This window comes from Elephas maximus, chromosome 4 (genome assembly GCF_024166365.1).
Source record: "Elephas maximus indicus isolate mEleMax1 chromosome 4, mEleMax1 primary haplotype, whole genome shotgun sequence".
Classification (NCBI taxonomy): Eukaryota; Metazoa; Chordata; class Mammalia; order Proboscidea; family Elephantidae; genus Elephas; species Elephas maximus.
Window position 1 is genome coordinate 53,558,140 of NC_064822.1, and position 144,179 is coordinate 53,702,318.

The 144,179-nt window shown below is 38.6% G+C and overlaps 4 protein-coding genes across 4 annotated transcripts; 1 reads left to right on the forward strand and 3 right to left on the reverse strand.

The window, feature by feature from the left end:
* Positions 1-772: 772 nt before the first annotated feature.
* NET1 (neuroepithelial cell transforming 1) lies at positions 773-13,434 on the reverse strand. Its single transcript, XM_049882068.1, has 10 exons — positions 13,168-13,434; positions 7,595-7,702; positions 7,016-7,183; positions 6,560-6,622; positions 5,999-6,095; positions 5,785-5,861; positions 4,803-5,060; positions 4,184-4,354; positions 3,018-3,204; positions 773-2,634 (listed from the first exon to the last, which is right to left on the reverse strand). The coding sequence occupies exons 1-10, from the start codon at positions 13,258-13,260 to the stop codon at positions 2,228-2,230; spliced, it is 1,629 nt and encodes a 542-aa protein (XP_049738025.1). The 5' UTR covers positions 13,261-13,434; the 3' UTR covers positions 773-2,227.
* Positions 13,435-15,157: 1,723 nt separating this feature from the next.
* LOC126076223 (neuroepithelial cell-transforming gene 1 protein-like) lies at positions 15,158-71,708 on the reverse strand. Its single transcript, XM_049884804.1, has 5 exons — positions 71,433-71,708; positions 47,269-47,335; positions 32,961-33,020; positions 15,848-15,868; positions 15,158-15,232 (listed from the first exon to the last, which is right to left on the reverse strand). The coding sequence occupies exons 1-5, from the start codon at positions 71,564-71,566 to the stop codon at positions 15,158-15,160; spliced, it is 357 nt and encodes a 118-aa protein (XP_049740761.1). The 5' UTR covers positions 71,567-71,708.
* Positions 71,709-71,717: 9 nt separating this feature from the next.
* On the forward strand, positions 71,718-109,883 carry TUBAL3 (tubulin alpha like 3). The gene is made up of 4 exons (XM_049884805.1): positions 71,718-71,804; positions 93,713-93,956; positions 106,298-106,446; positions 108,939-109,883. The coding sequence occupies exons 1-4, from the start codon at positions 71,718-71,720 to the stop codon at positions 109,881-109,883; spliced, it is 1,425 nt and encodes a 474-aa protein (XP_049740762.1).
* A 13,489-nt stretch (positions 109,884-123,372) lies between these two features.
* Positions 123,373-123,867, reverse strand: UCN3 (urocortin 3). The gene has a single exon (XM_049881544.1). It carries the CDS (start codon positions 123,865-123,867, stop codon positions 123,373-123,375), a length of 495 nt encoding a protein of 164 aa, XP_049737501.1.
* Between the last annotated feature and the right edge of the window lie 20,312 nt (positions 123,868-144,179).

The window sequence follows — 144,179 nt, forward strand, 5'->3', positions numbered from 1 at the left end:
CAAATGGCCAGTCCTCCTCTGTACTCCAAGATACTGCATTCGGTGAGATGGGTGTGTGTGTGGGTGGGCGGAGGGAGGAGTTATTACTGTTATTTTCTTAAAGCACCCGATGATTCTCATGCCAAACAGGTTTGAAAACTATTGGGCTAGATCATTAAATGCTCTCAAATATAGATGCTATTTCTGAAGAATGCGCCATTTCATACATTTACTGTTTCTGGGTCTTATTTTCTCCCTTGAGGGAGCCAAAGGAAGACACAGCATTTTAATAAACACCATTCCATCAACAACATTTGAACTATCACTTGCTCTTATAACTTCAGAAGCTGATCAAGGTAATTCTAGAAAGAATGATAGTCTATGTAACACCTTTACAAATGATTGGAAATCTTGCTTTCTGACTTTGTGGATCACAACCATTGGTATAATCTATAATTTGGAATTTGGAAGTTCCAAAATTAGAAACCTGAGATTCCAAAATTGAAATGTGAGATTAAATGAATCAATCACAATGCATTGCTGTTATCATTACTATCATATCCAGAAAGTGGCCAGATGTATAGTTGTCTTCAACACAATTGCTATGTGATTACCGCATTCCTAAAATGTTTAATAAGATTCACAAGACTTGTTGATTCTTACTCACTGATTTTCAAAGGTTTAAATATTTATGATTTTCGTAAACTTTAGTGAAGCTTGCCATTACCTCCTTTGCAATACCAACACCCTCCTGCAAATGGTCCCAAAATAACAGGGCAAGAAATCTTTAGGATGATTGTGTGTTTTTTTTTTTAATTGTACAATTCATTTATACAAAGAAATCATTTGATCTATTTACAATCTTTTCCAATTTTCATTTCCACTGGCCAAATATATTTTACATAATAGTCAACATTTTACTTGAACTGATCACCGTTATGAACCTGTTATGGCATAGGGTATTTCACTGCTATTTTAATAGAAAGTATATCACCCATGAAACATTTTGGAGCAAAAAATTCACCAGCCTTTTTCCATCTTATGAATACATCCACCAAAATTGATCTAATTTTGTAAAGTTTTCAAAAAACATTTGTTTCTTTTCAAACTCATTATCTGCAGGTATTACAAACCAAGGCAAATAAAGTTCACTTCCCCTCAAGCCTTCTACAACTTACTACACACCCTCAAGTTTAGCTTTTACTATCTTTCACATTCTGGCACAACCAGACATTCTACTTTAAGACACAACTACTCTCTTTTTCCCTCTTAAAAAAACTTATTACCAGTCATTTTGCCTTCCCTCTTGCTTTTCCGGCCATGCTAAAACTTTCAACTTGGTTCTTACGGTGGTTTTTGTTCAGTAGTCTAGAACATACTAAGACATTTCATGTGTGTTCACCACCCCAAAATGCTACTTTTTAACAACTGCAATTTTCTTAATTGGCTCAAAAACAGTATGGCTTGGTTTCACTTGGTAAAGTTAATATGATTTAAAAATATATATATGTATATACACACACACATACACACACATTTTAAATCAAGGAAGAATACTTTTAAAGACGTGCCAATTTGAAAAGGCATCAAAGTAAAAAAATAAAAGCAAATACTAAAAGCTACTTTACAAAAAAAAAATTAAATAATTGGCAGGTTAAATAAATGAAAAATGAGGAATGTGCAGTGAAAAACTAATATAAAGCATTCCAGTTGATAAAATGGAAAACCTATAAAGTTTTATGGTTTGTTTTCCAAGGAAGATATGTTTCAGTGTAAATTTTGAAATAATACAAATATATATTCCATTTAGATTTTATGTACCAGTGTTCCAACTTAAATTCTGCATGCAAAGAAACACTGGTAAAATTCCAGTATTTCCAAAATTCTAATTTTGGGCAGATGTTGTAAATATCACAATTGGTTGGTATCGGAAAGTCATGATGAATCCAGAATTAGGAGAAAATCCATTTCATATATATTTCATTTGATTAAAGATACCAGGCTTGCATGAACTAAATAAACCAAGAAAATTATACCTTAAAAAAAAAAAAAAAAGCTGCAATTTAACAGTAATTTGTATACCTTTAGCTGCCATTAAAAAACAAACAAAAAACAATCAAAAACATAGAAAATATTAAAACTGGTATAAACCCTACAACGTTCCCATGCTTGCCTTACAAGGAAAAAAAAAACAACTGTACACATTTATAAATAAACAGTCTCTCCATCAGTTAATACACAGTTTTCTTTATACCAAAGTCTCTTTCCGTTTGCCACTTAACTGGGCTTTGTCCCTTGCTTTTCGGAACCCAGACTGTGTTCGGTGTACTTTTACACTCTTGGTGTCTTCTGCTGTTTGCACACTAGAACCATATTCTGAAGCATTTTCATCTACTTCTACTTGAACAACACTAGAAACTGTTGAAACCCTTCTCTGGGCTTTGACATTTGACGCAGACAGGTTGTTCTCTTCACACTCTTCACTGAGCTCTGGCAAATCCTTAAGCTCTGTTGGACTGGTGGCCTGCTGGAAAGGGGCGATAGCGGTTCGAATACAATTGAACCACTGCTGCTTATGGAACACATCATTGGCTTGAAGCGTGTGAGACTGGCCTGGAGAGGGGTCTTGGAAGCGAACTCTAAAGATATTTTTAGCTGGAAACATAAAAAAAATTGAGAAAAAAAGTTTATTCTAGATGAAGTGTTATACAATCTCAGTATGGTTCTTGGTATTTATATAACATGAATGTCTACTAGGTAGACACATTAAATTGAGCCTACACATGACTTATCAGATGCAGCTGCTGGTGTGAGAGGAGTGAAGTACCTGACAGCTCAATGAGTATAACAAGCACAAGGGCAATGAAGCCCATTCTGTGATTAATTACTTGTGTAGCAATAGAGTTCTTTTTTTTCCATGTCAAATACTATTTTTCTCTACTTTTTTTTTAAGGCACAGAATTCTTAAAGGTTAAAATTAAATTCATTTTGGGTCTAAGCTTAAGTTTATTTAAACTACTTCAAGCTTTTATCTTTACCTTTATCTGAATTGCTAAAAGCTCCTCGAAAGGATCCTCCCATTCTCACATCTCCATCCTGCAGGTCTTCTAGAACCAGCTCCTGGACCGGGATTGGTTGCCGGTAAACCTGGTAAGAGTGACGCTCATTTCGTGTAACAGGTCGAGTCAAAACCAAGATGTCTTGAAACAGGAAAATATAAAGTTTCTGGAAAAATGAGAAACAAAATTTTTTAATATAGAGCTTTGTGATTTCAAGTGATTGAGATATACTGTTAAAATAACTTGACATTATTAATTTCAAAAAATTTATTTACTAATATCTCTTATAAATAACCTCATAAAGATGGTGATTTCAAGGCTATGCATGTTCTCCTTGGAGAGTTTTTCTAATCTCAGACTCTATAAACTTTTTTTCTTTAAACTGATGTGTAACACTAAACACCAGTTAAATAAACAAACACTACACACCACAAAGACTTGACTATCAGTAGTAACATGACTTGAAACACCAGTATTGTATGCTAGTTTTCTAACAAAGTAGGGATTAAAAAATGCAAACTGGTAAAAACGTTAATGGGTCTATTTTGTCCCACACAAATTTAAGCCTTTATAGAACAATTAGACCTCATGATGGAAATCAGAGATGTCACATTTCAACTTTTCCCAAATAAGCTCAAGCCATATAAATCAGGCTTTTGAAAAGCTCATAATGAACAAAAATACCATTCCATAATTCTAGCAGGTACTCTTGTAATTATTTCAAAATCTGTTTGCTTTCACTCAATCTGCTTTAGAAGTTTGTTTAGCAGTGCTAAAAACTACTTCCATTGCTAGGAAGGTAAATTCTTCAAAAATAAAATGTTGAAGGGTGTTCTTTTTTATTTGGCATTATGCAACCAATAGTTTATTTAGAAAGGGATCCCTAGTCAAACAAGTTGACTTATACTTCAAAGCTAAAAAATAAAGTATTACTGACTCTTCACTGAGACATATAAGTCATTTATTCTATAACTATAGAAACTGAATGTTTGCTTTATCAAATCTGGTAACAAAGAAATTGTAAACTTTTTTACTATGTGATTAATTTATTTTACAAACCTGCTTCAGAATTTATGTGGAAGAACTTAAACAGCATGGGAGAAAAAAATAATAGCTTACTTCACAATAGTATTCGATATACTTACATGTCCATTTTTATTCTTTAGTTCCCCATGGCAAAGCAACACTTTACTGGCTTCAATTCTAGGATCCCTCTGCTTTTCATCCAGATACTCCAGTTTGTCAATGTAATACTGGCATTCTGACTCACCTTTCTTCAAGTTGATATCAGAGAGAACTCCTTGTATTATCAATACCTAAAAAATGTTAAAAAATCGATGGAGCAACTTCAGTATGTTAACATTTACTTCTTGCCAACAGGGGCAAAAACTTCACATTAAAATTACAAAATTTTAAAGCTTGAAGGAACTCTAGAAATCAGTTGTCTGTCCCTTTTCAGATGAAAAAACAACCCCAACAAAATTGCATGATTTGCCCAAGGTAACACAGGTAGCCAGTGGAAAGAGACCAGATTAAGACCCAATCTCTTGATTAAAATAAAAATAAAAAATGTGTTAATTATAACACAAGTACATTGATTAGTGCACACTGCACTAATGTAGTGGGTACTTAGAACAACCACCAAAAACCTTTACCATGCTGATTCAATGTACATAAGGTTTCAGAACAACATTTTATACCTTTCTAAGATAATCTAATACATAAATTTGAAAAAACATGAGAATCATTCATTGGACTCCTTACCGCTTCCTCTAGAAGCTGAACGTCAGGGTGGTCTTTTGGAGTGTGTCTAAGAACTTCTTTTATCAGTAAAGGGTATTTGACTAGGCGGCTTCGAGGAATATCTAAGAAGCTCCAAAGATCTAGTTTTCTACTGAAAGGAGATTCAAGACACCGCTGGAGGAAGTCTTGGACTCTTGGATCTTGTTTCTTTTGATCAAGAAGAGCTTTGGCTGCAAGCTGGTTACTACAGTAGACTTTGTAAGCATTCAGGCCTGGCAACTGAAGAGTAATAAAAAGAAACACATTAGGATAAGTTCCTGTTATGATTTGGTCCATTAATAAGCCTGTGAACCTGAAGCACAAAACTCACAGCTAGTCTTGCAAGTTTTAAAGGAAGCTCTGAAAAATCTTCATGCATGTGATAATGTTAAGTAGGAGAATATTCTGGGCCAGCAAAAGAACATCCTTTTCCAATTTACTGATTTGGCTAAACCCAGCTAAAGACTTATGACTTCTACTTCCCCCACGCAGTTCAGTTAGATGCTAATCTTCTGAATTCCCAGGACACCCGAGTGTTCCTTTATCCCATTCATCATTAACCTTGAGACTGTTTGTTTATTTACCTGACCTTCTCTCACTAAATTATAAATACTAAGAGCAGAGTCTGTCTTTCAACACTGAATCCCTAGCTCTTAGAACAGAGCGTAGCAAATGTCAACTGAAAGAATGAAATAGATAGTTAATGCCATATAATGTGGGAATTTTGCTGGGGGAGAAATATATTTATAAAACGAAACTGTACCACTCACAAACTAAGTTTTTTTTTTTTAAAGAGACTATAACTCTTTTTTTTTTTTATAACTCTTAGAGCTGTGTTTAGTTTTAATGTCTTGTGTGTTTATAGAATCCAGTTAACGGATCAAATTGCTCTGATACTCATCACAAATTCCAAGTATGACGTATTTTGCAAAAAACTACCTGGAGTAAACAATTCTCTACGTACCCAGTTCACAAGAATGTGACCAATCTGTTCCACTGTTCCATCAGGCTTGGTTGCCTCTCCTATTCTTGCCAATAAGTCTGAAGTGTAAAAAAGCAGAAATACCAAATAATGGGTTTATTTAAAAAGTAGTTCAGCATTAAATTAGAAGTTTAGATTTAAAATTACTTATGTTACCACTACTAGATACTAATGAAAATTAAATAGCATATCTAACCTTCATGCAGAGGTATATAAGCATCCAAATCACCAAATATATGCGTGAGTTCCTCTTCTGACATAATAGATAACTTTAACATGGGGTCATGGTAGGCCTATTAGGGAGGGAAAAATGTGTCATACAAAAAGATCAAGCAAATAAAACATGATGACAGATCCATACTTTGATGCAAACATGACTAACTATGTAAGAGCTAGCATGGAATCTGTTCGTCACCATAAAAGAATTAAAGTATATGTTAATCCCCAAACAGACTCTTACTAACACTCATACAGAAGAAATCTAAACTTCATCTGAAAAAAAAAAAAGATTCACCAGTATTTTCTAAACACACACACACACACCCTTCAGCATTTGTGAAATGTAATAATAAAAAAAAAAAAAACCCACAGCATATGATAAGCCACCCAGAGGTGCCGCAGAGACGGCCCTGGCGGTCTGCTTCTTGAAAGCCCTATGGAACAGTGCTACTCTGCACACACGGTGTCGCCATGAGTCCCAGTCGACTCAGCGGCAACTAACAACACAGCATATGATAAGCCAAAGTTATTCACTGACCTTTCTTGCAAGCTTGAGATCCTCAATTAAATCCTGTTCACCTCGGGACATTTCATATATTGCCTAAAAAAAAAAAAAAAAAACCTAGCAAACATTGTAAGTCATTCCTTCCTTTGAGAAAGGAAAATTATATACAACTGGTATTTACATTATTTAACTGATGTTTTGAACACTGCATTTTTTAAGTGACTCAGTCTGAAAACTATAATTCCGTATGGATCTCAAATAAGAGGTTGCCAGATGGTTTAGGATTTTACCACAATTAGATTGTTTATTCTGTGACCACCAATCACAACGTGTTGCTCAGCATGTGTTATGCTCAAATATAAAAATGCAAGCTAATTTTACCACAGGTTTTCGTTTGCTGCTCTTCTAGCAAAACATGTGTTTATAAAGCAGAAACTTTTTTTTAGTGTAAACCAATAAACACGGTCTTGACATTGAATGCCAGCATACCTCCTGACGTTTGATTTCTTTGGTAGTTAAAGACTCCTTCATACTGACGTCTAACATTTCTGACCACAGAACACTATTTCTTCTTTTGGCAGGTGTTGGGACTGTTGATCTGCTATATGACTTATGAGCAGAAGCCGGGGATCTGTTGTCACCACGAAGAGCAAATGACTTTAAAAAAAAAAGAGGAAAACAAATGAGAAAATAAGATTCGGAGGATACAGTAATTTTTCATTTTTTTAGAGCAAAGAGAGTCAAATTAAAAACAAAGTTCTGAGACTTTATCTATGCATTAAAAAAAAATTATCCAAGTTCCAATCTATCGTTCTTAAATACTTACCAGCCAAAATTACCTTTGGGGAATAAAAATTATCCAAGCCTATCCTCTGATATAAAGTGCAAGTTATACAAACATTGTTCTGGTAATAATATACCTTACCAGCATATTCCATAAAGAAAACTTATGTTTAAAAATAATAGTGCAAATCTGTTTACATAGCTCAATGAAAAATACAATGTGTAGGCCTCTATAAAAAAACCCCTTCATCACATTACTCCCCAACCTTTTTTTTTTTTTTTTACCTGTATTGTTTGACCAAAGCGCCTGACTGCTCCATTTCTTACAGGAGAGATTAAATTTGCCAAGGATGTGACCCGAGCTAGAGGTCGGACTCTTTTATTGCTTGGCTCCTGTAAAAACAAAAATAGGTTATACTAAATGTGTGTTTAGGCTCAATGACTTCAAACAAGTTTGGACAAAGTTAAGCCCTGTGACAAACAATATCTGCACATTATAAAATACAGAAACACAGAACTCTGAAAATGAATGTTGTTCTTCATTGTTAAAATAGTAAGAACACTACTGAGTAGCAATGATTTATTATAAAATAAATGGTAGAACATCAGTCAAATGTTTGACTATCACTGTGAGAGTATAACAAATATTATCATTAGCCGGGAGAAAGGCTAAAATTAAAACAAAGAAATTTGATTCTGAAATCCTATAAAACGTTTTAGTTTAATATAGAAAATTAACTTAAAACACTTTTATTATTAAAAATTTCAAACACACAAAAGTAAAGAGTAGCATAATGAATCCCACATACTTATCATTCAGCGTCAACAGTTTTTGGCATAACAATTTGTTTCATCTCTGCCTCTACTGGAATATTTTAGAGCAAACCCCAGACACTGTATCATTTCATTCTCAAATACTTCAGTTTGAGAATGGGTTAAAATAAAGATGTCTCACATTCGAATGGGCCGATTTGCAGGCAGTGAGACCCCTGTCATGGGAGGTGTTCAAGCAAAGGCAGAATACAGTGGTTAAGAGAACACTCAGTTTCTGGAATCAGACTGCCTGGACTCAAATCTTGGTTGTAGCACTTGCTAGGCAGTACCCTGGGCCTCAGTTTTCTCATCTGTAAAATGGAGGGTTAATAATCAAACTTCCCTTGTGAAGTTGTTGTGAAGATTAAATGAGATATGTTTAAAGGGCTCAGAACAGTGCTTGGCACACAGTTAGCTATTACTACATTCTTTCTTAGGGATATTTCTAGTACTTAAACACTGGAATTCATAATTTGATCCTCTCTCATGTATTTATTAACTTTAAAGGAAAAAGATACACAAATTCTGAAGAAAGTTATTATTCTACATGTATTGCTTTAAAAATAATAGTATAGCAAATATCACTTATTCAAGGACCTCAAAACTTACAAATGCCAGATCATAAAACAGATTTGTCCTTTATAATGTCTACAGAGTATTATCTGTTTGTATTTGGTGCCTTTGATAATCATGGCATAAAAAAACCCATTGCAGTCTAGTCGATTTTGACTCGTAGCAACCCTTTAGGACAGAGCAGAACTGCCCCATTCGGTTTCCAAGGTGTGCCTGGTAAATTCCAACTACTGACCTTTTGGTTAACAGCTATAGCTCTTAATCACTATGCCACCAGGGTTTCCAATGGTGGCATACATGATGAAATAATTCTGATGAGAATTCAGAAGGGTATATATTTTAAAATTATATAAAAATCACCATTTAAAAATAATAGAAGAAAATTTTTTTCTAAAAATTCTTTGATATGGTCAAAGTCATAAAAAGTTGACTTTTTAAAGGAAATAAAAGATAATCAAATGTTTAATACTAGACATTAAATGATTGATGAGAAAACTGAGTGCAAATGATTTCCCTGGAATAATTTAAGAATAAACTGGCAGAAAGAGTTAAAAGTCTTTGGAAAGAAAGAAATTTAAAAAATGATTCAAATAGCCAAAGTAGCAAAGCTTAGATTTATTAAAGCTCTTAAATATATACGTATATATTAGAAAGGATTATGAACCACTAAAGTAAGGAGACTTGCTAGATAATCAAAATGAACTCAGAACTCCGAATACCTTAACAGGCAGCATTTTAGACATCCCTCCCCGACAAAAAAGACAATTAACACCGAAGTAAAACCCTGAATATAAAGCCACTAATGGCGGCGCTCCTTGGAAACTCTATCGGGCAGTTCTATTCTGTCCTATAGGGTTGCTATGAGTCGGAATCAACTCGACGGCAATGGGTTTTCAATGTGCAAAAGGAAACCCTGGTGGCCTAGTGGTTAAGTGCTATGGCTGCTAACCAAAAGGTCAGCCACCAGGTGCTCCTTGGAAACCCTATGGGGCAGTTCTACTCTGTCCTATAGGGTCCCCATGAGTCGGAATGGAGTTGACGGCAACAGGTTTGGTTTTCGAGTTTTTAATGTGCAAATATTAAATGAATTGAAAAAGAAACCTTCAAAATATGTAGTAATCTGACACACATGGTGACCAAGGACATGTGTGAATGCCTTTACAATATACATCTGTACAAGACTGAAGTGACACATGCATGTGCAGGAGGGCTAACATAAGGCATTCCTTTCTATTTAGTAAAGACAGTACAAACAGTCTTGTTTGAGTGGAGATATAATTACCTCACAAGGTAAGATATGCCAACATTAACTACAAACAAAGCAGTTGTCAGAAAGTTCTGTTCCTCTTTTTGGAAACAAAGGTTTAAAGCATAACATATTTGACTTCTCAGTAAGTCACAAAATATTTAATTTCAGTTTAAAAGTCTTTGGAGTGATGCCTCTCCCAGTGAATTTGATAGGAAAAATTAGTTCAGCTGGGAGGAAAGGGTTTTTTTTTTTTTTTTAAATCTATTATATAAAATCAAATTAATGATAAAAAATTCTTATCTTTATTGGATCAGTTACTGTATAATTACTGATTTCTTGGTAACTCAAAATTATGTGATACTTAAAATGAAATCTACAGAATTTGGGTTGAGATAATAAATATAAATATATCCAAAGCAAGTTTCTGAAACTAATATGGATTTTGTTTATGTTGTTTCTTTAGGGTGGCAGGATATTATGCTAAGCAGTATTTGGTGGTTAAATATTTCCACAGTCCTTTAAAAACCCACCCATATCTCATTTCTCCAGAAAGGATATGTTACTCTTAAAAGTTCATCTAATTCAAAATGTCTTGCTTGGTAAGAAAGTGTGGTATTAAATCAGGAAATACCAGTGGGGGAAGGGGAAGACTTTCCACTTTTCCAACTTGCTTTTGGTGATCCAATAGCAACTTTCCTGCTTTACTAAAATGGCACATGTGGAGATTTTTTGGCAGAAACAATACAAACTGTTAGTGTTAATATTTCAAAAGCATAAACACTTTTAATGAATAACTTGAAAAGTGTGATGGAAATGTAAAGGCATAGTACTGGATATGGATTACAGCACAGTATACTACTAAATTTCAGGATATGTATACTACCTGAAAAAAAAATTATACAGAAAATTTTTGTGGAAAAGTGATACAGATTAGGCAATCACGGGTTGCCTATAAGGTTGGGATAAAAATTCCCAATCTTTTGAAATACAGGGTAGGATTTGGTTCATGTGAACTAAAACCAAAAATAGTTTTTCTTCAGAAATCCAGCTGAACTATTTTAACTATCTTGTTTTAGTTACTAAGAACTTAAATATTTGCATTGTCACAAAACACATTTCTAAGAGACTGTTTTTAGAGAACTGCACACACACACACACACACACACACACACAATGCAGGTACAATAGTTAGAGGTTATAAAAGAGCAGGGGTATATCCGTCCTACCACCACCAAAAGTAAAGATTATATAATGTTTCTATTGTTTTTATTTTGGAGCACTGGAAACAGTGCTATGGATATTCAAACTATACCCTCTCCTTAAAGGACAATCTGAACGTTTTTGAAAATAAAGAATACCAGCATACTCAAGAAACTTTCTACTGTAGGTAACCTTTCACCAGGGCTAAAGTTTACTTGGAAGGGAAGCATAAACCCAACACCCTTAACAAATTCATGTTGATTATTTAGGTTAACTTTTAATCAGACTATCTAGTTTAGCTAGGCAATCACACACATTATTATAAGAAATCCTGCCTTCAGACCGGGTAACTAATTAATTACACAATCCAATTGTTGTTCAGATTTTATACCTTAAAATATTTTTTGAACATCTATATACGGTAAATTGTTAGGATCAATGTAAAATCTTTTATTGGAATGTACCCTTCATGTCAATGCAACAACACAAAAAAATTCTGCCATGACTTCAGCATCTTGTAAAAAGGTTTTTCTTCTAATAATGATGTCACTTAAGAGGGCTTATTTTAGGAGGTTTTTCTATAGTCAATTAAATCAAGACATTTAAAAAAGACAGTACGTGTCTAAGTTTATTTGTTTTGGATTACAAAATGAATAATTTTCCTTAGTACCTGGCAAGAAGTTTAAAATAAGAAGAATGAAAATAAAGGCTATTTTTAAAAAAATAAAAATGAGTTATGATAGGATTTCTTCCCTTTCTACTTAGTAAGAAGGGTAATAGGAATATTCAAGTAAGTCATTTCTTTAAGGCTATGTTACCAGTTCTAAAAACCTGACAACATTTCTGGTGTTTTTAATCTTTTGAATACAGCTGTGCCAGAAACATGGCCCATGTCTAATACCAAACAAAAAAGACTGCCTCTTGATGGGCCAAAAGATGATTATCAGGTTCAGTATTTACACTGATGACCACGTACTTGATTTGCTTAATATAGACACATCAAGAAAACCAAAACCTAAGTAAGCAAAAAACAAAACAATAACCAAAGCCAAACCACGCCAAGTAAAAGCGTACCTCCTAAACATGGCAGCTACTTTAGCTACCAAAAAGTATATGTTGTACATATATGATAAACAGTTTTATTCAGGTATGACTAACATACAACAAACTGCACATATTTAAAGTATGATTAGGTAAGTTTTGAGTAGGTATATACCAAACCACCACTACAATCAAGATAGATACATAGATGACTGAATACAGAAACACTGTTTCTAACATAAGTGATGATATATACCACATAATATACATTGCAGTATATAAATTAATACAATACCGTATAGTATTAAATTAACTGTAAAGATTACCTAAAATTGTATAAAAAGCATTTGATTTACTTTGATAAATGTTCATCAAGATTTTTAAGAACTATAATGACTTCAAAGTATTTAAATAATGATCATGTGCTTAAATGTTTTAACGTATCTTTCTTTCTGAAGAAAACAAAAGCAGCACACAATGAACTTAATAGATGTGGAAAGAAAAAGCAAAAACCCACACCAGGTCAGATAGCACTTTAGTTGCAATTTATCCACTAGCATGAACTTACAAGGAAGGGATTCTTATTTTTCTTCTTACCCCATAAAGCAGTTCCTAAGGCTAAGCAAATACGATAAAAAAATATATATATATATATACTTTAAAAAATATATATATATAGAACATCAGAAAAGTGACCAATTTAACCAAACTGAGCAGCTTATATACTTAAAATCTTTTTCCTTTCGCATAGAAGTTTCTGTACACTCAAGCTATACCATGTAATAAACCTATACCACAATTCCTAAGCACACTTCTCAAACTTGGATATAATCAAAGTCATACATATTAACACTCAGTAACCATACTTAAATTGTTAGATCAAAAGTTTAAAATTATACTGTTAATAAATTGTTAAAAATCTTAAAAGTTTCATGGAGTTAGAAAACATTCCTTTTGCCTAATTTTTATTTTAAAGTCTTACCTCTTGTTCTCTGAAGGACTGATTATTAACATCTAGGACTCGAATAGTTCTTTTAATAGGTAGGAGACCTCCAATCTCATCATGCGCCACCATGCTTTACCGAGTATTCCTTAAAATCTTTACAAGTGATCCACATCCGCGTCAGCTCTGCTGACTCGGATCACTACTGAGTCACACAGGCTTTTCTTTTGAGTCCTCACCCACCCTTGGCAGCCATTTGCCCATGTCTCTTCCTTGTGGTGGAACTAACAGCTTCTGAGAGCTGGGGTAAAAGCACACAGACCTCAAGGCTCTGTAGGCGGGGCCAAAACAGCGAACTAGCCTTAGTGGGCGTGCACCTAGGGGGTCACGTGACGCGAGTTAACTGACAGCTGTGGCACACCTAGGCTTCTCCGTTTTCGCTGTGGAAGAGAAAGCTCTTTATCGATAGGTTTGGAATTTCTATAGTAAGAAAATAAGAGGAGAAGGGAAAAGGAAGTTGGGTTAATGTAAGGCAGAAGCTTTTCTTCCTGATTTAGAAAGCATTCCCAATGGAGAACTAATTGCTTGTTTAGGTTATCTCATCTAGTTTTAGTCACAGGCAGGGATACTTTTCCCATAAAAACCCTTTCACCTAGGAAGAAATTTATTATGCACAATTGACAACTTCAAGCAAGAAAGTAGGAATTCAGAGTTAAATAACTGTATAGGCTAAAGAAAAACCTAATTACCCAGGCAACTTGCTTTTATTTTACATAAGTTGCAAACATATTCACAACTGTAAAATTGCCTGCCCTTAGAAAATGGTTCCCACTATTTTTTCGTAAGACCAGCAGGGTAAATAAAGTTTACTCTATTCTTGAAGTAAATCTCCCATAGGGTTATGGGCAAAGCATAACTGGGTTACTTTGGAGGATAAAGTTCAGTATTTCTTAGACTTAATAGTAGGTATTTTTTCTGTATGTTTTTAAAATTTGATATCTGTATACTAGATGTTATAAAAATACATAAAAGGTGATTTGTTCTAAAAATATATAACAGAGGTCTTTATTCTGAACTAACCAATCTTGATAAATTCCTAATAGAAATCAAAAGACTTACTTAAACTATCTTGCATTTTACACAGGAAGAAATGAGCCTCACAGAGAAGTTACCTGCCCAAAGTCATATACTAGTGACAGTTTCCACATTTCTAGTCTGAATCCGTTTCTCTATGGAACAACATGATTTCTGTTGCTCTGGTAGGTCTGCTATGAAGCAGATTTTCTTCTTTAACACAAAGTACTGTATTCTATTTTGAAAGGTAAGATTTTAACTTAACTGTATATTACTATGAATGACCTGATGCCAGTGTTTCACAAAAAATGATTTTACTTCTATTCTTAGGATTGGAGAAATCTACGAAAAAGACACTGTTCTAGATACTGTGGTTGACATATATATATATATAAAAGGTTTTATATCTGATCCTAAGTGCTAATACCATTGTGGATAGGCCACATGAAGATATAACTAATACAAGACAGCTTTTCAGCAAGGGAAAAGCGCAAGGCTCCAAAGTAGATTGAGTGAGTAAACTCAAACTGTGAGGTAATGGGCTGTGCTTAAAAAGGAGTAGGTCTTAGTGAGCAGGTGAGAGAGGTAACGAAAGTCATGCTGAAAGAAGAGACATATGACTAGTGTTTGAGGTGGTCTGAAAGATGATTGGCAGCAATGCAAAAATCATAATCAGGTATCAAGAACTTTACCTAAGGTAGGACATCAGGAAGGAAAAGGATACATGCAAGAGACAATATATGCAAGAAGTCAAAGAAGCTGAAGATTTTAAGATGGGAGGGGCAACTGTTTATGAAAATAATAAGAACAAGTTTTGAAAGAAAATTGTTTCATTTTAGATATACTTGAGTCTGAGGTGATGGAAGAACAGACAAATGAAAATACTCACCTAGATGTTAGAAATGTTGGACAGGGACTTGGAAGACAGGCAGATTTAGGCAGAAGAGAGGTAGAGTTAGGCTGAAGAGTCAGCCACATAGTAGTGAGAGTTGAAGCCTTGGGGATGAAGGAGATGCCTGGGAGAGAAAATCTGGACAAAAAGAGCAAGAGACCTAATTTTGGATGAATGGTCTCATGGACTGAATTGCATCCCCCTAAAATATATCAGCTTGGCTAGGCTATGATCCCCAGTATTGTGTGCTTGTCCTATTTTGTGATCTCATTATCATTCATTTTGTGATGTGTTGAAAATCCTAGTCTCTATGCCTATGGTTATGGTCCATTTGGGAATAAGCTGTCCATCATGTTAATGAGGCAGGATTGTTGTTGTTAGGTGCCGTTGAGTTGCTTCCGATTCATAGCAACCCTATGTACAACAGAACGAAACACTGTGCCATCCTCAAAATCATTGTTATACTTGAGCTCATTGTTGCAGCCACTGTGTCAATTGATCTCGATGAGGATCTTACTCTTTTTTGATGACCCTCTACTTCACCAAGCATGATGTCCTTCTCTAGGGACTGGTCCCTCCTGACAACATGTCCAAAGTATGTGAGATGAAGTCTCGCCATCTTGCTTCTAAGGAACATTCTGGCTGTACTTTCTCCAAGACAGATTTGTTCATTCTTCTGGCAGTCCATTCAGTATTCTTTGCAGTATTCAAAGGCATCAATTCTTCTTCGGTCATCCTTATTCACTGTCCAGCTTTCACATGCATATGAAGTAGCTGAAAAGACCATGGATTTGGGTTAGGCGCATGATAGACCTCAAAATAACACCTTTGCTTTTTGACACTTTAGAGAGGTCTTTTGGAGCAGATTTGCCTAATGGAACATGTCATTTGGTTTCCTGACTGCTGCTCCATGGGCGTTGATTGTGGAACCAAGAAAAATGAAATCCTTGACAAATTCAGTATTTTCCCTGTTTATCAGGATGTTGCTTATTGGTCTAGTTGTGAGGATTTTTGTTTTATGTTTAGGTGCAATTCATACTGAAGGCTGTAGTCTTTGATCTTCATCAGTAAGTGCTTCAAGTCCTCTTTGCTTTTAGCAAGAAGTTTGTGTCATCTGCATGTTGCAGGTTGTTAATGAGTTTTCCTCCAATTCTGATGTTGTGTTCTTCATATAGTCCAGCTTCACAGATTATATGTTCAGCACACAGATTGAATAAATTTGGTGAAAGGGTACAACCGTGACACACACCTTTCCTGATTTTAAACCACGGAGTATCCCCTTGTTCTGTTCAAACAACTGCCTCTTGGTCTATGTACAGGTTTCTGATGAGCACAATTAAATGTCTTGGAATTCCATTCTTTGCAGTGTTATCCATAACCTGTCATGATTCACACAGTCAAATGCCTTTGCGTAGTCAATAAAACACAGGTAAACATCTTTCTGGTATTCTCTGCTTTCAGCCAAGACCTATCTGACATCAGCAATGATATTCCTCGTTCCATGATTCCTCAATTATGTCACGTTAATGAGGATTAGGGTTGGATGCAACACCCTTACTCAGGTCATAGCCCTGATCCATGTAAGGGCAGTTTCCCTGGGGTGTGGCCTGCATCACCTTTTATGTTATAAGAGACAAAAGGAGAGAGAAGTGAGCAGAGAGAGAGGGACCTATTATCACCAAGAAAGAAGGGCTGGGAGTGGAGCATGTCCTTTGGACCTGGGGACCCTGTGCTGAACTTCCTAGACCCAGGGGAATATTGATGCCAAGACACATAGGTTCTCCAAGGAATGCTGGGCCCACAAATGATGAAAGGACGCAAGGACTTTCCACCAGAGCTGACAGAGAGAGAGCCTTTCCCTAGAGGTGGCGCCCTGAATTCGGACTTCTAGCCTCCTAAACTGTGAGTGAATAAAATTCTGTTTGTTAAAGCTATCCACTTGTGGTATTTCTAGCAGTACTAGATAACTAAGATAAATGTCAAGAGAAAAGAATTAACAATTACAAGGAGAGAAAGCAAGAATCCAAGGGAAGAAAAGGTGTTAATTATTGAAAATAGGTTAAGGAGGGTAAGGAAAAATTCATGAATTTAGTGATCACAAGTTTAACAGTGACCTCAAGTGTGGAAGTTCAGTGGAATAAACAAAGTAAATTGCAGGGGTTGAAGAATGAATAGGGCAGAGTAAGAAATAATAGGTACTGACTATTTATAAAGACAAATAATCTATATAGAGATTTATTAAGGTCTGTAGGACAGTGTTACTTCTTTTAAGAAGGACCAGTGCTGCTCTTCTGTAGCCACCAATGTGCTTTGTATACAAGGTCATGGTAATTCATCAGTCTGGTTTGAGGTGTTCATTGTTTTTGTTTCTCCTTTTTTTTAAGTAATGGGTATTGGTTATATTTTATCATCTATCCTCTATTACCTGGCCACATCTGGGCAGCATGTATGATTGTGGCTGATTGTAGAAGGTATTTTTATGTAGCACTGAAGTAGAAGCACCTTGTAGATCATGGGATCCCCAAACAAAACAAACCCACCGCCGTCGAGTCAATTCCGACTCATAGCGACCCTATAGGACAGAGTAGAACTGCCCTGTACAGTTTCCAAGGAGCGCCTGGCGGATTCGAACTGTCCACTTTTTGGTTAATAGCCGTAGCACTTAACCACTACACCACCAGGGTTTCCTGTGGGATCCAGTTCCCTAATTTTATAGGCAAGAAAACTAATCCACCTAAATTCTCAGAGCTAATAGGAAGAGCCTGGGATAGAACCCAGTAGTTTGGTTCAGTTACTTTAATCACTTAAAAAATGATGCAAGTAAGGCCAGTACTTATGGTCATTTAGTTTCACGAATAAAGGACTATGTGCAATGAGAATTAGAGAAAAAGCTGTTATGGGCGTCATACGGGTCTCTTACCCCATGTCTTTCTCAAAACTATTATTTTTCCATTTAGTTATCATAGAAGTAAGTCAAGATAATGAGGGGAAGGGATAGTTTTCATTTCTCTCCTTTAGCTGAGGACCCAGGAGGTAAAGGTAGAAATCATTTTATATAAAAATAGACACTACATGAGCCCAATAGGGTCTAGAGATGATAGTCACAAAAATCCCAAATCATTAACACTAAAATCTTAGTTTCATTTTGTATGTTCAGGTTTGTGGTCTAACTATAATTTAGACAACTGTAGATAGTGTCTAAAAAAGGAGCAACGAACATGTGAATGTTCAATTACTATTCTAAGGGATGAGCCTGAGAGAATCTTGAGTCAATGTTCAGTATCAGAAGACTGAAAAGGTTGTTTCAGATCATTAATCCATCCTCCTCAGTTTTCTTAGAAGGAAGCTGAAGAATGGTGGTAAAAAATGAAGGGCTGTTTGAGTTCCTACTCTGTGATAGTAGCTTTATGCTCTTATTTATGAGGTATACATTAATATCACCATTTTACAGATGGAGGAAACAGAGGCCCGGATAGTTTAAGAAACTTGTCCAAAGTTGTGGGGTTAATCCATGGCTGAATAAAGATTCTAATCTGGTCTGCTCAACTCCTATTACAACATGTTTTCCAGATAAGCTAATAAATGTAAAACTTTTAGCACATGTTCTCGTAGCTACTAAATGCTTAGTGTTACCTGTCATTCAGTGAGTTAGTAGCAGTTAGGTTTAAAACCTAAGTACCCTGAGTCCCAGGCTGGCATTCACTAAATAACTGCCAATTTTTTACAGGAAATCATAAAGAAGGTTAAGAGATTAGTTGCCTTAAAGGCTTTTTTTTTTTTAACAAGCAAAGGTAAGTAAAAAGATAATAATGAAACAGTTAAAGTTGTTTAAGTAGGCTTTAGAAGAAATCTCATTTCAATTGATGGTAGTGCTTTAATTATCACATTTTAATACCAATTGCTGTTGAGTCAATTCCAACTCACGGCGACTCTATGTGTTTTAGAGTAGAACTGTGCTCCGTAGGGTTCTCAATGGCTGTGACCTTTCAGAAGTAGATTACCACACCTTTCTTCTGAGGTGCCTCTGGATGGATTTGCGTCAACAATCTTTTGGATAGTAGCCGAGTGCTTAACAGTCTGTACCACCCAGGGATGCCTATGTTTTTAATACAAAAAAAAGAGAAAAAACAACAACCAAACCCATTGCCATTGAGTCGATTCCAACTCATAGCAACCCTACAGGACAGAGTAGAATGGCCCCGTAGAGTTTCCAAGGAGCGCCTGGTGGATTTGAACTGCTGACCTTTGGGTTAGCAGCCGTTAGCACTTAACCACTATGCCACCAGGGTTTCCATGTTTTTAATAGCAACTATTTATTTATATGACTTTCTCAAATGGCATAATTGAGGCACAGATTGGTTGAGTGTCTTTTCTTTGTGTAGAAGATCTAGAGTTTATAAGCTTAAAAACTTAATTGGGTTATCTAAAAACAATAATGCAGTTTTGTAAAAGGCATCAAGCTTATAATTAAAAAAACAAAAACAAGCTAAAAAACTAAATTCCAAAGACCAGGTTTAGTTATAGCTTCTATTCTTCTTGAATGGAGATTTTAAGGTACTGTTTCCTAAAATATAAATAGGGTAAAGAGAAAGTTAACACTGTTTCCCTTCCCAATAGAAAAAGGACTGTTATGCTACTTCCCTTTTTTTATTTTAATGTGAAAAAGATTTGTCTGGAATTTAGGAATGAATTAGAGCTTAAGAATAATCATTATTTTTTGTCTAGATATTATTTGTTTTTATTTTGTCTGGAACAACAGCAAGCAATTGGAAATTAGGCTTAGGAAAGCCATATTATGGACAAAGGTAAAACAAAATCGAAGTTCTCTGCTGCCCTCTACATGGAATACTGTGAAATGTAATAGTCAACCCGTCCTTTGAACTTTCCAATTACATTTGTAAGGACCTTATATAAATGACTACATAAACAATCTTTTAATCTATAGAAAACTATGGATGACAGTAAAATGTGTATCTTTAGCCCCTGTGTAAAAGCTATCCTATATTACTAAAGTAAACATATATTTAAAAATCATACAAGTATATGAAAAAGATTTCACAGATCATAAGAAATATTTTAAAGACTTATGGTACAATAAGAAAATAATGTTCCATTTTAAAACCAGCATTAAAGATTACAAATATCTCCTATATTTCTCACTAAAAATAGGTTAGTTAAAAATATAATTTCAAATCTTCATAAAATAAGAAACATTAATTGAAATATTAGCAAAATGGAACTTTTAAGAAACCAGAGTTCCAAAATATTGAGTAGTGAGTTAAAAACAGAAACAATAGCAAAAGGCTGTTACATTTGAACAAGATGAATATGAAAGAAACTAGTAATGTAGTTATATGTGGATTTGAGTTTTTAAAAATAATTTGGATTAAAAATAATTTGGATTAAAAATTTGAGTGTCTATAATCTTTACTAGGAATTTGGTTTGGGAAAAGACAATTTAGATGAATTAAATACTAATTACGAAGACTATTAAGTACTATTAGAAAGACTATAAACAGAATGGTCTGACAGGCTAAGAAGCTTGGTATTATAAATAATCCCCCCCAGTTATTCCTGATCAAAAACATCGGTTCAGCAAAAAGTGTTAACATAGATAGCCTCTTTATAGTATAGATAGCAAAAGTAGAGCCATATAGAGTTAAGCAACTAATAAGAGCATAAATTTTAATCTGGAGATGATAAAAAGAGGGAACTGTTAAAAAAAATTCCAACCTTGTAAAGAGGCAAAAATGATGCCTGAATGCTCTTTCGATGGATTATCTCATTTTCTCAGGCTATGTACTTTTCGTTTTACTATTTTTTTTTCTAAATTTTATTTATTTTGTTGTTGTTGCCGAGAATATACACAGGAAAACATACACCAATTCAACAGTTTCTACATGTATGATTCAGTGACATTGATTACATTGAGTTGTGCGAACACTCTCACCCTCCCTTTCTGTGTTGTTCCTCCTTCATTAACATAAACTCACTGCCCTCTAAGGTTCCTGTCTTCCAAGTTGTTGTTGTCAATCTGATACCAAGTAGGTAGTTCTTAAAAGAGCACAATGCTCAAGGCAGTCCTTTTTTCACTAATTAAGCTGAACTGTTGTTTCTTTTGTTGTTTGGCTTTAAGATAACTTTAGGGGATATTTCTAGTTTAAGGTTTACAGATTATCTGGGGGCAATAGCTTCAGGGGTCATAATATCCTCCATGGCTCCAGAAAGTCTAGGATCCATGAGAATTTGAAATTCTGTTTTAGTATTTTCCCCCTTTTGATCAGGATTCGTCAGTGGAACCTTTGATCAAATTTGTTCAGTAATGGTAGCTGATCACCATCCATTTCTTCTAGACTCATGGAAGGGAGGCAGTTGTTCACAGAGGCACTTAGTTACACATTCCATATTTGCTTTCTATTCCTGACTCTCCTTCCTCTGTTGCTCCAGGTGAATAGAGACCAACTGTTGTGCCTCGGATGGCCACTTGCAAGCTTTTAAGACCCCAGGCACTAAGCAAAAAACTAGGAGGTAGAACAGAAGCACTAAACATGTTATTAGGCCAATTAACTGGGATGTCCCATGAAACCATGAACTCCAAACTAAGGAATCAAAACCATGAGGTGTTTGGTTGTACGCAAGCAGCCTCTGCAGCTACCTTTTTTTTTTTTTTGGTCATTGTAAATATACCTATCACACAACTCTTGCCAATTTGACTTTTACAGGTGTACAACTTCTTGACAGCAATTACAATAATTGGATGTGCAACTTTTAATCAGTGCGATTTTTCTATCACCATTAATCCTTTCCCCCTTACCACTAATAAACATTGGTCTTTATACATTTGCATTTTCTGTCTATATAAGTGAGATCATATAATATTTGTCCTTTTGTGATTGACTTATTTGTTCAGCATAATGTCTTCAAGCTCCATCCATACTGTAGCATGTATCAAGTCTTCTTTTGTCCTACTAGCTGAATAGTATTTCATTACGTATAATGTAGCACATTTTGTTTATCTACTGATGGGCATTTAGGTTGTTTCCACCCTTTGGCTATTATGAATAGTGCTGCAATGAACACTGGTGTACAAGTTTCTTTTTGAGTCACTGCTTTCAAGTCTTTTGGGTATATACATAGAAGTGCAATTGCTGGGTCATATGGTAGTTCTGTTTTTAGTTTTTCGAGGAACTGCCACACTGTTTTCCACAAAGGCTGTACCATTTTGTATTCCCACAAGCAATGGATAAGGGTTCCAATTTTCCCACATCCTCGCCTACATATGTTATTTTCTGTTTTTTTTTTTTTTTAAATCTTAGCCATCCTAGTGGGAGTGAAATTGGTATCTTATTGTGGTTTTGACTTGCATTCTCTGATGGCTAATGATGCTGAGCATCTTTTCAAGTATCTGGTGGCCATTTGAATGTCCTCTTTGGTGAAATGTCTACTCAAGTCCTTTACTCATTTTATGACTGGGCTGTCTTTTTGCTGTTAAGTTGTTGAAGTTTTATATACATGGTTTTCGAAGATATTTTCCCAGCTGATAGCTCATCTTTTTGCTTTTTTGTTAAAGTCTTTTGATGAACAAAAGTTTTTAATTTTTATGAGGTCCCATTTATTCATTTTGTCTCTTGCTGTTTGTTCTTTTGTTATTGTATTAGATAATTCATTGTTGAAAGCTAGGCCTCACAGCATTGCCCCTGCTTGTTCTTCTAAGAATTTTATGGTTTTAGTTTGCACTTTTAAGTCCTTAATCCATTTTGAATTTGTTTTGTGTATGGTGTGAAGCATGGATCCTGTTTCATTTTTCTAAATGTGGAAATGCAGTTTTCTCAGCACCACTTATTGAAGAGGCTCTTCTTTCTCCATTGAATGGACTTAGCACCTTTTTCAAAAATCTGTTGAACGTAGATGTGTGGGCTTATTTCTGGACTCTCAATTCCATTCTATTGCTCTATGTATCTATCATTATACCAGTACCAGGCTGTTTTGATTACTGTAGCCGTATAGTATGTTTTAAAATCAGGAAGTGTGAGTCCTACTTTCTTCTCTTTCAACATCATTTTAGCTATTTGGGGTCTCTCGCCATTCCATATAAAGTTGAGGATTGGTTTTTTTATTTCTGTAAAGAAAGCTTTTAAAATGTTGATCAGGATTGTGTTGAATCTATAGATCTTAACAACATTAAGTCTTCCAATCCATGAACATGGAACATATTTCAATTTATTTAAGTCTTCTTTAATCTCTCGCAGCAGTGTTTTATAGATTTCATTGTATAAGTCCTTCATGTCCCTGATCAGATTCATTCCTAGGTATTTTATTCTCTTAGATTCTATTTAAAATGGAATTGTTTCCCTAATTTCACTTTCAGATTTCTCATTGCCAGTATATAGGAACTCAACTGATTTTTGTTTGTTGACCTTACACCCGGCAACTTTGCTAAATTCCTCCATTAGCTCTAGAAGTTTTCTTGTGGACTGTAGGATTTTCTATATATAGGATTATATCATCCACGAACAGAGATAATTTTAATTCTTCTTTTCCAATCTGGATACTTTTTATTTCCTTTTCTTGTCTTATTGCTCTAGTTAGGACTTCTAATACAATATTGAATAGAAGTGGTGAGAGCAGGCACTCCTGTCTTGTTCCTGATTTCAAATGGAAAGCTCTCCATCTTCCTCCATTAAGTATTATGTTGGTTGTTGGCTTTTCATATATTCATATTGAGGAATTTCCATTCTATTCCAGTCTTTAAGATTTCATCAAGAAAAGATACTGGATTTTATTAAATGCTTTTTCTGCATCCATAGAGGTGATCATTGGTTCATTTCCTTTGTTCTATTGATGTGGTATATTAACATTGACTGATTGTCTGATGTTGAACCATCCCTGCAACCGTAGAAGAAACTCCACTTGGTCATGGTGTATTACTCTTAACATGCTTTTGGATTCTGTTTGCTAGTATTTTGTTGAGGATTTGTGCATCTATATTCATAACAGATATTGGTCTGTAGTTTTCTTTTCTTGTGGTGTCTTTCTCTGGTTTGGGTATCAGGGTAATGTTTGCTTCAAAGAATGAATTAGGGAGGATTCCTTCCTTGTCTATCTTTTGAAAGTGTTTAAACAGTATTGGTATCAATTCTTCTCTAAATCTTTGGTAGAATTCCCCAGTGAAGCCATCTGGTCCAGGACAATTTTTTTTGTTGGGAGGTTTTTGATCACTGATTTGATCTCTTCACTTGTTATAGGTCTGTTGAGACTTTCTATTTCTTCTTAAGTTAGTTTGGGCAGGTTATGTGCTTCTAAGAATTTGTCCATTTCATCTAGGTTATCTAGTTTGTTGCCATACAATTGTTTATAATATTCTGTCATAATTCTCTTTATTTCTACCAGGTCAGTTGTAATGTCCCCTCTTTTTTTTTTTTTTTTTTTATTTTGGTTGCTTGCATCTTTTCTTTGTCAGTCTAGCTAAAAGTTTGTTAATTTTATTGATCTTTTCAAAGAATCAACTTCTAGTTTTGTTGATTCTATTGTTTTTTATTTCTGCTCTGATCTTTGTTATTTCCTTTCTTCTGGTAGGTTTAGGCTTAGTTTGCTCTTTTCTTTCTAGTTCCTGGAGTTGCTGAGTTAGACTGTTAATTTGAGATCTTTCTTGATTTTTTATGTAGGCCTTTATTCCTGTAAGTTTCCCTCTGAGTACTGCCTTCACTGTATCCCGTAAGTTTTACTATGTTGTGCTTTCATTTTTATTTGACTCTAAGAAATTTGTGATTTCTCCCTTGACCCACTGGTAGTTTAATAGTGTGCTGTTTAATTTCCATATGTTTGTGTATTTTCCAGGTTTTTTCTGTTATTGATTTCTGGCTTTACTCTGTTGTGGTCAGAGAAAATACTTTGTATGATTTCAATCTTTTAAAATTTATTGAGACTTGCTTTGTGACCTAAAGTGTAGTCTATCCTGGAGAATTATGCTTGTGCACTGGGGTAGAATATATATTGTGCTGTTTTTGGGTAGAGTGTTCTATATATGTCTGTTAAGTCTAGTATACTGTCATTCAGTGGTGTATTGAAGTCTCCAACTATTATTGTAGTATTATCTATTTCTCCCTTCAATTTTATCAGTGTTTTCATTATATATTTAGGCTCCTTGATGTTGGGTGCATATGTATTTATGATTATTAAATCTTCTTGATTAATTGACCCTTCATCACTATATAATATCCATCTTTACCTCTTCTGACAGATTTTGTCTTACAGTCTACTTTGCCTGATATTAAGATTGCCACTCCAGCTCTCTTTTTGTGGTTATTTGCATGCAATATTTTTCCATCCTTTCACTTTCAACTTATTTGTGTCCTTGGGTTTAAGGTGTATCTCTTGTAAATAGCATATAGTTGGACCATGTTTTTCTTAATCCATTCTGCCACTCCCTGCCTTTTGATTGGAGCATTTAGTCCATTTACATTGATCAGTACTGATAAGAAAAAGTGACTTACTTTTGCCATTTTGTTATTTTTTGTGCGTGTGTCTTAAGCCCTCTTTGTCTCTGTCCTTTAGTACTGCTTGCTTTTGTGTTTTGTTGGTTTATTGTCATGAGCCTTTTTGGTTCCTTTCTCCTTTCCTTTTGTGTATGTTTTTAATATATTTTCTTAGTGGTTACCATGGATTTTATACTTAAGAGCTTATATTTATAACATTCTAGGGTAAGAGCTACAACTGCTAACCACAAGGTTGGCAGCTCGAACCCACCAGCCATCCTTAGAAACCCGACAGGGCAACTCTACTCTGTCCTATAGGGTCACTATGTGTTGGAATCGACTCGATGGCAATGGCTTTTTTTTTTTTTTTTTTTTTAAAGTACGTTTGTACCAACTTAAATTCACTAACATACAAGAAATTCTATATCTATACCATTCTTCTCCCTCATTTTGTGGTGGTTATCACTATTATGTCTTTATATTTCATGTGCCCTGTAACATAATTTTATCCTTGTCTTTTATATATTTGTTATTAAAAACATGAAGGACAAATTATTTAGAATTATCAAGCATGAATACCTTACTCCTAGCCCTAATACTTGTTCATACATTTCCCTTTATTAGCGAACTTTTTATATATAGTTTTGAATACTTTCTAGTGTCTTTTCCCTTCCATCTATAGAACTCCCATTAGTATTTCTTATAGGGCCAGTGTGGTGGATAAGCACTCTCTCAGCTTCTGTTTGTCTGGTATCTTAGTTATCTAGTGTTACAATAACAGAAATACCACAAACTGTGGCTTTAAGAAACAAAAATTTATTTTCTCACAGTTTAGGAGGCTAGAAGTCCAAATTCAGAATGCTGGCTCTCTGCAGGAGTCTGTGTCGATCAGGACAGCCTCTTCTCAGCCATGTCTACAGGCAGGCCTGTCCCTGGCCCCCGGCCCCTCAGCCCAGCCTATGCCCTGCTCTGGCAAATGTTACAAAGCTGTTTAGCTCTGCATATAAGTGCTCAGAGGCACCCCACTCCACCAGGAAGCCTCTCGTCAGAAGGTACTCAGCTCTCTCTTGCTCTGTGGGTTGGCTCCTGTGCAGTCTCACACCAGTCTCCTGGTTCTGTTGCTGCCATTTCTCTGCTGCTGATTCTTGCCATCTTGTGCTGTCTTCAGCGTTACAGCTCTCTGTCTCTCTGTCTCCTGGTTCTCAGCGCAGGGACCCCAGGTCCAAAGGATGTGCTCCACTCCTGTTTCTTCTTCTTGGTGGTATTGAGATCCTTATTTCTGCTTGCTCCTCTCTCCTATTATCTCTTGTAAGATAAAAGGTGTGACTCAAGTAAGGGTGTGACCTGAATAAAGGTGGTAAGGGCAGTGACTGGGGTAAGAATGGTGACTTGAGTCGCACCCTCTAGTAAGGCAGTAACGCAAGATATATCTGACCCTAATTCTGCCTCATTAACACAAACGTCAACTCACTCCCAAATGGAACCATAATCACAGGCATAGAGGCTAGGATTTACAGCATATCACAAAATGGAGGATAATTACATCAGATCACAAAATGGAGGACAACCACACAATACTGGAAATCATGGCCTAGCCAAATTGGCACATATTTTGGGGGGACATAATTCAATCCCTAACATCTGAGGATGTTTTAATTTCACCTTCATTCTTCAAGAATAGTTCCACTGGGTATAGAATTCTTGGTTGATAGTTTTTTTTTTTTCTTTCAGCACTTTAAATATATAACTCCATTGCCTTCTGGCCTCCAGTGTTTCTGAAGAAAAATCGGCACTTAATTTTATTGGGGATCCTTTGTATGTAACTGTTTGCTTCTCTCTCACTGCTTTCAAGATTCTCTATTTTTAATTTTTAAGAGCCTAACTCTGATGTGTCTTGGTATAGATCTTTTTGAATTTATCCTGCTTGAGGTTCTTGGAGCTTCTCGGATTTGTAGATTCATGTCCACCCTTAGATTGGGAAAATTTTCTATCATTTCTTCAAATATTCTTTCTGACCCTTTCTGTCTCTCTTTTTCTTCTGGAATTCCCATGATGGGGAATATTAGGTGTCTTCTTGTTGTCCCATAATTCCATCAAACTGTGCTTAGCCTTTTTTTTTTCCTTTAATTAAAAAAAATTTTTATTGTGCTTTAAGTGAAAGTTTACAAATCAAGTCAGTCTCTCATATAAAAATTTATATACATCTTGCTATATAATTATTCCCCATGTCCATTCAGCCAGCTTCTGTTCCCCTCTGCCTTCTCATCTCCCCTCCAGACAGGAGCTGCCCACATAGTCTCATGTGTCTACTTGATCCAAGAAGCTCATTCCTCACCAGTATCATTTTCTATCTTATAGTCCAGTCTAATCCCTGTCTGAAGAGTTGGCTTTGGGAATGGTTCCAGTCTTGGGCTAACAGAAGGTCTGGGGACCATGACCTCCAGGGTCCCTCTAGTCTCAGTCAGACCATTAAGTCTGGTCTTTTTACAAGAATTTGACGTCTGCATCCCACTGCTCTCCTACTCCATCAGGGATTCTCTGTTGTGTTCCCTGTCAGGGCAGTCATCGGTTGTAGCTGGGGACCATCTAGTTCTTCTGTTCTCAGGCTAATGTAGTCTCTGGTTTATGTGGCCCTTTCTGTCTCTTGGGCTCATGATTACCTTGTGTCTTTGGTGTTCTTCATTCTCCTTTGATCCAGGTAGGTTGAGACCAATTGATGCATCTTAGATGGCCGCTTACTAGCATTTAAGACCCCAGATACCACTCTTCAAAGTGGGGTGCAGAATGTTTTCTTAATAGATTTTATTATGCCAATTGACTTAGATGTCCCCTGAAACCATGGTCCTCAAGCCCCCGTCCCTGCTACTCTGGCCTTTAAAGTGTTCGATTTATTCAGGAAACTTCTTTGCTTTTGGTTGTGCTTAGCCTTCTTCAGCCTTGTTCTTGTTGCTCTTCTGTAATTTTAACTGCCGTGGTGGTGCAGTGGTTAAGAGCTATGGCTGCTAACCAAAAGGGTGGCAAATTCGAATCCACCAGCCACTTCTTGGGAAACCCTACGGGGCAGTTCTATTCTGTCCTGTAGGGTTGCTATGAGTTAGAATTGACTCAGTGGCAATGGGTTTTTGGTTTTGGTTTACCCTCTAATTTGCTGATTCCTTCTTCTGCCTGATTAAATCTGTTGGTAAGTCCTTCTGTTGTGTTTCTCATTTCAGTTATTGCCCCTTTCAGTTACAGTATCTCTTTTTTTAGATCCTTCTATTGTCCTTGTACTGTTTTCCTTTTTTTTTTTTTTAAACTCTTTGTCTGTTTTCCCTTAGTGCTTTAATTATTTGGTCATCCCTTTGTCATGTTCATTTGGATGTGCCATTGTCTCTGTTCTTTGTGTATCTTGTGATTATTTGTTGGGGCATTCGAATTTTTGAGGATGTTAACTTTCTCAGTTTTCCCCAGTATTTGGTGTTTTTTGCCTGCACTACTTTTTGCAAAGAACACTTAGGTGGGCAGAGCCTTCAGCCTTTGATTACTGTTTCCTCTCCCTCTCTGTGATAGCTCCTTCTCCCTCCCTGGTTTAATTGGGATTCAAAAGTTCCAGATCTCGTTTTTCAACTTCCAGTCTCCCCCAAACACATCAGAGAACATGCTGTGGTCAGCATGTCTACCAGTGGGCACCGCCACTCAGGTGAGATACTGTGTACTAATCAATCTGTCCACCAGGGGGCACAGTCCCCTCTTTCTGGTTATTACTCCCTTCCCTTCTTTGTTTCTGCAATCATGTTTAGTTAGAAAACCCAAACCTAGTGAGACTCCTTTGGGGCTGGGTGTTGTCCTCTAGTTTTGCCTGAGCTTTCCTTCCCTGCTCTGTGGGGTCTGCCTATATCTGACCTGGCATTTGGGAAAGCACAGGCAGACTTTCCTCAGTTTCAGGAGAGGAGGAACTGGCACTCCCTAGAAGGACCTCCGAGAGATCTGTCTTTTTGGTTTCAGACCCCCAGTGGCCCTGTGGTGGTTGGGGAAGCAGTCTCCACTTAGGTGACCCACTTCCTGTCTCCAATGCAGGGAACCTTCTGTAGGAGTTCCTATTAGTCTAGAAGCAGTTTTCAACAGCCTGGCAACTAACAGTTACCAGGTGGGAAGGGGGTCTCATGCTCTGGTCAGATCCCCATGGAGGTCTGCCTTGTTGCTATCAGAGTCTTCCCCACCACCCCCCCGCCCCCGCCAGTAGTCTGTTGGCTGTGAGTGCAGCGTCTACTCAAGACACCTGCTTCCTAACACCCAGCAGCCTCAGTCTGCAGTCTTTAGTGCCAACTGGAGTGGAGGCAGTTTACCCTAAGGGAAGTTTACCCTGTTGGTTTCAGAAGCCAGAGCTATGTGGTATGCAGGGAAACCGGAAGAGTGTTTACAATGGGAGCAGACTCCACTACAGGGCTCTTCTGGAGCAATTCATAATAGGCTTGTGGCCAACAGTGTCCAGGTGGGAGAGGTGCTGCCACATTCCAAATTGGCCCCCTGGGAGGTCTGCCTTGTGGCTATCAGAGCCCCCTCTGGAGTATGCTGGTTCTTAGTACACAGCAGCCTCAGTCAGCAGTTCTCAGCACTAACTGAAAGGGCAAGCAGACAGACTAGAACTGATTCTCCAAAGGTCTATACTGTTGGTTTCAGAGGCCTGAGCTATGGGGTACACAGGGAGGCAGATAGAGTGTTGACTATGAGAGCAGACACCACTGCACAGGCCTTCTGTAACAATTCACAGTAGACTTGCAACTGACAGTGTCTGGGCGGCAGAGGTCTGGCACACTCCAAATGGACTCCTGGTGAGGTCAGCCTTGTTGATTTTAGGGCAGAAACTTGGGGTCCTGTCTTTTTGTACAGGCAAGGGCTGTGGTAGTTAGGGAAGCAGGCTCTCTTTCTGGGGCCACTACCCAGTTCATAGCAGCTGGCAGCCTGTGTGGCTGGGGGAGGAGCAGGGATGGTGGGAGAAGCAATTTTCCTACCGTGTGCTATTCATTGTTGACTTGTTGATTCTTGCTTGTGCGTAGTTCCCTGCTGCTTTCCTCTGCTCCCCAATTCAGAGTTTCTCAAAGCTGAGCAGCATTTCCCTGTTTTTTTCTTGTTGTATTTGTGTAGGAGGGCTGGAACAATGGTTTCTTTATGCCCCCATTTTCCCAGGATCTGTTTGATGCACTATTTGTTATTGATTAGGTTATTTTACAACTGTATAAGAGTAGATGTTAACTGGTATCAATGCAAATGGTTGCCTGATAGCAATGCAAATAAATTTTGTAAGTAGACATCCAGGTGAGGATATAAATCTGCTTTGTATGTTATTTACAATCTTATTCCATTATTCTTTTTTTCAGGGATTAGAATACTTCAATATTTCCCACAGTCCTTTGAACCAGTTTGAATCCTGCTGGCTCATTCATCAATAAGTTAATTAAATCTCTGACAGTTCTTCATTCTTTAAAGAAAGAAAAAAAGCAGACAGAGCAACTAGCTTTGCAAAACAGAAAGCCCACAGATAAAATCTGCAACAAAATGAAGAGACAAGGCTTCCCCCTAAACCTCAAAATATGAGCAGATAGTGACAAGCCAGATGGCTATAAGACCTGCGTGGGATCAGATTTATGCAAGAAACAGAGGGAAGGCAACAGGGCTTCTCTGAAAGTCCTGAAAATAGGAAAAACCCCTCAAACCGTCAACAGAAACGCAATGGTATACTAGTCAGAGAACTTTAGCCTAACCTGGGAAGAACTCTGCAGGATTGGATTCTCAGGCTGAGGGCAAGAACACTGCCAAGTATATTAGTGCTAAAGCAATCTGGGCCACATAAACTTTCAAAAGTAACACTGTTCTGAAAAAAGACTGCTAAAAGGAGAACCCAAATTGAGTAGAACAGGGCAATAGCAGCACAGACAAGAACAATTCCAGATAAAAGAGGGAACAGAAAAGAAAGATCTTAGAAAATATGAGACCTTGTTTTTTGTTTTTTTTTTTAAATCACTTTGTGAAAGCAACAGAAGGGGGAGCTCTAGAGTTACGAGGCTGAAAGGCTAACCTGGTCTTTTCTCACCTAAAGTACAGGAAAGCTTTCTGCACTTAAAAAATGAGCAACAGAAAAGGATAATGAATCCCATTTAAAAACATTGTAAGAAGACAGAGCAGGAAAATGTCTCTAGAGACTAAAAGAAATTAAGAAAATGATAGATGCTATGAAAGAATAACATAAAACTCAGAAATTAGGGGATTAGAGAAAAGATTTGAAATGAGAAGTGATAAAATTCAGGAAAGAATTAAAAATGAAAGAAAAAATTATTTCAGAATAAAAAACACAATGAATAATGCATTAAAAATAAAAGGTGGAGAGAAGGAGGGTTTCAAAAAAGTTTTGAGACAAAATGATACATATAAAAGATTAAAAAAAGAAAATCCAATGTAAGTATAAAGGATGGGGAAGGGGAGACAAAACAATAGGAAAAATACTGAAAAGTATAATTCAAGAAAATGTTCCTAAAATAAAAGATGACTTGAAACTACATATTTATTATATTTTTTCAATAGTGGCACTTCCCACCAGGAAAGAAAACATGAACTATGGATTTTAAGTTTGTTTGAAGAATTAGGTTACATTCTCTTAAGGATGTACAATCGAATGACTATGTTTTTAAATTATCAGAATAATTTGTCTCCATGCCAATAACTCATTTGTTTATTAATTTTTTCAATTTAAGAATTAAATAAAAACAACAAACCCAAACCTCCTGTCATCAAGTCAAAACCAACTCATCGGGCCCTGTGTACGTCAGAGTAGTACTGCGCTCCACAGGGTTTTCTTGGCTGTAATCTTACAGAAGCAGATCACCATGTCTTTTTTTTGTGGTGCCACTGGGTCGATTTGAACCGCCAACCTTTTAGTAGCAGAGAGCAAACCGTTCGTGCTACCCAAGGACCTTGTGACTGTCTGAAGTCTTGGGCAGACATGGCAGTCTGGGGGACTATGCGCTGTCTAACACATGAAACTTGGAACTAACTATAAGTGCTTAGGGTCAGAAGAAGAAGAAAAGCATTTGCAGTTCGTGAAGACATTTAGAGTTGATGTCTGCAGGCCACATTGTATTACTGTACACCTCCTTTTTTGGTATACATTATACGCCTGGTTTCTTCAGGCATTTTGAGTTTGTGATCGCTAATTATAGCCTAACATTGTTTTGAGGGCAGTTTTCCTCTCATTCTTAAAGAACAGTAAAAAGAATGTATTTATAAGAGAAATATTATTCAGTTTTGAACTTTATAAAAATGCAAAAACCAAATCAGCATTTATTCTTATAGTACAGAAATAAAATGCCATTTGCATATTTTAAAATGCTTTTCTTTGATAGAGCGGTAAGGCTTACCTTAAGATCAAGGCTGCAGAGGCTTACAACATCATCATCTTTCTCTCTTCGTTTTCTTTTCTATAGGAAAAAAGAAGTTGCATTTTATATAGAAAGAAAACATTTTACTCCTACTAAGCAAAAACCCCATACAACTAGAAAAATCACTTTAAAAAAGTATAGCCTATGGTTGTATTCACAAGAAAATTATTTTGATGAGGGAAGCTCATAAATTGTCTCTGGCATATATGTTGCCTAAATAGTGCCCCTAACTAAATCTCCTGCTATGAAGTGATTCTGCCTTAATAAAAAATGTCCTTATGTTGGGGACAAGACAGTCTTTTCACCTAATGGTGCTGGCATAACTGGATATCCATCTGCAAAAAAATGGAAGAGGACCCATACCTCACACCATGCACAAAAACTAACTCCAAATGGATCAAAGACCTAAATGTAAAGTCTAAAATGATAAAGATCATGGAAGAAAAAACAGGGACAACGTTAGGAGCCCTAATACAAGGCATAAACAGAATACAAAACGTTACTAAAAATGCGGAAGAGAAACCAGACAACTGGGAGCTCCTAAAAATCAAACACCTATGCTCATCTAAAGGCTTCACCAAAAGAGTAAAAAGACCACCTACAGACTGGGAAAAAATTTTTTAGCTACAACATCTCTAACCAGTGCCTGATTCTGCTAAAACTCAACCACAAAAAGACAAACAACCCAATTAAAAAATGGGCAAAGGATATGAACAGGCACTTCACTAAAGACGATGTTCAGGTGGCTAACAGATACATAAGGAAATGCTCTCGACCGTAAGCCATTAGAGAAATGCAAATTAAAACTACAATGAGATTCCATCTCACTCCAACAAGTATGGCATTAATCCAAAAAACACAAAATAATATATGTTGGAGAGGCTGTGGAGAGACTGGAACACTTATACACTGCTGGTGGGAATATAAAATGGTACAACCACTTTGGAATTCGATCTGGCGTTTCCTTAAAAAGCTAGAAATAGAACTTCCATACGACCCAGCAATCCCACTCCTTGGAATATATCCTAGAGAAATAAGAGCCTTTACATGAACACATATGTGCACACCCATGTTTATTGCAGCACTGTTTACAATAGCAAAAAGATGGAAGAAACCAAGGTGCCCATCAACGGATGAATGGATAAATTATGGTACATTCACATAATGGAATACTACACATTGATAAAGAACAGTGATGAATCTGTGAAACATTTCATAACATGGAGGAATCTGGAAGGCATTATGCCAAGTGAAATTAGTCAGTTGCAAAAGGACAAATATTGTATAAGACCGCTATTATAACATTTTGAGAAATAGTTTAAACTGAGAAGAACACATTCTTTTGTGGTTACGAGAGGGGGTAGGAAGGGAGGGTGGGAGAGGGGTATTTACTAATTAGACAGTAGATAAGAACTACTTTAGGTGAAGGGAAGGACAACACTCAATACAGGGGAGGTCAGCACAACTGGACTAAACCAAAAGCAGTTTCCCGAATAAAATGAATGCTTCGAAGGTCAGTGAAGCAGGGGCAGGGGTTTGGGGACCATGGTTTCAGGGGACATCTAAGTCAATTGGCATAATAAAATCTATTAAGAAAACATTCTCCATCCCACTTTGAAGAGTGGCATCTGGGGTCTTAAATGCTAGCAAGTGGCCATCTAAGATGCATCAATGAGTCTCAACCCACCTGGATCAAAGGAGAATGAAGAACATCAAGGACACAAGGTAATTACGAGAGCAAGAGACAGAAAGGGCTACATGAACTAGAGACTACATCATCCTGAGACCAGAAGAACTAGATGGTGCCTGGCCACAACCGATGACTGCCCTGACAGGGAACACAACAGAGAACCCCTGAGGGAGCAGGAGAACAGTGGGATGTAGACCCCAAATTCTCATAAAAAGACCAGACTTTATGGTCTGACTGAGACTAGAAGGACCCTGGTGGTCATGGTCCCCAAACCTTCTGTTGGCCCAGGACGGGAACCATTCTTGAAGCCAACTCGTCAGACATAGATTGGACTGGACAATGAGTTGGAGAGAGATGCTCATGAGGAGTGAGCTACTTGCATCAGGTGGACACTTGAGACTATGTTGGCATCTCCTGTCTGGAGGGGAGATGAGAGGGTAGAGGGGGTTAGAAGCTGGCAAAATGGTCATGAAAAGAGACTGGAAGGAGGGAGCAGGCTGTCTCATTGGGAGGAGAGTAATTGGGAGTATGTAGTAAGGTGTATATAAGTTTTTATTTGAGAGACTGACTTGATTTGTAAACTTTCACTTAAAGCACAATAAAAATTATTTAAAAACAAACAAACAAAAAAACTTCCTTATGTAAAATTTCCCAAAACAGAACCCTTATGTAAGTCAAGGGCTATCTGTACTTATTAGAGAAAAAGTAAAATAAGTTTTATACATAAATATGTTTTTATTTAAAAAAGGGAACACATATTATTTATTCTATGATGGGGAGGGGGTCTTCACTAGAAATGTCCTTTCCTCCCCACCCAAGGTAATTAGGACATGTTACCTGAAGCAGAATTCATCAACTGAAAGATGAACATGCATGTCCCTGGAGTACTTCCTAGTAACCACTCATTGCCTTCATTCAGCATTACTGGTGACAGAAGTGACAAACGATATGCATATCTATGATTTCTGGCCCTCAACTAATATTGGATAAGCACTCTTAAGTAACATTTCATTCTCCCACATCTCAAAATAACTTTTCAGATTACTTGTGATACAGATAACGTTAATGACATGTAAGCCAAGGTACATAATAATATTAAAAGTTTGAAAATGTACAATCCTTACAAAATAATTAAAATGAGAAAAACAAATTGCAGGAATATAAATGCAGCCATGAAAATTAGAAAAAATGCAAAGCAAACTTAAAAGTTATATTTTAAATAAGTCAGGTGTACCAAAGAACCAAAAAAAAAAAAAAAAAAATTTTTTTTTTTTTACCAAAGAACGCTCACACAAAAAGAGCCAGGCTCAGAGATTTCCTTCGTAGCTAGGTTCTTTCAAATCTTTAAGAAACAGATTTCTAGTTCTTTTTACAAAGTAAGCATAATACTGATATGAAAGTCAGGAAAAGTTGGCACACAAAAAAAGAAAACAAAACTTATATCAGTTATTTAAAATGATGTAAAAATTCTAAATAAAATACGAGCAGGTAGAATCCAATGGTATGTTAAAAGAATAATACATCATGACTTAAGAGGCTCTTCTTTTTTTTTTTTTTTTCTTAAAAATGCAGTATCAGAAAATCTATTCCTGCAATTCACCATGTTGACAAGTCAGAGGAAAAAAGTATTATCTTGAGATCTCGATTATGAATTGAAGGCAAAGATTGACTAGTAAGACACTTTCTTAACATAATAAAATATGTAACGAATAACAATTCTCATTTACAATCAGAAAGAAGACAAAGTACCACAAAAAGCAACCCCGAGAATAATAGTTTACTTTTACACCAAAAATAACCAATTAAAAAATTTACTTTTTTTTTAAAAAAAGATCCTACTCATAGGAACAATAAAAATAATGTAAAATACCTAGGAATACACAAGAAATACAAAGTCAGCTCCTACACAAAGTAACTCTAAGAAAAAATGAGAATAAGGGGCAGAATAACAGTTCTATCCAGAATGAAGATACACCAGTTTGCTCAAAAGCAGAGCACAACTATAACATATTACTTCACATTGAGCTAAAGAACATTAAGAAAATGATACGAGATGGAAGAACATAAATCAAAATGGGAAAAAACTAAAAAATGAGGTGACAGAACTCAAGACACCTTTATCCCAGGATCATATCCAGAAGATGCAGAAAAGTATGAATAATATGATCCAAACTAGCCAAAAATCCTGCATGTGTGTCTATCTGTGAGTGTGTGATTGTATATGTATTTACAAATAATTATAAGAGCAAAATATAGAAGGATACATACGATGTTGTTGACATGGGTTAGAATACAGGTGAGAGGGTGAGAGAAGTATGTGGGGAGAAGAGGGAAGGCAAAAGAGATTGCCAAGCAAAAAGAGGATTAAACTGGGGAAAAAAGTATGTATATGATCATACGTGTGCATTTAGACAAAATCGTATACTTGTGTGGGTATACGTATAAAGAAATTTTAACATTTTAAAATATTCTACCATATATTCTTCTAAACATTTTAGTTTTACTTTTCGTATTTATATCTTTAATCCACCCAGAATTTATTTTTGTAAGTATGTGGTATAAGGTAGGATAGCCATTTGCGCCCCCCACTCCCCCGTCAACACCATCTGTGGATAGCACCATTCTTTTGTAATGTGTGTTATACAGGAAGTTCATATACATATAAATAGACAAATGGAACAAAATTGAAAGCCCAGAAACTGGATCAATTTGTCTTTTTTTCTATCCCTGCATCAATGCTATGCTGTGTAATTACTGTACCTTTGGAGCAAGTCTTAATAGCTAACACATAAGTCATATTCCCCCTGACTTCTACGCTGCTTTCACTGTTCTGGGTCCTCCATTCTTCCACATGAATTGTAGAATGAGCTCAGTTAAATTCTATTGAGATTTTTATTAGAATTTCAGAATCAATTTGGGGAATACAAAAATTGGCCAGTGAAAACTTATGAGTAGTAGCTAAACACTGTCTGATACATAGTGCCAGAAGATGAACCCCTCAGGTTGGAAGGCAATCAAAATATGACTGGAGAAGAGCTGCCTCCCTAAAGTACAGTCAAGCTTAATGATGTGGATGGAGTAAAACTTTAGGGACCTTCATATGCTAATGTGGCATGACTCAAAATGAGAAGAAATTGCTGCAAACATCTATTAATAACCAGAACATGGAATGTTTGAAGTATGAATCTAGGAAAATTGTAAGTCAACAAATCTGAAATGGAATGCAAACAGATCAGTATTCTAGGCATTAGTGAGCTGAAATGAACTGGTATTGGCCATTCTGAATCAGACAATCATGTGGTTTACCATGCTGGGAATGACAAATTGAAGAGAAAGGCTTTGCACTCATTGTCAAAAACAACATTTCAAGATTTATCCTGAAATACATCGCTGTCAGTGATAGGATAATATCCATATGCCTACAAGGAAGACCAGTTAATATGACTGTTGTAGTTATCTAGTGCTGCTATAACAGAAATACTGCAAGTGGATGGCTTTAACAAACAGAAATTTATTCTCTCAGTTTAGGAGGCTAGGTCTGAATTCAGGGCACAGGCTCCAGGGAAAGGCTTTCTCTTTCTGTTGGTTCTGTAGGAAGGTCCTTGTCTTTCAAAATCTGTGGGCCTGGCGTTCCTTAGAGATCTCCATGTGTTTTAGCAGCAATCTTCCCCTTCATCTAGAAGGTGTTCAGCACAGGGACCCCAGGTCCAAAAAACCCACTCTGTTCCCAGCTCTTCTTTCTTCGTGGTAGTAGGTCCCTCTCCCTCTGCTTGCTTCTCTCTTTTTTTATTTCTTGTAAAACAAAAGGTGTGACTCAAACAATGGTGTGACTTGGGTAAGGGTGTGATAATTATACCAGACCACAAAATGGAGGATAATTACATACCACTGGGAATAATGGCTTAGTCAAGAAGATGAATATTTCTGGAGGACAAAATTCAATCCATGACAATGACTATTATACAAATTTATGCACCAACTCCTAGTGCTAAAGATGAAGAAATTGAAGATTTTTACCAACTTTTGCGGTCTGAAATTGATCAAACATGCAATCAAGATGAATTGATAATTACTGATGATCGGAATAAGAAAGCTGGAAACAAAGGACATAGGATCAGTAGTTGGAAAATATGGCCTTGGTGATAGAAATGATGCTGCAGATTCCATGACTGAATTTTGCAAGACCAATGACTTCTTCATTGGAAATACCTTTTTTCAACAACATAAACGGCGACTGTGCACATGGACCTTGCCAGATGGAATATACAGGAATCAAATTGACTACCTCTGTGGAAAGAGATGATGGAAAAGCTCAATACCATCAGTCAGAACAAGGCCAGGGGCTGACTGTGGAACAGACCGTCAACTGCTTATATGCAAGTCCAAGTTGAAGCTGAAGAAAATTTACAAAAGTCCATAAGAACCAAAGTATGACCTTGGGGATATCCCACCTGAATTTAAAGACCATCTCAAGTACAAATTTGATGCACTGAACACTAATGACTAAAGGCCAGACGAGTTGTGGGATGATATCATACATAAAGCAAAAGTTCCTTAAAAAGACGGAAAAAAAAAAAAGGACCAAAATGGATGTCAGTGAGACTCTGAAACTTACTCTTGAACGTAGAGTAGCTAAAGTGAGTAATAAAAATGATGAAGTAAAAGAGCTGAATGGAAGATTTCAGAGGGCAGCTTGAGAAGCAAGGTATTATGATGAACTGTGCAAAGACCTGGAGTTAGAAAGCCAAACTGGAAGAACACACTCGGCATTTCTCAATGAAAGTACTGAAGAAAAAAATTCAAGCTTAGAGTTGCAATACTGAAGGATTCTATGGGTAAAAAAATAGAACAATAAAGGAAAGCATCAAAAGAAGATAGAAGAAATACACAGAGTCACTACATCAAAAAGAATTGGTCGACGTTCAGCCATTTCAGGAGGCAGCATATGATCAAGAACCAATGGTACTGAAGGAAAAAGTCCCAGGTGCATTGAAGGCATTAGCAAAAAACAAGGCTCCAGGAATTGAAGAAATACCAATTGAGATGTTTCAACAAATGGATGCAACACTGGAAGTGCTCACTCGTCTATGCCAAGAAATTTGGAAGACAGCTGTTTGGCCAACTTACTGAAAGGGATCCATTAACGTGCCCATTCCAAAGAAAGGTGATGCAACAGAATGTGGAAATTATCAAACAATATCATTAATATCACATGCAAGTAAAATTACGCTAAAGATAATTAAAAAATGGTTGCAACAGTACATCAACAGGGAACTGCCAGAAATTCAAACCACATTCAGAAGGAGATATCATTGCTGATGTCAGATGGATCTTGGCTGAAAGTAAATACAAGAAAGATGTTTACCTGTGTTTTACTGACTATGCAAAGGCATTTAACTGGGTGAATCATAACAGATTATGGATAACATTGTGAAGAACAGGAATTCCAGAACACTTCTCATCGTGTTCATGTGGAACCTGTACATAGACCAAGAGGCAGCTGTTAGAACAGAACAAGTGATACTACATGGTTTAAAATCAGAAAAGGTGTGCATCAGGGTTGTGTCCTTTCATCACACTTATTCGATCTGTATGTCAAGCAAAGGAACTGAGAAGCTGGACTATATGAAGAACACTGCATCAGGACTGGAGGAAGATTCATGAACAGACTGCGATATGCAGATGACACAATCTTGTTTGCTGAAAGTGAAGAGGACTTGAAGCATTTACTGAAGAAAGACTACAGCCTTCAATATGGATTACACCTTAACATAAAGTAAACAAAAATCCTCACAACTGGACCGATAAGCAACATCATCATAAACAGAACATTTTGAAGTTGTCAAGGATTTCATTTTCTGTGGATCCCACAATCAATGCCCGTGGAGGCAGCAGTCAAGAAATCAAAGGTCGTACTGGATCAGGCAAATCCGCTGCACAGGACCTCTTTAAAGTATTAAAAAGCAAAGATGTCACCTTGAGGACTATGGTGTGCCTGACCCAAGCCCGTGGTATTTTCAATTGCCTCATATGTATGTGGAAGCTGGACAAGAGAATTGACACCTTTGAATTATGGTGTTGGCAAAGAATGAACAAATCTGTCTTAGAGTAAGTACAGCCAGAATGCTCCTTAGAAGCGAGGATAGTGAGACTTTGTCTCATGTACTTTGGACATGTTATCAGGAGGGACCAATCCCTGGAGAAGGACATCATACTTGGTAGAGGGTCAGTGAAAAAAGAACACCCTCAACTAGAAGGAGTGACACAGTGGCTGCAACAATGGGCTCAAACATAGCAATGATTGTAAAGACAGCACAAAACCAGGCAGTGTTTTGTTCTGTTGTACATAGGGTCACAATAATTCAGAACCAACTTGACAGCACCTATCAACAAGAAATAACACCAGGTTACTACTCAGGGTCAGGATCAACAGGTTGCAACTTAGGATCAGGATCAGGAAGCATGTAGGCAAAGTATCCCTTCTTCAGTGCAGGACAGCTCTCTGCTTCTTTCGGCCCCCTCAGGGCAGGATCCTCTTGGCCACCTCAGGACAGGTCCCCTCTCTTGACCCTCGGCCTGGCCTCTCCTCTGCTCAGGCAAGTGTTACAAAGGTCTTTTAACTCTCTCAATACGTGCCCGGAGGAACTCCATTCTGCCAGCAAGCCTCCTGCCTGAAGGTGCTCAGCTCTCTTGCTCAGTGGGTCTGCATGCCTACTGTAGCTGCCTCGCTCAGTGGGCCAGGAAGCCCACTACAGCTGTCTCACTTTGGTCTCCTGTTGCCACTTCTCTGCTGCTGGATTCTGCAATGCTTACCACTGCTTCTTGCCATCTCTTATGTTATAGCTCTTTCTGTCTCCCGGGTCTAGTAGGTTTTCAGTGCAGGGACCCTGGGTCCAAAGGATGTACTCCACTCTTGGCTCTTTTTGATGGTTGTGAAGTCCTCCCTTTCCATCTCTGGGGTGGCTCATTTTAAGCCCAGTAGGATGGCAAAACTGACCAGTTTCCTCGTTAGGGTTCCATTCACCTTATTTGCACGGTCCCACCCCCATAGGGGTTCCATGCACCTTATTTGCATTATTTGCAGGCTGTCCAATCCCCTTGGTGGGCCACAAATACCTTATTTGCATAGTACCACGATTATGGATTGAATTGTGTCCCCCAAAATGTGCATCAATTTGGTTGTCCATGATTTCCAGTATTGTATGACTGTCCACCATTTTGTCATCTTATGTGCTTTTCCTATGTGTTGTAAATCCTATCTGTATGATGTGACTACTGTGGGATTAGCAGCAGTTATGTTAATGAGGCAGAATTCAATCTACAAGATTAGGTTGTATCTTAAGTCAATCTCTTTTGAGATATAAAAGAGAAAAGTGAGCAGAGAGAGAGGGGGACTGCATACCACCAAGAAACAGGAGCCAGGGGAACAGCACATCCTTTGAACCCAAAGTCCCTGCACTGAGAAGCTCCTTAACCATGGAAGATTGATGACAAGGACTTTCCCTAGAGCCAAGAGAGAGAGAAAGCCTTTTCCTGGAGCTGGCGCCCTGAATTTGGACTTATAGCCTACTAGCTGTGAGAAAATAAAGTTCTGTTTGTTAAAGCCATCCACTTGTGTATTTCTGTTATAGCAACACTAGGTAACTAAGACACCCACCCAGGCATTGTGTGGGAGTCACAAAGACTATGTCTAGGAGAGCCACATTAAGTAATTCACTGCACTAAAGGCCGCCTCCCTCCTCGCCAGCTCTTCCAGCCATTGTCCCTTTCATATTTGAATGAGTAACTTCCCCCTCCCAATTATTTTACCAGTCCAAAACAAAACATTAACAATGAGTCCTTCAAAGAGTCCTCAGGGTGAGGTAACTCGGGCACCAGCCATTCAGGTCTGCTACAGGTATCCATCTGATCTTGTCAGTTTTTCCAAAAGTCGTCTCATCTTTACCCTTGCTGACCTGTGATAAAATTGAACTGAGAGATGATTATTCCCTTGCTCTGAACCTCTCTCTAGGTATCACCACAGCAAAACTTTTAAGGGACTTTAGGTTTGGCCACTGTACTGGAGTCCAGTGGTGCCTCCGCCTTAGTCTACTTTTTTCACAGTTACGGCTTCTACAGTTACAGTTTTTTAATGATCACAATTGACCCAGTCAACAATCAACACTCACAACTGCATCATATAATCCTATCAGCATCTTCCCTATCCTCTCTTCCCCAGACCTATCAGGAAAAGAGGAATCCGTTCAGTGGGGATCCTCCCTTATCTCCCTCATTTTGAGTGTAAGCACACCCAAGAAAGTGTGTAAGCTAGCCACTTCATATCTTTATGTCCTCTCATTTTAGATAGCCAATTTCTAAACTGTCCCTCCCTATCAAACCAGTGGAGCCCTGGTGGAACAGTGGTTAAGAGTTTGGCTGCTAACCAAAGAAGGCTAGCACTTTGAATCTACCAGCTGCTCCTTGGAAACCCTGGGGTGCAGTTCTATTCTGTCCTATAAAAAAAAAAAAACCAAACCTGTTGCTGTTGAGTCGGTTCTAACTCATAGCGACCCTATAGGGCAGGGTAGAACTGCCCCATAGAGTTTCCAAGGAGCACCTGGTGGATTTGAACTGCTGACCTTTGGTTAGCAGCCATAGCACTTAATCACTATGCCACCAGGGTTTCCACTCTGTTCTATAGGGTCACCGTAAGTCAGAATCGACTGGACAGCAACCGGTTTTTTGATATCAAACTGGTAATCTGAGGAGAAAAACATGTTCCTTGACCTAAAGAATCTTCTGTTATGTTTAGAACTTTGAGCATCTGCATCCATAAGCAAAGTCCAGTCCAGAGTAAGCCATCGTGGTGCAGCAATCTATACCAACTCACGGTGTCAAACATCTCTTTCTCTTTACTTGGTTGGGTTCTGGTCAGCTCATCCCTAGCCCCTGTGGGCTAAGTCAATGGCGACCAGCTGTAGGCTCGGGAATCCACAGTCTCCCTGCCCTTTAGACCAGCCAGCCCCTTCTCGCTCTCTCATCCCTAACCCTTGAGGGCTAGGTCGATGGGTACCAATGGAACATGTCCAAACTCAGCCCATCTCTTCATTGCTGCACCATTCCCCCCTCCACTTCTACTCATCGAGTGGACCCAGGTGGTCACCTCAAGCAAGAATACCAGGCTGTCTATTTGCTGACTCTTTTTAACTTCCAGTCCTAGGAGGGGGTTCTTCTGATGGACACTGAATTTTCCTGCTTCCATGTACACAATGGCAAACGGCTTGTTCACAGTTCAAAAAGCAAGTCATTTTTTTTCCCCGGCTGGTGCTTCCTTCAAATGCAAATCTCCTGCTCTCCCAGAAGTTGTGGTGAGTCTGCATGTTCTTTCAAATACAAATTTCAGGACTCTGAAGATTCTAGTTGGGGCTCAGGTTTTCAAACTAAGCCCCCAATACTCTATACACTGTGTCATCAGGGCTCATTTTCTCTATGCCCCTTTCATGATAACTGGTACATTTAGGTACCACTTACATTTTCTGCCTCTCGAGTTTCTTGGCAGGCTTTTTTTTTTTTTAACCACTGATAGTATGTGCTTGCATCAGGGCAGGGACTTGCGTAACTATGTAAAACTGAAGGAAGTTCACTGGCACATTATTACTGGTTTGAGAGGTTACTGTACCAGGTGCTGCATCTTATGAGGAGTGACTGTGTGAAACTTTTGTCTCTTTGGGCTTCTGTATGGCAAGATAAGGCTTGTAAGTATGTTTACTGTTTCCTGTGTGTTGTTGGGAAGGTGCAGTTTTTGGGCTTAGGTAATGTTCAAGTGAATAGTTATTTTCAGGCATGATAAAGTGTACGCACATGTCCCTGACATACTGTATGACTACAGGTACATATAAGTACCACTTATAGGAGTCAGCAGGGTGCCAAATGACATCAGGCAAAGATAAAATTGCTAAGATAAAACAATCTTTTACCTGTGTCATTCTACCTATCCTACCTCGGAGTCAACTGGTATATATGTTAATAAAAACATTATAATACTATAAAAAAAATACTTAATAGAATAGAATATTAATAAAAATCCACCTTATATAACAAAAAATTACCAACACTCAATGATTCTGCATGCATTTCATTAGTGAAAAAAATTACATCTCCAAAAAATTACAAACAAAATAATTCAGTCATAAAAGGGATACACAGGGAAACTGGATTAAAACAAACAGACTGTGTTTCCTTCAGGCAACACATATTCAATCAAATATTGGCTGAAGGTAGAGTTACACACTCTTAGTTTTCTAATCTATAATGCCCAATATTCATTTCTATCAAACATTTAGGTCTGTTTTACAGCACTAGGTAGGAGAAACATTCAATATCCATACTACATTCAGATAAACACATAAACCTTTTAAAAATATTCCTGTTTCACCTCATCTCCATTCCTCGACTATCATCCCATTCATAAGCATATGGCTTTGGCCTCTGGCTGGGTGGAACCAGAAGACTCTGGCTCCCTATCAATCATCTTGCTTAACTGGCCAGGCTTTTGCCCCAAACCACTCCAGAAGTGGCTTTTCTATCCTCCATTTCCCTATCTGCTACTGCAGCCTAACATCTCTTACTTTCCCTTTAGCCATTACAGATAACAACAACCAAAGTAACCATGCAAGTGTCAGAAGTTTCACTTCCCATGCCCCTTTGTTCTTTTCCTAAGTCCCATGCTTCCATGGGTCTGGAGCCATTGCAATGATCCCACTACTGGTGTCAACTGAATGAATAATTTCTTTTATGAGGATCAGTACAAAGCTGGTTCCTATGAAATGGAGGTTAAAGATGTCCCAAATGTCCAAGTTTTCCAAACTGCTGTACCACTCCATCATCTCTAACACCAACTACTCCCCCTTCCCTCAGTATTCTTCTTCCGGTCTTTGGGTTCAGTAATTCACTGCATAGTCTCACAGAATCACAAATTGTACTCACAGTTAAGTGGTTTATTAGGGAAGTAACAGGGTACAACTCAGGATCAAGAATGACTCAGAAATAACAGGAACAACTCAGGATACAGTTCTTGATCAGGATAACTTCCTCTCTCCCTCTGCTAGCCAGCCCTGCTCGAGGCCTTCTCAAGCCAGTGTTACAAAGCTTTTTTAGCTCTGCTAATAAGTGCCCAGAGGCACCCCACTCCACCAGCAAGCCTTCTGCCTGAAGGTGCTCAGCTCTCTTGCTCTGTGAGTTTGCATGCCCGCTGTAGCTGCTTTGCTCACTGGCCGGGAAGCCTACCGCAGCTGTCTCACTTCAGTCTCCTGGTGCCATTTCTCTGCTGCTGGATTTTGCAGTGCTTGTGTCTCCAGTGTTACCACTCTCCGTGCCTCCTGGGTCTAGGAGGTTCTCAGTGTGTGGACTCTGTGTCCAAAGGATGGGCTCAACTCTTGGCTCTTCTTGGTGCTAGTGAGGACCCCCCTTTCTGCCTCTGGGGTGGCTCATTTTAAGCCTAGTGGGACGGCAAAACTGACCAATCTCCTTCTTAGGGTTCCATTTACCTTGTTTGCATGGTCTCACCCCCAAAGGAGTTCCATGAACCTTATTTGCATTATTAACAGGCTGTCCAGCCCCATTGGTGGGCCACAAATACCTTATTTGCATAGTCCCATCCAATCACTGTGCGGGAGTCACAAAGACTATGGCTAGAAGGGCCATATTAAGTAATTCACGGCACCACAGGCATGCACAATTAAAGTTTGGAGACACTTCTCTACCAAAGTTTTTCTGTTTATGTTTAAGCTGGTCAACTGGTAAGTGAAAGGGACCAAAGATGGAAAAATCTTCAGAGGAAAACACAGAATTGCATTGAGAGCAGGAGACTCTTGCTATGTTTCATTGGCCTAGTCATGGATGCAAAGGGTATAAAAATACAGAAAACTCAAAAAGAAATTCCCAACAGAAAAAAAGAATACAAAGCAAATATGTATTCCTGAATCCATCGTAACACCATCAAAACATACACTTTTAGAAACCTTGTTGCTATCTCTTCCAAATAAGAGAAACATATAAGTCATGTTCTATTTGTACATAGTTTATACATATTATGAGGCAGTAATAGTTACTAAGTACAAAAAGAATCAGTTTTCAGTTGTCACTTCACACAAAGTTAGATGCCTCAGTAAAGTCTCATTCCAATAATAATGGATGATTAATAGCAGAAAATAATTCATTTATTATACATATTACCTGCAATCAAGCACTTTCATGCTTTTCAACTAAGAAAATAGAGTTATTAGAAAATGAACATAAATAAGGAACCATGTTTCATAATATATTTTCTTAAACATAACATTGGTAAGAATTAGTGTAAGTGAAAGGATTTCATAAAGTTTTAACGATTAATAGATCTGAATACTTTTCAAAAGATGTTTTCTATTTACTTGAAGTAAAAATCTCTTTCAGCTTGTTAAAACAAAAGGATGAAATTAGGGTGTCACAGATGGCATGTAAAAACTATCTCAAGATATTTAGAGAAGTATAGACAATTGAGTTGTATACCAGACTGAAAGACAACTCAAGAATTAATTCTATCCAGTGCCTTGAAGCAAAGAACTCTTGGTATCTACTCACCAAAGAGAAGTCCCAGTGGGGGCCAGGTGTTAAAAATGTGAAGGAGCTACCTCTTCGAAGGGAGTATCTGTTAATAGAAAATTCAAACAACAAATAAATTGAGAGAAACTTAAGTAGAATTGGAGCCCTGGTGGTGCAGTGGTTAAGAGCTTGGCTGCTAACCAAAAGGGTGGCAGTTCAAATCCACCAGCCACTCCTTGGAAACCCTATGGGGCAGTTCTACTCTGTCCTATAGGGTTGCTATGAGTCAGAATCGACATGATGGCAACTTTTTTTTTGGCTTTAAGTAGAATAAAGCACTAGACAGATGAAAACGATATTTTTTCATAGTTTCAAAACTGTTCAAAGTGGAGTAGGCTTATTAGTCATTCAGTTTTAGAAATAAGAGGGACACTATGCAGAAAAAGAAAGAAAGAAAAGGAAAACTTCAGGGTACTGGTCATTTTCAGAATCTTTAAAGTAAATGAGCCTATATAAAATTAGTGAACAAATTAAGAGTATTTTAAAAGAATTCACCAAACCAGAATTTATCTTAGGAACATACACATGGCTCAATAACATGAAATCTATTAATACGTTGCATCGATAGGTTAAATTAGAAACGGTAAACTTCTCTGTAGATGCAAAAAACATTTTTTATAAAATTCAACATTCCTAATATTTTGAACCCCATGCATCTGTCAGTTTGTTGTACTATGGGGGCTTGTCTGTTGCTGTGAGGCTGGGAGCTATGCCGCTGGTATTTAAACACCAACAGGGTCACCCATGACGGATGGGTTTCAGCTGAGCTTCCAGACTAAGACAGACAAGGAAGAAGGACCCGGCGGTCTACTTCTGAAAAGAATTAGCCAGTGAAAACCTTATAAACAGCAGCGGACCATTATCTGATACAGTGCCAGAAGATGAGCCCCTCAGATTGGAAGGCAGTCAAAAGATGACTGGGGAAGAGCTGCTTCCTCGAAGTAGAGTTGATCTTAAGGACATGGATGGAGTCAAGCTTTTGGAACCTACACTTGCTGATGTGGCACGACTCAAAATGAGAAGGAACAGCTGCAAATATCCATTAATAACTGGAACATGGAATGCAAGAAGTATGAATCTAGGAACATTGGAAATCATCAAAAATGAAGCGGAACGCATAAACATTCATATCCTAGGCATTAGTGAGCTGAAATGGACTAGTATTGGTCATTTTGAATTGGACAATCACATGGTCTACTGTGCTGGGAATTACAACTTGCAGAGGAATGGCGTTGCATTTATCATCAAAAGGAACACTTCAGGATCTATCCTGAGGTACAACACTGTCAGTGGGAGGATAATATCCATACGCCTACAAAGAAGGCCAGTTGATAGGACTATTATTCAAATTTACGCACCAACCGCTAAGGCCAAAGATGAAGAAATTGAAGATTTTTATCAGCTGCTGCAGTCTGAAATTGATCGAATATGCAATCAGGATGCATTGATAATTACTGGTGATTGGAATACAAAAGTTGGAAACAAGAAGGATTGGTAGTTGGAAAATATGGCCTTGACAGAAATGATGCCGGAGAACAAATGATAGAATTTTGCAAGACCAATGACTTCTTCATTGCAAATACCTTCTTTCACCAACATAAATGGCAACTATACACATGGACCTCACCAGACAGAATACACAGGGATCAAATTGACTACATCTGTGGAAAGAGACGATGGAAAAGCTCAATATCATCAGTCAGAACGAGGCCAGGGGCTGACAGTGGAACAGACCATCAAGTGCTCATATGCAAGTTCAAGTTGAAACTGCAGAAAATTAGAACAAGTCCACGAGAGCCAAAGTATGATGACCTTTAGTATATCCCACCTGAATTTGGAGACCATCTCAAGAATAGATTTGATGCATTGAACACTAATGAGCTGTGCAAGGACATCATACATGAAGAAAGCAAGAAGTCATTAAAAAGGCAGGAAAAAAAAGAAAAGACCAAAATGGATGTCAGAAGAGACTCTGAAACTTGCTCTTGAATGTTGAGTAGCTAAAGCAAGAGGAAAAAAATTATGAAGTGAAAGAGGTGAAAAGAAGTTTTCAAAGGGCAGCTGGAGAATACAAAGTAAAGTATTATGATGACATGTGCAAAGACCTGGAGACAGAAAATCAAAAGGGAAGAACACACTCAGCATTTCTCAAGCTGGAAGAACTGAAGAAAAAATTCAAGCCTCGAGTTACAATCCTGAAGGATTCTACAGGGAAAATATTAAACGACACAGGGAGCATCAAAAGAAGATGGAAGGAATATACAGAGTCATTATACCAAAAAGAATTGGTCAATGTTCAACCATTTCAGGAGGTAACATATGATCAGGAACTGAGGGTACTGAAGGAAGAAGTCCAAGTCGCACTGAAGGCATTGGTGAAAAATAAGGCTCTAGGAATTGACGGAATACAATTGAGATGTCTCAACAAAGAGATGCAGCGCTGGAAGTACTCACTCGTCTATGCCAAGAAATTTGGAAGACAATTACCTGGCCAACTGACTGGAAGAGATCCGTATTTATGCCTATTGTCAAGAAAGGTGATCCAACTGGATGTGGAAATTATCGAACAATATCATTAATATCACAGGCAATATTTTGCTGAAGATCATTCAAAAGTGGCTGCAGCAGTATATCGACAGGGAACTGCCAGAAATTCAATATGGATTTAGAAGAGGACGTGGAACCAGGGATATCATTGCTGATGTCATATGGATCCTGGCTGAAAGCAGAGAATACCAGAAGGATGTTTACCTGTGTTTTATTGACTATGCTAAGGCATTCGACTGTGTGGATCATAACAAATTATGGATAACATTGAAGAGAATAGGAATTCTGGAACACTTAATTGTGCCTAAGGAACCTGAACATGGACCAAGAGGCAGTCGTTCGAACAGAACGAGGGGATATTGCATGGATTAAAGTCAGGAAAGGTGTGTGTCAGGCTTGTATCCTTTCACCATACCTATTCAGTCTGTACGCTGAGCAAATAATCCCAGAAGCTGAACTACATGAAGAAGAAGGCAACAGGATTGCAGGAAGATTCATTAACAACTTCATTATGCAGATGACACAACCTTGCTTGCTGAAAGTGAAGAGAACTTGAAGCACTTACTGATGAAGATCAAAGGCCACAGCTTTCAGTATGGATAACACCTCAACATAAAGTAAACAAAAATCCTCAGAACTGGACCAGTAAACAACATCGTAATAAACGGAGAAAAGATTGACGTTGCTAAGGATTTCATTTTACTTGGATCCACAACCAACACCCCAGTAGTACTCAAGAAATCAAAAGACACATTGCATTGGGTATATCTGCTGCAAAAGACCTCTTTAAAGTGTTAAAAAGCAAAGATGTCACCTTGAGGACCAAGGTGCGCCTGACTCAAGCTATGGTGTTTTCCATTGCCTTATATGCATGTGAAAGCTGGACAATGAATAAAGAAGACTGAAGAAGAACTGACGCCTTTGAACGGTGGTGTTGGCAAAGAATATTGGATATATCATGGGCTGTCAAAAGAACAAACAAATCTGTCTTGGAAGAAGTACAACCAGAATGTTCCTTAGATGCAATCATGGCGAGACAACGTCTCACATACTTTGGACATGTTATCAGGAGGGATCAGTCTCTGGAGAAGGACATCATGCTTAATAATGCAAATGGTCCATGAAAAAGAGGAAGACCCTCAATGAGATGGATTGACACAGTGGCTGCAAAAATGGGCTTAAGCATAACAATTGCGAGTATGGTGCAGGGCCAAGCAGTGTTTTATTCCGTTGTGCACGGGGTCGCTATAAGTTGGAGCCAACTCGACGGCACCTAACAAAAACAATAATATTTTGAAAAACAATAAATGGATATCCTTAAGAAACAGAATCTAAATGTACTTTATTTATTTGTATTTTATGTTGTAAATCCTTTCCATGTACTGATTTTTTAAAATTATGATTTAGTAAACAAAGAAACAAACAAAAAAAAGTGGTTCGCTGGTGGTGCAAATGGTTAAAAACTTGACTACTAGCCTAAAAGTTCAATCCCACCCAGAGGTGCCTCAGAAGACGGCCTGGTGATCTATTTCCAAGAGGTCACACAGCCTTGAAAACTCTGTGGAGCAGTTCTACTCTAATACACATGGGGTCACCATGAGTTGGAATCAGCTTGAAGGCAACCAACAACATTTGTAAAATATGCAGAAAATCACAAAACATGCTAGGGCAGGAGATAAAGACAGTTTACAAACTATACTTAGTGTTAATCACTTCAGATGTAAACAAATTCGAATAAGCTGAGAGCTTTTTTCTCTTATAATCTTTGCTCACTATAAGTTATCAAAACACCAGAGATGACTTATTCCTGTAAAAATTGACAAGCTTAAATCAAATACACAGGCTTCTGTAGTTTTCTAAGCTAAATATGGAGCAGAAGTTTGTTTATATTTTGAGAAGGAACACAAAGGATAATGGCTAGAAGGAGAAAGGGAGACAAGGAAGGCTTCCCAGAAGAATACTTTAGTAATACTAAAGCTGAATCTAAAGGAGAAATAGTGTGTAAAGCACACAAGAACAAGTAAGGCTCTTTGGGCAAAGGGAATAGCACATGTTACGGTGGCGTGAAATGAGTCATATTCAGGAAACTGCAAGTAGTTCCTTATGCTTGAATGTCAAGAGTAATAGAGAAGGGCTAGGTCATGATAAAAAGCTTTATATACAACACTTAAAAGAATTTGAACTTGATCTTGAATATGCATGGCAGCTGTTGAATTTTAAGGAATGTGAGGATGAACTGGAAGAAGGTAGGACTAGAGAGAAAGGCCAGTTATGAGACAGCTCCAAAATTGCTGACAATAAGGGGATATGGCAATAGGAGCAAGGTTTGAGAGGAGGAGCAGATTAGGTTCAATGACAGATTTCTCCTTTTCCTCCCTATGCCTGTACAGTAACTACCAGGATTTCTAGTGTAGGGAAATATGATGCCACTAACAGAAATTAGAAATAGAGGTGGAAAAAATCTTAAGGTTTTTAAAACAAACATTTCCTAAATAATTATTTTGGGAAACGTTAAAACACTGTAAGACTCTTATTATTTATGGAACTCAATCCTTTTTTTTTTTTTTTTGAGGGCCTCTCTAGGGGAGCAAAACAACTTAAACCCAAAATCAAACCAAACTCACTGCAGTGGAATGGATTCTGACTCATTGCGACCCTACAGGACAGAGCAGAACTGCCCCATAGGGTTTCCAAGGCTATAAATCTTTACGGAAGCAGACTGCCACATCTTTCTCCTGAAAACAACTTAAAGAACAGATTATTCTTTCTTGCCACTGCAGGAAGTGGCAAGTTTTGATGAAACATTGGAATACGATGTTTAAACAAAAAAGTCATCAGAAATAAGTTATAATTCATGTGGCGCCTGGGGTCCTAAATGCCAACAAGCGGCCATCTAAGATACATCAATTGGTCTCAACCCATTTGGAGCAAAGGCAAAGGAAGAACACCAAGGCCACACGACAACTAAGAACCCAAGAGACAGAAAGGGCCACATGAACCAGAGACCTACATCATCCTGAGACCAGAAGAACTAGTTGGTGCCCGGCCACAATCCATGTCTGCCCTGCTAGGGAGCACAACAGACAACTCCTGAGGGAGCAGGAGGCCAATGGGATACAGACCCCAAATTCTCATAAAAAGACCATACCTAATGATATGAATGCGACTAGAGGAATCCCAGAGACAATGCTCCCCAGACCCTCTGATGGCACAGGACAGGAACCATCCCCGAAGACAACTCATCAGGCATGAAAAGGACTGGTCAGTGCGGGGGAGAGAGATGCTGATGAAGAGTGAGCCAATTAAATTAGGTGGACACTGGAGAGTGTGTTGGCAACTCTTGACTGGAGCGGGGATGGGAAGATAGAGAGAGAGGGAAGATGGCAAAATTGGCATGAAACGAGAGACTGAAAGGACTGACTCAATAGGGGGAGAGCAAGTGGGAGAAGGGAGTATGATGTATGTAAACCTACATGTGACAGACTGATTGGAATGGTAAATGTTCACTTGAAGCTTAATAAAAATTAATTAAAAAAAAAAAGAAAAGTTATAATTCATATCACTAAACAACGCACAGATATATTATGAACAAATGCTAAAAGATTATGGAGAAGGCCTTCACGCCATATGAGTCCTTAGATCACAACCACTGCTCTATTCAGGTGCTACCTTATACTAACTACAGGGTTAAAAGGAACCATCAGTGGAGACTGGGTTGAGAAGCAGCAATTATAATTTCTCAGAAGATTATTTTTAATGTCATAAAAACACTCATTATAAAATAGTAATTATACCCACCCAAACCCATTGCCTTTGAGTTGATTCTGACTCATAGCAACCCTATAAGACAGGGTAGAACTGCCCCCATAGAGTTTCCAAGGAGTGCCTGATGAATGTGAACTGCTGACCTTTTGGTTAGCAGCTGTAGCTCTTAACCACTACGCCACCAGGGTTTCCGGTACAGTGATTATAGTGGTACTTAAAATACTCAATAAACAATTCCTTTTAAGTATAAAATAAGTATTAAGGAGAATCACAAAATCAAAGTTATTCATTTCATTATTTCCTAGAAATGAGCATACTGATCTCAGAATGAATTTGATGTCTGAAAGCTAGAAAGAAAAATTGCCCTTAGGGATCTTAAACAGGCTAACAAACTGGAAAACTATTTCCAGTTGGATGGCAAGATTCTTTCCTGCACTAGCTATAATCAGCTTTACAGTAATGCTATTTTTTCCTATTTCAACAAGTACTTGTTTATTTTAAATATTCATGGAAAAAAGGAATCAATCAAAATAAATTATGCTTAGAAGGCACATGAGATAGTGCCAACTTTAAAAAATCTTAGAAAGGCATACACGTTTTTTCATAGTGGCTAGACTAAAAATTTAAGAGCTATTTTTAAATCTTTGTGGGAAAAAATTTTCGATCTCACAAAATGATAGGATTACAAATGGCCTCTACAGAAGATACACAGTACAATCCATTCAAAGTGGGGTTTAAAGGCTGAAATGTGGAGCAACAAGTGGCCTTTTGAGAATTTTTCAGGTCTTCAAGAATTTTTGTCCAACCTCCCTTTTTCCTATATCCAAATAATTGTAACATTTAAAGCATAAAATAAATGAATACATTAAGGAACTAGCTTGGTATATTAAGTTGTGTTTCTTATTTAATCTCACTGTGATTTTTTTTCTAAGCCTCTCTCTTAGGCTGGGTTCTCTAGAGAAGCAAAACCAGTGAAGCACATATACACAGACAGACAGATAGATTGACAGATATAGATTTATCTGGAGGAAATGGCTCACACAGTTGTAGAGGCTGGCGAGTCCCAAGTCTGTGGGTCAGGTGTCACGCTGGAGGCTTCTGACTCGTGTAGCTTCAGGGGTTGACAAACCCAAGATAGGTACGGAAGATGACAGGCTGCTGGCTCACAGGCTACAGAGGCCTACAGATCCCAAGATTGGCAGGCAATAAGGCAAGCCGTTGGTTCAACAGGTCAGATGGTGACAAGCCATATGCAGGATCCAGAGCAAGAAAAAGCCATCGAGGTTTGCCAGAATGTCCATATATATTGGATGCAGGCCACACCCCTGAGGAAACTCCCCTTACAACTGATTGGCTAATCATATCAGATCACATCATAGAGGTGATTATATTATATTACAAAAAGGACGATAACTAACATCATTACATAACTGCCAAACCACTGAGAATCATGGCCCAGCCAAGTTTACACACAACCTTACACACAGCCTCTAACATACTTCCTTTGCTATCATTTTGCGTGTTTTCAGTGTAAATTATTTTTACATTAAACTAGTTTCAGTCTAAACAACACATGATTAGTATGGTAAAGTGGCTATTCAAAATGAGAAACATTTTATTGATTCAGCCTTCTATTTTCAGAGTTTCTGATTTATGTCAGTGCCCTCCTGCAATGTGGTAGATAAGAGCTGAATTGAAATTATAAATGGTAGAAAGATAGCTTAATGAACATTTTCATAAAATGTACCAAACAACATTACAAATAACAGGAAAAATTATACATTCTTAAAAAAGAGAATTAAAATGATCACAGGTAGAATGGGGTGAAGATTAACAGCAATAAAAAAATAAAGGATAATAATCAGCTACCATTTACTGAGTGCCTACTATAGCACTGTATGTATACTGGCATCCTGAAAACAACATAAATTAGACTGTCGTTGTTAGATGCTGTCAAGCCCTTTCCGGCTCATAGTGCCTCACGTTCAACAGGACAAAACAATGTCTGGTCCAGCGCCATTCTCACTACTGTTGCTATGTTTGAGCCCATTGTTGTAGCCGCTGTTGTCAATCCACCTTGTTGAGGGTCTTCCTCTTTTTCGCTGGCCCTCTACTTTACCAAGCACGATGTCCTTCTCCAGGGACCAGTCCCTCCTGATAACATGTTCAAAGTACGCGAGATAAAGTCTCACATCCTCGATTCTAAGGAGCATTCTGGCTGTACTTCTGAGACAAATTTGTTCGTTCTTCTGGCAGTCCATGGTATATTAAATAATCTTCTCTCACACCATAATTCAAAGGCATCAATTCTTGTTCAGTCTTTCTAATTCATTGTGCAGCTTTCCCATGCATATGAGGGGGTTGAAAATACCATGGCTTGGGTCAGACACACCTTAATTCTCAAGATGACATCTTTCTTTTTAACACTCTAGAGGTCTTTTGCACGGATTTGCACAATGCAATACATTGTTTGATTTCTTGACTGCTGCTTACATGGGTAATTATGGATCCAAGTAAAATGAAATCCTTGATAACTTCAAACTTTTCTCCATTTATCATGATGTTGCTTTACTGATCCAGTTGTGAGGATCTTTGTGTTCTTTAGGCTAAGGCGTAGTCCATAGCGAAGGCTATAGTCTTTGATCTTCATCAGTAAGAGGTTCATATCCTCTTCACTTTCATCAAGCAAGATTATGTCATCTGCATATCGCAAGTTGTTTATCTTCCTTGAATCCCAATGTTGTATTCTTCTTCATATAGTCCAGCTTCTCAGATTATCTGTTCAGCATACAGACTGAATAAGCATGGTGAAAAGATAAAACCCTAACGTACACCTTTCCTGATTTTAAGTCACGCTGAAATTCCTCATTCTGTTCTAACAACTGCCTCTCAGTGTATGTACAGGTTCTGCATGTGCACAATGAAGTGTTCTGGAATTCACATTCTTCACAATGTGATTCATAATTTATTATGATCCACACAATAGAATGCCTTTGAATAGTCAATAAAACACAGGTAAACATCTTTCTGGTATTCTCTGCTTTTAGCCAAGATCCATCGGGCATCAGCAATGATATCCCTCGTTCCATGTCCCCTTCTAAATCCGGCTTGAATTTCTGGCAATTCCCTGTCGATGTAGTGCTGCAACCTTTTTTGAGTTATCTTCAGAATAATTTTACTTGCATGTGATATTAATGATATTGTTTGATAATTTCCACATACTGCTGGATCACCTTTCTTTGGAATGGGTACAAATATGGATTGCTTCCAGTCACTTGGCCTGATAGCTGCCTTCCAAATTTTTTGGCATAGATGTGTTAGCGCTTCTAGTCTTGCATCCATTTGTTAAAACATTTCAATTGATAGTCCATCAATTCCTGGAGCCTTGTTTTTTGCCAATGCCTTCAGTGCAGCTTGGACTTCTTCCTTCAATATCATCTACTCTTAATCATATGCTACCTCCTAAAATGGTTGAACACTGACCAATTCTTTTTGGTACAGTGACTTCGTGTATTCCTTCCATCTTCTTTTGATGCTTCCAGTGTTCGATTTTTTGCCCATAAAAAAAAAAAAAAAAACTGTTGCCGTCCAGGCTTGAATTTTTCCTTCAGTTCTTTTGGCTTGGGAAATGCTGAGTGTGTTCTTCTCTTTTGGTTTTCTAACTCGAGGTCTTTACACATTTCATTATAATACTTTTTTTTTTTCTTGAGCTGCCCTTTGAAATCTTCTGTTCAGCTCTTATATAACCATATCATTTTCTTTAGCTACTCTACATTCAAAAGCAAGTTTCAGAGTCTCTTTTGACATCCATTTTGGTCTTTTCTTTCTTTCCTGTCTTTTTAATGATCTTTGGCTTTTTTCTTGTACAATATCTTTGATGGCATCTCACAACTCATCTGTTCTTCGGTCATTAGTGTTCAATGCATCAAATCTATTCTTGAGATGGTTTCTACAATCAGGTGAGATATACTCAAGGTTGTACTTTGACTCTTATGGACTTGTTTTAATTTTCTTCATCTTCAACTTGAACTTGCATATGAGCAATTGATGGTCTGTTCTGCAGTCAGCGTCTGGCCTTATTCTGACTGGGCTCCTCCATCATCTCTTTCCACAGATGTAGTCGATTTGATTTGATTTTTGCATATTTTTATCTGGAGAGGTCCACAGTTATAGTCACTGTTTATATTATTGAAAAAAGATATTTCCAACAAATAGGTCATTGGTCTTAGAAAATTCTATCATGTGATCTCCAGCGTCATTTCTATTACCAAGGCCATATTTTTCAACTACTGACCTTTCTTGTTTCCAACTTTCACATTCCAATCACCAGTAATCATCAATGCATCTTAATTGCATGCTTGATCCATTTCAGACTGCAGAAGTTGGTAAACATCTTCAATTTCTTCATCTTTGGCATTAGTGGTTGGTGCATAAATTTGAATAATTAACTGGCCTTACTTGTAGTCATATGGACAGTACCCTATTACTGACAGTGTTTTACTTCAGAATAGATCTTGAAATGTCCTTTTTGACAATGAATGCGATGCCATTCCTCTTCAATTTGACATTCCCGGCATAGTAGACCATAGGATAGTCTGATTTAAAATGGCCAATACCATTCCATTTTAAGTAGCTCACGTCTAGGATATCAATCAAGCATTCCATTTTATTTTTGACATCTTCCAACTTGCCTAGATTCATACTTCGTACATTCCTTGTTCCAATTATTAATGGATGTTTGCAGCTGTTTCTTCTATATTGAGTCATGCCACATCAGCAAATGAAGGTCTTGAAAGCTTTACCCCATCCATGTCATTAAAGCCTACTTTACTTTGAGGAGGCAGCTTTTCCCCAGTCATATGTTGAGTGCCTTCCAACCTGAGGGTTTCATCTCCCAGCACTATATCAGACAATTTCAGCTGTTATTCGTAAGGTTTTCACCGGCCAATTTTTTCAGAACTAGGTCACCAGGTCCTTCTTCCCAGTCTGTCTTAGTCTGGAAACTCTGATGAAACCTGTCCAGTATGGGTGACTCTGCTGGCATTTGACATACAATAGCTCCCAGCATCACAGTAACATGTAAGCCAGTGCAGTACGACAGACTGACAGATCAGTGGTGGTGTATCTTCAATTAAAATGAAAAACCATAGAAATAAAATGATGTCAACTGCCTTATCACAAAGTAGAAAATTAAGCATTTATAATGAAAAATAAATGGAATGAGTTACCAAACTAATTTTTTAAAAAGCAAGTGGAATAGAAAGATTACTGATAGGATTATAGCAGAGTAGGTCAATGATACTAGCAGTAAGCCTTGAAGCATAAGGACACCTGAAATATGACAAAGTATAATACAGAATAGTAAGGGATGACTCCATATCTGTTAAGAACTACTTTCTATATAAAAGCAACAATGCAGGAGCACTGCAATGTGGCTCCTGGGCTAAGGAAGCTGCTTCCACACACCAAGAGCGCAGCTCAAATAAATGCCTCAGCCAAATTACAAACTACTACATACAACTACAGACATCTGAAAAAAAAAAAAAAGTTAACCTGTAAATACCAAGGATACCAAGAATGTAGACAGAACATATAACCTATACTCTAAAAAAAAAACAAAAAACCTCTATAGTTAACATGTTTTGATATTTAGGATGCTGAACTATTCAATTTCTTTGGAAATAAGGCAAGACAGTAATAAAAATTATTACAGAAACAATTCATTGACTTGGGTCAAATGTGTGTTGTAGTAGACATCTGCTACTATTCTGACGGCTCAGCATCTTTGCTTTTTAAGGAATTATCTCTTCTGCCACTTCATAAAGATTCTAGAAGTCCTGATGATCATGTGGACCTATATTCTCTACCACAGTAGGGTTTTCCTACCTGTATCTGACATCAACTAACACCTCTTGTCTAGAACACAATAGAGCATCTAGAAAACCACACACACACACACACACACACACACACACACACACACACCAGGTATCAAAATGTCATGCACTAATACTCAAGCCATCATTTGATACCTCTGTATTATACAATTCTCATATGCTTGGATAATCAGGTTGCCTTGCCCACAGAAGCAAATTCAGCAAAGTAAGACAAGGAATGATGACAGCAGCAAATAATAGGGAAGAGAAAAAAAAAAAAAAAATCTAAGAGCATACATAATTAAAAATCTGGTAGTCTTTAGAAAACATTTTATCGTTGCTGTGTGCCGTCTAGCTGATTCCAACTCATGGTATTCCTACAGGACAGAGTAGAACCGCCCCATAGGGTTTCCACAGCTATAATCTTTACAAGAGCAGATCACCAAGTCTTTTCTTGCGTGGAGTGGCTTGTGTGTTTGGACCACTGACCTTTCAGTTTGTCTCTGCTGCTGGCAGATTGGGCACTCAGCAGTGGCTGTAGCCAAGGTAGCCTTGATGAGGGAAATCCATGTTGCTGAGCCCATGCATAACCTCTATCTCTGCAACCATGGCCACTTTGTTCATAAGTCCAATGGGCAATGATGGCAGTGGCTGGGGAAAGAGTGGTTTCCTCAGAACATGTCATCCTATCCACTTGATTGTTAAAATTCTCCTCTGCTGAGGTCACTCTTTGATGAACATTCACATGAGACACAAATTATCTTCACTTCCTTGGACCATTCAGAGAGGTCTATCCACATACCTCTTCCCCATACCTCCTTGTTTCCAATTTTCCAATCGTGTTCCTTCCAAGTCCCTTACCATCCAGCCAAATCACTGGCCACAGCCCATGAATCAGTACACAATCGCACATCTGGCTATTTCTCTTTCCAAGCAACGTTAATAACCAGGTGCACTGCTCCAAGTTCTGCCCATTGGGAGGATTTCCCTTCACCACTGTCCTTCGGTGAGGTCTCAGAAAAGGGCTGTAGTGCTGCCACTGTCTACCTTTGAGTGGTACCTGCATATTGCACAGACCCATCTGTAAATCAGGCACAAGTTTTCTCTTCCTCAGTCAACTGATCATAAGGAACTCCCCATGAGGACAAAGGTGCAGACTGGGAGATGGAAGGTAATGTGACAGGATTGAGATTATGGGCATTTGGGCCACTTCCTCACGCAACTTACTGGTGCCTTCAGGTCCTGCTCAGGCCTGATCTCATATATACCACTTCTACTTAACGATGGGGTGCTGCTGTGCATGTCCAACTTTATAACTTTATAGGTCAGACAACACCCAATTCATGATGGGCAGCTCAGTCAGCATGGTGACTTGGTGTTCTATGGTTAAGCATTCAGTCTTTACTAGGCCCAGTAACAAACCCAAAGCTGTTTCTGAAAAGGAGAGTAGTTATCTACAGAGGATGGCAGGGCTTTGCCTCAAAATTCTAAAGGTCTGTGCTGTGATTCACCAACAGGGGCCTGCCAAAGACTCCAGACAGCATCTCTATCTGCCACTGACACTTCAAGCACCACTGGATCATATGGCCCAAGTAGCCTGAATCTGTTGCAGAGCCTTCTCTTGGTCTGTGCCCTGTGCGCCGCTAAAAACTAGGAGCTTTTCAAGTCGCTTGATAAATAGGCCATAGCACACACTCAAATGAGGAATGTGCTGCCTCTAAAATCCAAACAGGCCCACCAGACGTTATGTCTCCTTTTTTAGTTGTGGGAGGGGCTGGATGCAATAACTTATCCTTCACTTTAGAAGGACTATCTTGACATGCCCTACACCACTGGACCTCTAGAAATTTCACTGAGGTGGAAGGCACCTAAATTTTTGTTGGATTAACTTCCTACCCTCTAGAATACAAATGGAAACCCTGGTGGCATAGTGGTTAAATGCTCTGGCTGCTAACCAAAAGGCTGGCAGTTCGAATCCACCAGGTACTCCTTGGAAACCCTACAGGGCAGTTCTACTCTGTCCTAAAGTGTTGCTATGAGTCAGAATCGACTCGATGGCAACGGGTTTGGTTTGGTTTTTAGCATGCAAATGTTTTACCAAAAAGCCCAGCATCATTGACACTTCTTCCTTACTAGGTCCAATCAGCATAATGTCATCAAGGTAATGGACCAGTGTGATGTCTTGTGGAAGGGAAAGGTGATCAAGGTCCCTGCAGACTAAATTATGACATAGGACTGGAGAGTTGATAAAGCCCTGTGGTGGGACGCTGAAGGTGCATTGCTGGCCTTGTCAGCTGAAGGCAAACTGCTTCTGGTGGTCCTTTGAAACAGGTATGAGAAAAAGGCATTAGCCAGATCAATATTTGCACACCAGGTACCAGGAGATGTATTAATTTGCTCAAGTAATGGAGCCATATCTGGAATAGCAGTTACAATTGGAGTCACCACCTAGTTAAGTTTTTGATAATCCACTGTCATTCTCCAAGATCTATCTGTTTTTTTTCATGGGCCAAACAGGTAAGTTGAATGAGGATGTGATGGGAATCATCACCCCTGCATCCCTCAAGTCCTTGATGGTGGCAGTAATCTCTCCAATCCCTCCAGGAATGCAGAATTGCCTTTGGTTTACTATTTTCCTGGATAGGGACAGTTGTAATGGCTTCCACTTGGCTTTTCCAACCCTAATAGCCCTTAACCCATTCCCAGTACCAAATGTCTTAGGCTGGGTTCTCTAGAGAAGGAAAACCAGTAAAGTGTATACATATATAGAGAGAGAAGTTTATATCAAGGAAACAGCTCGTGAGGTTGTAGAGTCTGGAACATTCCAAGTCCATGGGTCAAAGCTGGAGGCTTCTCCTGATTCTCATAGCCACAGGGTCTGGTGAACCCAAGATCAGCAGGTCAGACAGCAGGGCTGTTGCTCACAGACTGGAAAGACTGATGAATCCCAAGATCAGCAGGCAAGACAGCAGGTAAGCTGCTAGCTTACTTCCCAAGAATCAGAGGTCAGATGAATGGGAGCCAGCTATAGGATCCTGAGCAAGCAAAAGCCCACAAGCCTTGCTAGAAAGTCCACCTATGTCAGACGCAGGCCACACCCCCAAGGAAATTCCCTTTCAACAGGTTGGCTGCTTGCAGCAAATCCCATCATGGAGATGATCACATTGTATCAGATCTCATCATGGAGGTGATCACATCATTATACAAATTTTAAACTACATCCTAACTGCCAGACCACTGAGAATCATGGCCCAGCCAAGTTGACACGCAACCTTAACGATCACATATCATTATGTATATGTAACAATACTTGGGTATATGTAAACTACACTTCCATAAAATTGTTTAAAATTTTGTTAAAAAAAATCTAGTAGTGTGCAGTCATGTGATGTGACAGCAAATAGACTTACAAGCTTAGTATGTGGCATACTTCTTTTATTTATTTGATGTCACATGCTCTTTAAAAAAATTTTTTTTTATTGTGTTTTAGTTGAAAGTTTACGTAGCAATTTAGTTTCCCATTCAACAAATTGTACACAAAGTGTTCTATGACATTGGTTGCAATTTCCACACTGTCAACATTTTCCCCATTTTCACCCTGGGATCCCTGTGTCCTTTTGTCTGGCTTTCCTATCCCTTACTACCTTCTCATCTTTACTTTTGGGCAAATGTTGCCCTTTTGGTCTTGTATAATTGTTTGTTCTATGAAACATGTTCTTTTCAAGTATTATTGTTTATTTTATTGACCTATCTATTGCTTAGCTGGAAGGTGGTTTCCGGGAATGGCTGCAGTTCCAAGTCAGAGAGGTGTCTTAGGACCATAGTCTCGGGGGTTCCTTCAGTCTCTAGCCGGCCAGTAAGTCTGATCGTTTTTCTATATTTGATTTTTTGTTCTGCATTTTAATCCTGCTCTGTCTGGTTCCCTCTATTGTGATTCTAGTCAGAGCAGTTGGTAATGGTATCTGGGCACGATCTAATTCTTCTGGTCTCGAGGTTGTGTAGCCTGTGGTGCATGTAGTCTGTTAGCCCTTTGTACTAACTGCTCCCTTGAGTCTTTGGTTTTCTTCACTCTCCTTTACTCTGCACAGGAAGAGACCACTAGCTGTATATCAGATGGCTGCTTGCAAGCTTTTAAGACCCCTGACACTACTCTGCAAAGTAGGATGTAGAACATTTTTTTTCTACACTATGTTATGCCAGTTGACATAGATGTCCCCTGAGTCTATGGTCCCTAGCCTTCAAGCCTAGTATCTTTGTCCTGGGAGGTGTTTGGTTGTGCATAAGAAGTATCCATGATTGTGCCCCTTATCTATATTAGTATACATGCAACATCTACAAATATGTAGAGATATTCACAACCTACCCTATATCTGCAGGTGGGAGTTATTCCTTTATTCTTTTATTTTTACCACACTACTAATATAAAGGAAACCCTGGTGGTGTAGTGGTTAAGTGCTACAGCTGCTAACCAAGAGGTTGGCAGTCTGAATGCCCCAGACGCTCCTTGGAAACTCGATGGGGCAGTTCTACTCTGTCCTGTAGGGTCACTATGAGTTGGAATTGATTCAATGGCAGTGGGTTTAGTTTTTTTTTGTTTACTAATATAAATGGAGTCCTGGTGGAACAGTGGTTAAGAGCTTGGCTGCTAACCAAAAGGCTGGCAGTTCGAATCCACCAGCCACTGCCTTGAAACCCAATGGAGCAGTTCTACTCTGTCCTATAGAGTCACTATGAGTCAGAATCAACTCGATGGCAACAGGTTTGGTTTTACTAACGTAAATAAGGATGATGATGACTCTGAGTTATCAAGAATTTGCTCAATTATGTGTGTTATATGCTGTAATTTAGTTTAAAAATGCGCTTTTAAAAAATATCCCACCCAAAAAGTTAAATTTCCTTGAAGGCAACAAGAACCCTCACTTTTAAACCTGAATATCCACTTTACAAATTCATCGATTTTACTGGGAAAACAAAATTCAAAGAGTAAGCCCTATCACTACTGGTAGATAGTATTATTTTCTACCAAAAGATAGAATTACTTCAAATCTGCTAGAAGGAAAATCTTATAAAATCTTTAAAAGGATCAACGTGTGTTTATATTCCTGTTATACAGTGATGTGCAATGTTCAATGGATACCCCTAAGACCTAAAGAACAGAGATAAAATTATTTAAATGTTATTTATATTCAATATTATTAGTATTTGCAAAGAAGAGCTCCTTAAATGTGTGATGTTAAGTGATAGTGATTATTTCACTGATGAATACTAATTACTAAATACATCTCTTTAGACATATTCAGTGGAGGAACCACGGCAAAACAGAACACTAAATTACGAGTTAGGACATATATTCTAGGCCAAAGCTCTACAAGTATCTGGTTGTGAGGTTTCACTGGGCTTCCCTCATATGAGGTAAGATTTATACATACTAAATAACTTGTCTAAGGTCCTCAGCTAGCAAGAGGCAGAGCCAGTATTTGAACCTAGGAAGTCTGATTGTAATGCCTAAACTTTTTAAACACTAATGTTTTATTTGGCTCTGGGCCCCAGTCTGGAAGAATGTACATTGCTAAAGGAGAGGACAGAAAATAATCAAATTAAAGCTGGGGCCAGAAAAGACTTGGTTTCAGGAAAAGTACGGCAGAAGAACACACCTTGTCCTGAGCTCTGAACCATGTGGTAGGGCCCAGGGCTGCCTCCTACTCAGAACAGAATGAAGGGTAGGTAAGTGGAGAAACCACCACCACCCATCAGTATGTTGTACTGTGGTGGCTTGCATGTTGCTATGATGCTCGAAGCTTATGTCATCCACGTTTCAAATGAACTAGGGTCACCCATGGTAGTCAGGCTTCAGCAGAGCTTCCAGACTAAGGCAGACTAGAAGGAAGGCCTGGTGATCTACTTCCAAAAATTAGCCAACAAAAACCCTATGGATCACAAGAGAATACTGTTCAATATAGTGCTGGAAGATGAGCCTCCTAGGTTAGAAGGCACTCAAAATATACAGTGGCCATAACAGTGGACTCAAGCGTATCAAAAAGCTGGAGCCAACTCAACGACAACTAACAATAACAACAATAGAACAAGACACGCTTAGGTGATCAGGTCCTAGGAATGATGTCCCAGTTGCTGGGCACCTGTCTGTTACTGCAAATGCTAGACAGTAACTTCTTTCAGGCTGGTTTCTGACTCCCCTACTCAGTGGCAACAAATGAAGGGAGAAAGGAGTTGAGTGGCCTATCATATGATAGGCAGGATATACATAAAAAGTTTATACCCTACTAGATTCAATATGTCCCTACTCTTTCTCCCCCCAATTATCTCTCCCCTACCATATCCTATAGCAGTCAGCACACATACATTATTTCAAGTAACTTTTTACCTCACTGTGAAAAAATCTCAAGAATCAATATACATTTGGCAGAGACTAATTAGGCTCATCATAATCCTTTATATAATACGGCAGGCTTAAAACATTAAGCAATCTCTTCTAGGCTGTACACATTCTAGCCATTTCTAGTCCTGAGCTCATTGTCTAGTCCAGCCCTTGTTTTTTGCTTGGATGTTCAGGATTAACAGTTAGCAGTGGGTGTGGCTGGAAATTAGCTCCAATCATATGGATCAGGTTGATTAAAGGGCTAGAGTTCTGTAAACTGAGTCGTGTTTTTAGGAGTTAATGGGGAACTTTATTTCAAATTCCAAACATATGACCTACAAACAAATGAAGTACAAACAAACTTTGGCAAATGGAGGCTGCCACTATTTTCTCTCTTCTTGATTCTCTTGTTATTACTTTCCTTATTTCCCACTGTGGCAGGCAACCTCAAAGTGCAAATCACATGTGGTGCAGGCCAAGTTAACAGGTACAGTGCTTACAAAACTCCCACATATACACACTTGGCTTTTGCACACTGTACTCCCTCATCTTCACAAAGAGCACTGGGAAACTGTGTGACTCTTATCTCTTTATTACCTGGTTCTCTAGTAATACACAGAAATCAATGCACATTCTGAGAAACAGTCTTTTTCCATTCTCTTAGTTCAAGTGATTTCAGTTTCAATAACATTTCTCATTATATAACTCTCACGCCATTTTTCTTTTTCAACAACTCTTTTACCCATCAACTCCTGCCGTTCAGAATTTCATTTGATGGGGGTGGGGAGAAACACTAATCATGGTTTGCTAGTAAGTACAGTACTTGTAATACAGTTTCAGCAAGAAAAAAGCATACCTTCTTTTTTCAAAATAAAAATACCTTTATGTGTTCTGATCATCAAAATGATACATTGTTGTTGTTGTTAGGTGCCGTCAAGTGGGTTCCAACTCATAGCGACCCTAAGCACAAAAGAACGAAACACTGCCCAGTCCTGCGCCATCCTTACAATTGTCGTTATACTTGAGCTCCTTGTTGCAGCTACTGTGTCAATCCACCTCATTGAGGGTCTTCCTCTTTTCCACTGACCCTGTACTCTGCCAAGCATGATGTCCTTCTCCAGGGACTCATCCCTCCTGACAACATGTCCAAAGTATGTAAGATGCAGTCTTGCCATCCTTGCTTCTAAGGAGCATTCTGGTTGTACTTCTTCTAAGACAGATTTGTTGGTTCTTTTGCCAGTCCATGGTATATTCAATATTCTTCGCCAACACCATAATTCAAAGGCATGAATTCTTCTTCAGTCTTTCTTATTCATTGTCCAGCTTTCATATGCATATGATGCGACTGAAAATACCATGGCTTAGGTCAGGTGCACCTTAGTCTTCAAGGTGACATCTTTGCTTTTCAACACTTCAAAGAGGTCCTTTGAGCAGATTTACCCAATGCAATGCATTGTTTGATTTCTTGACTGCTGCTTCCATGGCTGTTGATTGTGGATCCAAGGAAAATGAAATCCTTAACAACTTCAATCTTTTCTCCATTTATCATGATGTTGCTTATTGGTCCAGTTGTGAGGATTTTTGTTTTCTTTATGTTGAGGTATAATCCGTACTGAAGGCTGTGGTCTCTGGTCTTCATTAGTAAGTGCTTCCAGTCCTCTTCATTTTCAGCAAGCAAGGTTGTGTCATCTGCATAACGCAGGTTGTTAATGAGTCTTCCTCCAATCCTGATGCCCCGTTCTTCTTCATATAGTCCAGCTTCTCGGATTATTTGCTCAGCACTCAAATTGAATAGGTAAGGTGAAAATGATACATGCACATTGAAAAATAAATAAAAACATTAAAAAAGTACTGAATTGTGTACTTTAAATGGGTGAATTCTATGGCATGTAAATTATATCTTAATAAAGCTTTTTTTTTTTTTTTTTAAGACAACGCTTTCATTTTCTTGTATGGCAAGTATTTTCCCCAGTTGTTTCTGTCTTTCAAATCAGTTTATACTGAGTTTTGCCATACCAAAAGTTTTAATACTCACATAGTCACCATCAACCTTTTTCTTTATGACTTCTGGATCTGATACCATGCTTAAATAGTTGTTTCTTGGCTCACTTTTTAAAAATTTTTGCAAAGATATACATAACACAACATTTGCCATTTCAATGTTTTTCACTTGCATGATTTAGTGATATCAATTACATTAATCATGTTATGTAACCATCACCAATAATCATTGCCAAATCTTCCATTACCATAAATAGAACTCACTGCTTCATAAACAATGGCTCCCTTTTTCCCCTTCATTCCCATCCCTGCTAATGACTAATAAAACTTTGGTGTCTATACCTTTCCTTATTCTGGATATTTCATGTAAGTGAAATTGTACAGTATTTGTCCTTTTATGACTGGCTTATTTCACTCAGCATAATGTTCTCAAAGTTCATCTACATTGTAGCATGAATCAGGACTTTCTCTTTATGGCTGAGTAACATTCCATTGTATGTATGTACCACATATTGTTTATCCATTCATCTGTTGATGGACATTTAGGTTACTTCCACCTTTTGTCTATTGTGAATACTACTGTAATGAACACTGGTATACATTCTTGTCCCACATTTAATTAATACTATCCTGCCATATTTTATATATTCTTATAGATGATCATGGAAACCCCGGTGGTGTAGTGGTTAAGGGCTATGGCTGCTAACCAAAGGATCGGCAGTTCAAATCTGCCAGGTGCTCCTTGGAAACTCTATAGGGCAGTTCTCCTCTGTCCTATAGGGTCACTATGAGTAGGAATTGACTTGACAGCACTGGCTTTGGTTTTTTGGTTATAGACGATCATATGTCCTCTTTCTGGAAAATGGTATATAGATTTGTTGCTTCATTCTCTGTTTTACCTCCATGGTTCTTCTAAACTGTCATTTTCCTCATGCTGCCTATGTCACAACTTTTTTCTCAGCAGACATCATTTCTAATTTCACATAAAATTTAGAAGCCTGGCACGAAAGCCCTCAAATTTGTGCTCACAATCTCACACCCCAAGCTTATCTATAATTATACCATCCACAGCTCTTTGCCAGTCTAAATCTTCTACCTTTAATTTGGATGCCATTCTTTTCTGCCATCTTAGATTCTTGTTTAATCATTTTTCTTCTCTCCTGTTTCTTCAACCTCTCCTTCTCCTTGCTTATTCCTCCTACCATATCAAATCTATCCCTTCTTAAGAGTCTATCCTACAAACTTGTGTCCCCTTCATCTATTTTTCTTTCTTGCCTTCGTGTTGCAGTGAAACTTCTTCAAAGTATAATCCATACTCAATGTTTCCTGTTCTCCTGCCTCATTGCCAGCTATCAGATTAAAATAGTAATTTTCATCTAGGCTTCTGCAAATCGCTTCACAGTAATCTATCATTTACATATGAGGTTTTTTTTTTTTTTTGTATTTTTGGTGAGAGTTTACACAGCAACGTAGGTTCCCATTTAACAATTTCTGTACACATTGTTCAGTATCATTGGTTACACTTGAGGTTTTTAATTTGGTATCCATAGTTGATCTCCTAATCTTCTGAAACTTTATGTATATGAACACTTGTTTCCTGGAATTGCTTTTATAAGATTTACAAAGAACATCAGGACTCCAAAATGTTATTTACTTTTCCCATGGCAAACAGAATGATCTTTTAAAAATGTAAACCGGATCATGTTTTGACTTGCTTAAAGTTCTTCAGTATCTCCCCATCACCTTGAAAATAAAACCTAATTCTCTGTCATGGCATACATAGCCCCTTCATGATGAAGCTTTTACCTCTACAGAATAATCTCTCATCATTACTTCCTCCTTTTCCCTATCTCAGTCACATCCCCTACACAGCTACCTTTTAGTCACAGTGCACTAGTTATAATACCCATAACTCATCATGCTTTTTTGCTTTCAGGCCTTTTTACACGCTTCTCTCTCTACCTCAGATCACCCATTTATCCTTTACCCCTGCTCTCTGAGCTGGTCCTCCAAGACTCAAGGATTACAACAAGGAATCATTTCTTGGTCTCTCTAGTCAGGATTAAGTGTTCCTCTTATTTGCACCTAAGGCATGTTGTATATGTTGTGTATACACAGACTATTATAATTATTGGAACCCTGGTGGTGCAGTGGTTAAGAGCTCAGTTGCTAACCAAAAGGCCGGCAGTTGGAATCCACTAGTCACTCCTTAGAAACCCTATGGGGCAGTTCTACTGTCCTATAGGGTCTCTATAAGCCGGAATCGACTCGACAGCAACAGGTTTGGGGTTTATTATAATTATCAACTTACTTATTTTTCTTCCTTACTAGATGATAAATTCTTAAAGAGTAGGAACAATATTTTCTATCTCCATATGCCTAGTGTCTGGTACTCACATATTTCCAGAATAAATCATACTATATTCTCTTCTTGACTCACCGCAAACTAGTATCTATGCTAAGTAATCTACAGAAATCATCTACGATCAATACACAGTGCTCTTCTCATTACCAAATTTAAGGTCGCTATGAGTCGGAATCGACTCAGTGGCAGCAGGTTTGGTTTGGTTTTTTCATTCCTCATCTAACTTGAACTTTTCAGCCCTTATATTACCTGACCTATTAGTAATATTTAACAAAGCTTACCACCTCCTTCTTGAAATCTTTTCTTTTTTTTAATAATATTTTATTCTGTTTAAGGTGAAAGTTTACACAGCAAATTAGGTTCCCATTTAACAATTCCTACACAAATTATTCAGTGATATTAGTTTCATTTTTCACGATATGTCATGATTCTCATTCATTCTGTTCTAGTCGTACCATTTCCAGTATTCCAGTTTCCCGGCCCCCTTACCTTCTCACCTTTGCTTTAGAGTAGCTTTAGACTTGCTGGTCTCATACAGACGATTTTTAAAAAAGTGCCCATGACTCACAGGTAATACTCTTTCTTTTATGAGCCAATCTGTTATTTTGCTAAAAGGTGATCTCGAGGGATAATTGTGATTTAAGGTTTAAAGAGTATCTCAGGGTGATAGACTCATCTAGTGTCCACCTTTTCAAAACGGAGAATGTGAAATAAGTTATTTAAAAGTCAGCGACAATTTATGTATTTTTTTCTCTTTACACAGGAGGCTGGAGCCGTAAGCTGTATCAGCAAAGGATTTTGTTCTCTGCAACTTTTTTATTATTATTATTTTTTATTTTAACTCACGCTTTTAGGCTAAAAACTTGGTGCCTCGGCTCTTGTGACAATTCCTCTTAACCCACCTCCCCTCACAGGATTTTTGATAAGCTTGGATTCTTTTTTTTTTGGATTCACAGTCTGAATTTAAGAACCAGCCACAACTCCTGTCTGTAACCCGTTCTGTGGGAGGACAAAACTATTGCCATCTTTTCTAAGCTCTCTCACTCACAGGGAAGGGGGTCAGAAAGAGATTGTTGACAACTCTCTCGCATTCTCCGCGCCCCTTCCCCCACCGTGTTTGGATGGTTGAGAAGTTAGCTACTTGGGGCCTAAGGACGGACGCTTGCTAAAATCCGAGCTCCAAAATCGCTCTAGCCTGCCCTCAGACACTTACCTCTTGTCGGGATCTGCCCCCGGCTTAGGGGTGTTGGCCGAAGGCTCAGTGGCGCCTGACGTACTGAGCCCAGAGGCCCGGCGGCTTCGCCTCCGCGGCTGGGGCTGCTTCTGAGTCGCTAGCTCTGGCTCCATGGCCTAGAAGTGGAGGGCGGGGCGGTGAGGCGGTGGGCTGGATGCCCGGGAGATCGAGAGGAGCGGGCACCGTGCCCGACAACTTTTGGAAGGGAGAAAATTTCCTGTCAGGAGAATGCCACCAGCGCCGCAGTCACCTAGCGGTTTGAAAATGGCGGCTGCGCAGAGATCAGCCAATCAGAGGGGCAGTAGGGGGTTGCTAGGAGACTTGGAGTCCCGCCTCCACATTCCCATTGCGGCGAGTGGATTCTGGCTCATCGCGACCCTACAGGAGAGAGCAGAGCTGCACCATAGGGTTTCATAGGAATGGCTGGTGGATTCGAAATGCCTGTTGACCTTTTGGGTTGCAGCCTCTTAACCACTGCGCCACCAGGGCTCCGCCTCTTTAGTACGTATGCTCAAATAGAAGCAGCAAGGGAAATACTGTAGCGCTGGAGTAGGAAAAGCCCTATAGATTAGTGGATGAATTTGGGTTTAGTTCTGACTCCTTCGCTAAATCCTCAATGCAGGTTACCTATTTCACTGTTTATTAGGACCTTCATCACTGGTCAGGGCAAATTGATTGACAGCAAGCTAGGTCACTAGGCATTTCTTCTTATGGTGTTGGTGAAGAATATTGAATATACCATGGACTGCCAGAAGAACGGACAAATCTGTCCTGGAAGAAGTACAGCCAGAATGCTCATTAGAAGCAAGGATGGTGAGACTTCCTCTCACATACTTTGGACGTGTTATCAGGAGGGACCAGACCCTGGAGAAGGATATCATGTTGGTAAAGTAGAGGGTCAGCAAAAGAGAGGAAAACCCTCAACAAGATGGACTGACACAGCGGCTGCACCCATGGGCTCAAGCATATCAAGAATTGTGAGGGTGGCTGCAGGACTGAGTGGTGTTTCTTTGTGTTGTACATAGGGTTGCTACGAGTCAGAAGGACTAGCCAGTACCTAACAACAGCAGGTATTTTTTAAGGAGCCCTGGTGCCTGAATTGACTCCGATGCAATGAGTTTGTTTTTGGTTGGTAGGCATTTCTTGCAGGAGCCCTGTTGGTGCTAGCTAAGGGTCAGTGGTTCAAACCTATCAGCAGTTCCACAGGAGAGAAAAATCTGGTGATCTGCTCCGGTAAAATTACAGCCTTGGAAACTCTATGGTGTAGTTCTACTCTGTCCTACAGGGTCGCTATCATTCGGAATCAACTCTACAACAATGGGTGGTGGTGGTAGGTATTTCTTAGCACTGGAGAGAAGAGAGGTTGAAAGTAGTGATCTAAAATGAGATTTGGTTATTGGCCATATACATGCTAAATTATATATGTTAGATATGCTGTATCCCCAATTATCAAAGATAATGGAGATGTGTTCTCAGATCTGCCTCTAGGGAACAAGTGGAATCTAATTAAGTGCCTGCCTCTCTCCCAATACAGAAGAGACAGTCAGTCCTTAGCAAAATAGAATGAAAGGGCCTTTATTCTCTAATTTTAAGAAGTTAGCAAAAGACAGCACAAAATAAAGCTCCTTCTTAAATAAAAAAGACAGTTGATAAACAAATGAACACATTCTTTAATTTTAAATATTGTTCTGAATGTGTCTAAGCCTTTAAAAGTAGCCTCTTCTTTGGCACTATAATTTTACTTTTGGGAAACTCTGCTCTAAGAAATAAAACTACACACACAGAGTTTTATACAGGATGATATTAAAAGCATTGTTTATAATGTCAGAAAATTAAAGGCAACCTAAATAAAAAATGACCTTTTCAATCACTTCATATGCATGCAAAAGTTGGATAATGCAAAGGGAAGACAGAGGAAGAACTGATGCTTTTAACCTGTGGTGTTGGTGAAGAATATTGAATATACCATGGACTGCCTAAAGAACAAATCAATCTTAGAAGAAAAGCAGCCAGAAAAGTTCCTTAGGATGGCAGCACTTCAACTTAACTTACTTTGCACATTCATTAGAAAAGACTAAAAGGTAGAAAAGGACATCATGTTTGGTAACGTAGAGAGTGTCATGGATTAAATTGTGTTTCACTAAAATACGCTTCAACTTGGCTAGGCCATGATTTCTAAATCAGAGAAACCAGGAGAGACAAGGGACCTCATACCATCAAGAAAGTAGTGCCAGGAGAAGAGCAGGTCCTTTGGACCTGGGGTGTCTATGCTGAGAAGCTCCTAGTCCAGGGGAAGATTGATGAGAAGGACCTTCCTCCACAACCAACAGAGAGAGGAAGCCTTCTCCTGGAGGGATGCCCTGAATTTAGACGTCTAGCCTCCTAGGATGTGAGAACATAAATTTTGGTAAAGCTATCCACTGGTGGTATTTCTGCCATAGCAGCACTATATGACTGAGAGAGAGGGCCAAAGAAAATGAGCGAAAACCTCAATGAGATGAATTGACACAATAGCCAGAACAATGGACTCAAATATACCAACAATCTTGAAGATGGTGCAGGACTGGACAACTTTTTGTTCTGTCACACACGAAGTCATCACGAGTCGAAGCTGACTTGATGGCAACTAAAAACAACAAATAAGCAATGATAGGGAAATGGTTAATTACAGTTGATACATTGGAAAGAATGTTTTTAGCCAGTACAGGTTATCTGTGAAGTATGTAATGGAAGAGTATAATTTTAAAGGGAAACATGGAATGTAGAGGTATATTCAGCATACAAACAATTGTAGATTACAAAAGGTTATACAGAGGAAAAAAAATGAAGTCTATGTATTTAAATGTCTCTAGGCGGTCAAACTTTGGGTATTCTAAATTTTTTTTTTTTAACTTTCTCGTATTTTATAGCTTTTTAAACTAATGAGATACTGAACTTGCATTATCTCTATAAAATAAGGAAAAATATTTTCTGAAAGGACAGGAAGTTAGGGAGTAAGATGCTCTCCATTAAGAACCATCCATCACCCAACCCCAACCAAAAAATTAAAGGAAAAAGCATTGCATTGGACCAGTTAGTACTCTACAGGATGCAGTACAGGAAAGGGCTCTAGGGAGTGGTCTTCACCCATGCAGAGCGTCACGGGAGGCATATGTTTAGACTCAATCATATGAAATTGCTGCCATTTGACCTTTGTAGCCCACAGAAATCGCAATTTTATAGTTTTAATCTAATACTTTGATGAGATCCTCACAAATCAGTATGTCCTCAGCCCTGCAGGCCCTGAAACTGGTTTTGATGGTGTAATCAGAGGTGGTCATTCCTCGAGGAACTTGTGATAACAAACCCCCAAAGCGATAGATTATCCAGAATGTCAGTTTGGCACCAGAGGTATTTCTTTCCCATGATCAGTATACTGTTGTTTTATGCAAGACATCCCTTTCCGATGGTTGGAAACTTGAGAACTTACCATTTTGTTCACTTATTCACAAGTGGGTATTGAATTCCTACTATAACATGGCAGGCTCTGTTTTAGATTGCAGGAAAACAATGAATAGAAGGCAAGTTTTAATCAGAAAATTGCTGGATACCACGAAGCGCAGCAAAGAAATTTCAGGGCTAACTGGGACAGACACTGACCAATCAGGGTTGGAGCCAGGTTCCCAGAGGCTCTCTTTAGTTGCTGGCTTGTGGGAATAGGGATACAGAGGTCCTAGGGGTGGGTCTGGGGCAACATGGGAGGAACATGGGTGACTCAGAACTGTTAGGAAAGTACTTCAATTTTTTGACAACAAGTAAGGTTATACTAAAGAGCCCTGGAGGAGCAATGGTTAAATGTTGGGCTGCTAACCAAGAGGTTGGCAGTTCAAACCCACCAGTGGCTCCTTGGGAGAAAAGACCCAGTGATCTGCTTCTGGAAAGATTTCAGCATAGGAAATGCCACTGGACGGTTCTAACCTATCCTATAGGGTCACTATGAGTCAGAATCAACTGGATGGCACACAACAACAACAAGGTCATACTGGCATATACTAGTTGTATGTAACTTGGAAACCCTGGTGGCGTAGTGCGTAAGAGCTAACCAAAAGTTCGTCAGTTCAAATCAAAAGTTTGGCAGTTCAAATCCACCAGGCGCTCCTCGGAAACCCTATGGTGGAGTTCTACTCCATCCTTTAGGGTCACTATGATTCGGAATCCACTCAACTGCAACGGGTTTTGGGTTTTTTGGTAGGTAACTTGGTTTATAAAGGGAAAACCCTGGGAATGCACAATTTCTCTCTCAGCTCTGTGTAATTTTTATTCCGCCACGTCCAACAATCTGATTTACTACTCTGCATTTTTAACGTAAATGCTTCAGTTCTGTCATTAACCCCTCAAACTCACCTTTTACAGAAAAATCAGAATTAGAAAAATGCTTGTTTAAAGATATTGAGCCTATGAGCTTTAAGCTGCCAATAAGACAGTTATTTTATGGTAAGCTTGAAAATATTCAAGCATCTGGCCTGACAAACAGAAGTATATTTATAAGCACAATGGGGCAAAATATTTGAAATCAGTTTTGTTCCTTAAAATCTCTCATTATGTGTGCGTATATTCTTTTTTTTTTTTTTTCCTCTCACTGAATTGCTTTGATTTCAGATATTCCACTGAGGGAAGTAAAAAAACAAAAAAACTAACACTGAAATTCTAGCTGTTGGGTTTAGAAGGGAATAAAACTTGAGAAGAAAAATATATGGCCACAAAGAGGCTCTATTAATCAGGAGAAATAGACTGAGACTGATTCTCTTTATGCCTAGACTATCTTACTAAGAGGCCATTGAAGACGTAAAATGCTGAATTAAGTTAGTAATGGGGTAGGAGGCATGAGGAGGGGAAAGGGAAGAACATGGGTGGAATGGGGTGGCAATGACAAAGGCAAGCGACTGTGGTTGTGGCATCTAGGGCTGCCAACAGAGAACTATCAAAGAAAACTTTAGCAATGTCAGAATATCAATCAGAGTTGTTTCTCAGAGCTAAATAATGATTTTTTATAAAAATTCCCTGCTTAGAAGTTCTTTTTTTTTTTCCTCTCCTTACTTTGCCGGTGAATTGCCTGGCTGATATTAAAAAATACTTTAAGAAAGAAACTTTGAAGAGAAAGGAAAGCTGAACAGTAAACACCACACTTTCATCACTTGCAAGCTTTTTCACTCTTTCAGGACTTTAGGACAGTCACTAGGTGGCCTTCAGACTTGAAATTAGAATATTCTTACTTGAAGAAACTTTTTTAAGACATACTTTTTCGAGGAAAAAAGAAGTTGCTAAAAAAACAAGAAGCATTTCTTAAATTATATTTAAAGAGATTTTTATCTAATTTTCTTCTGATTCTTTTGCTAATCCAGGTTAGTCACAGCTGGAAGTGAGGTTGAGAATTTAAAAACATTAATGAAAAATCATCAGTGTGGCAGTGTACCAGAAAAGAAAATACTCAAATCCTCTGATTTTCCCTCATCATTTTTGAAACTGACAATATCAACAAAATAACTAAACCCATTTTGATTTTATAAAATGGAGTTGGCTTACTCTTTCTAACATGGCCCAAAATTTGGGGAATTACTGGCAGAGAAAGAGCAGACAAGACTGATGGCATGCATTGAATTATGCCCCCCCCCAAAATGTGTGTATTGGCTGGGCCATGATTCCCATGTTGTGTGATTTTCCTATATGTTGTAAATCCTGCCTCTGTGATGTTAATGAGGGAGGATGGGTGGCAGTTGTGTTAGTGAGGCAGGACTCAATCTACAAGATTGGATTGTGTTTTGAGGCAATCTCTTGAGATATGCAAGAGAGAAGCAAGCCTAGCATGGGGGACCTCATAGCACTAAGAAAGCAGTGCAGGGGGCAGAGTGTATCCTTTCAACTGGATATCCCTGTGCAGAGAAGCTCCTAGTCCTGGGGAGGATTGATGAGAAAGCCGACAAGGAGAGAAGGCCTTCCCTGGAGCTGACGCCCTCAATTTGGACTTTTAGCCTATTTTATTGTGAGGAAATAAACTTCTCTTTGTTAAAGCCATCCACTTGTGGTGTTTCTGTTATAATAGCGCTAGATGACTAAGACAGAATTGACTTTATGAAGATCAAAACTGAAGACAATTAGAGCTCATAATAAGTTTAGATGAAAGCTGCTGGAGACCAATATGGTTAAAGATGCTCCCCATGAGGAATTAACAGATACAAGATTCAGATTGAGTTTGGGGTGATTAAATTGGGTAGTGTTATGGATTGAATTATGTCCCCCCAAAATATCTGTAAACTTGGGTAGGTCATGATTCCCAGTATTGTGTGACTGTCTACCATTTTGTCATCTGATGTGTTATTCCTATGTGTTGTAAATCCTACCTCTATGATGTTAATGACATGTGCAAAGAGCTGGAGATGGAAAACCAAAAAGGAAGAACATGCTTGGTGTTTCTCCAGCTGAAAGAACCGAAGAAAAAATTTAAGCCTCGAGCTGCAGTAGTGAAGGATTCCATGGGGAAAATATTAAATGATGCAGGAAGCATCAAAAGAGGATGGAAGGAATACACAGAGTCATTATACCAAAAAGAATTAGTCGACGTTCAACCATTTCAAGAAGTGGCATATGATCAGGAACCGATGGTACCGAAGGAAGAAGTTCAAGCTGCTCTGAAGGCATTGGTGAAAAACAAGGCTCCAGGAATTGATGGAATATCAACTGAGATGTTTCAACAAACAGATGCAGCACTGGAGGTGCGCACTCGTCTATGCCAAGAAATGTGGAAGACAGCTTCCTGTCCAACTGACTGGAAGAATTCCATATTTATGCCTATTCCCAAGAAAGGTGATCCAATCGAATGTGGAAATTATAGAACAATATCATTAATATCACACACAAGCAAAATTTTGCTGAAGATCATTCAAAAACAGCTGCAGTAGTATATCAACAGGGAACTGCCAGAAATTCAGGCTGGTTTCAGAAGAGGATGTGGAACCAGGGGTCTCATTGCTGATGTCAGATGGATCCTGGCTGAAAGCAGAGAATACCAGGAAGATGTTTACCTGTGTTTTATTGACTATGCAAAGGCATTCGACTGTGTGGATCGTAACAAATTATGGATAACATTGTGAAGAATGGGAATTCCAGAACACTTAATTGTGCTCATGAGAAACCTTTACATAGATCAAGAGGCAGTTGTTCGGACAGAACAAGGGGATACTGATTGGTTTAAAGCAGGAAAGGTGTGCCCAGGGTTGTATTCTTTCACCATACCTATTCAATCTGCATGCTGAGGAAATAATCTGAGAAGCTGGACTATATGAAGAAGAACAAGGCATCAGTATTGGAGGAAGACTCATTAACAACCTGCGTTATGCAGATGACACAAGCTTGCTTGCTGAAAGTGAAGATGACTTGAAGCACTTATTAATGAAGATCGAAGACCACAGCCTTCAGTATGGATTGAGCTTCAACATAAAGAAAACAAAAATCCTCACAACTGGACCAATGAGCAACATCATGATAAACGGAGGAAAGACTGAAGTTGTCAAGGATTTCATTTTACTTGGATTCACAATCTATGGCCATGGAAGCAGGAGTCAAGAAATCAAAAGATGCATTGCATTGAGTAAATCTGCTGCAAAGGACCTCTTTAAAGTGTTGAAGAGCAAAGATGTCACCTAGAAGACTAAGGTGCGTCTGACCCAAGCCATGGTATTTTCAATCACATCATATGCATGTGAAAGCTGGACAATGAATAAGGAAGACCGAAGAAGAATTGATGCCTTTGAATTGTGGTGTTGGCGAAGAATATTGAATATACCATGGACTACCAAAAGAACGAATAAATCCGTCTTAGAAGAGGTACAGCCAGAATGCTCCTTAGAAGCAAGGATGGCAAGACTGCATCTTACATACTTTGGACATGTTGTCAGGAGGCATCAGTCTCTGGAGAAGGACATCATGCTTGGCAGAGTACAGGGTCAGCGGAAAAGAGAAAGACCCTCAACGAGGTGGATTGACACAGTGGCTGCAACAATGAGCTCAAGCATAACAACGATTGTAAGGATGGCTCAGGACCGGGCAGTGTTTCATTCTGTTGTGCATAGAGTCGCTATGAGCCGGAACCAACTCGATGGCACCTAACAACAACAACATGATGTTAATGAGGTGGGATTAGTGGCAGTTATTAGACTTTTTTTTTTAAATTAGACTCAGTCTACAAAAGTAATCTATAATTTAAGCCAATTTCTTTTGAGATATAAAAGAGAGACGTGAGCAGAGAGACAGGAGATTATACCATCAAGAAAGTAGTACCAGAAGAAGAGTGCTTCCTTTGGACCTGGTGTCCCTGCTCTGAGAAGCTCCTAGTCCAGGGGAAGATTGATGACAAGGACCTTCCTCCAGAGTCAGCAGAGAGAGAAAGACTTCACCTGGAGCTGATGCCTTGAATTTGGACTTCTAGCCTGCTAGACTGTGAGAGAATAAACTTCTGTTTGTTGAAGCCATCCACTTGTGGTATTTCTGTTATAACAGCATTAGATAACCAAGACAGGTGGTATATTTGGACCGGTTAAACCAAATAACCTCTTCTTCCTCCTCTGCTTGTGTAGTAGCATTTTCCCTACCTTTAAGCAGTGAGTGGGGACCCAGGGGCTAAAAATGTAGGGCAGTGCCTCAGGTTAGCTGAAGACCTTAGAAAGGTTGGGGACCAGTAAACCAGAAGACAGGATACAGGCCCACTCTGACTGGTAGTAACTTCCAAGCCTTCCGCTTTATTATTAGTGGTAGAAAATAAGAAAAGCTGGAAAATAGTTCTAAGACAAACAGGAAAACAAGACAAAATCGCTAGTACTGAAAGATTTAAAAGAAACCTTCACAATGAGAGAATTGTCAAACTCACATAGGAGGAAGAATGATCACACAAGGAAAGTGAATAAAGCAAACAGAAGATTTTAAAGGGATATTTGATGTGCCAATGTACCTAAGAAAAAATTAAAATTTAGATGGTTTAAAATAAAAAGAAACCAAAAGACAAGTTCAATAACAGAACTAAGATAGCTGAAAAACAAATTATTTCTAGCTGAGGAATCCTCCAAAAACACAGTGCAAGAGCCAAGGGAAGGAGAGTATGTAGTATGACTATGAAGGAGAGTATGAGTAAGAGTCAGAATAACAGAATGAAATACTCCGTTTCCATCTAATAAGAATCCAGGAGAGAGAATAAGTAGTATGAAAAGTAGACAACAACCAAAGAAATAAAAAGAATAAAATGTCCAGACCCTGGAAAAGATGTTATTGTTGTTAGGTGCCATCGAATTAGTTCTGACTCATACAGACCTTACGTACAACTGAATAAAACACTGCCCAGTCCTGCACCATCCTCACAATCATTGCTGTGTTTAAGCCCATTGTTGCAGCCACTGTGTCAATCCATCTCATTGAGAGCCTTCCCCTTTTTTGATGAACCTCTACTAACCAAGCATGATGTCCTTCTCCAGGGACTGGTCCTTTCTGATAACATATTCAGAGTATGTGAGAAAAGTCTTGCCATTGTTGCTTCAAAGGGACATTATGGCTGTACTTTTTCCAAGGCAGATTTGTTCTTTCTTCTGGCAGTCCATGGTATATTCAATATTCTTCACCAATACCATTAATTCAAAGACATCAATTCTTCCTCGGTTTTCCTTATTCATTGTTCAGCTTTCACATGCATATGAGGCAATTGAAAATACCATGGCTTGGGTTAGGTGCACCTTAGTCCTCAAAGTGACATCTTTGCTTTCTAACACTTTGAAGAGGTCTTGTGCAGCAGATTTTCTCAGTGCAACACACTGTCTGACTTCTTGACTGCTGCTTCCATGGGCATTGATTGTGGATCCAACTAAAGCAAAATTCTTGACAACTTCAGTATTTTCTCTGTTTACCATGATGTTGCCTATTGGTCCAGTTGTGAAGATTTAGTTTTCCTTATGTTGAGGTGTAATTCATACTGAAGGCTGTGGTCTTCGATCTTCATTAATAAGTGCTCGAAGTCATCTTCTGATGCTTCATTCTTCTTTGTATTGTCCATCTTCTCAGATTATTTGTTCAGCAAACAGATTTTAAACTCCACAATATCCCCTTGTTCTGTATGAACAGCTGCTTCTTGGTCTATGTATAGATTCTACATGAGCACAATTAAGTGTTCTGGAATTCCCATTCTTCACAACGTTATCCATAATTTGTTACGACCCACAATTTGTTATGATCTACATAGTGGAATGCCTTTGCAGAGCCAATAAAACACAGATAAACATCTTTCTGGGGATTCTTTTCTTTCAGCCAAGATACATCTGACATGGCAATGTTCCACATCCTCTTCTGAGTCCCGCTTGATTTCTGGCAGTTTCCTGCTGATGTGCCACTGTGACTGCTTTTGAATAATCTTCAGCAAAATTTTACTTGAGTGTGATAATGACATTGTTTGATAATTTCCACAGTCTGTTGGATCACCTTTCTTTGGAGTGGGCACAAATAAGGATCTCTTTCAGTCAGTTGGTCAGGTAGCTGTCTTCCAAATTTCTTGGCATGGACAAGTGAACATCTCCAGTGCTGCATCCATTGTTGAAACATCTCAGTTGGTATTCCATCAATTCCTGGAGCCTGATTTTTTGCCATGCCTTCCGTGCAGTCTGGACGTCTTCGTTCAATACCATTAGATCTTGATCATATACTACCTCCTAAAATGTTGAACATTGAACAATTCTTTTTGGTACATTGACTCTGTGTATTCCTTCCATCCTCTTTTGATGCTTTAATGTGTTGTTCAATATTTTGCCCATACAATCCTTCAATATTGCAACTCGAGACTTGAATTTTTTCCTCAGTTCTTTTGTATTGAGAAATGTTGAGCATGTTCTTCCTTTTTGGTTTTCTAACTGCAGGTTTTTGCACATTTCATTATAATACTTTACTTTGTCTTCTTGAGCCACCCTTTGAAATCTTCTGTTCACATCTTTTACTTCATCTTCTGTTACACTTGCTTTAGGTACTCTATGTTCAAGGGCAAGTTTCAAAGTTTTTTTGACATCCGTTTTGATCTTTTCTTTGTTTTCTGTCCTTTTAATGGCCTGCTTTCTTCATGTATGATGTCCTCCCACAACTCATCTGATTTTTGGTCATTAATGTCCAGTGTGTCAAATCTATTCTTGAGATTGTCTCTAAATACAGGTGGGATATAATCATGGTCATATTTTGGCTCTTGTGAACTTGTTTTAATTCCCTTTATCTTCAACTTGAACTTGCATGTGAGCAATTGATGGTCTGTTTTGCAATTGGCCTCTGGCCTTGTTCTGACCGGTGATATTGAGCTTTTCCATTGTCTCTGTCCACGGATATAGTCGATTCGATTCCTGTGCATTCCATCTGATGAGGTTCATGTGTATAGTGGCCATTTATGTTGTTGAAAAAAGGTATTTGCAATGAATGAGTCATTGGTCTTGCAAAATTCTATCATGCTACCTCCAGAGTCGTTTCTATCATCTACGCCATATTTTCCAACTACTAATCCTTCTTCTTTATTTCCATACTTTGGCATTCCAATTGCCAGTGATTATCAATGCATTTTGATTGCATGTTTAGTCAAATTCAGGCTGCAGAAGTTGGTAAAAACCTTCAATGTTTTCATCTTTTGTACTAGGGGGTGGTGTATAAATTTGATAATAGTCCATTTAACTTATCTTCCTGTAGGCATATGGATATTATCCTGTCACCAACAGTATTGTCCTTCAGGATAGATACTGAAATGTTCTTTTTGATGATGAACGTGACACTATTCCTCTTCAATTTGTCATTTCTGGCATAGTAGGCCGTATGATCGTCCAATTCAAAATGGCCAATACTAGTACATTTTAGCTCCCTAATGCCTAGGATATCATTCTTTACACATTCAATTTCAGTTTTGGTGATTTCCAATTGCCCTGGGTTTGTATTTTGTACATTCCACGTTCTGATTATTGATGGATGTTTGCAGCTGTTTCTTCTATATTGAGCCATGCCACATCAACAAATGAAGATCTTGAAAACTTTGCTACATCCACATCATTAAGGTCAACTCTACTTTGAGGAGGTAGCTCTTCCCCATTCATATTTTCAGTGCCATCCAACCTGAGGGGTTCATCTTCCAGCATTGTATCAAAGTTCTGCTGCTATTCATCAGGTTTTCACTGGTCAATTTTTTTGGAATTAGACTGCCAGGTCCTTCTTCCCAGTCTGTCTTAGTCTAGAAGCTCCACTAAAACCTGTCCACCATGGGTGACCCTGCTGGTATTTGAAATATCCGTGGCAGAGCTTCTAGCATCACGGCAACATGAAAGCCACTATAGTACAGCACACTGACCGATGAGTGGTGGACAAATGATATGACCTGAAGAATAAAAGCGTTCATCAAGTACAGAGCAAGGTGATTGGATAAAGATTTCCATATAGTCACATCATGGAAAAAAATAAAGAGAAAAGTGACAAAATCTTTCAGAGAGGTTTAAAAAAAAAACCTATTATATACAAAGAAAATATAATCACAGTAGTGCAGTACTTTTTACTGGTAACAAAGAATGCTTGTTGTTAGCTGCTGTGGAATAGGCAAATGATGCTAGGTGATCAATATCTTGTTTTAAAGAAACGTGGTTTGGAACCTAAAATCACATGTACAGCCAAATTATTATTTAAGTATGAAGGCAAAGTATACACATATTAGATATGTATGAACTCATAAAACCTACCACTCACATAACATTTTTGAAAGAATTACTTGCATGCTTAATCCAGCAACACCACTAATGAATCAAATAAGAAAGAAGAAGTAGGATACAGGAAACAGTGGTGTATAAAAAGCAAAAAACAAACTGGTACAACTTATATTTATGCCCAAATAATACTTGATGGCTAGTGTTAAAAAGGATTTTAATAACATTATAACACTAAAACTTCATATGTATCAATGTTGGAAGCAATGGGGGTGAAGGTGCATATGTTTGTGTGCAGCGGGGAACATATCTCTAAAAGACTGTGAAAATATAAAATTATATCTGGAGCCCTGGTGGTTAAGAGCTCAGGCTGCTAATCAACAGTTTGGAAGTTCAAATCCACTAGCTGCTCCTTGAAACATATACTTAATATATACGAAATTGCATAAGTAATTAAATATACATGTTAAAATTTTAAGAGTAATAGCTAGAAGTACTGAAAAAGGTCTTACAACTTCAAGCTACTAGAGGAAAAGCTGCCAAATAAAGAAAATACAATCAATCCATCAAATAGGAAGAAAGCATAGTTAATAGAAATCATGACACGAAGTGACAAGAATAAATCCAAACATATTGGTAATCACAATAAATGTAAATGGATTCCATTTTTCTATTGAATGCCAGAGACTCACAATTTTAATAAGAGACATGCCCAAGAAAATGAACAAATGGGGTTCCATTTGTAGTATGATGTGTTAAGTTATTTGGATACTACCTGCCCACCCCCTGGCTAAATGAAAAAAACCAAAAAATTCTGATTAAAGCGCAAAAGAACATCTTAAATTATTGATGAGTAAGATAGAAAAACGTTGTTGTTAGGTGCCGTTGAGTCGGCTCTGGCTCATAGCGACCCTATGCACAACAGAATGAAACACTGCCTGGTCCTGAGCCATCCTTACAACCATTGTTATGCGTGAGCTCATTGTTGCAGCGACTGTGTCAATCCACCTCGTTGAGGGTCTCCTCTTTTCTGTTGACCCTGTACTCTGCCAAGCATGATGTCCTTCTTCAGAGACTGATCCGTCCTGACAACATGTCCAAAGTGTGTAAGATGCAGTCTTGCCATCCTTGCTTCCAAGGAGCATTCTGGCTGTACTTCTTCTAAGACAGATTTATTCGTTCTTCTGGCAACCCATGGTATATTCAATATTCTTCGCCAACACCACAATTCAAAGGCATCAATTCTTCTTCGATCTTGTTTATTCATTGTCCAGCTTTCACATGCATATGATGTGATTGAAAATACCATGGCTTGGGTCAGGCACACCTTAGTCTTCAAGGTGACATCTTTGCTCTTCAGCACTTTAAAGAGGTCCTTTGCAGCAGATTTACTCAATGCAATGCATCTTTTGATTTCTTGACTCCTGCTTCCATGGCCATAGATTGTGAATCCAAGTAAAATGAAATCCTTGACAACTTCAATCTTTTCTCCGTTTATCATGATGTTGCTCATTGGTCCAGTTGTGAGGATTTTTGTTTTCTTTATGTTGAGGTGCAATCCATACTGAAGGCTGTGGTCTTCGATCTTCATTAATAAGTGCTTCAAGTCATCTTCACTTTCAGCAAGCAAGCTTGTGTCATCTGCGTAACGCAGGTTGTTAATGAGTCTTCCTCCAATCCTGATGCCTTGTTGTTCTTCGTATAGTCCAGTTTCTCAGATTATTTCCTCAGCATGCAGATTGAATAGGTATGGTGAAAGAATACAAGGCGCACACCTTTCCTGCTTTAAACCAATCAGTATCCCCTTGTTCTGTCCGAACAACTGCCTTTTGATCTATGTAAAGCTTCCTCATGAGCACAGTTAAGTGTTCTGGAGTTTCCATTCTTCGCAATGTTATCCGTAATTTATTATGAGCCACAGTCGAATGCCTTTGCATAGTCAATAAAACACAGGTAAACATCTTCCTGGTATTCTCTGCTTTCAGCCAGGATCCATCTGACATCAGCAATGATATCCCTGGTTCCACATCCTCTTCTGAAACCAGCCTGAATTTCTGGCAGTTCCCTGTCGATATACTACTGCAGCTGTTTTTGAATGATCTTCAGCAAAATTTTGCTTGTGTGTGATATTAATGATATTGTTCTATAATTTCCACATTCGATTGGATCACCTTTCTTGGGAATAGGCATAAATATGGATCTCTTCCAGTCAGTTGGACAGGAAGCTGTCTTCCACATTTCTTGGCATAGACGAGTGCGCACCTCCAGTGCTGCATCTGTTTGTTGAAACATCTCAGTTGATATTCCACCAATTCCTGGAGCCTTGTTTTTCACCAATGCCTTCAGAGCAGCTTGAACTTCTTTCTTTGGTACCATTGGTTCCTGATCATATGCCACTTCTTGAAATGGTTGAACGTCGACTAATTCTTTTTGGTATAGTGACTCTGTGTATTCCTTCGATCTTCTTTTGATGCTTCCTGCATCATTAATATTTTCCCCATGGAATCCTTCACTACTGCAGCTCGAGGCTTGAATTTTTTCTTCAGTTTTTTCAGCTTGAGAAATACTGAGCGTGTTCTTCCTTTTTGGTTTCCCATATCCAGCTCTTTGCACATGTTATTATAATGCTTTGCTTTGTCTTCTCGAGCTGCCCTTTGAAATTATCTGTTCAGTTCTTTTACTTCATCAATTCTTCCTTTTGTTTTAGCTGCTTGACGTTCGAGAGCAAGTTTCAGAGTCTCCTCTGACATCCATTTTGTTTTTTTCTTTCTTTCCTGTCTTTTCAATGACCTCTTGCTTTCTTCATGTATGATGTCCTAGATGTCATTCCACAACTCCTCCTGTCTTCGGTCACCAGTGTTCAATGCATCAAATCTATTCTTAAGATGGTCTGTAAATTCAGGTGGGATATATTCAAGGTCTTATTTTGGCTCTCGTGGACTTGCTCTGATTTTCTTCAGTTTCAGCCTGAACTTGCATATGAGCAATTGATGGTCTGTTTCACAGTTGGCCCCTGGCCTTGTTCTAACTGATGATATTGAGCTTTTCCATTGTCTCTTCCCACAGATGTAGTCAATTTGATTTCTGTGTGTTCCAACTGGCGAGGTCCATGTGTATAGTTGTCGTTTATGTTGGTGAAAGAAGGTATTTGCAATGAAGTCCTCGGTCTTGCAAAATTCTATCATTCGATCTTCAGGATTGTTTCTATCACCAAGGCCATATTTTCCAACTATTGATCCTTCTTCTGTGTTTCCAACTTTTGCATTAAAATCACCAGTAATTATCAATGCATCCTGATTGCATGTTCGATCAATTTCAGACTGCAGCAGCTGATAAAAATCTTCTGTTTCTTCATCTTTGGCCCTAGTGGTTGGTGGCTATATTTGAATAATAGTCATATTAACTGGTCTTCTGTGTAGGTGTATGGATATTATCCTATCATTGACAGCATTGTACTTCAGGATAGATCTTGAAACATTCTTTTTGACGATGAATGCAGCACCATTCCTCTTCAAGTTGTCATTCCCAGCATAGTAGACTATATGAAAAACATTACAGGCCAAATTTTGTAAAAAGCAGGAACCCAGAGAGGTAAGTGGAGGCTAGAAACTCCATTTATATTAAAGGTATTTGCCAAGCAAGAAATCTTAAAATTTCATGGACTCAGCGGGAACAAGTGAGAGCAATCAATGTCCAGGGCTCTAATAAGAGGCCTTTCACCATAAAACTCAGTTTCTTAAAGGTTATACCTTCAGAATAAGGATAAGCAAATCCAAGTCCTTGACACGCAAGAGACTGCAAAGTTATTTTTCTTGGCATTGAGAGGAGCAGGGTATTTGGGGGAAACTGTCTCTGAGAAGCAATAACCATGCTGGCCCTCAGACAGATGGGCAGCCCCAAATCATACCATTTAGATGGTCTGAAAGTAAAACTTGAATGAATAAATTTCATTTAAATATGTAATGTCCCTAGGTGCCTGGCAAAAGAAAATGCAAATCCTCTCTGGAGAAAAATGCTTTTATTCCAGTTCTTAAAGATTCCCTCAGACAATTTTTCACGTCTTCATAGCTGTGAAAGAATAAATTTCTGTTGTTTTAAGCCACCCGGTTTGTGATACTTGGTTATGGCAGCCCTAGGAAACAAACAAACAAAAAAAACACTAGAAATAGAAATGAAACATCTAACTTCCTCTAATAAGAAACCTGGTGGCGTAATGGTTAAGTGCTACAGCTGCTAGCCAAAGGGTCGGCAGTTAACTCTACGGCAGTTCCACTCTATCCTATAGGGTCGCTATGAGTCGGAATCGACTCGATGGCACTGGGGTGGGTAATAAAAAACCAAAAAAACATGTTTCCATCAAGTTGATTCCGACTCATAGAGACCCTATAGGACAGACTAGAACTGCCTCATAGGGTTTCCAAGGAGTGGCTGGTGAATCCGAACTGCTGAACTTTTTATTAGCAGCCAAGCTCTTAATCACCACACCACCAGGCCTCCAGCTGCCTAGTAGTGGAGAGAAAATGGAATGATAAATATAACTTTACCATCAAAGAGAAATGAAGACATACAGACACATAAAAACTGGTAAACGAATGTCCCTAGCAGCATTATTCATAATGGCTGAAACTGGAAACAACCCAACTGTCCATCAACTGATGAATATATAAATAAAATGTGGTATAGCCATACAACAAAATATGATTAGAAAATAAAAAGAACTGAAGTACTGATATATGCTTTAACATGGATGAACCTTAAGTACATGCTAAGGGAAAGAAGTCAGTCACAAAGTACCATATATTGTCTGATTCCATTTATATGAAATAGGCAAAACTATGGTTAAACACATGTGAATCCTCGAAGGTATTAATCCCAAACCTGCATAACATATCACAGTTGGATGATTGAATTGCAGCCATGACACATTTATTTCCTTATTTCCTCAAGGTTATGAGAAGTGGTACAAACCAAGAATCTTGAGTAATACAAATTTTATTTTACTTTCTGAGTGATAAAACTGTTATCATGTTCAAAATGAAACATCATTTTAAAAGAAGACCAGAAAGGAAAGATAACCTCGAACAAATGAACAAACAGAAAGCACAAACTAAGATAGTATATCTAAACACAATTATATTAGTTACTGCATTAAATGTATTGGGCTAAATTATCTAATTAAAAGACAAAAATAGTAAAAAAAAAAAAAAGATTATATTCTCTTTACAAAAATTTACAAAACAAGAACGATAGACAAATCCATAGTAATAATGAAAAATCTTAATACTATTTTCAACAATTGATACTCAAAATTTACACAACAAATCACATTGACCTAATGTAAATTTTGCACATGTCATTATAATACTTTGTCTTCTCAAGCTGCCCTTTGAAATCTTCTGTTCAGTTCTTTTACTTCATTGATTCTTCCTTTTGCTTTAGCTGCTTGATGCTCAAGAGCAAGTCTCAGAGTCTCCTCTGACATCCATCTTGGTCTTTTCTTTCTTTCCTGTCTTTTCAGTGACCTCTTGCTTTCTTCATGGATGATGTCCTTGATGTCATTCCACAACTCATCTGGTCTGCGGTCACTACTGTTCAATGTGTCAAATCTATTCTTGAGATGGTCTGTAAATTCAGGTGGGATATACTCAAGGTCATATTTTGGCTCTCGTGGACTTGCTCTGATTTTCTTCAGTTTCACCTTGAACTTGCATACGAGCAATTGATGGTCTGTTCCACAGTCAGCCCCTGGCCTTGTTCTGACTGATGATATTGAGCTTTTCCATCGGCTCTTTCCACAGATGTAGTCAATTTGATCCCTGTGTATTCAGTCTGGTGAGGTCCATGTGTATAGTTGCCGTTTATGTTGGTGAAAGAAGTTATTTGCAATGAAGAAGTCATTGGTCTTGCAAAATTCTATCATTCAAGCCCCAGCATTTTTTCTATCACCAAGGCTGTATTTTCCAACTATTGATCCTTCTTCTTTGTTTCCAACTTTTGCATTCCAATTGCCAGTAATTATCAATGGATCTTGATTGCATGTCTGAGCAATTTCAGACTGCAGCAGTTGATAAAAATCTTCTATGTCTTCATCTTTGGCCCTAGTGGTTGGTGTGTAAATTTGAATAATAGTCGTATTAACTGGTCTTCCTTGTAGGCGTATGGATATTATCCTATCACTGACAGCATTGTACTTCAGGATAGATTTTGAAACATTCTTTTTGATGATGAATGCAACAACATTCCTCTTCAAGTTGTCATTCCCAGCGTAGTAGACTATATGATTGTCCGATTCAAAATGGCCAATACCAGTCCATTTCAGGTCACTAACGCCTAGGATATCGATGTTTATGCGTTCCATTTCATTTTTGATGGTTTCCAATTTCCCTAGATTCATACTTGGTACATTACAGGTTCCGATTCTTAATGGATGCTTGCAGCTGTTTCTTCTCATTTTGAGTCGTGCCACATCAGCAAATGAAGGTCCCGGAAGCTTTACTCCATCCACGTCATTAAGGTCGACTCTACTTTGAGGAGGCAGCTCTTCCCCAGTCATCTTTTGAGTGCCTTCTAACCTGGGGGGCTCATCTTCCAGCACTATATCAGACAACGTTCTGCTGCTATTCATAAGGTTTTCACTGGCTAATGGTTTTCAGAAGTGGACTGCCGGGTCCTTCTTCCTCATCTGTCTTAGTCTGGAAGCTCAGCTGAAACCTGTCCTCCATGGGTGACCCTGCTGCTATCTGAATACCAGTGGCATAGTTTCCAGCATCACAGCAACACACAAGCCCCCACAGTAAGATAAACTGACAGACATGTGGGGGACCTGGTGATAGACACCTACATTTAAACTTTACAGTGACCCTTCTGGTATTTGAAATACTGGTGGTATAGCTTCCAGCATCATAGCAACACACAAGTCACCATATCACTACCAACTGGCAGACAGGGTCACTCATGGTGGATAGGTTTCAGTGGAGCTTCCAGACTAAGACAGATTAGGATGAAAGGCCTGGCAATCTACTTCTGAACAGGAAAGAGTAGAACTGCCCCACAGGGTTTCCAGGGAGTGGCTGGTGTAATTGAACTGCTGAACTTTTGGTAGCAGCTGAGCTCTTAACCACCTCACCACCAGGGCCCTTCCAAAAATGAGCCAATGAAAATGGATCACAACAGAATATTGTCCAATGTAGTGCTGGAAGATGAGCCCCCTAGGTTGGAAGGCATTGTACAATAGAGGCAACGATGGACTTAAACCCCCCCAAAACCAAACCTGTTGACTTTGAGTCGATTCCCACTCATATTGACCCTATAAACATACCAACAATCATGAAGATGGTGCAGGACCGGGTAACATTTCATTCCATTATATGGCAACTAACAACTAACAACAATAAACTAACAACAATAAACTTTACAGACTAAGAGACTATCATAATGTAGAAACACTGAGTGCTCCCCCCCGCCTTTTTTCTGAGTTTTACCTGAATCTAGGGAACCAAGTTTTGATATTGATTACAATAGAATATATGTTTATCTTATTTTAAATCTAACAGGAGGGGAGAATAAAAAGTATGCTTAAAAGATAAGGATGTTAAAAACCCTGTTCATATTGGAATGTGTTGTTTTGATTTTTATGTACCAGATAAATACAGGTTTGAATATTCATCGGAACTAAGCGAGTGCTTTTAAAATTAAGTTTGCAGCCTTTGTTAAAATAGATTGGTAGTTATCCAGAGAAGAACCAAGATGGGAGTTCTACCAAAGTAGCAAATTTGAATTTCTCATAAGCAGAGAAGGCTGTGTTATGCCTTGTGAATCAAGGAGACAAAGTACAAGGGTTTTGATGCAGCTAAGGATGAACAGAGTCCAAGTCAGATTGCAGGGGTGGAACTGGCAAGAGCTCTCTCTCTCAGACTAGTGGTGTGGGCAGGCCACAGGCCAGTGATTGACCTAGGGGGCCTGAGGCCTTGGGAAAGTGCTGCCCCAGAAGAGTGCAGGGCAGCCTATCAGCTTATCATATCAAACAAGCTGAATGGCCTTGGTGATGCAGAAAACAGGCTTCTCACTGTGTAGAACCCTCAATGTGAACTTGATCCATGACTGCTGACAATCTAAACACAGCACAATTAAAATCAGCAATTGTTACCATTTTGGAATTTAACTTTTTCTTTCCCCTCATAGAGGAGTAGATACTTGTGTCTATTTAAATTACCAAAAAAGTTATTTGCTCAAGCAAAAAAAAAAAAAAAGATGATTTTTAAGTGAAACCTGTATCATTAGATTTTTCATTGGGTGGGGAGTGAGAGCTGATGGGGGTGGAGAAAAACAGTAAAGTTTAAATAAAAAAAAGAAAGAAAAATCGGTACCCAGATATAGCTGGAGTTCATATTTTGATGTATTTTCTTTCAGATTTTTCTATGCCTATTAAAAAAAAAAATTACTGTAGTGAAATATATACAACAAAAGCATTTGCCATTTCAACCACTTTATGTGTACAGTTCAGTGACTTTAATTACGTTCACCATGTTGTACAACCATTATTGGTACCTGTTTCTACATTTTTTCATCACCCTTCACAGAAGCTCAGTCTGTGCATATTTTTAAACACAAGTGATATTATACTAATATACTGTATATACAATTAATACATTTTAAATGTTTTTATTTAACATTTTATCATAAACATTTTCCATGTCATAATTTTCTTTTTTTTAAACATGTAAAGACTGCATAACATTTCATCGTATTGATGCACCATCCTTTAAATGTCCAACAATAGGTGATTGGTTAAATAGATTTGTTCTCGTTTTTTACTTTTATCAGTGATAAAGCCGTGAATGCCGTTGTGTCTAAATCTTTGCATTTTGGGTTCTTTCTTTCTTTTGTAATTCATTTTTTTATGTTGCTTGCCTATTTATCTAATGGATGTCTCAAGTTTTGTTTTTTAAATTGATGTAACTTAAAATTGTTTGATGTATAGCCCTTCATCATGCTTATTGCAGACCTTTGCCTATCTTTACATTTTGGGTAGTTAAATCTATGCCTTTTATCCTTGGCAAATTTTCCATTACTTTTAAGCTTAGAATATCCTTATTTAGAGAACAGATAAGTAAAAGCTCAAGGCATGAAAATGTAACATCTTTAATTTATCTGCAATGAGTTTTAATATGTGACGAAAGTATACATTGATTTTTTTTTTCCCCCAAATAACTAGCTCTATTTATTCTGGGCAAATCAGTCCTGCGTATATACAGTCTTAATTCAGTTTTTAGCTTAATACTCAGTACGTGCTTAATTTATGTTGCTGAAAGGAACCTTTAAGTAGAACTTGAGTCTTTATTTTCTGTTGCTTCTGAAGCCTAGCTATACCCTGGTTTTTGGTTTCCACAAAACACTTTCGATTATCCTTTTAAAGTATTTCTCTTGTTGGCTTAAGTTACTGTGATTTCTTTCATTTGTAACCAGAGGTTCTGAATAACATAGCTCATCTTATCTAAGAAGGCCTGTTCAGTTCTAATTTGCATTGGTTTATTTCAGAGGGAGAGCCTTTCCATTCACATTGGTCAAGCTGGTGTCCAGATTGGGGATGCTCTTTGGGAACTCTATTGCCTGGAACATGGAATCCAGTCAGATGGTGTCGTCCTTGACACTAAAATTGATCAATTAGAAAATGCTAAAATGGAGCCTACGAATGCACCTTTCAATAACTTCTTCTGTGAGACAAGAGCTGGGAAGTATGTGCCCAGAGCTCTCTTCGTGGACCTGGAACCAACTGTTATAGGTAATGTAAGTTTTAAATTCTAGTGTACTCAACCAGGTCCACAGTCAAAGCAAACAAACAAGTCAAGTATCAGTGGGTGGGATTATCAGATTGTACTAATCTATCTGAATCAAATCATTTAGACTTTTCCCAAATGCAGAGGATCGGTCAATGGCCATTTAGGTGATTAGCATAACAAACATACCCAAAGGGAAGATTGGTTAGCTTTTTTTTTCTGGGTGATGAAACTAATTAAAACCATAGTAATTTCTTCATATACATCTAATGGAACAGGACATGAAATCTCTTCCTAGATTAGAGAGCTAGTTGCTACTGGCAAAGAATCTGAACGTTTGGCATTACTTGTTTATAAAGAATAAAATATTTGAGAATAATTCTAAAGAAGCAAGGAGCCAAATACATCTTCTAATTGTGGGGAAGATCAATGCTATTTTATAATTATTAATGGCAGACTTTGTAGTATATTGCATAAAAACTCTTGAAATACAGCTAGAAAAATACTGGAGACAGAAGGGGTCTTATTGACTTAAGGGAAAAGCTAGAGAGAAGGGTTGATTTGGGTTTGATACTATATGTTGTTATTGTCATTAGCTGCCCTTGAGTCAGCCCCCCAACTCATGACGACCCCATGCACAGAGGAACAAAATGCTGCCTGGTCCTGTGCCATCCCCAACGATCTGTTATGGATTGGACCTTTGTGATCCACAGGGTTTTCATTGGCTGCTTTTTGGAAGTTGATCAGCAGGCCTTTCTTCCTAGTCTGTCTTAATCTGGAAGGTTTACTGAAACCTGTTCAGCATCATAGCAAAATGCAAGCCTCAACTGACAAACAGGTGATGGAATAAAACCCGGGTCTTCCGCATGGAAGGCAAGAACTCTACAGCTGGACCACCAATGTCTAGTTAATTATGGCTGTATAACAAACCAGCCCAAAACTTAGTGGTTTAAAACAATAACATTTCTATTTTGTTCACAAATCTGAAATTTGGGCAGGGCTCAGAGAGGACCACTTTTCTCTGTTGCATGTAGTGTTAGCTAAGGTGGCTCAGGGATCCACTTTCAAAGTGGCTTATTCACATGACTAGCAAGTTGGTGCTGGCTGTTGACTGATAGCTGACCTAGCACTATGGGTGAGGCCTTGTTCTCTCCTGATGTGAGTCTCTGAATGGGCTACTTGGCTGGGTTTCAAGAACAAGCATCCCATGAGAACAAGGAAGAAGTGCATGGCATTTTTATAACCTAGCCTTCGAAGTTAAATAGTATCACTTCAGCTGTTCTTTATGGTTGGAACAGTTACAAATATCCACCCAGGGAGGGGATGTAGACCCTACCTCTTGATGTGGGAATAGCAAGGTCCTGGAAGAACACATGAGGTAAAAGATGTTTTTGTGAACTTCTATGGAAAATACAGTCTGTTCATACTATATTGGAGTTCATTTCCTAGCTAGAACAGAGACAGGATCATTTAACAAACTGATGGAGAAAGTAGATTGATGTCAATATGAATCAAAAGACAAACAGTTTTATTAAAAGTTTGAAGTTAAGAATTATTGAGGTCAAGATGCATATATACAGAGTCAGTATTAACTGCAAGATGTGAAATAATAAAATGTAAGTTAGTATTGATAACTTTAAGAACATGTCAGACTAATATGGAGGCTAAGAGAGGTTGTCTTATATAACCTACATTGTATTCTGACTTGAGCTATAAGGGCCTTAAGAGAACATCTGAGTTTCCTTTACAAACTGGAGTTTGTAACTGTGAACTTCAGCTGGAGTTGGGTGTCCCAGAAACCCAGGCAGGGTGGGACGTGTCCCCTGTGGGTTTTGGTAAATGTAGCTGATGAAGCAATGTGAGAAGCTATGTCCTAGTATTACTGAGATTGTAGATTTTTAAAATTTGTGTCAATCCAAAAAACTAAGAAAATAGATTTAAGGATTAGGGTTAGAAGTTGAGGAAATCAGAGGAGAGATAAATGGCAGACAAAGACTGGGAGAAGTTCCCTGATTGTCCAGAACATAGCCTGAAGGGAAGGTTGAATAAGAGTCCTGAGCTGATTAAGACAAAGAGGCAGAGTGTTTCAGAATTCAGGGAGAAGGCACTTATTTTCCCTGTTTTATTCAACAAATAAGAAAGCGTCATATGTGTAAATGTGTTAGGTTCCATTCTTGACACTGGAAATATATGTATGTGTATGTGTATGTGTATGTGTATGTGTATGTGTATGTGTATGTGTATGTGTATGTGTATGTGTATGTGTATGTGTATGTGTATGTGTATGTGTATGTGTATGTGTATGTGTATGTGTATGTGTATGTGTATGTGTATGTGTATGTGTATATGTATATGTATGTGTATATATATAAGGAGTTCTGTTGGCAACGGTTAAGTGCTCGGCTGTTACCAAAAAGTCAGTGGCTCGAATCTACTAAGCTGCTCCGTGGGAGAAAGATGTGGCAGTCTGCTTCCATCAAGATTACAGACTAGATAGCAATGGGTTTGGTTTTGGCTATATATACGTATATGAGGTTTAAGGATTAGGATATAATCTGTGTCCTCATGATGCAGCCTACATTCTAGTGGGGTGGAGACCACTAAAAACAAAATAAATAGATGTCCAATGGTGATAAGTGGAATAGAGAAAAATAAAGCAGGGTGATGGAAATAACGAAATATTGTGTATGTTTGTGTATGGTAAGGGGAGGTGGGATTATCGCTTTTTCTATAGGGTTGTTAAGGAAGGGCTTACTGAGAAGGTGTCTTTTGTAGGGATCTAAAGGAAATGAGGCATGAGCCTTCTATGGAAGAGATCAGAAAAGTCTATGTGGACAAAGTGCTATTCCATCTGAGTCTTGAAGAGTGGGTGGGAAGATTTTAAGAGTTCACAGGTGAGAGAAAGAAAATCATGAGCGAAGGCACATTCAGAGAACTGAGTGTTTTTTTTTTTTTTTGCCTTGAACATGGGGAGTGTGTTGATATAGAGGAGTCATAGGAGGTTTAAACGGTAATGGAGGTAGATCATAGGGTCTTCTTGAATAAGGCGTTTGATCTGAATTTGATAGGAAATGGGGGGCCACTGAAGATTTTGGTGCAGGAAGAAGTCAGGTTTAGAATGTGGTTAAGAGGTCGGCTGCTAACCAAAAGGTTTGTAGTTTGAATTCACCAGCTGTTCCTTGGAAACCCTATGGGGCAGTTCTACTCTGTTCTGTATGGTCGCTATGAGTAGTAATCTACTTGATGGTAACTTTTTTTTAAGATTAATGTCAGAGGCTTAATTCTTTCATTAATAAGTTAAATTCAGTAATTGATAGAACATTTATTTAGCACCAGGTGGTGTAGTGATTAAGAGCTATGGCTGCTAACCAAAAGGTCTGGAGTTTGAATCCACCAGGCATTCCTTGGAAATCCTATGGGGTAGTTCTCCTCTTCCTATAGGGTTGCTATGAGTTGGAATTGACTCTATGGCAATGGGTCTTTTTTTTTTTTACTATGTGCCAGGTGGAGTTCCTGGGTGGTACAAACGGTTAAACATGTGGCTACTAACTGAAAGGCTGGTGGTTTGAATCCACCCACAGGTGTCTCAGAAGAAAGACTTGGTGATCTACTTCTGAAAAATCAGCCATTGAAAACTCTGTGGAGCACATGTCTTCTCTGCCATGCATGGGGTCACCATGAGTTGGAGTTGACTAGACAGCAATTAGTTTGGGTTTACACGCCAAGTACTGATCTAGAGAGGGAGAAAGTGTATTGAGACAATTATGAGAAAGTTGTAATATGTGGATTCACCTAGGGTTATGATGTTGAGAATGGAGAATGGAGGGAAGAAACTGATTTGAGTGATTCTGTTAAAACAGAGCCGTGCAACTATGAACGTCCCAGACAGAAGTCAGAAGTGCCATCAAGATTTTACTAGCTTAATAATGGGATTGATAAATGAAATAGAAATTCCAGAGGAAGGCTTAGTTTTGTGTGAGTAAAGATAAGTTCAGTTTTGAGCACAAAGAATTTCAAGTATCAGCAGGTTGGTCCCAGCTGAAGACAAAGATGTGTGGCAGGATTACTGAGTCATCCAGCAGAGATGATAGTCAAAGTTGTGGAAATGGATAAACAAGTTTAGCCTGAAGTGGTTTTGGAATCAAGGAAATGTGTTTTTTGGTTGTGGTTTTGTTTTTTCTTCTTTTACTTTAATTGTGGTAAAATACATACAACATAAAATTTTCCATTTCAACCATTTATAAATGAACAATTCAGGGATCTTAATTAAATTCACAGTGTTGTGCAACCATCGCCACTGTCTGTTATCAAAACCTTTTTGTCACCCCAAACAGAAAGTCTGTACCTGTTTAGCAATAACTTCTCCTCTCCCAACCCAGCCCCTGGTAACCTCTACCCTACTTTTTGTCTCCACGAATTTGCCCATTCTATATATTTCAGGTAAGTGAAATCATATGAAACTTGTCCTTTTGCGTCTGATTCATTTCACTTAGCAAAATGTTTCAAGTTTAATTCATGTTATAGCATGTATCAGAACTTCATTCCTTTTTAATGGCTGAATAATATTCCATTGTATGTATTGTCTTACACTTTGTTTATCCATTTATCTGTAAATGGACACTTGGGATGTTTCTACATTTTGGCTGTTATGAACAATGTCGTTACGAACATTGGTATATAGGTATCTGAGTCCGAATTTAAGCCTCTTGGGTATATACCGAGGAGTGAAATTGCTGGGTCGTTAGTAATTCTACATTTAACTTTTTGAGGAACTGCCAAAGTGTTTTCCACAGAGGCTGTACAATTTTACATTCCCACCAGCAATGGCCAGGGCTTCAAACCAACTGAAACTGGTTCAGTATGACTGACGAAGTTAAATCCAAACAGACCCAAAGTTTTACAATTTGGGTAATCCACAATGGTAACTGGAATGGGAAAGATTATGGACCTAAGCTCCGGAATGGGAGGCTCGGAAGAAGCGAAGTGAGCTCTTTCAGGAGCCTGATGCGTGAGATTGGATTATTGGCAGGACTGTGGAGAGCAGCACACTTTCAAAGTGGTGTGGTAGGCTGCCATCTTTGAGTGGGACACGACAGTTTCTGACTCTGCTCAAAATCTGACAGCCAAGAGATTTGGTTTCTATGCAATGTGTATGCTCCCCTTGTTTTCTAAGAGGGAGATTAGGTTTCTAGCAGGGCTTCAACCTGTAATTTTTCCTGTTCCGGTTATCATTCTGGTTCACACAAATTAAAAAAAATTCTGGCCTGTTCTGGTTTTGCTTTCAGCTGTGACTGAACTGGTAAGAACCAGTTCGAAGCCCTGGCAATGGAGAAGGGTTCCAATGTCTTCACATCCTCACCAACACTTGTTATTTTCTGTTTTTTAAACTATTATTATCATAGCCATTCTAGTAAGTATGAAATGGTAACCCATTGTGATTTTGACTTGCATTTCCTTAATGAAAAATGATGTTAAGCATCTTTTCATGTGCTTATTGACCATTTGTGTATCTTCTTTGGAGAAATGTCTAGTGAACTCCTTTGTCCATTTTTTAAACTGGGTTGTTTTTGTTGTTTTAAAAACAGAATTCTATTTAACATATTTGTGGGCAGAAGTAAAGGAGAGAGGTTTCAAAGGAAACGGGAGAGAAAGGGATCAACAACACTGAAAGAAAGTTTTCGTTATGCTTCTCTCTTCTTTCCCTGTCTTCCCTGAGATAGAAGTTGGAGGAATTTTGTGGTAGATGGAAAAGCGTTTAAGGGTACTTCATTCAGAAATCCTGTGATTGAAATATTGGTATGTGAGAACTTGAAGAAGGGAGAAAATGTTTAGAACACTCATTTTAAGACATGAAATAGTGGGTCAAAATGAAGAATGAAAGGTCTACTGAGTGCGGATTTGGAGTGACCTAGTAGCTATTTCCTGTCTTAAGCAGCACTGACAAGCAGGGAGTGAATGGTGGTATTTAGCCAGCTTGCATACTGGGTAGGGCAGACAAGGAGGGATTTTGAGCTGGCAGCAAGCATATGTCTCTGAACAGGGTGTCACATTGGACGAGGAGACAAATGAAATTAATGTTGGCAGTAGGGGTATGGAGAAAAAGGAGAGGCTGATGGATCCAAGGTCACGATGAGAAAGAATTTAACATAGTTCAATAAATATTTCAGTTAGGTAATGGGAGCGTAAAGTTGAATAAATGCTGATTTTTGCCTTTGATAATGAAGGCTACTATTTATTAGTTGAGGACTGTATAAGTATTTTCTTTAATCCTTTCAACAACCCTGTCAATAGACACTATTGTTAATCCTCATTTTGTAAGGAAACTGTCTTAAGGAGGCTAAATAACTTGCCAAAGATCACCGAGCTATAGAGGATAGAACTAGGTTTGATTCTAGGTTTGCCTTTTGTCTTAATCTGGGTTCTCTAGAGGATCAAAACCTGTGAAGTGTATATAAATGCATATATAAGAAATTTACTTCAAAGAAAAGGCTTACACAATTTTGGGGGCTGGCAAATCCCAAATCTTGGGTCAGGTGACAGGCTGAAGACCTCTGCTGGCTCACGTAGTTGCAGGTGCTGCCAAACCTAAAATCTGCAAGTCAGGGAGTAGGCTGGAGGCCTCTGTTGGGTCCTGGGATTGTGAGGGTTGGCGAATTAAAATCTGCAGGTCAGGAGGCAGACCAGAGATTTCTGCAGGCTTACATTTCAAGAATCAGAGGTCAGGCGACAAGAGAGTGAAGGGTAGAGAAAAGGAGCGAGTTTTGTCAGAACAGCCATTTATATACTGGAGGTAGGCCACAGCCCCGAGAGAAGTCCCCTTACAACAGATTGGCTGATCATATCCGATCACAAAAATGGAAGGTAATTACATAATATCTGCCAAACCACTGAGTAGCGTAGCCTAGACAAGTTGACATATAATATTAAGCATCACACCTTCCTGTAAAAACTATTCTCTTCATCACTAGATAATGCCATTTCTCTGGTAAAAGAGCCTACAATCTACTAAGGTTGACAAAAATGTAAATGGTATAATAACACTAATAAACAAAATCACCAATTGATGGCCATTTTTGACCTAAAGAAATGTTATTTTCTTATGGTTCAACCTAATAATAATAGTTATTATTATTTCTATAAGGTACAGAGGTATCACTGAGGAAGAAATGACTAACTCTGGAGTTATCCAACATCTCCTCATGATTTTCAAATTCACAGAGGCATGAAGGCACGTAGCGAGTTTAACAAGTTCAGTGTAGCAAGAACTTAGGGTGTGAGTAGGAGAGCGATGGGAGGTAAGGTTGGAAAGATTGTCAGGGGCAGGGTCAAAGGCATAGTCAAGGGGAACTAAAAAAGTTGTAATCAGAGAAAGGATTTTGGAAGTTTAAGATTTTGGAGGTGAACAGTTCTGAGTGGTGATGATTCAAGTGGAGTGAAGCTGAATGACACTGGAGCTAAGTTGTAGAACTACCAGATAAATGTGTTTAAAGACCATTGAATTCACTCAGGATGTTGATTAAGGAAGGACACCAGGCCAGGTACTGAATTCTCTGAGAAAGGTAGACAAGTGTCCAGGAAGTAAGAAATGATGTACGGGTGCAGTGTTAACTGTATTTGAGTCACGTCGGCATTTGAGTTTGTCACACTTTCTTTGTTAGAACTTTTTTCAAAACATACCAATAATAATTTAGATTTATATACTTTTCCAAATAGCACCCAGTTGGCTATTCTGTAGATAGAAATATCTGACTTAGAATATCAAAGTGCCATAGGGTATATGATAGAAAAACACACTTTCAATTTATATGCAGAAAATTATACCTTTTCTTAAACTTGTTGTTGTTGCTTGGTGCGATCGAGTTCATTCTGATTCATGGTGACCCCATGTGACAGAGTAGAACTGCCTCATAGGATTTTCTAGGCTGTAATTTTTTTTAATCTTTATGGAAGCAGATTGCCAGGTCTTCTCCCGCAGAGCTACTGGGTGGGTTCAAACCACCAACCTTTCAGTTAGCAGCTGAGTGCTTAACCCTTTCTGCCACCAGGACTCAGTTTTCCTGGACTGTTGTTGTTAGATGCTGTCGAGTCATTTCTGACTTATAGCAACCCTATGTACAACAGAACAAAGCACTGCCCATACCTGCATCATCCTCATCACCCTTGTTATGCTTGAGCCCACTGTTGCAACCACTGTGTCAATTCATCTCGTTGAGGGTCTTCCTCTTTTTTGCTGACCCTCTACTTTACCAAGCATGATGTTCTTCTCCAGGGGCTGGTCCCTCCTAATAATGTGTCTAAAGTATGTGAGATGAAGTTTTGCCATCCTTCCTTCTAAAGAACATTCTGGTTGTACTTTTTCCAAGACTGATTTGTTTATTCTTCTGGCAATCCATTCAATATTTTCCGCCAATACCATAATTCAAATGTGTCAATTTTTCTTTCTCAGGCATACGAGGCAAGTGGAAATGCCATGGCTTGAGTCAGGTGCGCCTTAGTCTTCAAAGTGACATCTTCACTTTTCTTTTTTAAAGACTCTCTCTCTCTCTATATAATTATACTTTAGGTGAAGGTTTACAGAGCAAATTAGTTTCCCGTTCAACAGTTTATACTCAGATTATTCCATGACATAGCTTGCACTCCCCATAATGTGTTAGCACTTTCCCCATTACCACCCTGAGTTACCCTTTTCCATTCCTCCAGTTTTCCTGCCCCTTCTTGCCTTCTTACCCTTGCTTTTGGGCATATGTTGTCCTTTTGGTCTCATTTAGATGATTGCTCTAAGGAGCACTTTCCTCATGTGTGTTATTGTTTATTTATAGGGCTATTATTTGCCTGAAAGGTAGAAATGGCTTCAGTTGAAGTTAAAAGGATGCTGAAGGGTCATAGTCTTAGGGGTTCCTCCAGTTTCTCAGACCAATAAATCTGGTCTTTTTTTTTATGAATTTGGATTCCCCCCCCACCACTCTCCCCGGAAACTTCTATTGTGATCCTGGTCAGAGGAGTTGGTAGTAGTAGCCGGGCACCTTCTTGTTATTGCGATCTCAGGCTAGTGGAGGCTGTGGTTCCTGTGGTCTGTTAGACCTTTGGACTAATTATTTCCTTGAGTCTTTGGTTTTCTTCACTTTCCTTTGCTCTGGACAGAAAGGTACCAATACTTGTATTTTAGATGGCTGTTCACAAGCTTTTAAGACCTTAGATGTAACTCACCAAAGTACAATATAGAACATTTTCTTTATGAACTATGTTATGCCAATTGGCCTAGATGTCCCTCAGGACTATGGTCCTTAGCCTTCAAACCCAGTAACTCAGCCCTGCAAGATGTTTGGTAATGTTTAGGTTGTTTCCACATCCATGTCTCCTGTGTGCTGTATTGTATATATGAATATACATGTAGAACATACAAATATGTAGAAATATCCACAGCCAGATTTATATATGCATGTGGGTGTATTCTTACATAACCCTCACACCTATTCGGCATACATATCTACCACCTATGTATCCACTTATAAATTACTTATTTATTTTATTGTACTTTAGGTGAAAGTTTGCAGAGGAAATTAATTTGATATTTTTGTTTCACACATTGCTTTGTGACATTGGTTGCCAACCCTGTGATGTATCAACACCCTCCCCTTCTTCACCTTGGGTTCCCTGTTTCCATTCATCCAGTTTTTGTGTCTCTTCCTGCCTTCTTGTCTTTGCTTTTGGGTTGCTGTGCCCACTTAGTCTTGTATACATGATTGAACTACGAAGCATATTCCTCTCGTGTGTTATTGTTTGCCATATAGACCTGTCTAATCTTTGGCTCAAGGGTGAACCTCGGGAGTGACTTCAGTCCTCAGTTAAAGGGGTGTCTGGGAGGCCCTACTCTTGGCGTTTCTCCAGTCTCTGTCAGACTAGCAAGTCTGATCTTTTTTTTTATGAATCGAATTCTGTTCTACTTTTTTCTCCTGCTCTGTCTGGGACCAGCATCTTTACTTTTTTTTTAACACATTAAAGAAGTCTTTTGCAGCAGATTTGCCAAATGCCATACATCATTTGATATCTTGAGTGCTGCTTCCATGAGTGTTGATTGTAGACCTGTTGAAAAAAGCCCATTGCCGTTGAGTTGATTCTGACTCACAGCGACCCTATAGGACAGAGTAGAACTGCCCCACAGAGTTTTCAAGGAACACCTGGTGGATTTGAACTGCCGACCTTTAGGTTAGCTGCCATAGCACTTAACCACTATGCTCCAAGTAAAATGAGATCCTTGATAACTTCATTATTTTCTCCTTTTTTCATGATGGTGCTTATTGGTCCAGTTGTGAGGATTTTTGTTTTCTTCATGGTGAGATGCAATCCATACTGAAGGCTGTAGTCTTAAATCTTCATTGGTAAATGCTTCAAGTTCTCTTCAATTTCAGCAAGCAAGGTTGTGTCGTTTGCATATTGCAGATTAATGAGTCTCCCTCCAATTCTGATGCCACATTCTTCTTCATATAGTCCAGATTCTTGAGTGATTTGCTCAGCAGACAGATTGAATAAGTGTGGTGAAAGGTTCCCTGATACACAGCCTTTCCTGACCTTAAACCACGCAGTATCTCCTTGTTCTGTTCGAAAGATTGCCTTTTGGTCTATGTACAGGTTCCTCATGAGCACAGTTAAGTGTCTGGGATTCCCATTCTTTGCAATGCTATCCATAATTTGTTATGATCCACATAGTTGAATGCCTTTGCATAGTCAATAAAACACAGGTAAACACCTTTCTAGTATTCTCTGCTTTCAGCCAAGATCCATCTGACATCAGCAATGATACCTCTCATTTTACGTCCTCTTCTGAATTGTTTGAATTTCTGGCAGTTCCTTGTCAATGTACTGCTGCAACCACTTTTGAATGATCTTCAGCAAAATTTTACTTGTGTGTGATATTAATGATATTGTTTGATAATTTCCGCATCCTGTTGGATCACTTTTCTTTGGAATGGGTACAAATATGGATCTCTTCCGGTCAGCTGGCCAGGTAGCTGTCTTCCAAATTTCTTGGCATAGACGAATGAGCACCTCCAGCACTGCGCTTGTTTGTTGAAACATCTCAGTTGGTATTCCTTCAGTTGCTGGAGCCTTCTTTTTCGCCAACGCCTTCAGTGCAGCTTGTACTTTTTCCTTCAGTACCATCAGTTCTTGATCATAATCTACCTTCTGAAATGGTTGAACATCGACTAATTCTTTTTGGTACAGTGACTCTGTGTATTCCTTCTATCTTCTTTTGATACTTCCTGCGTACTTCAATATTTTCCCCATAGAATCGTTCAGTATTGCAACTCGAGGCTTGAATTTTTTCTTCAGTTCATTCAGCCTAATAAATGCCAAGCATGTTCTTCCCTTTCAGTTTTCTAACTGCAGGTCTTTGCACATTTCATTATAAAACTTTACTTTGTCTTCTCTACCTGCCTTTTGAAATATTTTGTTCAGCTCTTTTACTGCATCCTTTCTTCTATTTGCTTTAGCTACTCTTTATATTCAAGAGCAAGTTTTCAGGGTCTCTTCTGACATCTGTTTTGGTCTTTTCTTTCTTTCCTGTCCTTTTAATGACCTATGGCTTCTCCATATATGTCTTTGATGTCATCCCACAAATCATCTTGTCTTCGGTCAGCATTCAATGCATCAAATCTATTCTTGAGATGGTCTCTAAATTCAGGTGGGATATACTCAAGGTTGTTTATTTGGCTTTTATGGGCTTGCTGTAATTTTTTTCAGCTTCAGCTTGAACTTGTGTATGAGCAGTTGATGATCTATTCCACAGTCAGGCCCTGGCCTTGTTCTTATTGATGCCATTGAGCTTTTCCATTGTCTCTGTCCACAGATGTTGTCAATTTGATTCCTTTGTTTTCCATCTGGCTAGGTCCATGTGTATAGTCGCCATTTATGTTGTTGACAAAAGGTATTTGCAATTAATAATTCATTGGCATTACAAAATTTTATCATGCAATCTTCTGCATTGTTTCTATCACCAAAGCCGTATTTTCCAACTACTGATCTTTCTTCTTTGTTTCCCACTTTCTTGTTCCAATTACCGGTAATTATGAATGCACCTTGATTGCATGTTTGATCAATTTTAGACCGCAGAAAGTTGGTAAAAATCTTCAATTTCTGCATATTTGGCCTTAGAGGTTAGTGCATAGATTTGAGTAACAGTTATATTAACTGGTCTTTCCTAAATTAAGAAAAGCTAATTCAGCAGTATAAATTCTATTCCCTTATCTCAACATTTGGTTGAGGTAATGGGGGCCAGGATACAAGGGGGCCAGTGTTAAACAGTTGAATTGAGCAGAATACACTGACCCTCTTTCATTTTCTGCAGATGAGATTCGTATAGGGAAGTACCACTCACTCTTCCACCTAGAGCAACTCATTAGTGGAAAGGAAGATGCTGCAATCAACTACGCCCGAGGCCATCGCTCTGTGGGGCCAGAAATCATTGACCTTGTGCTAGAGAGGATCCGAAAGCTGGCAAATGGCTCCTCTTCCCGTTAGACGGGGCCATTCCTGGGTACCTCTGATCCTGTAGCAAGACTCCTCCCAAGTGTCACCAGCATTACCTACCACCACAAGGATCCCTGGTGGTGCAATGGTTAAGCACTCAGCTGCTAACCAAAAGTCCAGCTGTTGAAACCCACCAAGAAGCTCTGTGGGAGAAAGACATGGTGATTTGCTTCTCCAAAGATTACATCCTAGGAAACCCTAGGGGTCAGTTCTACTCTGTCACATGGATCACTGTGAGTCAAAATCAACTTGAGGGTTTATCTTGTACCATTGATGTCCAAAGCACTCTAAAACTTGTCATTTTTTCTAAATTTTATTTAGAAAAATTTTATTTTGTTGTTGTTATTGAGAATATACACAGCAAAACATACACCAATTCAACAGTTTCTACATGTACAATTTAGTGGCAATGATTACATTCTTCGAGTTGTACAACACTCCTTTTCTGAATTGCTCCTCCCTCATTAATATAAACTCACTGTCCCCTAAGGTTCCAATCTAATTGTCTTAGTCATCTAGTGCTGCTAGAACAGAAATAAGGGGATGGCTTTAACAAACAGAAGTTTATTCTGTCACAGTCCAGTAGGCTAGAAGTCTGAATTCAGGGCACCAGCTCCAGTGGAAGGCTTTCTCTCTCTGTTGGCTCTGGAGGAAGGTCCTTATCTCAGTCTTCCCTTGGTCTGGGAGCATCTCAGCACAGGAACCTCAGGTCCAAAGGACGCCCTCTGCTCCTGGCTCTGCTTTCTTGGTGGTATGAGGTCCCCATATCTCTCTGCTTGCTTCTCTCTTTTACATCTCAAAAGAGGTTAGCTTAAGACACTATCTAATCTTGCATATCTTATCAATATAACTGCCACTAGCACATCTTATTACATCATAGAGATATGATTTACAACACATAGGGAAATCATATCAGAAGATAAAATGGTAGACAATCATACATTCATACAAGAGAATTCTGACCTAGCCAAGTTGACAGATAGTTTTGGGGGACACAATTCAATCCATGACACTAATCTTTTGAGTTGCTGTCATCAGTTTGATCTTGTATAGTTAGTTCTTAAAAGAACATAATGTTCAAGTCAGGCCTTTTTTACTAGTTAAGCTAAACTATTGTTCAGTTTTAATATGACTTCAGTGGATATTTTCGGTTTAAGGTTTAAAGATTATCTCAGGGCAATAGTCTCAGGGGTTCGTCCACTTTCCATGGTTCAAGAAAGTCTAATAGAGTCCATGAAAATTTGGAATTTTGTTTTGCATTTTCCCGCTTTTGATCAGGATTCTTCTACGGAATGTTCAGTAATGGTAACCGGACATCATCCAGGTTTTCTGGTCTCATGGCAAAGGAGGTTGTTGTTCATAGAGGGAATTAGCCCACATTACATTTCCTCTTAGTATTCCTGGCTCTTCTTCTTTCTCTGTTGCTCCAGGTGAATAGAGACCAATTATTGTACCTTGGATAGCCTACTTGCAAGCTTTTAAAACCCCAGGTACTACGCAATGAACTAGGAGGTAGAACAGAAGCACTAAACACATTATTAGGCCAATTAACTAGGATGTCTCATGAAACCATGACCCTAAACCTCCAAACCACGGAACCCAATTCCATGAGGTGTTTGGTTGTACATAAGCGGCCTCAGCTGTTACTCTTTTTTTTGTCATTGTTGTAAATACATCTGTCACACAACTTTTGCCAATTTAACTTTTTACAGGGGTACAACTTATTGACAGCAATCTAAAACTTGTCATTTTAAAATAGTAACCACTATTTGTAAAGTTACAGGAGACACTCCCTACCTGGAGATTAGTTAGTCTATTAAAAAAAAAAAAAAGTTGGCATCAAGTAGATTCTAACTCAGGGCGACCCCCTATATGTCAAACTATGCTCCATAGGATTTTCAATGGCTGTGTCCTTTTGGAAGTAGATCGCCAGGACTTTGTTCCAGTTATGCTATTTACTGACAGCTAATTCTTCTTTCAACATCAGGAGGCAGGTGAATCCTTTTGGTATTAGGTGTTTTGGTGTTTGGCACAATCGCTAGGTAATACAATGCCTTTTACACCAGCATAGCAGATTAAGCATAAAAGTGATAGGCACTTCATCTACTGTGAAGGAAAAATAATCTTGCTTCAATATTTTGCTAGTCGTATTCTTTTCTTTGTTATTGATAAAAGGCCCTGATTTAGAGCACACACCGATAAATTCCTGGAGAACAGTGAAAGGTAACTGTATGTGCTTTGTTCACAGTGAAACTCTAAGGCACTTCCCCCACTCCAGAAGTACCATCCAAGTATGTTTCAAAGTAGATCTGTTTGCTGTGGAGTTAACAATGGTAAGCCAGTCTTTTTGAAAGATTTTTTTTTTGGGGGGTGGGGGTGGGGGATTTATTGTATCCTACCATTACCACTCTTTCTGGATGTATTTGGCTGAGTTCTCACATTCCATTAACCTTCCTCAGGCAGAACAGTGCAGTGGACTTCAAGGATTTTTGATTTTCCGAAGCTTCGGAGGAGGCACTGGATCAGGATTTACATCTCTCTTAATGGAGCAACTCTTGATAGAATATAGCAGGAAGACTAAGTTGGAGTTCTCCATCTACCCAGCCCCCAGGACCTCCACTGCTGTAGTGGAGCCTTACAACTCCGTCCTCACTACCCATTTCACCACAGAGCACTCAGACTGTGCCTTCATGGTGGACAATGAGGCCATCTATGACATATGCCATCGTAAGCTTGGTGTCAGATGCCCTTCTTATGCCAATATTAATAGGCTTATAGGTCAGGTGGTGTCTTCCATTACTGCTTCCCTCAGGTTTAAAGGGTCCTTGAACGTGGACCTAATTGAATTCCAGACCAACCTTGTACCTTATCCAAGAATACATTTCCCCATGACAACCTATGCTCCCATCATCTCTGCTGACAAACCTTACCACGAGCAGTTCTCTGTGCAAGACATCACTGCTGCTTGCTTTGAGTTCTCCAGCCAGCTGGTCAAGTGTGACCCTTGTCTTGGGAAGTACATGGCTTGCTGCCTACTATACAGAGGTGATGTGGTCTCTAAGGATATAAATTCCGCAATTGCAGCCATGAAGTCAAGGAATTCTGTCCAGTTTGTGGATTGGTGTCCAACTGGTTTCAAGGTGGGCATCAACAATCAGCCACCAACTGTGGTACCAGGAGGGGACCTGGCCAAAGTCCAGAGGGCTGTCTGCATGCTGAGCAACACCACGGCGATTGCAGAGGCCTGGGCCAGCCTGGACCACAAATTTGACCTCATGTATGCCAAGCGGGCGTTTCTGCATTGGTGCATTAAAGAAGGCATGGAAGAAGGAGAGTTCTCAATGGCCAGGGAAGATTTGGCAGTCCTGGAGAAGGATTATGAGGAAGTGGGGCAAAGTTTTTGATGCGAGTATGACTGATGGAAATAAATGTTAAGTTAAAATATCATGCTTTCTTTTCAAGCCGTATACGTTGTCTTAGTTATCTAGAGCTGCTGTAACAGAAATACCACAAGCGAATGGGTTTAGCAAACAGGAGTATATTATCTCACAGTTTAGGAGGCTAGAAGTCCAAATTCAGGGTATCACCTCTAGGGGAAAGCTTTCTATATCAGTTCTGGAAGAAGGTCCTTGTCATCAATCTTCCCCTGGTCTGTGAGTTTTTCAGTGCAGGGACTCCAGGTCCAAAGACATGCTATTCTCCTGGCTCTTGTTCCTTGGTGGTATGAGGTCTCAAGTCTTTTATATCTCAAAAGAGATTGACTTAAGACACAACCTAATTTTGTAGATTCAGTCCTGCCTTATTAACATAGCTGCCTCTAATTTTGCCTCATTAACATTATAGAGGTAGGATTTACAACACATAGGAAAAGTATATCAGATGACAAAATGGTGGATAACCACACAATACTGGGAATCATGGCCTAGCCAAATGGCCAGATATTTTGGGGGGACACAATTCAATCTATGACATATACTGAATAGAATTTCTTTTATTTAACTGAAAAAAAAAAAAAAATTAGGCAAGACCCTAAGTTCCACACTATGAGCATATCTTTCCTTGTCTATCTGGATAATTCAACAATATCATCTGTGGACTTTTTAAGGTTTGGAGTCCTTTGAACCACTGGATCACTTCAATGTTTATTGTGTGTGTATGTGTGCATATTGTGTGTTTTGTCAGAACAGAAACTTGGCTTTATTCTGTGCTTTTTAAAGCAAGAGACCATGAATCCTTAAAATATAAGCTTTTCTTTTTCTGTACCTGAGGTGGAAAACAGCACATGTTGATAATTGTTATTTCCCCCATATTGATATTTTGTACATTGATTAAAGGATGAATATTTTAAATACTGTATGATTCTTTTCCTTCCTCCAAAAGTGAGCCTGAAAGTCTCAGTTTGCTTTTTATACAAACAAGTCATTCTTGGGTCTTTCTGAAATTTGAGTCTGTGTGTCCTGCAGGACAGAAGGTAAAAGTGTTATCTTTCAGTTCCCTGCTCACTGGGGAGGTGTTTCTCAATGTGTCATTTCAATTGAGAAGTCAGTTGTCAGTCTTATCCTTGCCCCTTTGAAGTTAGTGCCTTTTTTTTCCTTTGGAAAATTAACAATAATGTGCTTAGGTGTGGTTTTAAATGTGGTTATCCTACTTGGGGAAACCCTGGTGGTGTAGTGGTTAAGTGCTATGGCTGCTAACCAAAAGGTTGACAGTTCAAATCCACCAGGCACTCCTTGGAAACTCTGGGGCAGCTCTACCCTGTTCTATAGTGTTGCTATGTCAGAATCGACTTGATGGCAGCAGGTTTGGTTTTTGGTTTTATCCTACTTGGGCTTCACAGAGCTTCTAGAATCTCTGACTTGATATCTTTAGTCAGTTTTGGAAAATTCTTGGTCACTATTTTTTCAAGTGTTGTTTCTGACCAATATTCTCCCTGCTGTTCCCTCTTGGGTCTCCAGATCCAACACTGACCATTTATACACAAATTGAATCTTTTCACATTTTTTCAAATGTCTCTCATACTTTGTTTTTTTCATCTTTTTCCCCTTCTCATTGCTTACAGCTATGTATTTTCTAACTTACATAAACTTTAGGAAATACTATGCAGAAACAATTTGATCTGTTTGGGCTATTAAACCCCAAAGACAATATAATTATATTGAATGGTAATTGTTTATATCTTTCTTTTTTGTTGGAAACCCAACAGAATTGATATATATCCATGCGCTTTGTAAAAAATCCCATTTCTGCATATTTTATATACAGAAGAAAGTTTATTATTACTATTATTTTTAGTAGTGTTCAAAGTAGTTACACTTGGGACAATTCAATCCTATGATATTTGAAAGACTTAAGAGAATTAGTAAGAATGTTTTACACTTGACAAGGTAGAGGCATGAAATGACCTGTTTAATATTCTATATATTGAATGGATTAAAGCAATGAGTTAAGTATTGTTTTATAGTTTCTTTATAACTTCCATGGCTCTTCATTTCCATTTTTCTTTTGGCATTACAAATTCTTTGTATTGTTATTTTTGTTTTTTCCTTGTTTTTTCTATTAAATTCTGACTTCCGAGAGAGAAAAATTTTATTCTTAGTCTTTGCACATATGGTATCTAACACAGGGATGTGGTAGGTACTCATTAATGTTTCTTGAAGATACAAGGCTTTTAATGTGGTTATCCTACTTGGGCTTCATATAGCTTCTAGAATCTGTGACTTGATTGATATTTTTTTTCAGTTTTGGAAAACTCCTCCTCCTGAGAGATATGGGAAGTGTTATTAGGATACGTATTTCTAACTATCTTGTATTACTACTTTCTTATGCCTCTTCTCAACTTTTATATTAATGAATAGAGGACCAAGAAAATTCACAGAGATTTATGAAGTAATATATGATGATCATTTTTTTCTAGATTTTATTTATTTTGTTGTTGAGAATACACAACAAAACACACCAATTCAACAGTTTTTACATGTACAATTTAGTTATATTGATTACATTCTTTAAGCTGTGCAACTATTCTCGCCCTCCTTTTCTGAGGGACAAAGATCATATTTAATACAGGCAGGTAAGTAGAGGAAATGGCAGTGGATTCTAGTGCAAATTTGATCATTGAAACTACCTGTTGACCTTGGGCAACTTACTTAATGAGCTTTGGCTTCAGATTCATCATCTATAAACTGGGCATGAGAGGGAATAATATTTACCTTTTCTACTCAAAGTCAGAGGATCACCTTTGATAATTATTGGAAATGACTTTGAGGACTATACATGCTAATTCAATGTGATCTTGAGGTAAAGACTTGTTAATTAAATGTGATCTTGAGGTAGAGACTATCTTATTCACCTGTGTGTCTCTATTATCAGACACATAGTCGGCACTCAAATATTTATTAAACTGAAATCTGGAGATGACCTTACTTCCACCTTTACTGTAATCATATTCATCTGCCCTTACCTTTAGTACTTTTATTCAATTGACCCCTTAAAAATTATTTCAAATTTTCACACATCTTCCACCATTCCAGAGGAAAAATATTCTACTTTCCAAGACCATCCTTCATTTTCACACCTTCTCCTTTTGATTCCTATCTTCCAGGAAATCTTGCTCCTTCAATAATTCTTCTCTCTTGTGCATTCCGTCTTCTTTTCTCCATTGATCTATTTTGTTTTCCCTACTTATATGTCCAAATCTCCCCATTCAAATAATCAAAACTTTTTCTTTTTTTTTCTGGATTCTACTGCCCCAGAAGGTCCTGTCACATCTCTCCACTGTCAAGCTTTTCAAAAGAGTGTACATTTGATGCCTTCACCTCCCCTTCTTCTCACTCTTCAACCTTCGTGATTTAATGTCGTCCCCACTAGCCTACTGAATCTGTTCACTTGGAGATCACTGGTAATACTTTATCAAGGCAATGACTTTCTCAGCCTCCAGGTATAACTTTTCTGAAGCTTTTCCTTTGACTCTGGTGGCTCTACTTGGTCTCCTCTTACTTCTAACATCTCCACACTCTTACATTGTTGCTGTTGTGTGCTGTCAGTCAATTCCAACTCATAATAAACACAATGACAAAGTAGAACTAACTGCCTCATAGTGTTTTCTAGGCTCTAATCTTTACAGGAGCAGATTGCCAGGTCTTTTTCTCCTGTGGAGTGGCTGATGGTTTCAACTGTCAACATTTTGGTTAGAGGCCAAGCATTTAACCATTGTGCTACCAGGGCTTCTCTCTTCTGTATACCTGTTGCTGTCAAGTTGATGCTGACTCAAAGCGACCCTATGGGACAGAGTAGAACTGCCCCTAAGGTTTCCAAGAAGTGGCTGGTGGATTTGAACTTCTGACCTTTTGGTTAGCAGCCAAGCTCTTAACCACTTTGCCATCAGGGCTCCCTCTTCTCTCTATAAAAAAAAAAAAAAACCACTGCCATCGAGTTGATTCCGACTCATAGCGACCCTATAGGACAGAGTAGAACTGCCCCATAGAGTTTCCAAGGAGCGCCGGGCAGATTTGAACTGCCAACCTCTTGGTTAGCAGCTGTAGCGCTTAACCACTAGTCTTCCTTTAATGGAGATATTCTTGGTCTTTTTCTCCTGCCTTTGTTTATCTTACTCACAACCGTATTACCTTTACGTCGGCTCCTGTTAAAACTCTATCTCTGATTTTTCTTTCTCTGTTGAGTTTTATACCCAAATTTCCACCTACTTGCTGGACCTCCTCCCAAGTATCTTGTTGTTAGGTGCTGTCACATTGGTTCCAACTCATAGCGACTCTATGTACAACAGAATGAAAAACTACCTGGTCCTGTGCCATCCTCACAATCATTGTTATGCTTGAGCCCATTGTTGCAGCCACTGTGTCAGTCTATCTCATTGAGGATCTTCGTCTCTTTTGCTGACCCTCTGCTATACCAAGCATGATATCCTTCTCCAGGGACTGGTACCTCCTGATAACATGTCCAAAGTAAATGAGATGAAGTCTTGCCATCCTTGCTTCTAAGGAGTATTCTGGCTGTAGTTCTTCAAGACAGACTTGTTCTTTCTTCTGGCAGTTTGTGATGTATTCAATATTCTTTGCCAACACCAGAACTCAAAGGCACCAGTTCTTCTTCAGTCTTCCAGCTTTCGCATGCATATGAGGTGACTGAAAACATCAGGGCTTGGGTCAGATGCACCTTAGTGCTCAAAGTGATATCTTTGCTTTTTAACACTTTAAAGAAGTCTTTTGCAGCAGATTTGCCCAATGCAATACATCATTTGATTTCTACACTATTGCTTCCATGGGTGTTGATTGTGAATCTAAGTAAGATGAAATTCTTGGCAACTTCAATATTTTCTCCATTTATCATAGATAATGTTGCTTACTGGTCCAGTTGTAAAGATTTTTATTTTCTTTATGTTGATGTATAATCCCTACTGAAGGCCATAGTCTTTGATTTTCATCAGTAAGCGCTTCAAGTGACTCTTTATATTCCTTCCATCTTCTTTTGACGCTTCCTGTGTCATTTAATATTTTGTCCATCCTTGCCTACTCTTAAATTTAACTTCTTTAAAAAAATGTATAATACATAATTTTTCTCAAAACATATCCAATATTCCTTTTGTGTCTTTATCTTGTTTGTTTGTGTTATCATCTTCCCACTTAAGTAGATTCTAAACAACATTATCATTTTTGACTGCTTCCTATTTTTTGTTCTTTACATAGAATTTTCTTGTTGTTATTGTTAGGTGTCATTGAGTTGTTTTTCGACTCATAACAACACGATGTGACAGAGTAGAACTGCCCCATAGAGTTTTCTAGGCTGTAATCTTTATGGGAGCAGATTGCCAGGCCTTTCTCCTGTGGAAACAAGTAAGTGCTATCAATTCTACTACTTTAATCTTTCCAGAATCCATTCCCTTCTTTTTCTTCTCATAGAGGCCATTGTCCCTCAGGTCATCAAATCCTCTTCCCTTAAATACCACACTAGTATCTAAATGCTTTTCTGCTTTTAATGTCGTTCTTTGACCCATCCTACACACTACTCTATGAATGAACATTCTGAAGCACAGATTGGATCCTTTTACTCCCTTACTCTAAGCTTCGAAGATTCCCTACTGCCTTAAGCATAAAGTCTATTCTCCTGCACAGGGCATTCAAAGCCTGTCCCACCTAGTTCCAATTTAAATCCCCGGTCCTATCTCTCACTGTACTCTCATGCATTCCACTCAAACTGGATTGCTCATCATTTCCGTAGCATAAATCTTCTTCTCTGTCCTCCGCCTGCTTTCTCTGGTCTCTCCCTCTGTGACCATACCATGTAATCCCTACTTCAAAGTCTAGTTCAAATGACACTTGCTCCATGAAGCATCCGTGAAATCTCTCACTATAGTAAGTACTCTTGATGAATTCTTTTTCTTTTTCATATTCTAAGCAGTGCTTTGCCCTTTATTAAACTTTTACTTAATATTTAGAATTTTTATTTAATGTACTTGTGTCATTTCTCTCTCCAGACACCAGAGGGTACTAAATAACCAGGCTCAGTTAACGGTGAGCTTCTGGTGTTTTGGAAAGCCTTACCACTCACCCATTAAAGCCATATGGAGGTTTTCTTTTGTTTTTAAAAATAATAGTTAATAGTTAAGAAAACCTAGTTATTTCTTAAGCTTTTATGTTCAGCTTACAACTCTTATTATTTATAAGTTTAGTAAATTTAGACAATCACTTTTAAAGGTGATATGCATGAATTTTTGGTGCTCTTTACAGTCTTAGATAAACTCCCTTAAATATTTCCAATTGTGTTTATAAATTTAATATATTCCATTTTATTTTAAGGACTTTAATTGTCTGAAAACCTTCCCAAATAACCTAAGTAATTCTTTTAAAATCTAATAAAGTATAAATATGGTGATTACGTACTCTTAAGTTTGCCAAAACTGTCTATAAACTAGTGAGAGATCCACCTAAGATCACAGGTATAACTTATTTACTCAATTTACATGTTTTAGATTGGAATTACAAAACTGAATATTATTTTATTAGGCTAAATACTCTTAAATATCATAAATATTGTATTTTAAATGTCAAATATGCACAGATTTCTTATCACAAGAACTGAAACGAACCTTCATTTATTTCATTCATTCAACAATTATTTACTGAGCATCTGTCATGTACTAGTCACTGACAAAGTCACAAAATAAAATCTTTGCCCTCATAGAGTGTATATTGTAGTGGGGAGGGAGGACACAGAAGACAGGGAATAAACATAAAAATTAAGTAAATTATATTGCATGTTGGAAGGTGATAGGACCTATTGGGGAAAAAACAGAGCAGATTAGGAGAAAAGGAGTTTGCAGTTTTAAATAGGGTGGTCAGTTGATACCTCAATTAATTGAGAAAGTGGCATTTGATCAAGATTTTAAGAAATTGATGAAGGCAGAATGAAGATATCAGGCAAGAGAAACCAGCAAAGGATATTTAGAAGGGGTGGCCACTGAAGAAGAAAGAAAACAAATAGTATGGTGTCCTGAAAGCCAAGTGGAGGAAAAAAAAGTATATTAGGGAGAAGGTAGTACTCCACTGTGTCAAAGCTTCTCATAGGTCAAGTAAGATGAGGGTGAGATTTCACCCTGAATTTAGCAATGTGGGTGTCATGGCTGACCTTGACAAGAGCAGTTTCAGTGGAATGATGGGATTGGAAACCCGACTCAAGTGGTTTAGTGGATGTCATGGATTGAATTGTGTTCCCCCAAAATGTGTCAATTTGGCTAGGCCATGATCCCCAGTATTGTCTGATTGCCCACCATTTTGTGATCTGATGTGATTTTTCTATGTGTTGTAAGTCCTATCTCTAGAATGTTAATGAGATGGGATTAGTGGCCGTTGCGTTAATGAGGCAGGACTCAATCTACAAGACTAGATTGTGTCTTAAGCCAATCTCTTTTGAGATATAAAAGGGAAAAGTAAGCAGAGAGACATAGGGACCTCCTACCACCAAGAAAACAGTGCTGGGAGCAGAGTCTGTCCTTTGGACCTGAGGTTGCTGTGCAGAGAATCTCCTAAACCAAGGGAAGATTGATGACAAGGACCTTCCTCCAGAACCACCAGAGAAAGAAAGCCTTCCCTTAGAATTGGTGCTCTGAATTTGGATTTCTAGCCTCCCAGACCGTGGAAGAATAAATTTCTCTTAGTTAAAGCCATCTACTTGTGATACTTCTGTTATAGCAGCACTGGATGACTAAGGCAGTGGAGAATGAAAGAAAAGTTGAATATGAAGAAGTCATTCAAAGAATTTTTTGCTGTAAAGGGGACCAGGGTAATGGAGTATAATCTAGAAGAGCAGGTGGGTCAAGAGTTTTGTTGTTGCTTTTTTTAATATGGGGGAAGTAAAAGTGGGTCTCTATGTTGATGCAAATGATGCAGCAGAGGGGGTAAGGTTGCTGATGTGGAAGAAAGAAGGAAAAGTTGCCGGAGTGATTTCCTTAGGTAGACAAAAAGGGGTGGGAATTTAGTGCACTACCGAGGAAAAAGTCGTCCTTAAATAAGAGCATGGATAGTTATTCTAAGTAGGAAGGAAGGCAGAGTACATGAGTACAGGTGTTATTAGGTAGGTGGATCTGGCAGTAGGGTTTTTGTGAAATTTTGCTTTGGAAGCATTCAGTTTTCTTAATGAAATAGGAAGCAAGGCCATTAGCTGAGATTGGGTGGGGGAAGATACAAGTTTTAGGAGAGAAGAAAATGACTGAAAGTCTAGGATAGTAGTAATGTGAATTGGTTAAGGGAATGTGATATGAGTGCTGTACATATATAGAGACTTTTTGAGCAGTCTTGTCATGATTTTAAAGTGAGATGAATCAGTGTGTGTGTGTGTTAAGCTGTTTTCAGTTTCACGGTGCAGGGTCACAATAGTGGAGTGCTTGAACTAATAAGGATTTAATTAATAAGGCAAAGCAAAAATGGAAAAAGGGAATTACAGATGTATACAAGGGAGCAATTATAGTGATTGACCATGGAATTTAAGCTAATAGGTTATGGAGTAGAAAATGAGGGACAGTGAAAAGGTAGTGGAATCAGTGGATTGTTAGTCATAAACTAAAAAATCAAACTCTTTGTTGAGTCAATTCCAACTCATACTGACCCTATAGGACAGAGTAGAACTGTCCCATAAACCAAAAAAAACCAAAACCAGTGCCATTGAGTCGATTCCGACTCATAGTGACCCTATAGGACAGGGTGGAACTGCCCCATAGAGTTTCCAAGGTTTGAACTGTCCCATAGGGTGTTCAAAATGTGGCTAGTGGATTCAAGCTGCTGACCTTTCAGTTAGCAGCCGAGTCTTAGTGGTGCCAAAAGATTGTTGGAGTTGGAGCCTAGAAAGAATGAATTGGAAAGATAGAAGTTGGGGGTCAGGAAGTTTATGATTTGTAGTAAGAAAGTCTAAGGAGCCCTGGTGGTACAGTGGTTAAGTGACGGGCTGCTAACTAAAAAGTTGGTGGTTCAAACCCACCGGCTTCTCCATTGGAGAAAGATGTGGCAGACTGCTTCGGTAAAGATTACAGCCTTGGAAACCCCATGGGGCAGTTCTACTCTGTCCTATAGGGTCACTATGAGTCAGAATTGACTTGACGGCAACAGGTAATGGGGAGTAACAAAGTCTGGCATAGGAATATATGGAGCTATAGACTCAGGTAGGATAAAGGACGAGGCCAAGGGAGTAGAAGAGTTTAAGGAACTGAAAACGCAGAAGGTTGGCAAGAGCATCTCTATCAATCATCTACTGAAAACACCAAAAATTAAGACAGGAGCAGTGTTAGACTGATTACCCTAAAGGTAAAATTATCAAGAGATGAATCGGACTGACCCGAGTGTTTGTAAAGGACAGAAACAATTGGCGGTGTGTGTATTTCAATCTGATGACATTATATTCAAACTATGTGATGACAGTTTAGGAAGGAAGGAGGGAGAATTATCTTCTGGGGTTAAATATGCTACCCTTTGAGAGAGCAATATGTCATCCCATAGGTTTGGGGTTATCAACAAGAAGCTTGCTGATGTTTCTTAGTAATATTGACCACGTTGTGATTGATTCTTCACCTGCAACCCTAATGGAACATGCTGAACCCTAGCAATACCCTGTAACAGAAACGTCATTAATTAAAGAACAAGGGAGTCCCATAGCCCACTCTTAGATGTGAGTCGTATTTTTATCTATTTTTCAAGTCAGATTGTTGTTGTTGTTATTAGGTTCCATCAGGTTGATTTTTGACTCAGTAGTAAACCCATGTGACAAAGTAGTACTGGCCCAAAGGGTTTTCTAGGCTGTAGTCTTTACAGGAGCAAATCAGCAGGTCTTCTCTTTCTTGGAGCCACTGGGTAGGTTTGAACTGCCAAACTTTCAGTTAGCTGTGGAGCGCTAAAATGTTGTACCACCAGGGTACCTTCATGTCAGATTACATCTCTAATTCTTACCAAGGTAGCTAGCTATACCATTTGGTTAGACTTCGTATTTCTTTGGCTCTCAGTATATGGAAATGTCTTTTTAGTTTAACACTACTCTTAAACTGTGTACCACACATTTCTAGGAATTGCATAACATACCTGATTGAATTCTACGTATCGCTCCTGGCTCTCCCTGATTATTTGATTACAGCTTCCAAGATTATTCTGCTGTCATGAAGCAGGCACCTTTGCTTCTATTGGTATTTGTTTTCAGAGTCTTTTGTTAGATGGAACGTCTAGAAATCATGTCATCCAGTTGTTTTTCTTGTGTCCTTGGAGGAGGTTCATTTGGCTATTGATCCTTATTTTATTTTTAAAACAGAGCTTAAACTAAATGTTTAAAGAAGGTACTTAAACAAAAACAAATAATCTGACAGATACTGTGTTGAGAATTTTCACCCAAACTAAGTAATTTTATCTCCCCCCAAATACTTCAAAAATTTTATATTGTTTTTCTTAGGAATTTTGTATATCTTTATATTCATTATTTTATTACATTTTCCCCCCTCTTTTCCATGGTACAAATTTCTTTCCTGACTATGGTGAATTGATGCTTTAATGTTTTTGGTGGCCCCAGAATCTTAATGACTCTTGACAAGGAAAGATCACCATCTCCTTTGGCATCGTTCACCCCTCTTTACTGATGTAGTTAATGCATTTTGTTTTTTAATTTAAATCTGCTTTAGAGGAAGGTCCTCACTGTGAACATAGTCATTGTTGTTGTTGTTACGTGCCATCAAGTTGATTCCAACTCAGAATAACACCATATAACAGAGTAGAACTGTCCCAAAATGTTTCCTACACTGTAATCTTTACCGGAGCAAACAGACAGGTCTTTTCCCCTGCAGAGCAGCTGGTGGGTTCAAACCACTGACCTTTCAGTTCATTAGGAAGTCTACTAATCTTTATAAGATAAATTTATCTCTTTTATTTTTTAATTTTTAGAAAGTATATTTACTACACAATGAAAGGTTAATTGAACTCAGTTCTGTTAGTCTTTCCTCTTTTGGTATTCTCTCCTGGACAGTTTCTAACATGTCCATATATTACATTTTTAGGGCATAGGATCAGGTTTGGTTCTCTGGTAAACTCCTAAAACAGAATCAAATAGACCTTACACAAATAGAGAATATGCTGAAGACCTTTATGCATTGTTACATTCATTAGTTTTTTCCTCCGTAGTAAAAATGCAGTAATGCATAACTGAAAAAACCTAAGCAACCCTCTTCAGACCTTTCATAATATTAGACATATGTGATAGTTAGGAGACAGTGACACAGTTGGCTTGGAGACACAGACACTGGGTAATTGACTAGGCTCACTAATCAGATAAGTAACTTGTTCGTGCACATCTGCCTTGCAGAGTAATTGAAACTTGTGTTTCAGGAAAATGACAAATTATTATACATTGAGGACCCATGATTAATCCCAACCACAAGGTCAAATACTTGTGTACCAAGAGTCTACTGTGTCACCCAACGATTATAATGCCTACCTACCAGTTGCCATCAAGTCAGCTCTGACTCATGTGACCCCATGTGTGTAGGGTAGAACTGTGCTTCACAGGGTTTTCAATGGCTGATTTTTGGGGAATTAGATCAGTGGGCTTTTCTTCCAAGGTACCTTTGGGTAGAATTAAACCACCAATCTTTCTGTGAGCAGCTGAGTGTTTTAACTCTTTGCATCACCCAGGGACTCCTCCCTTGAAATATGCTTGTGAGAATGAAATGCAATAATATTCATAGAGCACGTAGCAGAGTCTAAGGCCAGGATTCTTTCTACTCTACCATGTGGTATTCCAGGATAGAAACACCAGTAGCATATTGTTTCACTTTTTTGAGTGCTGGTCTTTTTAGGAGATGAGTATTTTTTAATTTCAATTTTAACTTAACAATTTTTCAACTGAATCTCAATTTTAACTTTTTCTCATAGTGCCAGCCAGAAGCAGAATTGCTGGGTTAAAGGTAAAATTAATTTGTCATTTTGATACACCAACAGAGTGTATTGTCAAGCTTAGGGACTTTTGCCAATTGTATCGTATCACTTATATCAAAGCCATTTGCTTTGATATGAGTGGCAAACCTTTTTCCAGATTTGTGTTCATTTATCTTTTGACTGCTTCTTGTGGTGGTGATGGTGGTAGTTGCTGATGTGTTTGTTTTACCACGGAGATATTCATTTTACTTACATGTTTCTTTATTCATTTATCACCGTGCATGAGTGACTGGGACCAGGGTCCCTCTTCTGGGAAACTGTTTCTCAGACTTTGCCACCAGGGCGCCGTCAGAGTTACTACTGATGCCCATTTTTAGTGAAATTTTGCTTATATTAAAAGATCTCATCTCTGAATTCTATATATATATTATATATAAAAAAAATTTTTTTACACCAGTTGTTATCACTTCGCAGTTCATCACTAATATATTCCCTGGCAGTATTTGCTTCTGTTTCAAATTTTGGTTGTGTCTGTTCACTTAGAGCGTTGCCTTGTGTAGAAGAGAGGCCCTGCCTCGTACATCTTGTATCTCCCATGGTACATAGCATAGCACTGGGCAGTTACTGTGGTTTCAGTGAGAACTTGCTAAAGAGTTAGTGGCCCTGTGCCCTACAGAGCCATAGAGGTTGTTGGGATGTCACAAGGGAGTAATTTAAAGCTTCCTCTCCATTTAGCCCAGATACCCATTCTGAAACAGATCCCAAGTTATGTCCCTTAGGTGGAACCAGGTCATGGAAGTGGCTCTAGGTCTAATGACAACAGCTGACACAGAACTGCCAGCTTGGCCTCCCTCAATTTCTTCTTCCCACCTTCCAAGCCCTCTAAGAACCATTCCACTCCTGGGAGAGATCAGGGCTTGATTCATCAGTAACCTCCCTCATCAGCCTTCCACTTTCCAAACTCAGAGATTTGAATGAAGCTAATGAAAGGAAGAGGAACTGAGACAAGCCATGAGTTCAAGAAGACATTGGTTTTAATGGGGGTAAGAAGGTAGGGAAAGGCTTTGGTGGCAAGGTGGTGAGCGGTGTCTCTTCATCTTCCTGTGTTGGGACAGGCTCATGTGTGGAAAGGAGGGGAACTCTGACTGCTCTCATTTCAGGCAAAAGGTCAACAGGGAGGAGCTTGGAGAGATGGAATGCAGGAACTTTGCTTCTTGTCCTGTGGACACAGGGAGAGACAGCAACTGCCCCGTATCTTTAAATGTTGAACGATATTGCATTTCTGTCTATATATACGTACAGAGAAGGGAAACTCAGTTGGAGGTAAGACATGGTCAGAGGGGTTCAGCAGTTGAAGCAGCCTGTAAAATTGGTCTGATCCCTCAAAACACAAACCAGCTGGGTGGGCAAACCCTTGGTGTCCCCTTACCCTCTACACTTGACGTTCTAGATGAGCTGCCCTCTTGCCTTGTCTCTACTTCTACTTCTTCCGCCCAATCTGCGCCATCAGGTGGGCATTGGCTGCTGCCTTGGCTCGCAAGTTCTTGGCCTTGGCGATGTCAAAGAGGATGTTCATGATGTTAGTGGGGACGTCAAGGGACAGAGTGAACTTGGCGCGCCGGTCACTCTTGGCCTTGTCCTGGTACAGCTTCCCCCCGAGCTGTCCTTGGGACAGGTATTTGTACCGGGTACTTCCAGCTCCACCCCCACCCCCAGAGCCAGGGAAGGTCCTTTTCTCCTTGTCCTCCTCTTCCTCTTCCTCTGCTGCTGAAGACAGATCTTGGCTGGGCAGGTAGTAGAAACTTCTCTTATTTAGCAGGGGTTCATCCTCTGACTGGCCCTTCTTGGCCTCAGACAGGGCTGTGTTGATGCAGCTAAAGATGGACTTGGTTTTGTAGAACTTATGAGAGAGGCCTGCCCTTGGGGTTCCTAGGAGCAGCAGCAGTAGCAGCAGGAAGTGGGCTGGCATCAGCATCTCTCCCTGTAGTAGAAAACAGGGATGGGGGAGAGGTGTGGAAGAGGTTTAAGGGTCAGAAGAACATGGATTAAAATCCGGTAAACCACTTGCTGTCAAGTCGACTCCAACTCATGATGACCCCATGTCTGTCAGAGTAGAACTGTACTCCATAGGGTTTTCAATGGCTGATTTTTCAGAAGCAGATCACCAGGCCTTTCTTCCAAGGTACCTCCAAACTTTTGGTTAGCAACCAAGCATTTTAACCATTTGTACCACCCAGGGACTCCTAAAATCCAGTACGATGTTGTTCACCTTCCACTATAGTGATTCTGAAAATGTGATCTCCAGACCAGCAGTATCAGTGTCAACTTGAAACTTGTTAGAAATGCAAATACTTACTGGGTCTTGCTCCAGAACCAGTAAATCAAAAACTCTGGTGCCCAGCAATCTGTGGTTTAATAAATCCTTCAGGTGATTCTACTGATCACTAACTTTGAGAACCATTGTAGTATATATGAGTTTTATTTAATTCAGCCTTGTAGATAGCCACTGGCCCTAAGAAAATAACAAACCTCCTAAGTAAGAAGCTAGCAGCCTAATATGGTTTATTTTAGTGGCCAGGCAAATTTTTAGTTCTCTCTTTATTGGCAAGGTTAATTCGATGTACACTTATTGCTTAAAGGCCTCATGGTTTATGGTCTAGCCGTGCTTCTGAGGCAGATCTTCAAGACTAGTTCACTGCCAGGCTATCATAGTTTCTTTCTTTAAGAACAATCAGGTTTGTTAACTTGGTTGGTTTGACTGAGGGCTTTGAACCGGTTTGTTCTGGTTCAAATCCCCACTGAGAATTTGCATTTCTAACAAGTTCCCAGGTATTGCTAATGCTGCTAGTTAGGGACCAGTCCTGAGAACCATTAGTAGAACAGTAGTTCTCAAAATTTATTATGCATAAGAATCACCTGGGGGTTTGTTAAACTGTAGATTCTGATTCAGTATATCTGGGGGTGGAAATGCAAATTCTCAGCAGGTGTTTGAACCAGAACGAACTGGTTCAAAACCCTGGTTTGACTATAGAATTTATGAAGCCCAAGTCAGATTGGTCCCTATGTGATGCTTTTAAGTATCCCACAAGAAAGCCTGTATTCCCTAATCATAGGACCTCAATCCTAAAACAGTCAATTGTCTGTAATATATGTGTGTCCTTGGTTATAAGTAAGGAGCCCTGGTGGTGCACTGGTTAAGTGCTGCTAACTGAAGGTTCAGCAGTTTGAACCCATCAGCCGCCTGCCATGGGAGAAAGATGTGGCAGTCTGCTTCTGTAAAGATTTACAGTCTTGGAAACCCTATGGGGGCAGTTCTAGTCTGTCTTATAGGGTTGCTGTAAGTCAGAATTGACTTGACAACAATGGGTTTTTTTTTTTTTGGTTATAAGTCAGGCTGAATACTAGTGATTGTCTCAGAATCAATCCAGATCATTGCTATATGCTTTACTGGTATACTGTTCAAGAGTGGCTTAATACGTTTTTTCTGTGCCTGTTTGTTGGTATTTCCAAATGCAGGTGGTTTGCACAATTGTCTCTAGGACAAAAAGGAGATACTGTGAGGTATGAAAGGATCATAGTCTATAGTGACCATTTGAATCCATTCTTTTATTTAAACAAAGAACAAAAAAGAAAAGAAAGCTAAGCCTGTAACTTGTACTTGTTTGGGCTTTAAAGCTCTGATGTTTGAACCAAACCTTTCACATACTTATAATTGTTGGCCCACTGATCAATAACATTAGACAAGGATTTTAGATGGCTTTTTCTAGGAATGGAGAAGGGCTCGTGGTTACCCCTCCACGCTGTTCTGTCCAGTCTCCTTTGCAGTAACAGCACATGGTTGTTTGAGAAGGTAATCAGAATCCATGTGGTCTATGGTCACCGTCTATTAGGAATACTGTGAAGTGGCAGAGCTTACCTCCTGAATCCTTGGATTGGCCCCTTTCATTCCCTTTGCCTATTCAGTGGGCACATACTGTCTGCAGCTCTGAAACCAGCACATGAAGGTCAGTTCTCATTGGCATCCTTAGTCATGTGTGAGAAAAATTAGAGTTCGAAAATGTAGAATGGGGTTTTATCTAAATTCCTCCTAGAGTATGCACAGCTGGCTGTTCTGCAGGCCTGGGCATGTTGATATCCTGTTATATACTTTTTCTCAAGTTGCATCTTTAGGATGCAATATACTCTCAGCTATCCTATGAGATGAAAATAGTGAAAGGCTCAGCTGAGACATTTTGGGTACTTTATTTAAACTTAGGGGCCCTGGTGGCACAATTGTTAAGAGCTCAGCTGCTAACCAAAAGGTCAGCAGTTTGAATCCACCAGTCCCTCCTTGGAAACCCTGTGGGGCAGTTCTACTCTGTCCTCCAGGGTTGGTATGAGTCGGAATCGACTCGACAGCAATGAGTTTGGTTTTTGTTTTTTATCTACACTTGGAGGGTCTTTTGTTACCTGAGACACACTTGGCTTCCACAGAAGGAGGTGGTTAACTATGAAGCTTGCTAAAATTCTTTTATGATGATAGTTTTTGAATAAGCAACAAACATAAGTCAATACAAGAATTCTTCTGAACATTAAGCTAGTGCTAGCTGGTAGTTCCAATCCACCAGCCGCTCCTTGGAGACCCTATGGGGCAGTTCTACTCTGTCCTGTAGGGTCACTATAAGGAGGAATCAACTGGACAGCAATGGGTTTAGCTGGCATTGCATCATTTTGTTTTCTGTAGTGATGGTGTAGAACAGTGACAGGAAGAGGGCTGGTAGTCAGCTGTGCAGCTTATTGTCAATGTGTCCTTGGGTAGTTCATTTCCTGCAAAATGAGGGGGAATGGACTCAAGCTCCCTTTGAAACTTCTTTATGCTATGAATGAATGATTAGAACCGACCATTAAAAACAAGATAAAGCAAAACTGAATCTTAGTCCACACTCTTTCTTCTCTCTCTCTCTGTCTCTTTCCTTCTGTATCATGCTCTTTCACTTGCCCTGGAGACAGGCAGATAGACACACGCACACACACAGACACACATTTACTTGGCAAACGTTCTGAAGAAACCTGTTGCTTTCCTAGGCATTCCACATTGCACTACTGCTTTCTTTTCTTGAGAAAAATCTCCCCTAAGAAATTAGGTTGTTTTAATTGTTTCTTTACTTGGTTTGCATTGTAAAATTTTGGAGCTCATTTTTATCTAACAGTTATGAAAAATTACACGCTCCTTGCTTTACCCACTCTACTGCGGTCGAGTCAATTCCGACTCATAGAGACCCTACAGGACAGAGTAGAACTGCCCCATTGAGTTTCCAAGGAGCGCCTGGTGGATTTGAACTGCCAACCTCTTGGTTAGCAGCCGTAGCACTTAACCACTATGCCACCAGGGTTTCCATCCTTGCTTTAAGTAACCCAAATTTCTGGCTATATTTGGGCATGTAGCATTGTACAGTGAACACAACACAGGACATCGTAGTTAGATAGACATATGTTCAAATTCCATCTTTGTTTTTATTTCTCTGATGGCCTTGGACAGATTATTTAACTTCTCTGAATTTTAATTTCCTCAGCTGATAAATGGGAATAACAATAACTACGTCATAAAAGTCATTGTGAAAGATTAAATAAAAAAAATGACGGTGTATGAAAGCTCTTGGTATGACCAGGCACTTAATAAAAGCTGGTTCATATCTGTCTCTACATAAATAATCTGCAAGTTCTTTTACGATAATATTTGATTTACACACAGCCTTTTCAGAGGTGCATTTAATATATATAAGCCAGGTTATTTGATCCCGCCAATCAATATCCGTGTTGTACTATATTTTAGTTTGTATTTCTTGGCTGTATACCAAGCTTTCCACCCCAACCAAGGCAGACTCTTCACCTTTCCCTTAGTTTAAGTAAGTGGTACTCAGTCATGTGGAGGGATTGTTTAAGTAGAGATTACTGGGCCCCATTCCAAGAGTTTCTGAATCAATACACCTGCTGTAGGGTCTGAGAATTTGCACTTCTTACATGTTCCCAGGTGATGCTAATGCTGATGGTGAGAGACCACCCTTTAAGAACATCTGGTCTAAGTATTCCATTCTGTCTCTGCACTTATTTAGAATTGTATGCCAAAGTTCCTGGAGAATATTTTAGGAGGTGTATTGACTGTCTCTGGAAAAATGGACATCTTCTTTCTCTAAAAACTATGTTCAATAACCAGCCTTTATCATTTACTGATCATCCAGCTAGTTGTTTCTGCATAAATACAGTATGAATCGTGGTTTTTCTGGCTACCTTATACTTCTAAGGCATCTTAAAACCTGGGAGTAGTTTTGAATGGTTTGTTAACCCTGAGGAGATTTAAACAACCAGAAAACAATTTACAAGTGAAAGGGCTAACATTGTGGGAAAGTTGTGGAGAAACTTTCTTCTCTTTGCCACTCTATTCCTTTGGCCTCTGATTCCTTTCATAGACTGTTTCTTTCACACACCAGATCCTTTGCCCTATCCCTCCGTTAACAAGTTAGGTGACTTGAGTCATGTCCCTTGAATGTCCTGCTTCTCAGCATTTTCATCTATGAGATTAGGGGACTGAGTTAGAGAATCTCTTTGTTCTGATTCCTTTCTTCTTCTACTTTGGAAAGTAAGAAGCACCTCTACAAAAGGGACCAGGAGAATTAAATGATTTCTGTATTTCCACCAAATGAAGAAGACTCTGAGTATGTGTAAGTTAGAATAAGGAATTTTAAGACCTCATCCTCGGGCTATCCTCAGTCTTCCCTTATGGTGGGTTTCCATATTGTTCTCTCTCCCTCCATTGGTTTTGCCTCTTCCCTAAAACTTGTAGCACAGCCTCCAGAAACCAGGCAGAAAATGCTTTCTCCCTCTCTCTTCTCCAACTCCTTCCCAGGACAGTTTCGGCATTCACCTTCAACCACTTGGAATTTTACACAATAATTGTAAATAAGTAACAAAATAACTCGGAATACATTTTGTCTCCAAGTCAGTCTTGGGGCTGTATCTCTGCCCACACTGTCTGCCCTCTTGGAGTGAATTAACTCCTGAGTTTATCTGCTTGTGTATTCAATCCCTTAAAGACTCAGTCACTTTGAGTGTTGGCTTTCTTTGGCACTTCCATGTCTGCTACAACTTGCCAAAACTTTTACTACTCAGAAAATTTCCCTCTGGGTCATTTTGACTCTTAGCTGAGCCACTTGGGATGATTAGGAAGGGTCGAAGTGGTCAGTTATGTCTTATACTCCAGAGCACAATAAATATTTGTTGAATGAAGTAAGGACCCAAAGAAATTCAGATTAATATTCAGACATACTTTTCTTGGCACCTAATTATACCAATTTATTTTCCAGGGCAAAACAACCTCTTTTAAATTCTCTCCATGGATATATACTCTCTCTGTATACATGTTTCATTATATATTACAAAGGAAAAACTCCTTTATAGCGCATATATTTTTAAAAAAAAAATCATGCATCATATGTATTTGAGTCACTTGGGGGTTTCTGAACATCAACCAGCTTTGCCTAAATACTTTCCTACAGTTTTCCTAGGATAAATTTCAGAAGGCTTCCCCTTGCAATGGGGAAAGTCTCTGGATACGCCCTCTGGAAATGCTACCTGTCTGATCTCAGTTACAAAAGTAATCCCCTGTGGGTGGACAGGGGAGATCCCTTGAAACTATTTACTTTTTAGCATTTTTTTTTTTTGGCCTATTTGTAAATATGGTGCTTTTTAAAAATGTGTTACCTTCTTATTTTTAAAATTCCAAGCTGTGCAACAAAGAGGAAACTGTATTCATGGAGTGGTTGCCGGTGGGGTCTAAATGATTTGTAGGAAGTGTCTGGGAGTGAGTATCATGTGTGTTGGCAGTGGATCTGAGGGTAGCAGATCTTTCCCTCTCTGTAAACGTCTCTCAGCTCTAGCACAGGGCAGGGTTGTGGAGTTTTGGATAGTGCTCCTTAATTTCAGCACTGGTGCAAAACTATAAAGTGAAGAGAAATACCCGGGACTATAAATGGTACAGGATATAGAAACCTGGTGTTGCTCTTAGTTCTAGACTAAAATATGAAGTTTCTTTGTGATCCTAGCTATTTTCACCATCAAAGTGAATGTCGGGGGAGGGGAGGGAGGTAGGTTCGGATCCCTTTCTGGAACTTTTCTTTTTAGGGTTTGTTTAGGGATAGAGTTTGCAAGGTAAAGAAAAGAAATCCTCCACAAAGAAAACATGTCCTTTGCCCCTTACTTACAGTTTAATTCCCAAGCAAGTTTCTCCTCTTACATGTTCAGACTCTTTTGCGTTAATCCCTAGTAAAACCACACAGAGGTTTTAAATTTTCCTTCTAACTGCCATGAAAATAAGTGATCACTCCCTTAGTTAGGTTTAAGAAGTCTAGGGAAGTGCTACACCTTTATTTTTCCCTTCAGATACCTGCAACTCAACCATTCATTGGGGTTATTATTGCAGCACTTTTCTAGAGGATTCTAAAGATATACAGTTACTTCTCAGAGCTGTGACAGACTCAAGCCTTAACATGAGGGACCTGGGCCAGCCTAAAGTTCAGAGGATGACCTACCAGGGAGAAAGCACTAGAGGCAAAAAAAACATCGGACAGTGAGGGCAGAAGGCAAATGCCACCAATTCCACAGCTTTGCTAAATGCCAGCCCCATTTTCAAGGGGCAAGGAGGGTAGAGCTGTGCTCCATTTTGCCCAGCTTGTCTGCCAACAGTGGCAATAAGTTGAGCTAAAAATGGAGAATTAAAATATATATATATAAAACAGTGACTGCAGAATCTAGGGAACCTATAAGCATTTCAAAAAGGCATTATAGTAATACGCTCTTCCTTTCTTTTTTAGATTCATGCGAGTGTTGAAGTGTAACTCATACATGCATAGACCTCTAAGCAATTCACCCTAAAAGTGAATAGTGAGGGTTTACACATGAAAGACCCTTCCTTCAAAGAGTGAGGAGCAGTCAGGAGAAAACTGACTTGTTTTGGATAACACTGGTCATTTGCAGTATTTATATGCATTTTCTCATTCAATCCATTCTCAGGAGTGGTGTTTTGATTTCTGGTTTTTGCTGGATACCAACTTTAGAGGAAAAGATTGCAAAACAGGATTTATCAGAAAACTCAGGCTTTAAGCTTAGACATAACACATCCATCATACATCCTTTACAGGTAGCACCCAGTCATTGCAGATATCTATACCCTGCACCCCTAGTGTTCCCAGTGGAAAGGACTCTGGGCTTTGGAGGCCAAGGACCTGAGCTCAAAAACTCCCCTGGCCTCTTCCTTGCCTTCCATGAGTCACTTAACCTCTATTTCAGTTGCCTCATCAATAAAAAAGAAGGTGTGCCTCCCAGGTGTGTCGGGAAAATGAAAGGAGATGACACAGTTAAAAGACTGGTACGTATAAAAATAGGAAACAATAAACACAAGCATCCTCCCTCCCCTGCAGGTGATGTGGAATAATATCCCATAGTTTCTGTTTTTCCTGCCACCCTCCCTCCCCCAGTTTGTAAACTATCACCAAGGACTGCTTTTCATGTTCACAAATGAACTCTGTTTAGAAAAATAGATTCGTATGGACACATTCTGCTTCTGGATCGATTAACTTTTTGCAAAGTAAGTCTCCCTATACCAATAAGGGAAGGTTCATTTTGCCCCCTTAGAAATCTTCCCCATAGTCTCTTTGGGGTCTGATGTCTCTTTATTTAAACCACAGAGTGTGGTGCTCAGAATTGCATTCCCTTGGATTTGCACCCAGGGATGCTTGCAATTCTCCTCTTTCATACCTGTCCACTTCTCAGCACCTCTTGCATAATTTAGGACAAACAAATGTATCCTTTACAAATCAGTCCCCAACCAAAATCTTACCTGTAAGTGGACTTCACTCCAGAGTGGAAATACTCAGGGAGCCAGGCAGCAGCTTCAGGACCGGGAGGTCTGCCCCAGGAATATCACTCTGAACTTCTGTCTCCACTGGGGTCGCAGGCTCCTTCTTTTCTTGTATTGTTCGTAAGTGGGCTGTGATATTTTCTCTCTATGGAAACTGCTCCACTCCCCTGTGTGTGTATATATATATATATAAAAGTGACAGATCACAGGGTAGGTCGTAATTCCAGACGTGGTGTCTTCACCAGGATGTGATTTCATTTAAAGTACAACCAGAACCAGCAGTCCAAGTCATGAGATGTCAGGTACTCTGTATCCTTGACCCCTCCCACTCTGCCTTCCCACCCAGCCCTCCTGTCACCTCCCACTCCCCCCTCCTGCCCTAGCAACTTGCTTCATTGATTAAACACTGGTAAACTGGGAAGCAGTTTCTCTGAAGAGTTTTATTACTGATCCTTGTTATTACTAATTGCAGTCTTGCTTACATACCCCTTGCTTTAGTTCTCATTTTGGAAATCTGGAGCCAGGACCCATTTGGAAGGTAGAGAAGATGATTTGAAGTTCATTTGTTGTTTTGAGGGGTCTGATCGGGCTGTGTTATCTCTGGCTATTCACAGAGCTCGCAACGTTTATTCTTATCAAAGGACGTGCAAAAGCGCAGGTACAACATACGCACCTGTGCTTCGAACAGTTACTGTGAAACCACTTGAACTTTTACTTACTTATCCATCCATTCAACCAATATTTATTGAGCACCTACTGTGCCCTAGGTATTGCCAGGACCCTCGGGAATTCAAAGATAAGTAAAGGCCTCTATCCTTACAGAGCTCTTACAGTTTAGAAAGATATGCAAAAACAGAGCCAAATCTCAGTGTGGCAAATGCCATAGTACAGAAGGGAGCACCCTTGTTCTAGAGTCATGACAGGCAGCATATAAGCCAGGAAAAGAGAGTAGAAGGGATTTCAGACAGAGAGAACAATCTGGCAGGGCGAGAGCCAAGGAAGAGAGGAAATGGTGGGAGGTTGGATCTGGGAGACAGGAGGGCAGTGGTAGGTTAGGAGGCTGGGCTCAGACTAAGAAGTACTCTGAATGCTAGGCTAAAGGGTTTGGATTTTATTCTATATGTAATGGAGAGATGTAGGGGAGTTTCAGCTAGGTGGACTGTCTTATTTTACAGATGAGAAAACTGAGGCTGTGAAACAAGTGGCCTGCTGGGGATCACGCAAGTGCTTGGTGATAGAATCAGGATCAGAATTCACGTGCTCTTTTCACATGGATTTTTTACCAAAAGCTTAACTGATTATGTAAGGCCATGTGACATCAGCTTATTCTCCTCAGGCCCTTAGGCAAGACCACAATTATCTATCCTAGACAGGTATGTCTTTCTCTTGAAATTCCACTAGATGGGGAATAAGTAGACTTCTGAAATTATCAACACCCTTTATGTCCATGAGCATTTTGTGGGCGAAATAGAAAGCTGTGGTTGAGAATGTCTTCAAGACCCCAGGACAGTTTCAGCATTCTTTATGGAGATGTGAAATTGGGCCTTACTCCTGTCTGGACTGGGATTCTCTTGAGATTAGTGGCAACAAGAAAATCTGTATTTTAATCCAAATTCATTAGTTTGTGTAGAAAAGGAGACAACAAGCAGTGGGTTGTTCTTTTCTTCTGGACCTACCCTGTCTCTGAACCTCCTAGAAAACCTCCTTCTCTGATGCAGCACTCTACTGGAACTAAAGTATCCATGTGTCAGTGGCTGCCCTCTGAGCCCACCACCCTGTCTGCTGGCAGAGGAAGGCTGCAGTTCTCACTAGCCCATCTTGAGCTGACTTTGGCCTTTCCAACAGCTCTCCGGACATCGACACGTGAGTGGGCAGAACCGCACACAGAATGCCTCATAAACCTTGTCAGTGGCTAAGTGTGCTGTCCTAAATGTACTTTTCCTTAGAGATTAAGCCCTCAAAAGGTAGTAATTTTCTTTACAACTTGAGAACTTCTTCATGGAAGATTGAAGAGAGTCTTGGACAGTAAAAGGATAATTGTTGTTGTTAGGTGCTGTCCAGTCGGTTCCGACTCATAGTGACCCTACGCACAACAGAACGAAACACTGCCTGGTCCGGCGCTATCCTCACAATCGTTGTTATGCTTGAGCTCATTGTTGTAGTCACCGTGTCAATCCACCTCGTTGAAGGTCTTCCTCTTTTCCGCTGACCCTGTACTCTGCCAAGTGTGATGTCCTTCTCCAGGGACTGATCCCTCCTGACAACATGTCCAAAGTGTGTAAGACGCAGTCTCGCCATCCTTGCCTGTAAGGAGTATTCTGGCCACACTTCTTCCAAGATAGATTTGTTCGTTCTTTTGGCAGTCCACGGTATATTCAACATTCTTTGCCAACACCACAATTCAAAGGCATCAATTCTTCTTCGGTCTTCCTTATTCATTGTCCAGCTTTCATATGCATATGATGCGATCGAAAATACCATGGCTTGAGTTAGAGGCACCTTAGTCCTCAGGGTGACATCTTTGCTCTTCAACACTTTGAAGAGGTCCTTTGCAGCAGATTTCCCCAATGCAATGCATCTTTTGATTTCTTGACTCCTGCTTCCATGGCTGTTGATTGTGGATCCAGGTAAAATGAAATCCTTGACAACTTGAATCTTTTCTCCGTTTATGATGATGTTGCTCATTGGTCCAGTTGTGAGGATTTTTGCTTTCTTTATGTTGAGGTGTAATCCATACCGAAGGCTGTGGTCTTTGATCTTCATTAGTAAGTGCTTCAAGTCCTCTTCACTTTCAGCAAGCAAGGATAATTAGTGAGCAAAAATCCTTCGAGTGTCATTTCCAGTAAACAATGATTTCCCTTCCTGCCCATTACTGAAATGTAGATGTGGCATTCTGCTAGGCTTGTACTTTTCTGTGACCTGGGTGAGGAACTGGTGTCTTTTATTAATTCGGCATTAGAAGTCTATTTAGGGAAGTAGGTAGTCTGTAGAGAGTATATGGAGGGCAAGAGTGGGAAGAGAAAGCTTATCAGCTTCATGTATGACTAGAAATGGTTTATATTATTTATATAGCTTATTTCTTCAAAGCGCTCAAAGCACTTCCATATAATAATTCTGTAAATTTCTCAACATCTGAGCTAGGCAGTAAAATAAAAGAAATTAAGAAATTGTAAGAAAGCTTAGTTTATAGGAAAAAAATTTACCTTTGAGGCAGGAGAGTCAGTTTTCATTTCTGGCTCTGTTGCTAGCTTTGCTATTTGACTTGAACAGTCACTTAAATTCTCTGAGCCTTGGTTTCCTGTTTTATAAAATGTAGATTAGGGTACCTTCCCTAGTTTTCTAACATTGATGATGTCAAGATAGTATTTTTAAAAACTTGATAAAGTTTTATATGAATGAAGAATATTATTGCCATCCTTATTTTTCAGTTTTCCCCTACAAATTTTTGGTCTGCTTGACTCCTCAGCTTCTTGAAAAAAAATTTCTTGAAAGGTATGTTAATCTCCCATGGTGTTTGTGGATTTGTCAATTTCTTCTTATAAATCTGTCAGTTTTTCCTTTATATATTTGGAAAGCTGTAAACCTCTTTATCCTAAATAACAATTTTTGTCTTAAAGTTTGCTTTGCCTGATATCAAAATAGCTATCCCAGTGTTCTACTGGTTAACATTTGCTTGGTGTATTTTCCCAGTCTTTTCTGTGTCAAAATTCTTTTGAAATGGCATATATTTAGATTAAAAAAAAGAATCTAACAATCTCTGTATTTTAACCAAGGACTTCAGCACATTTTTAATAGTAGTGAAATTGATGTATATGGACTATTTTCTGCCATTTTACCTTATGCTATTTGCCCTTTTTTTCACTTTTCCTCTCTTTTTTCCCCTTTCTGTCTTCTGCCAGATTAATCAAATCTTCGTTTTCACTTTTTCCTCTATTGTTTTATAACATAAGCATTCGAAGCTACATTTTTACTCTAAGCACTGCTTTAGCTGCATCCCACAAATTTTGATATGTTATATTTTCATTGTCATTGAGTTCAAATATACTTTGTGATTTCTTAAATGTCCTATGAGGTTTTTCTAAATATCTAATTGTTGTCTAAATATTTCTGTTGTGGTCAGAGAACATATTCTGTATGATTTAATCATTTAAATTCATACCTTGTTTTATGGCTGCATATGACCTAACTTGGTGAACATATCACGTGCACTTGAACATGGTGTATTCTGTGGTTGTTGAGTGTAGTGTTTAACAACTTTCAGTTGGTCAAGGTTTTTGATAGTGTTGTTGAGATCCTTTGTCTTTACTAATTATTTTTGGCTACTTGCCTTGTCAGTTGCTGAGAGAGAGAGTGTTAAAATCTCCTATCAAGATTGTAGAATTGTCTTTTCCTCCCTCCAATTTTTTAAACTTTTGCTTCATTGTATTTCGAAGTTCTTTTAAGATGGTCTGTCTTCCTTATAAATTGACCCTTTTATCATTTTAAATGTCACTGTATTTTTATATTATTCTTTTTTTTGTAAATTTTGTTTTATATTAATATAGCCTCTTTAGCCTTCTTATACTCACCTTTTGCATAGGTATCTTTTTACATCCAGTTACTTTCAGCCTACCTGAAAATATTTTTTATATTTAAAGTATGTCTCTGATAGACAGCATGTTTTTTGGTCTTGCTTTTTAATCTATTCTCATAATCTGATTTTTAATGGGTGTTTAATCTATTAAAATTAAATGTAATTATTGATATGAATTACTTAGGTTTTTTATCAGTTTGTTATTTGTTTTCTGTTTGCGTCCTCTGACTTTTGTTCTTCTGTGCCCTCTTTCCTGCCTTCTTCTGGATTATTTGAATATTACACTTTATTTTTTGGCTTTTTAGCTATACCTCTTTACATCATTTATTAGAAGTTGTTCTATGGATTACATTGCATATGTTTAACTTTTCTCAGTCTACTTACAGTTACTATTGTGCCATTTCACATAAAATACACAAATGTTGCAACTATATACGTCCATCTACCACCTCTTTTATGTATAGTTGTCATATGTAACAGTTTGAGTGGTGGTCAGGGCAGTGACTAAGAGGTAATGAGTGGCAAAGATGAGTTTATTGCAATTGGGAGAATTTTTGGTCTTCTTAGCCTCCATTAGTGGTAGCTTTATACTTCCATGGAAAACTCTGGGTGACCTGGCAAACCTGAACCTCACTCTGGGAGCGTGCTACATAGTCTCATGCTTTGTATAGAAGTTTTAAAGAATTTCAGTTTTCTTTATCACTATACAGAAAATTTTAAGTATATCTGTTAGTGCCTATCACTTTTGCCACAAATCAGTAAACATGCCAATGCAACTGGACTCAAGTTTAGAAAGGTGGAAAGCTGAAGTCATTCAAGGTGTGATGGGTAATTTATCTGTCAACTTGGCTAAGCTATGATTCCCAGTGTTTGGCCAAATACTAGCTGCTGTTCTCTAATGTAACGTAAAGTAATCATCTTTCATAATGTAATCTACTGTAATGAAAAAATCAGCCAGTTGAAAAGGGTGTTTCCTTAGGATGTGGTCTGCTTTCAAACTATAAATAGATATTTTGGCAGAACTCTCTCTTGACTCTGCATTCTTCTAGTCGCCTGACCTACGGATCTTGGGACACAAACCTGAAGAAGTCTCCAGCCTGCCTCCTGACCTATGAATTTTGGACTTGCCAGCCCCCATAGCTGTATGAACTAATTCCCCAAAGCAAATCTCTCTCTCTCTGTAAACATATACGTCTCACTGGCTCTGTTTCTCTCAAGAACCCTGACTAAGACAGCACACGTCTTCCTCTTTCCTGAAGGGAGACAGAAAGTTTTTGATGCTTTGTTTTATATATCCCTGGTAGAGGTAGCTGCATCTTTCCCCATGGCTTCTAGGAGCTTTGCCCTATGAGTCAATCGACCACCAAAAGTACACTAGAAAGAACCATAAACCTTTTGCTAAATCACTAGTACATCTAGACATGGAAACAGACCTGAACTCCCCTACCTGTGCCTATGGCTGCTGCTGGTTTTAAGATGTGTGCAAAGTCCAAAGAAATAATTTCTAAAAGATAGGTCTTAGGAAGGAAGTGCTGGAGAACCTATATAACAGAAAGGACTGAAAATGACTGCAGTGTGATGGTTAGGCAATTATTGTCAAAATACTACTTCTTAATAATTAAATCAATCATGCATGTATGTAGGTTTCCAGCAACTTAAGAATTGGCATACTTTGGTAAAAAGACCAGAAGAAATGCTATGAATTTTACTTGTCTCTCTGACTTTCTGGGCTCTAACCTCGTAATTTAGTTTTAGCAGTTTATGCATGGAGTATTACGTTAATATAGTTTTAGACACACTCTTGGGTGGAGTTAGATGCTTATTTTCATTCTCTGATAGCCTTCTGTATGTGTTTCTATTACAACAATAATCACGTCAAAGAACTAACAAGCTCTTAACGTATCTGTCTCCCCAACTAGGTTTTGAGTTCCTTGAGGGCAAAGGACTCTCCCTCTACCCCATGCTCCCTTCTTTGCACCTCTATAAGTTATTGCAGTGCCTGGTATATCATAGTTGCTGAGTGAATAAATGTGGAAATGAAAAAAATTTTAAAATGATTTAAATGCAAAATTGGTTCCTTGTGAGAACTGAATGAATTGATGAAATTAAAATACTAGGTTGAAATGGTAGAATTTTTTCAGATGATTTGGAAGGTTATTCTACATAGACAACATCTCTGGGATTTGAGAGTTTCTTATCACAATCTTCCTAAGAAAAACTTTGCTCTAACCCTCTAGCTCTGTGCTGTCCTATGTGGTAGCCACTAGCCACGTGTGGCTATCCAGCCCTTGAAATCGGGTTAGTCTAAATTGAGATGTGCTCTAAGTAAAAAATACACACCAGATTTCAAAGGCTTAGTACAACAACAATAAAAAAGAATGTGAAATACTTCCCTAATTATTTTTGATATTCTAATATGTTGAAATGATAATATTTTGGCTATATCATGTTAAATAAAATGTATTATTAAAATTAATACCACCTATTTTTACTTTTTAAAGTATAGCTGCTAAAAACAATAAAATTATGCACATGGCTTGCCTTATACTTCTGTTGGACAGTGCTGTTCTAGATTAATAATATATTTGGAGAGGTCAAGACTGTGCCGTGGAAAGACCTTGTACTTTGAAATCAGGCAAGTTTGTGTTTACAAACCTCTTATTGTGTGTGCTCTTTTGCCAGTTACTTTGACTCCTGGTCCTCAGGTTCTTCATCAGCAAAAGTTGAGGGTAATCATACCCACTAAGTTGGGTTGTTGAGAGAATTAAATGAGATAATGTATGCTATTGCTCAGCATAGTATCTAGCCTTAGAAAGGTGTTTACAAAATATAAATTTCCTCCCTTACTTCTTGGTAACTGAAATAAAAAGTCTATTAATTTAAGCAAATAATGCCATTTTATGAAAGATCCCACCTCTTTTTGCCTTTTCCACCTTTGAATATTATACCCTCTCCTCGCTTATTGATATGGTTAGTTTCCAAAGACCAAGTTGTTATGAAAAATTGATGTTATGTGGTATGGACAATGACCACATCAGATGACAAAATGGAGGATGACTACATCATTATATAATGGCCAAACTACATCATTACGTAACTGCCAAATTATATCATTACATAATTGCCAAAACACTGAGAATCATGTTCCACTGAAGTCGACACATAACTTTAACTATCAAAGCCAGCGTTAACTCTCTCCTCACATCTCAGCGTTTGGGTACTGTTCCTTACCTCCAGACATATGTCATTAATGTGCAAAATAGTCAAATAGTAGACTTTTTACTTTTGTCGTAAATGCGAAATGTCAGATAACAAGATAGTCGATAAGTGAAGAGAAGGTATACTATAAAAATGTTTTCTAATTTGTTTTTCTTTTTGTTAATGAGGCTGAACATTTTTCATACACTGTTGGTGATAGTGTAGAAGTTTTCTGAAATGATTCATCAGGAACCTTTAAAAAGTTTGTTTACATTTTTATCCAACAATTTCTCTTCTATGAATCTATTCTTTTCTAACAGTTTTATTGAAATATAATAAACATATTATACGTTTCACCCATTTAAAGTATATAATTTAATGGTTTTTAGTATATTTGGAGATATATGCAACTATCACCACAATCAATTTTAGAACATTTTCATCACCTTGCAAAGAAACTCCTTAAAGGGACTTAGAGATAATCTAATTCAAAGTCTTTATTTTTAAGAAGAGAAAACTGAGGCACAGACAGGCTAAGTCACTAAGATAGAGTCACCCACAGTTTACTGCCAGAACTTAGCTCTGACACTAGCATTATTGAGGGTCTTAACTTTTGCAAGCAAACCCTGGTGGCGTGGGGGTTAAGTGATACAGCTGCTAACCAAAAGGTCTGCGGTTTGAATCCACCAGGCAGTCCTTGGAAACCCTGTGCGGCAGTTCTACTCTGTCCTGTGGGGTTGCTATGAGTCAGAATTGACTCGACAGCAACAGGTTTTTATTTTTTTGTCTTTTGTAAAGCTGGATGACGCGGCATTTCTGACCATGAGGACAGAACAGTGCATCGAGAGTGAACGATTGTTTTAGACATGGAGCCTATAATTGAAGATAATATTATTGCAATGAAATGAAAATGGGAGATTATTAGATATTTATTTAAAAAGATAAGTGTAGGGAGTCAGATTACAATGAGACTGTATTTTATCTCTGACAATCAAAGAAGGGTAAAGGATGTGTGTTTTGTTCTGTGCAGATCTAGAGTGAGGTTAGAAGGCAGTAACTGTACTAATAGCTTATTTTCCGTACTGTAAAACCACACAATTAATCTTCATGATGAAAATAGAGGAGCAATTTGAGTTAAAAGTGTGCTTCAATGTATTTATATGTGTTTATCATTGAGAGGGGAGGTAGCGGAGAGTAAACAATAAATAAAACTGCCAATTTTGGCCAGTAATTGTTAGAAGGGTAGAGATGGAAGCCTCTACAAGGAGGAAAAATAGGTTCCTAGACTACCAGGGGTCACCATGAGTTGGAATTGACTCAATAGCAACAGGTTGGCTACCAGGCCACTGGTCAGAGTGGGCAGGATCCCTCAACTACTGAAGTTCTCCCTTTGCCAGTTCTGCTGCTACTTAACAATGCTCTAGCCTCAAATTCCAAGAAAAAAGAGAAACATGAGTAGGCTAAAAGGCAGATCTCTCTCTCTTTTTTTAAAATAATTTCTTTCATTTTTTTTGTTGTTGATAAGATTATACACAGCAGAACATACACAAATTCAACGCTTTGTACATGTACAATTCAACGACATTGATTACATTCTTCAAGTAGTGCAACCATTCTCAGCCTCCTTTTCTGAGTTGTTCTTCCTCAATTAACATAAATTCACTGCCCCCTAAGGTTCATATCTAATCTTTCGAGCTGCTGTTTTCAATTTGATTCCATATAGATAGATCTTAAAAGAGTGTAATGCATAAGGCAGCTGCTCTTTTCTTGTTAAGCTAAACTATTTGGTTTTAAGACTTCAGGGGATATTTTTGGTTTAAGGTTTGAAGATTATCTTAGGGCAATATTTTCGGGGAGTTCAGGCAGCCTTCCTCACTCCAGAAAGTCTGGATTGAAAGGTAGATATCTTTTTTTTATTGTGCTTTAGGTGAAAGTTTACAGCTGAAGTTAGTTTCCCATACAAATATTTATACACATATTGTTATGTGACACTAGTTGCAGTCCCTATAATGTGACAGCACACTCCCCCTTTCCACTCAGGTTTCCTGTGTCCATCCAACCAGCTTCTGTCCCTTTCTGCCTTCTCATCCTGCCTCCAGACAGAATCCATTCGTTTGGTCTCCTGTATTTGCCTGAACTAAGAACTAGTATTATTTTATGTTTTATACTCCAGTCTAATCTTTGTCTGAAGAGTGGGCTTTGGGAATGGTTTTAGTTCTGGATTAACAGAGCACCCAGGGCCATGGCTTTGGGGATTCCTCTAGTCTCAGTCAGACCATTAAGTCGGGTCTTTTTACATGAATTTGAGTTCTGCTCCATGCTTTTGTTCTGCTCCACTGGGGACTCTCTGTTGTGTTCCTTGTTAAGGAGATCATTGGTAGTACCTGGGCATCATCTAGTTCTTCTGGTCTCAGGCTGATGAAATCTCTGGTTTATGTGGCCCTTTTGTCTGTTCAGCTAATATTTTTCTTGTATTTTTGGTGTTCTTCATTCTCCTTTGCTTCAAGTGGGTTGGGACCAACTGATGCATCTTAGATGGCCGCTGGCAAGCTTTTAAGATCCCAGATGCCACTCACCAAAGTGCAATGCAGAACATTTTCTTAATAACCTATGTTATGCCAATTTACCTAGGTGTCCCCCAAAAGCATGGTCCCCAGAGCCAGCCCCTGCTAGTCTGTCCCTCAAAGTGTGTTCAGGAAACTTTTTAGTTTTTGGCTTAGTCCCATTGTGCTCACTTTCCCTGTATTGTGTGTTATCCTTCCCTTCACCGAAGATGATTATTGTCTACTGTCTAGTTAGTGAATTTCCCTCTCCCTCCCTCCCCACCTTTGTGACCATCAAAGAATGTTTTCTTCTGTGTTTAAACATTTTCTGGAGTTCTTATAATAGTGGTCTCATATAATACTTGTCCTTTTGTGACTGACGAATTTCACTCAGTGTAATGGCTTCCAGATTCATCCATGTTGTGAGATGTTTTGAGGATTCATCATTGTTCTTTTTCATTACGTAGTATTCCATTGTGCTTATGTTCCATAATTTGTCTATCCATTAGTCTGCTGATGGGCACCTAGGTTGTTTCCTTCTTTTTGTTATTGTGAACAGTGCTGCAATGAACATGGGTGTGCATATATCTATTCATGTGATGGCTCTTATTTCTCTAGGATGTAGTCCAAGGAATGGGATTGCTGTATCGTACAGTACTTCTATTTCTAGCTTTTTAAGGAAGCGCCAAATCAATTTCCAAAGTGGTTGTACCATTTTACATTCCCACCAGCAGTGCATAAGTGTTCCAGTCTCTCCACAACCTCTCTAACATTTATTATTTTGTGTTTTTTGGATTAGTGACAGCCTTGTTGGGGGTGAGATGGTACCTCATTGTAGTGTTGATTTGCATTACTCTAATGGCTAATGATAATGAGCATTTCCTCATGTATCTGTTAGCTGCCTGACTGTCTTCTTTGGTGAAGTATCTGTTCATATCCTTTGCCCATTTTTTAATTGGGCTATTTGTCTTTTTGTTGTCGAGGTTTTGCAGTATCTTGTACATTTGAGAGATTAGACCCTGATCAGATATATCATAGCCAAAAGTTTTTTCCCTATTGGTAGGTTGTCTTTTTACTCTTTTGATGAAGCCTTTTGATGAGCATAAGTGTTTGATTTTTCAGGAGCTCCCAGAAAAAAAAAAAAAAAATTTTTTTTTTTTTTTTTTTTTTTTTTTACCCAGTTATCCAGTTTCTCTTCTGGTGTTTGTGCGTTGTTAGTTATAATTTGTATTTTGTTTATGCCATGTATTAGGGCTCCTAGCGTTGTCCTTATATTTTCTTCCATGATCTTTATTGTTTTTGTACATGGTGTGAAGTATGAGTCTTGTTTCATTTTTTTGCAGGTGAATATCCAGTTATGCCAGTACCGTTTGTTAAAGAGACTGTCTTTTCCCCATTTAATGGGCTTTGGGCCTTTGTCAAATATCAGCTGCTCACAGGTGGATGAATTTATGTCTGGGTTCTCAATTCTTTTCCATTAGCCTATGTATCTGTTGTTGTACCAGTACCAGGCTGTTTTGACTACTGTGGTGGTATAATAGGTTCTAAAATTAGATAGTGTGAGGCCTCCCACTATTTTCTTCTTCTTCCATAATGCTTTACTTTTCTGGGGCCTCTTCCATTTCTATATGAGGTTGGTGATTTCTTTCTCCATCTCATTAAACAATGTCATTGGAATTTGGATCAGGATTGCATTGTATCCGTAGATCGCTTTGCATAGAACTGACATTTTCACTTGTCTTCCTATCTATGAACATGGTATGTTTTTCCACTTACGTAGGTCTGTTTTGGTTCCTTGCAGTAGTGTCTTGAAGTTTTCTTTGTATAGGTCTTTTACACCTCTGGTTAGATTAATTCCTAATATTTTATCTTCTTGGGGGCTATTGTAAATGATATTGATTTGATGATTTCCTCTTTGGAGTTCTCTTTATTGGCGTAGAGGAATCCACCTGATTTTTGTATGTTTATCTTGTATCCTGATACTTTGCTGGAATCTTCTATTAGTTCCAGTAGTTTGGCAGATATCTTGATAAAGCTTTTTTAGTTATTATACTACTGTATAAACATTCAATAAATTCAGT

Excerpts from the sequence above, each read along its gene's own strand:
- NET1 (XM_049882068.1), bottom strand. The coding sequence starts at position 13,260 with ATGGTGGCGCATGATGAGATTGGAGGTCTCCTACCTATTAAAAGAACT. Across the intron at positions 7,703-13,167 it reads AGTCCTTCAGAGAACAAGAG|GAGCCAAGCAATAAAAGAGT; the intron begins GTAAGACTTTAA and ends TTGTTTTTACAG. Across the intron at positions 4,355-4,802 it reads TTCAGCTTCTAGAGGAAGCG|GTATTGATAATACAAGGAGT; the intron begins GTAAGGAGTCCA and ends AACATTTTTTAG.
- LOC126076223 (XM_049884804.1), bottom strand. The coding sequence starts at position 71,566 with ATGGAGCCAGAGCTAGCGACTCAGAAGCAGCCCCAGCCGCGGAGGCGA. Across the intron at positions 33,021-47,268 it reads CCCACTGGGACTTCTCTTTG|AAAAGAAAACGAAGAGAGAA; the intron begins GTGAGTAGATAC and ends TTTTTCCTATAG. Across the intron at positions 15,233-15,847 it reads TACTTCATATGCATGTGAAA|ATTTTCTCTCCCAGGCATCT; the intron begins GCTGGACAGTGA and ends CTTTTTGTCCAG.
- TUBAL3 (XM_049884805.1), top strand. The coding sequence starts at position 71,718 with ATGGCGGCTGCGCAGAGATCAGCCAATCAGAGGGGCAGTAGGGGGTTG. Across the intron at positions 93,957-106,297 it reads CCTGGAACCAACTGTTATAG|ATGAGATTCGTATAGGGAAG; the intron begins GTAATGTAAGTT and ends CATTTTCTGCAG. Across the intron at positions 106,447-108,938 it reads TAGAGAGGATCCGAAAGCTG|GCAGAACAGTGCAGTGGACT; the intron begins GCAAATGGCTCC and ends AACCTTCCTCAG.
- UCN3 (XM_049881544.1), bottom strand. The coding sequence starts at position 123,867 with ATGCTGATGCCAGCCCACTTCCTGCTGCTACTGCTGCTGCTCCTAGGA.